General features: G+C 37.5%; 1 protein-coding gene across 7 annotated transcripts; it reads right to left on the bottom strand.

The window, feature by feature from the left end:
* Nucleotides 1-62,671: 62,671 nt before the first annotated feature.
* ETV1 (ETS variant transcription factor 1) lies at nt 62,672-128,197 on the bottom strand. Of its 7 annotated transcripts, none has more exons than XM_051785985.1 (13): nt 128,179-128,197; nt 127,187-127,320; nt 126,310-126,397; nt 124,498-124,545; nt 114,706-114,759; nt 94,477-94,606; nt 92,770-92,958; nt 89,471-89,718; nt 77,488-77,554; nt 75,067-75,137; nt 71,750-71,919; nt 67,630-67,731; nt 62,672-65,102 (listed from the first exon to the last, which is right to left on the bottom strand). In XM_051785985.1, the coding sequence occupies exons 2-13, from the start codon at nt 127,229-127,231 to the stop codon at nt 64,881-64,883; spliced, it is 1,434 nt and encodes a 477-aa protein (XP_051641945.1). In that variant the 5' UTR covers nt 127,232-127,320; nt 128,179-128,197; the 3' UTR covers nt 62,672-64,880. The 7 variants fall into 7 exon arrangements, with proteins under 7 accessions (XP_051641945.1, XP_051641942.1, XP_051641943.1 ...); XM_051785982.1 differs by lacking the exon at nt 128,179-128,197 and adding an exon at nt 127,863-128,053; XM_051785983.1 differs by lacking the exon at nt 128,179-128,197 and adding an exon at nt 127,486-127,727.
* Between the last annotated feature and the right edge of the window lie 15,982 nt (nt 128,198-144,179).

Below are 144,179 nucleotides of genomic sequence, written 5' to 3'. Positions count from 1 at the left end.
GATAATACAGCAGGTATCAATTTCTTGAAATGAATTCATAATGCACATCTGGAATTCAATTTATTTTTTGTAGCTCCAGCAGTAACATTTTTCAGAATTGCACCCCTATAGGCAAAACTGTCTTTGAGTATGGAAGATGCACAGCAAAACCAGTTACAAACAGTTTCATACAACATGTACCACCTAGTTGATATATGTAAACCAAGAATGGGATATCTCCTCTTCTACAAACACCTAGCTCCATATTGATTAACCTACATTTTCACTTATTATAGACAAATCTGTAGATATAGTCTAAAGCTCAGTTCCCCAGCAATATCACTGGTATGGGATGAGGCACTCTGGAAGAGGTAAAGAAGAAGGTGTGCTGTGCCAATAACAACGCGTGAAGGAGAGAACAGTGGTGCGAACACCAAATCTTCACATCTGGTGGTCAGCTTCCGTCTTAGGGATTCTCAGGGATACATACATGTTTGATCTATTAGCATTTTAAAATTTCCTTTCTTATAATGTTTTGTTTTTTGAAGCTTATGCTAAAAGACATTAAGATTTATAAAGAAACATTTACTTGCTATTCAAGGTGAATGTACTTTGATCAAGATATCCAGGAGAACATGAAACACAGTAGAGGTTGTTCCCAGGGAATTGCTTGCTACTCTTTGAAAGTGTATTGAAAAGCAGCTACTGCAGTATAAAGATTATTTTGCAAGCACCTGAATCTTGATACGTTAGTCCTTGCCATCAAATCTACTATACTGTACATACCAGAGTCCCTCCTGCTGAATTGAGGTGCAAGCAAAGCAACCCTTGGAGCCCTGGCATAACTGCCACGTGCCACATAGCAAAGAAATATCTATCTGATATATACAATAATAGTAAAACAAATAAAAATACTTCATGTACTTTATTCTCCAATTCATTAAGCTCCTTGTCATTGCTTCATCTGTGTATCAAAGACTGTGCAATTAAACCTGAGTTTTTTCTGGTAGGAAGAATGGCTAGGACATTGGGGAGTTTTGGTGGTTAAGGAGAACTATGTTGCCACTTCGTATTCACAAAACTGGGGATGGAAAATTTGCTGGAATAGGAGAGGTAGAAGGGAAAGACTCATATTGGAGTCAGATCACCTGTACATTACCTTCCATTAGTATATAGGAATTTACTTTAGTGGAAAAAGAATAGCTGACCAGTGACTGTCCATACAGGATTTTTCTGTAAATGGAAGTGCTTCAGAAAGTTACGACTCACTCCTGGACCACTGTTTATTGCTGCATCTGCTACATCAGATGTAGTCAGGAACCAGAGCCACGGTATCTTATTTGTTAACAAAAAACAGGGAACTCTTCCACAGACAGTGAAATTGTTTGCCATTATCCTGTCCTTTTTTATGTTACTCAAATAAGGCACTGCTTCTGTAATAGACTCCATCCATCTATCCTTTTCCAGTAGAATTTGTGAATGACTTCATCACTCTGCCTGTATACTGCGTGTAAAACCTTCCTTATGGTGTAGTCTACTATAAACAAAAAATTATCATAACATTTCTAAAAAAAAAACCCAGAGATTCATGCCCAGAAAACATTCTTTCATCCATCCTTTGGGGACGGAGACACTTGGATAATGTATATGCCTTGTGTACACTTTTCTCCCTAAATGCAGCAGCTGGAATGAAACCCTCTTTGTAGATAAAGTTGATGTTTTAATTTTTTTACCCTGAAGGACAATAATAATGTAACTTCTCAATTTTCATTAACTATGGCACAGGTTGCTATAGGCTAAGCTCTCAGCTATGAATTAAAGTAAAGCAATGAAACTCTACAGAGGAACATTTCAGCTAAATGCCATCCTTGGTGTTTTGTGGCAATGCTAAACTTGGGTGGGACTACAGGACTTATGTCTGTCTCCTGCTGGTTTAATACTCAATTCACCAGGAAGATGTCCTTTTTTTCCTCCCGTTCTCAATCCCATGCCCTCAGGTAGCTAGAATGCTGGTGTATCTTAACTGAAAACGTAAAAGATCAAAATTAATAGATTTAAGAGTAGTGGGATGGCACTAGAAAGAAAAGCTAAAGCAGAATATACAGGATAGGAGAAAAAAAATCCAAACTACAGAATTAGAATAGCCTCTGGAGACATTGTTACTTTGGTGACTTAATATAGTAGAAAACATGCTGAATATATCAAGACAAGGCAGATAGAGTCTTTCCTACCCCAAACTTGAATATTGATGCCTGTGTTGAATTGATTTTTGAGCCTGTCCTTGAATGATATACTAGGCACAGGCTTGGATACACCACCTTTCAAAATTAAGAAGATAACACTGTCTTCTAATAAAGTTTTATTAGAAGTTAGCGTAAACTTTCTAATTACAGAAAAGATGATATTAAATATTACCAATTCAGAAACAGTCTTAATACATATGTTTAGGATGTCATTTGATAACTATGGTACTTGCTCTTTAGGTCAATTATTATACAATAAGGAACTTTATTAACAAGCATAGAGTACTTAGGAAAATGATGATCATGGTTTCCATCCAGTCTTCTAAAAACTAATTTTAGGTAAAGCAGACAAATTTCATAGGCTTAAATGTGACTGTATTTAGGCAAGTCTTCAAGTCATCAGTAGTCTTCACATAGTTTGCTGAAGCAGAATTTCATAGTTTTTATTTCCAAGTTGTCAAAGTTGTAACTAGATATTAAAATATCAGTGTTTATGTCATGCAGAAACACATATAAATAAGTTTGCCTTCCCCATTTTTGTTTCTTCCTCAAAACTGGGAGAAGGGGAAGTCCTCCATCTTAAAACACAAAAGAGTTTGCAGAACAGACCAGCAGGATGAAGAAATTAGCTCTTAAAAAAAGAGAACTGATCTTTAGGCAATACCATGTTATATAAGCTCTCTTTACTCTTTATATTAACAAAGCTCATGAGTGGTATAGCAAGTACAACTGTGTTTTGTCAAGTATGTGTCTTACATGGAAAGTAAAATGATGCAGTTCATACTCATCCAATCTGGCCCAAATAAACATAATATATTCAACACGAGATTTACGCAGAGAACCTGCCTTTCCTATAATTTAACTAAAATTAATTATTTTTCTTTATTCCTTTGGATTTTGAAGTATTTATTTCCCTAATCCTTTGAAACATCTCTGTGTTGACAGGAAAACTAACCTGCAAGCTTCCCTCAGTGATCAAAATGATAGTGACATAAATTGAACATATAAAAAATGGACATATTTAATGGTAAAATAAATCAACAAACAAGCTCACCATCACATACGTAAAGCTATTTCTAAGCTTCAGAGATTTCAACTATAATGTCCAATGGTGATCTACCTTGATCAAGATACAAGGCACCATTTTCTCCCCTTTCATCCTAGTGCCAATTTAAACTGTATATACTTGACGACTTGGTATTGCAGGGCTACTTTTGGAGTGAGTGAAACTCCTATTGTTGTTCATACTGTCACAGTCTGCTTCAAAGGGTTCAGAGTCACACATCGGCTTGTCCATGAGAACACTAAGTGTTACTCCTGTCAGTCCATAACAAAAGGAAGGTGAGATACTTGTAATTAAATCTTTTCCAGATAATCTTCTGCTCATGCCTAACAGAGAGGTCCTGTTGAGCCCTTAGGGTTACAGCACTTCAAAACCCTTCGCTTCCCCTGTGTTGAGTTCTCACTGGAAGGGCTGGAATCACCACTCATGGCTGTTGAGGGGTACCCAGTTAGCTTTGATTTACTTCAAGGCTTTCAAAAAGCATGTTAAAATTCACCCACTGAATGCTCAGCTTCTTTTCTTGTTGAAAAGCAGAAGCTGTAATCATAAATAATAGTACCTTAATCTATTAGTGGTCTTCCTAAGAGTTGCATAGAACACTTAATAATAAAATAACATTTTAAGCTATAAATACTAAATCAACATGGAAATGGATTGCCTTATACCTCAATATAAATTGCAGATACAATACCACCTAAAATTCAAGCTGAGATTTAAGATGATTCCCAGATACTTAAATTCCAAGACATAATTTAATATGGGTTTAGCTAAAGTACTAATGTTTAATTGCTCCTTACAAGAGCTCTTTCAACAGAAGACTTGATTATGCCTAAACCAGGCCAGAATGATGTTAAAATCATGCTGCAGAGCAATATAAATTTGACCTATCACTGATGCAGCTCCATAAAGAATGGCACCATCTTCGTGGAGAGTCATTTATTGATATTTTATTTATATTTTGTGCAAACTTGATAGCTGCAAGGAAATAAGCTCTCAGAAAAAGCAGCTGATATACTGAAAGCCTGTGAATTTTTTTAATCAACGTATTTCTTTGGTAATTAGATCATACGAAACTGAGCAACCTTAAATATCTTTTAATACAGATAGTCCTTTTCAACAAAACTCTGCAGCATTCACATATATTTTAGTGTATTCAAGCTGGGTCAAAACAGTAATCACAACTCAGAAAAAGCAGGGTCTGAGGGGCTCTCAGGAGATCATAGACTGCCCTCCACTCCCTTGAACAGGTAGCATTTGTACCTTCATCATTCCCAAAGAATGAGCATTAAAACACTACCATCACATCCCCAGGAAACCTGTGTGGACTTCATCATCCTTCTGGACGTTCAGAAAAACCTGTTTAAACTATGTCTTTCTTGCTGAAATTTAAACCTACTTCTTGTCCCATTTTCCCTAAGGATAAAGTGTTTTCTCCCATGAATTAGTTTGAAAATTTTTGCCACGGTCTCCTTCTCCCCAGATTTTCCTAGACTGAAAAACTTCTAACCAGCTGTCTGGACTTTTGAATCCTACAGTACATGGGTAAAGCTGGAGCTGTGTCAGTTCCAGCCAAGATAGTTTACTTCACATATTCTGCATAGTAGGGGCAGCTCAACATGTAGCCTAGCGTGTTATTTTCCTTTTCCGAGAGAAGAATACTGTTAACTAACATTGGGTATGTTGATCCCAAATCTTTTTCTGAGCTGTTACTGAACAAGTTCCTCATCCTCTGTTTACACAGTTGATTATTTTTGTCCAAGGGCAATAATTTGTAGTTATTTTTGATAAATTTCTTGTTTTGCTTTTCCTAGCTGCTTCTCCTTTTTTCAAGGTTGCTTTGGTTTCTAACCCTGTGCTTCAGTACACTTACTGTTACACGTTGTGCTACCATGAGCAAAGGCCAAAAGTGTGTTCTTATCCTTAATCCAGGCTACTAATGAAAATACTGAACAAATTTGGAAACTAAGACAGACCCTTGAAGAACTACAGTACTCTCTTAGTGTATTTATCACTCAGTTTTGTAACTGTTTTCTAGTAATTAAATCAAGGCTACGATCTCTTGACTAAATAATATAAAAGACAGTGTTAAAAAAACCTTACCAAAACTTTCTACTGCTATTCTATATTTGAGTAGCCCATTACCACAGTGAGGAATAAGGAAATTATTTAAAAAAAAAAAAAATGAAGATCTTATGAAATATGAAAAGTTATTAATTTACAATATGTAACTGTCTGTTTTTCTCCCACTTTCCCATTCCTGGCTATTTTACAAGGCTGTTTCACTTTTTTTTTTTAATATATTGCTACTGTCTTAAAGCTATAAAATTTCTTCTGCATCAGAACAGGGCAAGAAGAGGCCTAAGGAAGGAGTAATTTTCCCTGATCCATGGAACAACTTTCACAGAATGACTGAACTCAATATCTGGGGGAATATACAAGGGGCACAAGCAGAAAATTCCAAGTGCACCTGAGTCTGTCCTGTAATGTTATGCTATGTACAGCCATTTTGGATGCTATAGGGCTAGAGGATCTTGCTGATATACAGAGGAACACAAATGATTCATTAAAAAACTAATTTATTTAGGCAGCAATTTGCTTCCAAAGACTGCTCCCAGTGGCCTTCTGGTCATAAACAATTAGGATCCTTAGGCTTTCTGGTCATAAAATGAGGACCTTTTTCACATCATGACCCCCACTTTGTCTTGAAAGTGAGCAACTTGGACAGGTTATGCAACCAGAGGCTATTACATGTTTATGTACACAGTCAGCTACATGTCTACCAGAGAATTGATGGAGGCATCCATTACCTACTCAAGAAATAAGATGGGAACTTCAATGTACAGCTTGCAAAGACTTCTAGGTATAGAGCGCCCTTCATTCCCCTCCTCCTGAGGAAAAGAAAATGTTTTCCCAGGCATGGAATACAGTGAAGAAGACATGATAAGAGAGGCCCTAGGAGAATCCACATGCCTCAGGAAGGGACAAAAATACCCTTAGGAAATTCCCCATTTGGACAGTGGCTAAGATTTTTTTTCCACTAGTAGATTACATTTTTTAGAGGCTTGTTCATCTCTTCTTCTGCCTTGTATCACAGTGAGTTCACAGTTTAAGACAGAAGTTTCCTTACAGACACATGACTAAGCTTACCTTGACTGGATACAAAGCCATCCCTTTAAACAGTCTTCCAGTGCTTAACCCAAGCATCATGGTACTTCCTCAAGCAACCAAAATCTATTAGTATTATCAATTATCATGTTACTGTACTTATTTAGAATTAATGCCATCAGCAAATCATCCCATTACTAACCCTTTCCAGCCAAGGTAAGAACATGAAATCTCACTATGCAAAGGGTCCAAAGAATAAAAGTAATCACTTCACAGTAGAATTCTGCCTAGGAAGGACTTCTGGGCTAAAGGAAGAAGAGCTCTATACAGGATCTTCCAGGTGCAGTGGATTTAAAAAAAAAAAAATCTCCCAACATGGGGGGTTGTTTTATAACTTTCCGATTTCCTAAAAATATTAAGAAAACTATCAAATCAAAAGGATTTTTTCCCCCAGACAGGTATCATTTGGAGGAACATTCTGCAGGCAAGCAGACTGTGACTTCTGACCTGAATCCATCAGCAAATCAGCAAGTCCATAAAGATGAACCTGGACACATCCAGACTGAAAACAAGATCAAAGTCAGGGCTAGAGAGTTAGTTTCTTAATTAAGGTAATTTGAGTAAAAATAATGAAGGCGGAAGTCACATTTCTGCAAAAGCAATTTGGCAGAAGGGCTAACCCTCTGCTTTATAGTACTTCAGATGAAAAAGGAAGATGTTATTAGTTGCTTTCTTTGTTAAGTGTTTGAATTAAAACCTTGGTGCCACTCGTTTAGTATTTGCCAGTAGCGCTGAGTGACTAATTCTCTGCCTGTAACAACTTTGACTAAATTAGCCTCTTTTTCTTCTCATGGAATATCCATCAGCAGATCATGATTTTCTCATTTAAATGTACTCAACAAATATGACTGAATTTTTACCCTGTAAACTGATCACAAATATTTGAAATTCAAGCTGCATCGCTTAGTTGGGATTGGTAAATCAGTTGTGACCACTGTTTGTTCTCTCTGGCTGAAGTAGTTTGAGGAACACTACTTCCTGTGCACACAGTTGTGTGTTCCTCCTCTGACTCAGTTTTCCATAAATGCTCGTGGGAAACAAAATTTGCATTATTGCTTTTTGTACACCTTTCTGCTAAAAGTAAAACTCAATTGATTGTTCTTTCACTGAGAAGCAAAAATGAATGGATTCTGTGTGACTATGGGCAAAGAGAATTCATTTAAGAGCTTTAATGATTACTTGTGGACATTTTTGTATTATTCATGCCATGCTTATTTATTTACAAAGAATGAATTAGATAAAAAATGCCATCAGTCCTTACAACATCCTTAATAAACACAGAAAAATACCAAAGTAAGAAAAATATAAAAATAAATATATCCAGTAATCAAATGGGGGGGTTGCTGAATCATAAAGAAAATTTGGCAAAACCAGAAAAACAGGAAAATTCAATCCCTCCGTTTTGTACCATTAATCAAAAGCTGCACTTTAACAAGCCAGGAATAAGGTCCAGTCTACAGTTTTTGTTTTCTTGCCACAGAGCAACAGGATTCTGGTTAAGGAGGTTCCTTGTGGACCGTAATTGCTGTGCTGTTTGCAAATGTTCGTATAATTTGGAAGTGTAAAATTATTGTCACATGATTGCTCCATGGATTCAACTAGTCCACTATTGAATGGAGAACAAGCAAAAAGAATAAAAGACTATTCCCAAATGTGATCATTTATTTTTATGTGGCTTCAATTATTATAAATATAAGTCTGTATTTTGATAGTTTGAAGTAACAAATAGATTTTCTGTGAGAGCAGTAGGGAGGAAAGGAGTGATTATACACAGATAATGAATTACATCATGAAAAAGCTCATAAATAAATAAAGTAAGCTCAAACACACACAGGGCAACTGTCCTAGTTCCCAGCTTCTTAGATGTCTCTTTCCTACAGGCCTTTTCTCCCTTTTCACTCCTCCTGACCAAGGTCAGTTCCTTCCTTTACTTTTAAATCAGCCATTGCTTAGCGGCCTGACAGATCAGACTAACCAAGATTTTAGGTAAGTGAAGGCAAACTTGACACCTCTTCCTTATAGCCATGGGGGCAGACAGACACTCCAGTAATTGTGCCAGGCACATGGGATATGCACTTTTCAAAATGACAGTCATCAGGAACATTGAGTTTGCTCTACCAAAACACTGACCTGACGTAGACCCCCAAGCTATTATAGTATGCACTAAAGGTATGCGTTTCAGCATCCTTCACACTGAATTCTAAGGACCCAAAAAATACTCTAGTAAAAAATTATGGTTCTTAATTATTTTTTATGCACAAAATCTGCCTCATCCCTCAGACGGGAGTAATCTTTGTCATACAGGCTCTGTGCAGCTTAAGCCATTCATCTAGGCAGAGACAACTGCATGGCCTCTGTCTTTCAGTATTTTTATTAAAATCCTTGCTACTTTAGCTGTTGGGACATATTATATTTCAAAACTGTCACATTCTGAAGAACCAAAAGTGTCTCAACTCCAGAAGCAGCAACACAGATATCGAACAAAATCCACCCCTACTCAACACCAAAACAATCATCTAAATTTAAGTATTTAAATGAGCACTATCCCAAACAGAGGCTCAGAAGAGCATATAGGTTAAGAATAATAACAATAACAATAACAATAACAATAACAATAACAATAACAATAATAATAATAATAATAATAATAATAATATTTTTGCAAGTTATCTAAATAGCACAGCTTTGTTCCTAAAATAAATAATAAATAAATGGAATCACATATTTCTATCTGCCTAAAATATTAAAGAAAATGGAAATGCAAATCCATGGAAATGCAAATAAAACCACAGAAGTCACAATGGAAACATTTATATGTGTATGTATGTATATATCAGCATTTCTGGCTTTCACATGTTTTTGCATAATGATAGGGCTAATATAACATAACAAATCCTAAACTGTTTTCACAAGGAGTGGAAAAAAGATGTGTAAAAGTATGCTCTGTCTTGCTTCCTTCTGTTCACAATGTATCTAAATACAACAAATGGTGTTCTTGCTCTTTCTGTCTGTTTCTCAATCTGTTTGGAAAGTAGCCATCATTCTGCAGCCAACCATAATATTTGACACTTCCTGACATCATGAAAGCCACCATCTGTCTATCATTGAATCTCTGTACTTTTTAAAGACTGCTTGGCCTGATCTTTAATGAAGCTTCTCTGTGAATGCACAGATCAGTTTAGACTAAAAACTGGGGACGTCTGACAGAAAGACTCTGTGCAAAATCATGTTTTAGTTAAACTCCGACACAAACCAAAAGGAAATATCAAGACCTTCTTGTAGATAGCAAAGAAAAAGTTCGACTCATTTTCAGCAAGTCTGAGGTCCAAATTCATCATGGAAAGTTTGGAGGATGAAACTGAATTCAGAAAAAAAATATGAAATTCAAAACTATCCAAAAAGCAGCTTTCCTTCCTTCTCCAAACTACTTTTTTGAAAGATAAACATAGGCACATTTCCAGTGTTTTCAAGAGGTATAAAGTGTAGAATATACTATTCATTGGAAATTAACATGTGATTTTACATTTAGGGATTGTATTTTCAAACATCCAAAAAGCAGGTTTTCTATAGGTTTGGCTTGATATATAAATATAAGTTTTAAGGAGTCTCAAATACCAAAAAGGTAGAAATCTCTGTCGATTTTGTAAATATATTCTAGAAGGAAAGCATAAGCATTTTTTTTCCCCAAGACATACCTTAACAGGGAAATTTATTCCCTGTGATATTCTGAGGCATGTGTTTCTACCGTAATTTTTGCGCAAAGCAGTGACTCAAGGTGTAACGGCTCTACTTGCTTCACTTAGAACAAATTTGGATGCAAACCTCTAGAAATCCAGCTTGGAAAACCATGACCTTAGAATAACCCATGCTCTGTTTCCTTCATCTACAAATTAATTCAAGTGTCTCCTCGTGGCTGCAGAGAAAGAATGCTCCTTGCAGTCTTCAAGTCTGCTATACTCTTACTAAGCTACAATTCCAACAGACAAATAAACTAATTCATGGTTGGAGAGCCAGGACCCTCGTCCCCTTTGGCTACTGCCTCTCCTTTCCTCCTCCTCCATCAGCCTGCCCTCCCCTTCACTGGTGCAGAGAATGGAGATTAAGCATTTCCTGTGCTTTTCTCAGCACGGCACCAGTAAATGTGGCCGGTCCTTCATCAAACAATTCAGGGCAGGAGAGAGCACTGTGCACGGGCTGTGCAGGGACTAAGCACCCTGCAACTCATGACCAGCCTCACAGAGTGACAGTGAAGAAGCAACATTCAACAGGACAGAAAGCTTCTTGAGGTCACAGGAAGAGCTTCTAGAAAAGAGCTGTATTGCACTTCTCACCACTACTACCTCTGCAAAGCATCACTGCTGTGGCTGAAATTAATGGGCCTGAGGGCACAAAAGGGAAATGCTTTTCTTATTGACCATAGATGAAAATTATAATGATTATTATTTTCACTTCAAAAATTATCTCAGAGTTAGCCATAATAGTTCCCAAAGCAAAAATTGAAGCGTGGTCCTAAATTTTGAAGTAAGAACAAATAAGGAGCCACGAGGCCTCTGTACCTGTCCAAATCCTATTTTCAGCCCTATGCCTTCTAATCTGTGCACCCTCCCACCCAACACCACAGTGCCTGCAGGTTGCCCCCCCATCCCCTGTCAACATTATTCATCCAATATTTCCTACTCTCTTATCATACTAGCCCAAGCCACAGCTGCAGGACTTGGTCTGCACATGTAGTAGCTTTGTGTGGCAATGTTTTGGCATCAGGGAGGCTACAGGGGGTGGCTTCTGCGAGAAGCTGGCAGAAGCTTCTTACATGTTCAACGGGGCCAGTACCAGCCCGCTCCAAGACAGACCCACTGCTGGCTAAGGCCAAGCCCATCAGCAATGGTGGTAGTGCCTCTGGGATAATGTATTTAAGAAGAGGGGGGAAAAGAGCTTTTTTGTTGCTTGTTTGTAATAGATGGCCACCAAGATTCTCTCTTTCATGCCCTTCCTATCCTTCTCTCCTTTTTGCCATAGCCATGAAACCTGAATATCTCAGAATCTTTCACTGATTTACCCAAATAATTCTCCCATGAGCCTGGGAAGTGCTGTTGTCCCTGTCTCATGCTATTATACCGATAGCAGAAAGGTGATAAATGTGCCCAGCAACTGTGTCAACTCTCAGTAGCAGAGCAGGAATCTGAGTGAAACTTTCCTAAGTCCTAGGCTAATTTCCTTGTCACCGGTTCCCATCGAGTCTTCCTGTTCACATGAGTCCTTGTTGTTTGATAAACATTTTCAAGTTTACTACTTTAAAGAACTATCTTTTGTGACTTTAATAATCAGGTATTTTCCTTAGACATTTTTATCCTTTCACAACTTTTTCTGCTACATATTTTTTCATTTATAAAAAAATAGCCACTTCTAAAAATATTCTCTTGCTTGCCACACAAATATAGAGCATTGGAAGTTGATTTGGTTGATTGGAAGATTTCACTAAAAGCAGAAGAGGAGTCAGTTTAGAGCACAGTAGGCAGTAGAGTCATGATGTGTTGTAAACTAATTATCTTATGATACATAGGTACAACCTCACAGTGTTAAGCAGGGATGGTTTTATATTACCCAGAACGATATTGATGTAATCATGGTACCATGACATTCAGTACTATGGAATTTGCTTCTTCAAGACCAAAATGGCATTCAAGAAACCCTTTCAGGTACTTTTTAAATGTAAGTCTGAGGACAGGGCCTTATACTCCAGTTTCATCCAAATCTTATACTTTTTTTTCTTATGTGCTGTACACTGTAGACCAGACACAACACACAATCTGGCTTTTACCTTTACCTTGTGAAACACATTGAGTTGCTCAATAAATAAGGTGTTACAGCATTTATCTGTCACTGAAATACAAGAAAGAAAAATAGCAGCCATTTGAACTGTCCTTTCACAGTAGAAAAAGGAAAGTAGAGAATAACCATCTCTAGCTGACATTGCAAAGTGGCAACAAAACAAACTGTTTTGGCACCTCTTTCTCTGTCTTTTTGAAACCTTTACTGGATTTCAAATCAGCAGCACCTATCTAGGGCTCTGTTTTGGATGCTCCTGCCAATGACACTGAAATCAAAATGATCCATATCTTGTCTCTTTACTGGGTTTTTGAGTTTTCGCTTACAAACTAAAAGTGAGATGTGATTTTATATAGTACTTCCATTTACTATGGAATTGAAATTAATCCATTTAAATAGGGGTATTACAGCTTTTAGAACGGTAAGTTGTATGGAAAAAATTATGCATGGTGGTTAAATAAAGAATAAGTTATTTGGAGCAGCTGTTACGGTTAGAAGAATATTTTTCAATATTGATTATGACTTCTTAGATTGTTTTGTGTGCTCAAAACCAGGACAGTCTGATCAGTATCAGTTGAAGACTGATTTTTGTGCCAAAATTTGTGAGGACTAACAAAGTTATTCATGGCCATGAACAGCTAGGATAACTATAATATGTATTTTGGTTATGCTCTTGACCACCAAGTTATTTAGATTTATTCTCTCATGCACTCTTATTATAGGGAAAAAAAAATAAACAAAAGGCAAGCCAAGCAAACCTTACTGTAAATAAGGATTGAAAGTTTGATGTATTCAGCCTTTGAATCTGGAGGCCATGAAAAAATATTGTCAGTCAGTAATGGATTGCATTCTTTCATTTTAAAGGAATTTTGTAGAAAAGTCAGAATATAGCTCTGCTGAAATCATGTTGCCTGCCAGCAGAAATAGCAAACCTTCTTGTGTAAAATTCTATATCCTCAATCTACTACCAGATACAACACAGGACTTTTCTGCTGGCATGTTTTTTAGATTAAATGAATAATTATAGAGATGGATTGGGTGGAAAGTCAAGAGATCTAGGTTAAATCCTACAGCTGCCACTATTTCTACATGACCATGTGCTGAATGCTGCAAATCTCCTTCATTTTCTCAGATGGAGATGTTGATATTTCTTTCTCTCTCTTCCTTTGACTCTCTTGTTTCCTTAGAGTATAAAACCCCCACAGCAAAGACCGCTTTGCCTGCATCAATTCAGTGCTCGTACCCCTGGTATGATATGTTATACACAGTTGTAAGACAAATAATCATCTTCTGGTTCCAAACTCAGCATTCTATCAATCATAACAATCTGGGGAATCTTAACTACATCTTGAGAAGATTAATTTGAATGGATTGTGAGAAAGGTTAAAATGACAACACAGTCACTTGGGCTGGTCCTTTTGGGTGCAAATGTGTTGCCTTTAATATCTGTCACTTTGTCTCTTAGGTGCTGGAAATATCTGTAACAATAAAATATGCATCTAGCACCATCTTTATTTATACTTAATGTTTTCAGCTCTAGAACTCTTTCCTGAACAAAGAGAGTAAGGAAAGGAAAAAAGGAAGGAAGGAGGACTTATTGAAAGTTAAAATATTTCGTGCTAATGTCTGAGTACTTTCTGGAGTTCATCCAGTCCCAAACTATTGCTCTTGAATTCAGTCCTTCAGTTCTACTTTACTGTGGTCAGATAGTGAATCAATTCTTGTGCTCCTTGCATCCATTGTCTGTTTTTCTTCCTTTCTCTGTGTAATTAAGCATCTGAAAGACTCTTCTATTAGCTCCATAGGATGGACTTAAAAGATAATTGACCTGATACACAAAAGCAGCTATCTTCACTTTACCTCAACATCCAGCCATATCTGGAGATGCTGCCAACCTGGTGCTTCAAAGGATCAGGTCCATAATATGCTCAGTAGTTTGAATTTATGCAACAGAAGTTACATCTTGAGCTAGCTAATCTATCATATTCCCCATGGAGGCATCCCAGCATCAGCTACATTTGCTATCTCTATTCCTGTTTAAAGGTGTCAGCCTAAATTCCAGCAGCTGTCAGCTACCTAGTGGGCTTGGCTCTTTCCTTAGTAGTTAATTGTGCAGACACCACTGATAGGGAGTATAGGCCAGTTGCACAGGTTCTGTTTTGCAGGAAAACAAAGAGGAAGAAAGAGGAGAAAATAAACTCAATCACTATATATAAGCCAGACACAACAAATGTAACCTCAAACCTATTTGTAAAATTAGCTAAGCATACATGTGTAATGTGCAGATTATTTTCCATATCTTGATTGTTCTATGGCCAAGATACGTTGCAGAAACAGAAATGAGATGTAAGCAGTTTCTTTTTAAAATTGTTTCTGATTCCATTTATTTTATTTTATAAATAATGTCCTGAGGAAGCCAAAATCTTTCAGAGAAAATCAGATTCATAAAGTTTGATGGCCAGAAGGGAGCATTGGTATGAGATCTGTATAACACATCTTGTTAATCCCGTATCAAACTCAATAGTGTGTGTTAATGTCTGATCATGGAAACCATTCCATAAATACATCTAATAATTTCCAAAATTAAAAAAAGAGAAGCATACAACACAAACTGAAAAGAAATCTAGACTTGTTCCATAAACTTTCTAAACAGATTCAAGTTCCCAGCAAGATACAAAAAGATTCTAGAATTTTCCCTGCTAGTGTAGATGCATGAGACATATTCTCCTTTTCTACATCATGAGTGAAAGACTTTTATATGGAAAGAAGGGATCCCTCATCATCTTTGCTGAAGTTGTAACGAGTATAGCTTAACAGATATTTGATGTTCTGCTATCACGTCCTGGATAAATTTGACTTAAGACTAAATGCTAAGGTTTAAGCTACTGGAGTTTAGGGATGTTGTTCAGTTAACGTGCAGTGCAAACTTTTCAGTATTTATTTTAAAAGTCTTACCATAGAAACAAGATCTTTTTTTTTCCTCTGCCTATTGTAAAATAAATATGTACAGACATGTATTTGTCTATGTGCAAACTAAACCCTAAGTTAAAATATTCAGCTGTGAAGAATCACAACATTTCTTACATTCATTGTGAAAAGTATAATATACATACTTGACAAAAATTAATTGTAAAACAGTGGATACCTCTTCAAAATCACTGACCTTCTGTGGGATGTCACTCTTTCCTCAGCAGTGACCGACTGGGTAGTCAAACACATCTGACAGGCTTTGGGGACTGGAATCCAATAACACTGAAATGGATAAGGCAGTGATCTGGATGGCAACTTGAGGAATGGTAGATTTGTTAAATAGATCAAGCTCAGCAGAAAGATTCATCTAAGTCTGCCTCCCCTCACTTTTACGAGTGCTGACTTTTCTAAATTTTCTTCTCCAGCGACCCTTAATGTGTTCAGTTACGATGCCTCCAGCAGACCCTTAACATTTGTAATTTCCCACTACCATCACCCATGTGTTTCCCACAGAAGGGTGTTTCTGTTATAAATTTATCAGTATCCGGACATATAACATCAGAGCATGGTGTTTGCTTCTAGACAGATTCGGAAGACTTTGGAGGTCCAAAAAATTTTAGTAAACTGAAATTTCCTATCCTTAAAAGCCAACTAAGCAAAAAGAAAAAGGTGAAACATGAAACAAGCTTAAGGGATCTGAGAATCATATTACTCCTCGATTCCAGTTCCTTTTCATTTCTCCTGGAGAAAAATATTACATTTGTTTTGGTAAACATGGAGTCTTTTGAAAATCTGACTGATTGCATCTTGAGCTTTGTGTGCAACCACTTTGATTTGAAAGAAACTGCATTTTCCAAAATAAAGCAAGGAGCGCTGAGAAGGGAGAGACACAGCTGTATGAAGCTCCATGTCCCAGCAGTGGGTGTGCTGGGTCTCCCCACTCCTCCAGATAGTTGTTGCTTAGCTTTTGTGCTTTCAGCTGTTTTCTAATTGTTTCTTTTTAAAAGTAGGGGTAACTTTGGGGGAGTTTCTATGTTGTGCTTTCTGACTCTGCCTGGCAACATTTTTAAGAATTTTTTTCTGTCTGGAATTTTACCTGTGAATAATTTCAAAGACCATATTTCTGGTGATACTTGCTATCAGGCAGAATAAGCAAAATTTTGGCTGATGCAGGCAAAAAATATTTGAACTAGTTTGTGGCACCAGAAAGAACACCCACAAAGAAAGTGCCACTTTTTGTATTCTCTGAACTATCCTTTTAAATCTACAGGCAATTGGCACCTAGGCCTCTTGAGAATGGCATCCCACCTTTGTGGTGGGCACAGTGCCACCCTAGCAGATGGTCATGAGTGTTGGCATGCTGAGAATCAGTATGTGCATCACGTTTGAGTACAATAGGTCAGCCTCTCATCCAAGTATGTGGGAACAAGAGTGTCTGTGCTGAGCTTCTGTGCCAATGGTTAAAGGAATATACCATCATTAAGCTAGCTGCAAGACAAGTTTCATTGTTTTTAAATTAATCCATGTTTTCCATAGCTATTTGGGAGCATCATTTCTGCTGCAGTTCTATGGTTCCTGGATCACTGATAAAAGGCAGAATGCCTGTATGCATACATGAACACACAGCCCAGCCAGGGAGACACCTTGTTTTAACAAAGATGTATTTTTTCTCTATTTGGTATCCCTGCTAAATGGCTCATCTAGGTACAAAAGCCAGATCCATAGAAGCCAGCATATAATTTCAGCTCAATAGATCCCTAAGAGCACTACAGTATTTGGCATGAAATTTGCAATGGAGCCCTCGAAGGGCCTTTCCCATCCTGGAACCAATGGAGGCTAATTTTGCTTCAGTAACAAAAAAACATACCTTGCTGACATGACAAAATGAACATTTTCAAGCTCCTTTTTTCAATCACATGAGGAAAGTTGCTGAAAATGTTAGGCATACTCTCTGCACTATCTTCTACCAAAATTTTCAAAATTCTTCCCAAGTAGTATGGAGGCTCAGGGCACTTAGACTGAGTTGTCTTATCACAACCTCTTTCAGTGAAAAATATAGATAGGAAGACTGCCATTGTTTGTCAACGGGTTCTCTAGCAGAGGGCATATACTAAGAGCAAGCCAGTAGCATCTGGTTCTCTAGAGAGATGACGACCACTCAGACTTATTGATGTTCTTTGGCCTTAAGCATCTGAAACTACATCACAAGGGGCAGTGCAATTCATCAAATATCTTTCTGATGTCACTGAATATTCTATTTGTGCTTCCACATGTCACTTCTACTGAACATGTAGACAGTTTAGTCCAAACTGAATAGATACTCCTGCTGTCATCAAATTTAAGTAGACTTGTTGGAGAGACTATTTTTTTCCAGACAGTGGACAAAAAACACCTTTTTTTTTACTTCATGTATAATCACAGTATGATATTTTTAATTTAGTTTTATGACACAGTCATGAAGAATAATTTTGAAACTTTTTCACTACCATTCTAGTCATTCTTGAGAAAAAAAGTGACTGACTATGATGACTAAACGAGCAACTGATGTGAAAGAACCATAGTCATATTTCAGGCTTTACCTCACTTGAAATTATTTGAATTATTAAAATTAATCATTACCATCAGCAGCTGAAATCAAATAAATGCAGAAGGACTCAAGTCCACATCTAACATCTGAGCCACCACAATCTGAGCTCTATGAATATAGACCTATTCCCTGGAGGCAGTTCTGTTAATGAAAATTATCAAAATATTTTAGGTTGGGAAGAAGTATATTCTGGATTAAAGCCAATAATAATCAGGTCTTATAAAAGTATGCCATTTACATCTTACATAGGTAAATCAGTCATCTTTGTATCATCAAAAGACTACCAAACTTTGGTGGCACAATTTTCAAAGCTACCTAGGAGGGTTCAGTAGATAACCTAAGTTGTTCTCTTAAAATTTCCCAAATATCCTAGCTAGTAGCCTAGACCTGTAACATAGTTACCAATAATAGCTAAATAAGGCTCAGAATCACAGAATCAAGATTTGGAAGAGGTCTTCAAGATCATGTAGTCTAACCTTCAATGGAGTACCACTATGATCACCCCTAAACTCTGTTCCCAAGCAGATGCCTCTTGACAACTTCCAGAGATGGTGACTCCATCACCTCCCTGGGCTACTTATTCCAATGCCTAATCACTCTTTCAGAGGAATATTTTTTCCTAATATCTAATCTGAATCTGATGCAACATTTCCTCTCATCCTTTCATTTGAGACACGGCAGAAGAGACTGACTTCCACCTCCCTACAACCTCCTTTCAAGGAGTTGTAGAGAGCAATAAGGAGCAATTAGGTCCACCTAAACCTCCTCCAGACTAAACAAACCCAGTTCCCTCATCCACTTGTCATAACACAGGTTACCTAGACCCTTCACCAACTTTGTTGCCCTTCTCTGGACATGCTCCATGACCTCAATGTTCTTTTTGAAGTGAAGGGCCCAAAACTAAACACAGGACTTGAGTTACATCATCACACTGCAGAGTACAGTGGGACAATCACTTCCCTAGCCCAGCTAGTCACACAATTCTTGATACAGGCCAAGATGTCATTGGCCTTCTTGGCTATGTGGGCACATAGTTGTCCTATATCCAGCCAGCTACTCATCCTACTATGTCTGCTTAGAGCAATAGGAAACAGTTCCTAAGTGGCCTCCCATATCTCACATACGAAAAGAAAGAAGAAAGTACGAGAGAATAGTCACTGCTAAGACCTACACTTATTGACTCCTATGGTCTAACAACTTCATTAATAAAAGCTGGATAGGGAAAGGGATGAAGTTTCTGAGTATATTATGCCTGCATTTCATGACAGGTAAATACTTATATAAAAAAAGAAGGGATTACAGAAAAAACTCCAAAAACATTCCAATCCCTGTTTGTAATAATATTATACATATAAATGTACATATAATTTATAAAAATATATAGTAATATAATTTTATATAGTAAAATAGTAATATATTGTGTACCACCATATAATAATTAAAATGCTAACCCATGTTAAATGTTCTTGTTCCTGAGAAGCTGAGAAAAGAACATCTTTTTGTGTGTTAATTATGCAGCAGACAGATTAAAAAATGAAATTTAACAAGCTTTTACTCTATCATTTACTCAGTCTTTGTATTTCAGACTTTACACAAGTGAAGAACTCCATCTGGCCCTTATAGTTTTAGCAGTGCTAACCATGCCATAATTGCTTCTTCATTTAAAAATAAAAAGTAAAAGTAGAGTTGGAAATAACACTACATTGCATGATATCAATGGTTGGTTCTTAGTCCTTCAAAAGATGACAGAACCTAAGTTTATTTCTAAATAATTAAAATTATCATTTCAACTATATTTTTAAAAGTATTTGCATTAGTTCAATACAAAACCTGAGTCATTTTCCTCTCTTTTCTTTAATATCTTCCCAATGCCCTTGCAAATAATTGTTTTGTTACTTACAATAATCCAGTAGAGCCAATAGAGCAAGAGATGACTAGTCCTACCATGTCTGCTTGGGATACTAAGAAACACACTTCTATGTGTAGTCTTATGTCTTGAGAAAGAAAAGGAGAGTAAGATAAATTCATATGGCTGGACCTTCCTGCTACAAATTATGGTAGAGGCTGAAAAATGTGAGAAATTCTGAAAAACATTCTCTTCTCTAGTGCCCACAACAGGATTGTGGAAGAAAACATTTTGCTGATGTAAGAAGAACACTTGTCTTTTTGTAAAACATTTTGAAAACTATTAGAAAGGTGGATCTCACACCTAGAAGGCCACTGAGGAACAGAACTACTTATTTTATAGGATAACAAGAAGGAACCTGGAGCTTTTGGGTTAGGAAGAACCATCCTCAAAGATGACCATGACCATGGTACACTCTCCATAACCAGAAAGACAGATTCATCCCTGCATCAGTTTTCTGTTCATCATTTTATTTTACTATTTTGCAAAGAACCTCCAGACTGAGGGAGTCAGGCCTTTTCTGCTGTCATTGGTAGCCAAAAGAAAGATAATAAAATAATTTTTAAGCTGAGAGTGTAAAACTTGAAATTTTAGCAATGATAGATGGATATTCTTTATTTTCACAGAGAAAACTGTTATTGCTTCTTCATGTATTATATTATGTTATAGAATATCTCACCCACATCTACTTAAGAAACATGTAACTCAAGTTCTATGTTAAGCAGCATAACAGCATAACTCAACATGCTGAGTTTTCTGTGAGAATTATCTATCCTCCATCCTTCCCCAGACTTGAACACCTTTACTTCTGTGTGGTCCTCCAAAGATTTCAAACAGCTAGGACAGTGATAGAATAGTAGAATGCATTATCAGAAAACATAACTGACTTAATTATTAAATTATTAAGTTAATTAATATTTTCGTGTCCCTGGTTAATTTCCTTTTTTTTTTTTTTCTCATTCAAGGTAATATCATACAACTTTCAGTTAAGCACATGACACTGATAATGATTTTTGTCATGCTAAATTCTGTAGATGCACACCAGGGCTATCATGTTATGCATTAACATGCACCCAAATGAAGGCGGTGGCTGAGAGAAAGAAAGAAGAGCAAAGAGATTGAGATGTATTCTCAGTGATTGCTGCCAGTAACATTATAACTGACATGATGCTTGGGCCGGTTTTGGCTGGGGTAGAGTCAATTTTCTAAATTACAGGATTTATAATCAAGGATATCAAAGAGTTGGCATTTTTTGTCTGTCATGGTTCTCTTACATTTTTCTGCTTCTTAAAGTTTTGCTTCTTTTTCAAAGTGTTTTTTGTAAGAGTAGCTGGGCCAGCATCACAAAAGGTGATGTAAAATTTGATTTTTTAAGTCAGAAACCTTACTACAAAAATAGTCATTCATGACTCAACTGCTGTTCATGACTGAGTTAAGTCTGTGGAGCATTCCACAATTAAGCACACCATGCTGAAAAGATCAGACTGATCAGACTTTATGTAGCTTAATGCAATCTGGCTCAAACAGCAGGTAAAGTAGACAAGGTAAATTCACCTAAACATATTAAGGGCTACATCTCTTCCAGCAGCATGATGAAATGTTATTTTAGAGCTTAGCTTTCTAGACCTCGGCTGAAATGTAGAGGTAGTCTCAGGTTTAACAAGTGATACTCGAAACCACAGTAATAAGTAGAATGTAGGTATCTTACTGGCTAAGAAGAGGTCTGACTCACCTCAGGAGAGTAAGCCAGAGCACACATGTATGTGCTAGCCTGAAAGAGGGTAGATTTAGATTGGATATTAGGAAGAAATTCTTTACTGTGAGGGTGGTGAGGCACAAGAACAGACTGTCCACAGAGGTTGTTGATGCCCCATCCCTGGAAGTATTCAAAGCCAGGCTGGATGAGGTTCTGAACAACCTTGTATAGTGGAAGGTGTCGCTGCCCATGTCAGGGGTTTGGAACTAGATGATCTTTAAGGTTTCTTCCAACCCAAACCATTCTATGATTCTATGATGCCCAGCTCCCTGTGTCATTTCTGAAGACAAGCAGTGGTTTACAAGGCAGGGCACTATGCTTTGCAAACTCAGTAGGAAACCAAGACCTAGGCGCAGGGCTATGTCTCAAAGTTTTATTTCTGAAGCTTTCAAGGTCAAGAGACCATTCCCAGCTGAGTCACAGCAATCCTCAGAATTGCTCTTCTGGCTAATACAAAATTACTGAGAAGTCTATTCCTTTCTCATAGCACAGTGTATCTTTTTCCTAGTGGTCATCAGTGAAATTCTTTTTCAGTTCCCTCAGCAGTCTGAATGGTTCTTGACCTCCAGAAGGAAGACTCCATGCAGAACAGAAGACACGCCCAGCAGCTGTGCTGCCTCACTGGAGGCAGGCAGCCTTTCAGTACCCACAATCTGGCTCTGCAGGGCAATGGTGGTCCTTGGTGGTCTCCAATGGTGCCTATCCAAGAAGTCAGGGGCCTCCTCTCACAGTCTGGTCTTGTTTTTCTGTTTGTTTGTTATTTACCCAGACCATTGAACGTAACAAGGCATAAATAGTCCAGTGAACACAGATCAAAATCCAGATCTCGCACACAACATGCTGGTGTCCTTAATCAATAAGCTAAAGATTTGCTGTCCCATTTATCTGCTTTCATTCTGGCCATCAGAGTTAGGCAGTGATGGAAAGTAGACTCTCTGACTCCCTCTTTTGATTTTAGGCATCTACGTTTTATCGGACGATGTGGCCTTGTCTGTACAAATATCATTAACTGTCCCCATTAATTTGGACATATGATTTCTGTGTAAGCCAATCATGCAAACTAGCATCCCTGAAAACTGTCTGGCTCCTGGGAGCTTCTAGAAGATCTGTCTGGCTCCCAGGGCAGGTGAAAACAATTTTAACTTCCAAGGGTAAGATCATTTATATGGAAAGAGCGAGGAATGAAAATACACTGCAATTCTGCAGTAAATGCTCCTACTGCTGTGAAAGTGTTGTGAAATTTATTCAAGTGAGCAAGTCTGTTTTATTTTATATGTATATATTTTACCTAAAGGAAAGCTTTCATTTTGCAGTACTTTTACAGTGTTTTTTTAAGTCTTCCTCATAAATACATTAACATTATGATAAAGACTGGAATAGAAAGAGGGGGGGGTAGGAAACTGAACTATCTGCTGTATTATGGGCCTCATTTAGATCCCATCCAATCAGTATGTATTAAGAGTAACACCGGAAATTCAGGAAGCCAAACTGACATAAAACTGGTGCAAGGCCTCTGGTTGGAGACTTCTTATGCATGAAATTACAGTTTTGGTCCTCTGCCTGGTTTACAAAAGTGTTGTGCATTAAGGAAAGGTCAGAAATTTATGAAGTCAGTGACTGTCACAAAAGAGTTCAGTCACCAGGGTGAGCGTCAACCTGACACTGTCTAATAATAAAGCTAAAATTTCCCCTGTATCTTAATGTCTTCTTCCTGAGCCCTTTGAAAAGAGTCATAATTTATCAGATCCAAGATAATTAATAAATCAAAGTGAAGATAAAGAGTATGACCTAGGGCATGTATCTGTTGTTACTATTCCCACTATTGCTCATGCTAGGCACCTCTAACCCCTCAGCTGGAGTCCCAAGACCTGAGCTAGACACTTAACCTCTGAGAGCTATTTAGGTGAAAAATTAGGCACCTCCAAAACATACTCCTAAAAAAATCATATGGTGAAGGGAAGCTTCCTAAGGAGCTGGGAATCTCCTATGTCTAGCTAATAGGAAATTCCAATCATGTCTGGAATCCCTTCTCTCTCCTCTGGAATTTTGATTCCCAGGTCTGAGCTGTGAGCAGACAGACACTCCTTTTCCACTTGGGACCCTCAGGCCCAAAGGATCTCCTGAGGGAAGCCTTAGCAATTGCTCTTTGAGCAGACCTCATTGTTTTATTTCAAAAATAAATCCAAACGAGGGGGCTTATATAATAGCTTAGCGGTTAGAAGCATTCTCTGAGGAAAGTGAGGGGGGACCATGCTCTGCTCAGCCTGAGGGGCCATCAAATTAGCAGCTCCAGGAGCTGCTCCAGCCACCAAGCCCGAGGGGCATCTACTTCCTCCATCTCCCCTCAAGGCTTGCACGGCTGAGCAGTGTGCAGCCAAGGGCAAAGCAAACACAGCTTTTGGGGCCAGTGCTGAAGAGCAGGTTGTTTGACCTGACTGCCACCAGCAAGTGGTGACTGGCCATGATTTGTACTGCCATCTTGTTCTGACTGCCTCAGTTGGAGAATTTATACTGCAACAACATAGTCCTACCTGCCCTACTCCAGCAAGGACCCCTGTAAATAAATTTCCTATAGCAACAGTCAAACCTGATTAATCCAGTAGCATTGTGGAGGAAAATGTGGAAATATTAACCTCATCAAAACTGACAGATAACTTATTTTGATCAACAAAATTGGTACTTAGGACACTGTCTTAACAGCAGCACCTAGCTGCTGCTAATCATTGTTACCTTGTCAGTACCGTCTTCTTTCTAATACTGACCAATCTTTTTACTTTTACCAAAATTAATTTTGCCCTTCAGCCTTCTTAAGTTTTGTAGGGGTTCTTTTAAGGTGCATCAGCATCTGATATATTTCTCATACAATGTCAAAATAGAAAGGAGCAACATTGTCCAACTATTTTAAAACAATTGGCAAGTTTTTTTCAGCAATAAACAGAATAACAGTATCTAGCATTTTGCAATTAAATTGACATTAATTTTTTTTAAAAAAAATTAGCAAAAAAGGTGATTAATCTCTCAAGATTCCTCATATAATTCTTTTTATGTGCTGTATATCTGAGCCTCCAAAGGCCAACCTACCTACATTTCATCATGTTCCCTATAGTCATTCACTATGCACTATGTCACATGAAAGGTCAGAGTAACTTTTTTTCCTACTCAAGAACAGTAGATTCTAATATCAAACATCTTTTCAAAGAAAAAGCAGATAATTAGTGGATAGGATAAGCAGAAGTTTTATCTCTAGAGAATTCACTCCTCACAGATCTCTAATTAAAGCAGAAGAAATTGCATGATGTGCACATGCTGTTAAGCATTAGCACAAGCAAACCTTGAAGAGGGCTGGTACACAGCGATATAGGATATTTTATTTGCTTATTTCTCAACACTTCATGCAGACAAGACCTCCACTTTCGCTTCAGCTGCTAATCAGCTTGTCTGGTAACAGGATGGTTTTTGTTGGCATTATTAGTAATTATTTGCATTGCCCTGGTACTTAGGAGACCCATTTACAAGCTGAAATGATGCCACTTCTGCCAAAAATGCAGGTTCTGCTTCAGTAAGCTTACAATTTAAGGATATGTCTCTACAGAAGACTACTGTTCATGATAAAAACATTTTATTTAAAGATGTTTCAGATATTTTTTCTCCATTCTGCAGCTAGCTTTGTAAATATTATGGAGATGTATCTGAAAAATGATAAGAGACAACAGATACATACAGACATATGGGGAATACAATGGAGAAAATGAGACTATATTGGTCACTAAGATTGATAGGGGTCAAAGCACATTCACATAATTGCTGTCAGCTGTTTGCTCAGATTTATGGCCCCAAAGAAGAGGTTTTTAAGGAGGGAATGAAAGGAGGATGATAAAGTAGCTGTGTATGTAGTTACAGGAGGCTTTTCCCCAGGATGAAGAGCAGAGGGAGAGAAAGTGCAAAAGTGACTGAAGATACAAGAATTGAATGATGAAGACTCAAGTGTGAACGGGGAGGATATTGAGGGGTGGAGACAGGGTCTGGAGTAACCTAGTGGTGAAGGCAAGCAGTTCAGACCTAACATAACGAATGTGGGAAAAAATGCAGAAAAGAGGAAAAATTTGATCCTTTAAAAGATTGAAGAAATAAGTTCAAGAAATTGTCATAACAGTATCTTACACAAGACCAGACTGTTGTAAAATTTGGACTAAGACATGCTGTCATAAAAGACTTAGATGACCAGGGCTTGGTATGCTAGTGTGAGGAGTGGGCAGCGGGTAGAGATATTATCTGCTGCTTGTCTAGGACAGCTGAATTTTCCTACAGTATGTCACGGTTTGTATTTATTAAATAACAATGACATTTACATTCACAGTGACCTTAAAGTTATATTGAGCCAGTGGCCAAAGCTACATCTACAGACAGAAAAATGAGGTGGAAGCTCAAGAAGATAATTCATCTTCTACTCTAAGAGAGATGACATGAATCTCCTTTCGACTAATAGACACAATCAGAATCTTTCTAAGCACGTTTTCAAATGATTGTGTTGAGTTACATCTTTTTTATTCCATTTTTTTATGCACCATCTCTGCTACATCCAGGCTTCCTGTCTCTTCCTGTTCTCTAAAGGTTATGAAGTTAATTTATCAAAGTGGTTTTAAACATGAAGTGGTAATGAATATTTACACATGCTATGTCTCTCTTTGATGAGATAAAATGTGAGGATTTATTAAACAATTTTCCAATTAAAGGTAGTCTACGAAGAACAAAAGATACATCATTGGGTAGAGTAAAGCAGTACCCATGGAGATGTTAAAAGCTTATGAATCTAGGGAGTATTGACCTGCAATAATATAATATTCCTGAAAAATCCAGCACTGTTTTCTCAGACACTATTAACTTTTTATATGACTTACCCTTTCCGTGATTCTTGGTAGATTTGTATCCTGTGGTGAAAATTTCCTAGGATATTTCCATCTGAACATCTGTTGTAACTTGTGGATAGTTTTTCACACAGAAATTTACTTTCTTGTAGATCTATAAGGCATAGCATGCAACAGGAGGACAAGTAGAAAAATTATATATCTTTACTTGTGTTTGAGAGGAAGGGTGTTTTGCATTGGTAATAGTGGTCATCATGTACAGAAATGTCAAGAGCTGAGTAGAGAGTTTAATTTCCAAACAACTTGTTTTACGGGTCACACAAAATCTGGGAAACGGTACTGTTAAGTCCTATATTATGTCTGGTTTATATTGAAAAAATTCTTATATACACATAAATATATAGGACTCTTGGGTCATTCCACTTCTGATAAGGAAACCTGAGTAATGTCAGTATTCCTGAAAACCAGTGGGCAAGTTCACAGAATGACTGTCAAGTTGATGAATTTGCTCAATATTTTCCTTCTGTTATTCCATGTGTCCTAATATGAAGGGTCTGTCATTTCTACGTATTACTACATAATATTCAGCTCAGTTGCTGGTAGGAATAGGGGAACAGTCTACACTCCTCTCTTTGAACTCCAAATTACAGTCATGTTCAAGAAAATATTTATCTTACACAATTAACAGATTTACCTAGATCTAAAATATTTCTGTAGCTTTTTAACAAATGATGAAAAAATAACTTTGTCTTTGTCCTCTTTCATATCCAACACAACTCTTATTATTAAGAGGGCTGCAAGAGCTAGTTCACATTCCTGAACCATTGATATAAATCAGGCAAGTACAGTGAAAATGAGTTATTTGTCAAACATCACTAACAAACATATATAAGGGCAAAGAGATATTTGTATACTTTAATTTTGGGGAAAAAAAAAGACACATACTTTCTATTCAAATACAATAAGCATTAAATGTAATCAGGTTCAAATAGTCCAACTTATCTGTAGGCACTTTAGGCATCAAAGCATGTTACCTCATATGGGAGACTTCTTGTTGATGGGTAATGTACCATCCGCAGGTAAAGGCATAAGAATACAGAACTGAGAAGTTATTAGGTATTGCCAACATATTGCACATTGCTGCTCTAACTCAATTCCCAGTAAGGCAGTATTACAGGTTTTATACTTCAACATCAAGTTCAAGATATGCTGTGTCTTCTCAGGAGATGATATGATATGCCAAAAAAAGAAGTCAAGATCAACTGTCTTACAAATGGAGCAAGAATTTTCTTCAGCAAAATGAACACCATCCAATTAGAATTTTTCTAAAATCAACTGTTGGGAATTTTTTTCCTTTTCTTTCACCTGCCCCTTTTCACTCAGGAAAGGCAAAATCTCAGTGTCAGCTTTGCACATATTGTCTGAAGCTGATGCAAATTAAACCAGTTATTAGCTTTGGATAAAGGAAATATATCTTGGCAAATAAGGTTTTTTGTCAATGGTGTATAAAACCTTTGATACATATTCACAATTGGGCTTGAATCTTGATGTACTATTCTCCTTAAGCACAGGTGGTAAAGCACAAAGTAAGGTTATAATTTTTAAATAATTTATAGTAATTTATAGTAGAATGAACAATTATTTTGATTTTACCTTCCAAAATATGAGGGTGATATCATACTTTTGACTTAATGTGGTCAAGAGAAGTAAGTAAAATCCTTTCTACTGTTCTTGTCAATAAGAAGCCAGTTGTAAGCCTATGTTTTCATTAATGTAGTTACTAGTGAACAGATCCTAGCATGAATTTCTGCATTCAGAAATGTCATATTGAGCAGGACTGATCCTTGCAGTATTCTGAATAAAAGAAAATGTATGTTAAACTGTGTGTTAAACTGTGATTCAGTAACATTCCGAGGTTTCAGACAGAACAGATCCAGACTGGCGAAATCTAACTGGGACTTAGAGCCTGGTACATTTTGTGTCAGGCAACCCCCTGAAATCTGTTCCATGACAGCTTTTCAACTGTGTGATAATTTCATCTATCATTGTAAGTTCCTACAGTATATTTAAGAGGCAGTTTGCCCTCAAAACATTTCATTTCCACTTTCTGTAATAAACTACCTTCAATTAATAAATAAACTTAAGAAATAATAAATATAATCACTATATTATTAATTAGTGATAATTAATTAATGAAGTCATAAACAGGTATAATAGTAAAAATGTGATTAATGCATTTGTAGTTTTTCATAAATATTAAACAAACAGGACTCATAACACATTTTAGAAGAAATATTGGCAGGTAAATTTGAGAAGGGATTGCCTGCAACTTTACTCACTTCTGGCATTTCAGAAATTGTCTCCACTAATTATGTCACAATCTTTCAGGTTCTCCATGGATATTCTAGTTGGCAGCAGAAAGATAAATATGTACCAGATACTATTAGTCTAAATTAAAACTGCTGTCATTGTAATTGAAAGAAATGTGAACACAGGCAAATTCAGGTCCCTGAAATTTAGAGCCATCACCTATTCAAATCAATGGGTCAGCATTAATTTTAATTTAAGCTTCTATTGCAGTAAATAATGAAATTTTAAAAAACAACAGAGAAAAAGGTTATATGGTTTAAGTTTTATATCCAAAGAAATATATACATCAAATCCAATCCCACATCATCACAGCTCCCCCTCCCAACTCTGTCCACATTCTCCTAGAAGAACGTACAGACACTGGCAACTGGATGGTCTTTGCACAGTCCTTCCCCAGACGCATCTGCAACCCAGTTCAGGTCAGTCCATAGCAATCACTGATGTGGTACAATCCCAAGAGTTCCTGAACAGAATTGACATCCCACAGCACCTTGAAGGAACTGAAGAATAAACTTTTTTCTACCTTCCACTCTTACTTTAAGAGAAAAATGTAATAATCAGCTCAAATTGTTTGTTTGTGAGACTAGCTATTGGAAAACATTAACTGTCCTAATCATCACTATGTCATTCAGAAAATCCTTCTCATATCTAAAAAGGGTACAAGGAGAATCAGTTCAGAACTTGGCCCCAGCTGAGGGGGACAAATGCTGCACAAATGCATATTTGGAGGCCTTAGGGGATGGTGGTCATACTCATATCTTAACTCAAAACAAGGATCCCTTGCCATCCTAAAGCTAGCATTATGGACGAAGAACAGGAATAAGGTGTCAATCATCTTCATACAGCAGTATATGCTTCTGATTTCTAGGTCTGACACAGGCCTCCAGCGGGAGCATGGGCAAATTCATGGACCAAACTCTATCTCAGTAGCCTGCTTTTTTTTAGACCAGAATATGTTTTTCCTTGTTTCTGAAGGAGTAAGTAATTCACAGTTACGCTGTGGTTGTAGGAGAGCCAGATTAGAGAGACATCCCATATTTACTTTTCAGAGCAGATTAAATTAGCCAGGATATAACTTGAACATAGAATCACAGAATTACGGAATCATCTAAGTTGGAAAAGACTTCTAAGGTAATCGACTCTACTAACCCAACACTGCCAAGTCCACCACTAAACAATGTCCCCAGGTGCAACATCTCCGCATCTTTTAAATACCTCCAGGATTTGTGACTCAACCACTTCCCCGGGCAACCTGTTCCAGTGCTAGAAAACAATTTCAATGTTGAAACTGGACTGCTTCTAATTCCTTCTTTAGAGATAATTCAGTTTTGTCTATGTAGCACTTTATATTCATAAACATTGTTACACAGGCTGGTAGAAACGAGCAGACCTACTCTCCTGCTGGCAGCTTATTTCTGTCCGCCTGTCTTATTTTTTCCAGCAGTCACGTGTTAACATTGGTTCAGAGAGGACCAAAAGCAACAGTGCAGACAAATCCATTTTGTTCAATGGAAATATTGCTGTTTAGGTCAGCAAATGCAGGGTCAGACTCTCTTACATTCAAATGAACAACCAACAGGCAAAAAATAAACCAACACATGTTCCTGAAGGCTTCAAGACAAACGAGAAGAAAGCATCTCTTACAGCTCAATTATCAAAAGTTAAAAGCTTAGGACGTCTGATTACAAGACTTTTAAGCCCCATTGATCTAGGACGTACCTACACATTAAGCAACGAGAAATCTTTTAATTGATCATCCCAATTAGACATGAAGTGTAGGGCCGAGCCAGCTGGGCATTGAGCACTGTCCAGGCTGAAAAATCAGAAGTCATCTCTACTTTAGTTGGGGATTTTTTCCACAGTGCATTTTACTTGCATATTCTGTGTTTATCTCTATATGCCAAAAGTCTTAGCTCCTCTGCACACTAACAGCTAGATCTTAACATCAGTCATTCCAAACTCAGACAATGCAAAATCAATTTTGCTTCCAACATTTGCCAAGCCCACAGACTATGTTTGTGTCAGCTTTTTAAGTTATCTGACTTTTTTTTTCCCCATTGCCCTGTTTGAAACAGTGAGGGACTCAGCACTTTTTTTAAGCAGGAGGTTGGGGGTTTTTTTGCTTTGTGCTAGTATAATATCTTCGATGCACACATCTTCAAATGTTTTACAACCATGCAGTAACCTTATTGCATGACAAGGGGGATTCTGTATATTGCTATCTGTATAGCTACATTTGTACACATTATATATAATCCATATAGCACAGACACCCATATGCACATATGTAAAATAATAAATATATATATATTTATATGTGTACTTTTTGTATTATATGATTATACAACTCTAATGTGAATGCCAGCTAGACATATGTAATCCCTCAACAAAATTATGAAGTAATTGGATGGTTGTAAAATTTGTGAACATTTCTGAGTCAAAGATCCTGTGCATACAAAATAATTGTACATACAATCATCACTGTCCCTACTCATATCTAGATGAACTATAGCACATAATAACTTTTCAAGATCATTCAACAAATCATAAGCACAATTGGGAATAGGCAAACCTAGCCATGAAATATACTTTATTTTCAGTGCTGTGTAATGAGAGATGGAAGGAATTACAGAGGGTACTGATATAGTGGTGTTAAACAAGACTGTTTCTTTCTTTCCTTATTTCCTCATTTTCTGGCAGAAGCACTTTTATTTTTGAACATTTATATTCTTCTTGTAACATAGTACTTCAAAACAGGTGTTTTGGAATGTTAAAGTGCAGGAAGATCAGTGAAGCTTTTTAAGTGGTTTCCAAAATTGTTATAAATCTTTCTCCTAGTTTCTTCTATAATAAGTACAATGTTTAGCGAAGTAGTTAAAGCAATTTAGGGTTCCTGTAAATCTGAATTAAGCTGTTCTAGCATTAATATGGAGAGAAACATCAAAGAAATAGAATCATATGTGTTAGCAACTTTGGATGATTTGTTCTCAACCAATAAGCAAGTTCTAAGGCATTCAAGGTATTTCTTTTTTGTCTGATTAAACCACAGTTAAGAAAATAGATAATTAAAATAGTTGTAACCTGTGATTCATAAGCAATGTTTAGTAAGGTATCATAGCGATTCCTTACAGTAAGTCAGGTACACATAATGTTATTGCACGTTAAAAAAAAAATTAACATATGTTGGTGGCTAGGGATTTACTGATCTTCTGCATTACCTGCTCTTCACTATGTTAGTATCATAGTTTTGCAGCTGTTTCAGCAATCTTTCAGTTGCTGCATGCACAGATGTTATTAAATACAGTTAAATTAACCCTACTTTGCAGCGTACGTCACATGGTCTCCATAACATCAAATTACCTAAGCAGTAAGAATTGGTTAACATATTTTATGACTGAGCCATGTTAATTAATATTAAGGGTATTTTAACAAAATGAAAGAAAAACACATAAACAAGTTAGATTTAATAGGTAACTTGGAAAACAAAAGTGCTTGTTTGTGCTTGAAAATAGAGTAATCTGTTTTTTTGCTAGTGTGTGAATATGAATATTCTGATGAAAGTGGTGTAGCTGTTGCTTTCTGTTGCTCTCTGTTACTCAGTGTTTTCAGAGCTTGGGAACAGATGGTGCACCACCTGACTCTGCACACTCTAATGTAAGATTCATTGTGCTTCACAGGAAATCAAAGATCAAGCAACATTGCAGAAGGTGAAGCAGCACCTCAGCAACCAGCAACACAGTATGATACAGTCAAGAGGTGGAACAAGAAAGGAGGGAGAGAGAAGGAGAAAGAGAGACAGAATAGAAGAAAGAAAGACTTAGCTAGATTTCTGAGGTCTATTTTGCTTTCTTGTTTCTCCTTTTATTTTCTGGTGGGGTTTTTTTTGTTTGGTTGGTTTGATTTGGTTTGTGGTTTTTTTCAATTTTGAGTCTATTCTCTATTCTTTAGGAAAAGCACCATGTGGTTCCAAAGGAGAAACTTTAATCCTTAGGCTGTCAAAAGTTCAGACCTACCAAGCAAAATCTGAATGTTTAGAAGCAAGAGAGTTATTTGATTTGATTGTTTGCTTCAATTTTACTGTAACAAATACCTGTTTGTAAAACTAACAGCTTTACAAATATTTAAAAGTCCATTCCAAATTTCAGAGGGTTTTATAGCTGTAAAGAATTATAGTTATGTGTAACCTGCCTCTTTCCACTTGCTACCCATCCTTCCCTCCCTTTGCCTTGACTTTTTCTGCCTGGACAGCACACTTAGGCCTGGGCTACTCCTTTAAGGAAATAGAGAGTTCAGACGTAAATTATTTCATGCATAGGCTGTGTGACATCAACGGGGGGAATAAGCACTGGCTAAAGGGTCTTCCTTCAAAACAATTTCCATCCCTAAGTCATTCAGATGAAAGCTGTGAATTCTTGTCTTGGACACCTGCACTGATTTCAAATGATACAATTTCCAGTGAAGCTGAGTGTTATCCTGACCTACCTTCCATATGTATATTAAGAAACTGAAAACACCACCTAGCCCAGCTGGCGTTTTCAGGTACCCAGTACAGCACCATGCAGAACACACAGCACCTTTCATATCACTTATGAGAGGCAGGTAACTATCTGAAAGGATCATCCCCTACTTTCTCATTACTCGAATACAGGAAATCGCGGAAGTCTATATCCTTAAAATATATACTCAATCCCAGCATCTAGGTCTGACCTAAATCTAAATGAAGTCTATAGGAAAACCACTTTATGCTTAATTTGAAGTTCACCAGAATAGGCCTTGCAGTAAAAAAACATGGGGCTGTCTGTTTGAAATGTGTAAATACTGCAGCAAAACAGACGAAACCTTTACCAGAGTGAAGAAAGTAAAAAAAGTGAAGGATCACTTGAAGAGGATGCCCAGGAAAAGATAGACAGCAAAGACAAACATTCATTCAGTCCTCAAAACTATTTGTGTGCCCAGCAGGTATCTGGGTGTCTAATGTTCAATGAATCAGAAGTGAGATGGCGTTTGAGGATCTGGTCAGCAAAATTATCAAAGCCGTCAAGAAATAAAAAAATGATGTTGCTGTTACAGAACTCTGATGCTATAAAGATGATCAGATCTAGGCATAAAACTACAGCAGCAGAGTACAGCAGCCATGATTCCTCTGTCTCTTTGACTTTTGCTGAGTCTCAAGAAAGCCAGGCTTGTACCTGCCACTTAGGAAGTTTAGAGCTATTTTGTTAGTTTTCCCTTTTAACCTTCTAGTAAGACAGACCCGAACTTTGTGAAGTCTCTGCTCCGCATCCTTGGCAGAAACAAGGAAAGAGGTAGATACTAATTTTGTTTATGAAGGCTTGATACAGATCTACCTATGATGTCTAGACACCGGTAAGAAGAAGTGCATATCTAAAATAAAAAAAAAAAAAAAAGATTGTCCCACAGAGAGAAAATGTGTGTGAAACTCAGTACATTGCAGCATCAGACAAACAGAAATTACACCAATTTTCTGAAAGATGCTTGAACATCACAGAAGAAAAAGAGCAAACAGCACATCATGCATTGCATCCGTGTTTCACAGCTCTGCATGGACTGGTGATGAGAGGACCAAATCTTACACTCCTCCTATGGCATTCACTTTTGAAACAACCTGAATGGTTCTACACATATGGTTTCCAGTTGCATGTGTCACCTTTACAGCATACTTCTCTTTCACATTTCTAACAGATCTTATATTTACAGGAATGATGCACAAGGTGACCTTTTTTTTTCTCCAGCTAGAGCAGTACAACAGTGGACTGAGCACAACTGATGCACTCCGTTTCAGCCCACTGCACTTAGGTTGTACCTGAGAGGGTTACAGTGGTGTAGCTAGAGAGATTAGTTTAGTTATCCTACCTGCTTTCCTAATATGAACAAGGTCCCCTTGGTCAGGCATACAGTGAACAACAGCTTGGATGTTTAAGCTTCAGGATTTATAAAGTATCTGGTAATACAGGGAAATGCAAACATGGCTGTGCTATAAGTATGCTAATCATAATAAGAAATTTCATTGGTTTCACTGGTTTAAAATGGCCCTTTTATGCCTAAGCAAAATAATAACAACAAAGGAAGTTACAAATTTTATTTTTGTTATCAGTTTTTTTGCTGAAGTCTTCATATACAAGACACAAATTAAAGCAAATACTTATTTGCAGATGGATTATTGCTCTTTGACATACAGAAACTGAAACAATATTTGTTTACTGCAAAGACAGCAGGTTTGACACACTGCATGTAGAATCAATTTGATGTTACCAGTATACATTATCTTACTGTAAGCTTTTTTTTCCCCCTTTTTTTTTCTTTTTTTACTTCAGGTAATTATAGTGTATGCTTTTCAAGTGTATGCTTCACAAATCACTGCCCATGTAGGACTCTACACTGAAAAGTGATGTGGTTGGAATAATGATATTTCTATAAAGAAATAACAGGTGGGAAAAAAATTTGGAACATATATGGCATGGGGGAAGAGGTACCTAAATTTGTCCTGATAAAATCCAAACCAGCTGAAATAGAAAATTCAACAATCTCTTCAATTTAATTAATTTTTATATTCTTACAGTCTTTGCTCACTTACTTTAATAACGTAATTCATAAATTCAGAAGTCACTGCAGTAACTTAGTTTGACTCTTGTAGCTGAGCATGACATGAAATGAGAGAAGATACTTAAGCTTCCATTTGTCCATGATATATGAAGAAAAATACTTAATGTCTTACAACAAGAACCAAAGGGTGTTCACCAAAGAAGATAGTAAGTTTGGATAGGAAATATCTAGCTATCAGTATTATTACCATTGTTATTTATACTGTATTCTACCCTTCTCTGCAATTACAATAGAGTATTTTTAAAATTCAGTAAAGATACTTACATATTTTCCTTGCTTAGATGTCAGAGGTACTTTATGGATTGAGAGAGGAATTAGTTCTTCATCAGCATGTACCAAGATGAGAATAAACTGTGCTTCGTTTTTTGCCATAGTATTTCAATTCTCCCCATTATGTCAAATGTTTGTTACTGTTAAGTCATACTCAGACACCAACTACCACAATCCTGCCTCCTCCTCATCTCTCCCTGACCATAAAATTTCAATCCCTCCTTCTCACCCATGCTGGTGTTTCTGTGATTTGTTACTGATCTAGTTCATGGAGCTGAGTCAGCAGAAAATCACTATATTTTTAAAGGCTGGGGGAGAGTTAGGCAGGGCTGTGACTATGGCTGTATACTGCTGTAAAACAACACCCTGAGTTAGGGGGTAAATAAATGCTCATGCCAAAGCTCTTGAGTCCCCTTGTGAGTTTTAGTGATGCATTGCACATGTTAGTATACACTCTGCTGCTTCAATAACAGATATAAAGGGGAATGGGAGGAGCACTTTTAGAAGCTCAGAAGTTTTCAGTCTTTGACATATTCAAAACCTGTCTGGACACAGTCCTGGGCAACTGGCTGTAGGTGGTCCCACTTGTGCAGGGGGTTGAACCAGATCACCTCTGGAGGTCCCTTCTGACCTCAGACATTCTGATTCTGAGAAAATTACCAATACTTTGATATTGATCTGTTTTCCAAATGTGGTGCTCATATCACCTTGTTTCATTCCAGCTATACATCTGAGCAATTTTGGCATTCTATTGGAATGTCTTATAGGATCATTGAAAACCTCGTGTTACAGTATCTTGAAGATTGAGTCATGGGTGTTGAATTGCCTTCCTAGAAGCAACAGAACTTGGATAATTACTGTGTAAGCCTGAAACAACCTCATAAACAACCTCAGCTTTCAAGAGGAAATTAATTTACTTTTTCCCCTTTTACCAGGAATATATTTATTACCACTGGAAAGCAATTTGCACATATCAGCTTTGAGATTAATACAGAGAGAACTGGGCTTGTCAGCAAGAAGCTGGAAAATTGTCACAAGCAAGGCTATGTATTCAGTCCAGAGCAGTCCTTCTGCATCACCTTTCTTTGCACAAATAGTAAGGTTGAAGCACAGGGTTAATAGATTCCACTTTTTAAAAACCTAAACTGCGCACTGAAAATAAAGTAAAAACCTCCAATATAGCTAAAGTGGATCATTCTTGCCACAGATATATAGCAAATATTTCATCTAACTTTGATGCGGTAGAACTGACTTTCTTTGGTTATACAGTTCTTTCTTAAGGTACCTCTGTACAGGGTAAAGCTATCAAACTAATAAAGAATTTACAGTGAGAGGATTTCAGAAGTTTTAGTAGGGAATAGTATCTGCTTCTCTTAATCTAAAAATATTACATACTCTCTAGAACAACATGGCTAAACCTCAGCATAAGAATGAGTGGACCAAAAAACAGATCTATATTTCCCAGACATTTTTTTTGAATAGCAAAATGAAATTTTTCTGGGAATTAAAAAAAAAAAGGCAAAAAGAATTATTGGAGTCATATATATCTGTTTAATAGATAATCTGCAGTATGATAGCTTGATCAGCCACAACAATGCCTTCTTTCTCTGGTACTATTACCTTTTTACTCCCAATGGCATTAAAAATACTAGAAACTCCTTGAATCTTCACATTCCCTTACCCATAGAGACTTCCACTTGCACTCTTCCCTCCCACTATTTTATCTTCTCCATCCTGTCAGTTGTTGACTGCTTTTTTTTCCACTTTCCCAGGCCTACCCATCTGTCCTGCATGACTTGCAAAGATTTCCTATCTTTTTTTCATACGTAACTCATCATCCACACCCTATTTGTCTTTCTCAGACAAATATTATCTCACTCCAAATATTTGTCTTTCACTATATCAAGACCAAATAGCCTTTCTGTTACCCTGCTCAAATCCAGACAACAACAGTAACCACACACCACTGCTCTCATTCACAGACTGGGTTGAGCCCTGTAGGTCTCCACCCCTGCTACTTGTCACCATTCAGGTTAGCTCTCTTGTCTATATCACATCTGTCAGGTTTTATCAGCTCATTGTAGCTATTGCTTCTTTCTTCCCAAACACCAACCAAGAAGAGGATACACAGCTTCAGGACTGGTTTTATATCAATCCCCCAAAGGACTGGGTGACCATCACTCTCTACCTCCTTGGAGAATGTTGGGATTCTGGGTACTCCTCATTACACTATCTTTGTGTTGACCTTCATACAGAAACACCAAAGGAGAGCAACCATGTTGCTAGATACTGACATATGGGCCCTATCCATTATTCAAGGATCACCCAGTCTCTATTGCTTGAACCAGGACCAGGAACATGAGAAATTCAGAAGACTCTTCTGTGCATTCTATTTATCCATTCATTCATTTTGCAGACCGTACTGTTTCTCTTCTACATTTTTCCTCCCAGGAAGACTTCTTCCTGGTAATTGAATACAGAGGTTGTCTGCCAGTAACAAGCAGACCATCATTTCAGGAGCCGCTAGAATATACCTCATGTAGCTACATATGAACGTATACAGATTGGAGCCACAAAACCAGAAGAAAGAAAATGCAAAGGAGTTGCCAGTTGCCCTGACTCAAGATTTCTGGACAGGCAGCTTGGAAGCCTTGTCTCTGTGGAGGTGGGAGAGTGAGGAGTTGAGATTTACCCAAAGAGAATTAATAGCAATCTCAATACCAAAAAGTTTAAGAAATCAAACAACATCGCCTCCTCAAGAGTTGGGCACTTCTTCAAGGTATATCCAGATGTTAGATTTTTGTTCCAGCTTCTTTTTTTCTGTCACGTTAACAGCTTTTGAAACTTTCTATTACTCAGGAACAAAATTGTTCCACAAGGAACTTCTGCTCTGTGATCTCCAAGACGTGGCAGTACTACAAGCCTGACTTGAATTCAGATTTCAGACAGACTGTTGTTGAACTGTAGAGAACGAATGTTACAACACAAGCTTAGAGGTCCTGGCAACTTCTTGCTGATGTGGCTGTTATTTTAAAATCATTGTCATACTGTCCTTGAAAGTTACAAATGGATAATCCTATCCAAGAGGACATTTTGCTGGAAGCTTTAGGTCTCTGAAAATCATGATTTAGGCCTTGACTTTTTATGTTGTCACATTGTTCTCAGAGCAAAGTGGTGACTTGCCAACTTTGCTTCTTGGAGAATAATGAAGTAAAACAGCTGAATATCAGAAACAGAGCTCATGATGAGCTTGTCATTTGAGTTTAACAGCAGGGGCCCCACACTTGGTAATCATTACTACTGCCTAATCTACTGCATGTTTTCTTAGTCAGTAGAGATTAGAGCAATGGTGCTTCAGACATCTACTGGGAATAGAGCTAAAATGGAATCTTGAAAATTATGTGTAAAAATAAGAATGTGTAATATACACATGTAAATGTTTCTCTGCTGAATGTTGTTGGCCTAGTAAAAGAGCTGCTTGTTGCTATGCTGGAGTCCCACCTTTGGGAATTGACTGTAGACTCTAACAACAAAACATAGAGACTATGGGCTTTTGAGGCTTCTATAAATTTAGAAACTCATTGAGAACACTTGTCCACACAGGGGGAAGTTTTCTAACTTACGTGCTTGGGATTAGGCTGTGTGATTGCCAACAATGTTAATGGGAGCTGTTCTTGCCTCTGAAAATATCAGCCTAACTCTGTAATAAAGTAATTTCCTCTGCTATTGGTTTAAGCGCTTCATGCCAAATTTCTGACCTCAGTTACTTATTTGAAATCCAAGGTTGTTTTCTGAATTGGGTTGTAATGAATCAATGCCTGTAGGCAAGAGAAACAATTGCTCAATAAAATTCAGAGACAACCAGTACATCTAGGACTAATAGTGTCTGCTTCTAATACATATTTTTGGATCACTATACTCCACAAATAAACCACCAGTAGGGGACATTACATGCATTATAAATAGAAAGCCTGGGAAATAACTTCATAGATTAAAAGGAGTATTGGCTGAGGAACTGCCAGATGAATGAACCTAATGGTTAACCAAGGTTAGTTTCTTCAAGCAGTTTCTACTTGGGCCAGGCAGAGCTGTTCAGTGGAAGGTACAAGAAGGAGGCTAAAATGACAAACACCAGCTTTGCATTCAAGAAAGACCAGTATCTCTTTAGACATTGTGGCTTACCACTGCATTGCAGTGAGCCAAGCAGCGGCCCACCACAGCAATCCAAATGGGCTGTGGGAGGCTGTTTTGCTTGTTTAGATGATGTTCACTGAGATGCAATAGCCAGGAAGAAAAGGTTCTGAGATCTAAGTAGGAGTGAGGAGATGTTTATAGCCATACCTCAATGTTTATCATGATTCCAAATTGGGGTTGCAACTTGAAACAGAACCACTTATACAGTATAGCACAAAAAAAAAAAAAAACCAACATGGTACTAAAGCTGAAGCGATTTGCTTCTGGTCATTTCAGCATCAAACAATTTCATTACACTGAGTAGAAGTGAAGCTGGAGGTCATTTTTACTTCTATGAAACTGTCAGTTTGGTTTGAATATGTCTTACAGAGGCTTAATACTGTTCCACTCTTTCTGGTTTTCCAAAGACGATGTATGTAGCTGGCATAAGGGGAATTCCATTTTCCAACAAGGACAAGGCTGTGCTCTAAACTACCCAGGCCCCAGGCCATGTAAGAGTGAATTGCCTGAACTATTGTTCACATAAAGCTAAGCCAGAAACTTCTGTTTAATATTAAATTTATCTGGAAAGAAATTAATTTGATTTAATTTAACAAACCAAAATTTTGTTAAGAGATTTTAAGTTATCATACCCTAATGATAGATGTAGCTTTGTTTCTTTTTCAACTTTTTTTTCTGTGTGTGTGTGACATCAGCATTTTTCAACAGAATAAACATGTTAATGGAAAATAGCACAACTAGATCTAGTTTGAATGCTATAAGCTCTTTGGGTTTATGTAGTGCTGAGCATCTTGGCTTTGGTCTAGTAAAGTAGAGTAAAGTATATTTATCTTTATACGCAAGAACAATCCAGAATGTATATTGCACCTGCATAGTTTGCAATTCACTGTGGTCTCCAGCTGACCCTTTCCCATCAGTGGAAATACACTCAGTGGGTCACTACACATCCTGGTCTTCTGATTATTTGCACCAAAGGAACCTGTTGGAGTCACAGATGCTCTGTTATTCCCTGTCTATCGGTATTTGTTTACAAAGAAAAAAGGGACTATGACTACATCTCATCCCAACATGTAGTCAGAAGTATACTGACTAAGGCAAATACTTGAGAAGGAGAGCAGCTTACACTTTGAAGAGTGTTCACACCACAGCATAACATGTCTCCAGTGTAAAGAAATTTTACAACCATCTTCAGCTTGGCTTTGTGGTAAACAAACAAAATAAAACAACAATAAAACCCCAAACCAAACCAAACCAAAAAACTGAAAAACCTACTGTCCTAGTTATATTACCAGAACCAAAACTCCCAGGTAAGAGTAACACAGTTATATAGCAGTGGAAGGGCAGAGATGGACTTTTAGACAATGCAGCAGATATACTACAGCCACTACATTCGTTGCAGTACAGGATTATCACATTTCTAAAGTGCTGCTTCACTGGCATTAATCTTTTGCAGTAGAGAAATATTCAAGAAAAGTTCCTTTTTTCCCAGAAAAGTAATTTTCAGTCTTTCAGTCTGTGTGTCCTTTACATTTCTCTTTCCAAATCTAGAAGACCAGATAGAGAAAAGCAATGCAACTCAGACAAGGAGGCAGAGCTTCTACACCAAAGACAAAAAGTGGTTAAAGGTGTTGTGTGGATTACAGATCAAGCAGGAGAGATCACTATGGTATTCACAGTCACTGGGAATGGTGAGAAGGTCCTGTATTTATTATCCTCTTTCTCAACTAAAAATTGTGAAAATGCAGGTTGAGTAGATTTAGTGAAGAACCACCAGTGTTTCCAAAGGGGGATGTTGCCCTATATCTGCTGATGAAAGACTAGATCTTTGGTCTTCAGTCTTTTTACAATATGTTATTTATGGTGTTATCTCATGTCAGTCCTTTTATCTCATCAGGTTTCACATGAATTATTCACTGAAGCTCTGGCTATATGATTTGATTGCACTTCTAGAATGTATGTTAAATTTAGTTATGCTGCACTTTTCTTAGTAAAGCCTTATTACTGAAACTCACAGTTTAGCAGGATACAGTCCCCTCCTCCCACCTTCAACTGTGGTTTTTGTTGCAGGTTGGTTTTTTGGGGGGGGTTGGTTTTTTTCTAACAGAATGTCAATAGCATAGTGCTAGACAGATCTTCCATTTATACTCCAAGGCTGCATTTTCATCTAGGTTTTCACCTCTCAGAAAGGTCTTGAATGTCTTGAACTGTGTTCTATTCGAGTGTATTTCTTGTAGGATGCCAGCTGGTTTCCTGGCATTAGGCATGAACGTCACTGCTAAATTATGCTCTCTAACACTGTCACTGACATCTTGAATGCAATCTTTCTAACCCTGACCTCCCATTTGAATTGAAAGGCATGTTGAGGATTATTCCTGTTCTGGCCCATTCTTTCTCACTTCCACTTGTATTGTGTTAGATAACTGAGCTAATTGCTGTGACTCAAAAATGTCACAACTTTGCATGTAGGGGCTTGCTGTCTTCCTCCCAGACAACCGACAGCATGAATAATGTTATATCAGCAAGGTTTAAAAATAAAGATGATTTTTAAATATTCTTCTAACAGTGAAAAAAGAAGATTATTTGGAAGATGTCTCTTCTATTGTTTGCCTAATTAAAATTTTATATTCATATATAAACTTTGTGTTTCTCTTACTGCTGAACTTATCAAGGACTGCAAGCCAAGGTCTGAAAAATCTCCCCTGTGAAATCAGTCTACATAATCACCTGCTGAAATAAGAGTGGTCAACAAATCCTTTTTTGTGTAGCTACTGATTTAGTCAAGTGTCCTCACCTCTGACAAGTTCTGTTCTGCATACCCAAATTCTATATGTAGGCATAGCCCTGACCTTCCCTTTCTGACCCAAGTGATGTGGAGAGCATGGCTTTCTATAACACTCTCAGATTAGAGTGACAGAGAAGGGTACAGAATATGACACAGAAGGGAAGTGAATGGTTCATATTAATTGCATAAATGTTTCAATATTTTGATGAAGCTTGAGTACAAATGTTTAGACTCTCCAAGATTAGCCTTACAAAGAAATACATAATTTTTCTATCCTTAATGCCACCTGCATCTAACTTTCTTTTAAATTATTTAATACAACTTTTGTTTATAATTCCAGTTTGAAATCAAGAACATCTACAACCCCAAGCATCAATGCTCTTCAATATCTAATTTCACAGTTTTCTTAACACATATCTCATGTTATTTATTATAGTCAGTGTCATCCAAACACCTTTGTCTGTTTTGCTATATTTTAAAAGGTTTAGCTGGCAAGCCATCAATCATAAATCATAAGATATATTTTAACTTCGACTAAGATCAGTTTAGAAAGAAAAGTCTTGTATGGCCTAATTGGCTACATTACTCACATCTGTAAGTGATAAATGCCTGTTTTGGAAAAGAAAGTCGGGTTTTTTAGAATTTTGGTATATATCTATAGAGAGAAACAAAATTTTCAGTTTCTTTATAGCCTGGAGCAACACTGTTATTGATAAAGCTAAGGCTTTTAATGCAAGGAAGCCTCTTTGGAGCTAAGTTTCAGTGTTCAAAAATACATTCATTGCTTCATTAAACACTTTTTTTCTCCAGTTGTATTTCAGTCACTAGGTAAAGGAAGGAATGATATAATTTTATGAATAACTGAATTTTTTCCTCTGGAGACAAAAAGAAGCTAGAATTAATGTTTTTATTCACTCAGTGTATTTTAAAGTTTCCCTTCCTGTAAGTTATCATATACAAACTGGTTCTTTAATTGTTCTCTAACTAACTTCTGACACTAACAAAAACAAAGATATTTTTAAACATGAACCCATATGTGAGTTGGCTATGTGTTTTTCTCTGCTTGGTGTTAAAGAACAACATTACAACAATAACAAACTCACAATAGAAAATTATGAAAAAAAAAATTCAGTTTTATAGTACAAAACAAACAAACAAGTATTTGGAAAAGATGGTAATCATTTCTATACTGCAATTTTAATTCAAAAGAAAATAGATGATTTTACTTATTCTATCAGGTCAATTGTACTAGCCACATTAACCAAGTGATGCTCATTTCATTTTACAGGTAATTTATTGCAACTGCAACACTAACTCCAAGGCGGTTCACAAAAAATAATTTACCTTAAGTAAACACCATTTGCCACTAATGATGGGGTAAAACAAACTTGCAGAGCATTTATGAACAGTAACATCTCTCTCTTTCAGTACACATTTGGAAACCAATCTCTGTTGTTTGCAGATGAATTAAGCATGGCTTGAAAAATCATTAAAGCCATCTGCTTTGATGAGAAAAAAAACCTGCTGTGATCATTTTATTGCACTGACAGAGGCTAGGGACCATTTTACCATAATTTTTAGCATCATTTACCCTAAATTTGACATCCTGTCTAAAAAATGATCAGTGTTATCAGTTCTTGTTGTGCTTATTTAGAACTACATGTACAGAGAAAGTAGCTTATACAGGTAACTCAAGGTATTTGTTTTGCTGGTCTCCAACAGATGGATGAGCCTGTTTTCAACCATTAAAATCTGCAGTTACAACAAACTACAGTTCTGTGGAAAGCTTAATCTTCTTCCTAAATGATAGAAGCTAATAAGCATAAAAATACCATCAGTGTTTCAGTTACAAATTAGTTCCCATGGTCCCCTTAAATATAAACTCTTTTTTTTTCCAAGAATGCTGCACAGTTATTCAAAGTGTAACAAACTTGTAGACTAATATTGCTGGTTTTTACTTTCTAAATATATATTTTTGAGACCAATTCCATCTCATTTAACTAGAATTAGTTTCTAATAACTGTCAATATCTCAATATTTCCCTTTTTAAAATATGATTTGAACCGCTATGATTTCAGCAGATTTTTGTTTCAAGTGGCTTTCAGCAGTATTTCATTGACTGGATTCTACCGTGACTGACTCTCCTGAAAAACTATGCCTCATGCACAATTGCACTATAACAACTGATAACAACACTGCCCTACTCCCTATTCAGCTTTTGTACAAATAATTCTACTGCATATATGGAAGTTGTAAGTAAAATTTGCACAATAAAGCCTCCTAACATCAAATGAGTCATATTATGGTGTTTTTTTCAATTCCACAAGGAGAGTGGTGGATGGACTACCTAGAAATGTCACTTATTCCATCAGCATCCTAAATAGGATGAGACACATGGGACCTGAGCTAGGATCTAAGGAAGAAGAACCAAGAAACTGAGGCACTAGTTGCTGTTTAGAACCTCAGAAAGTATTTTTAGGTGCTGATTATACACCTTTTTTCTGTAAACACTGTACTGATGTGCATGTATCAGATTCTCCAGTCCTGTGACCAGTCTAGAATAAACAGGTCCTGAGTATTCCTTTCTGTGCACCCATCATAGTTACAGGTCCCTATGGAAGTACATAACCAACGCAGCACAAAGTAGCATTGGGACTGATTGGTTTCAGTTTCTGATGGTGATAACTTCCTTGATCCAGTCTGGAATCTCATTTGCTTTTTCATGATCAGCTTACATCCTCTTGCAGTAGGTAAATACTTCTGTGTACAATTTGCTTCAAAGCCAGATTGTTCAGAATGAAATTAATTATATGGAGACCTCATTCACATGCATCTGCCTCTTTCATTTATGACTCTCCAGTTCTCTCCATTCTAAGTCTTTTCTAGATATTCCCCTAATCTCTATCCCTTCTCCAACAACCCATATTCTTCATATGTCTCTAGTCACAGAATGATCCTTTCCTCTTTATTTTTAATTTCCCTCCACTCCATTTCCTTTTCCCTTTGCTTCTCATTTGATAATACATAGAGAAATATACGTTTCTCTGTTCACCCCCTACTTACCAGTCCTCTGTCTTTCCCTTTTGGTCATACATGTATATGTGTCCTATGGATGTCAGCAACCATGTTTCAAAAATCAGTCAACAGCTTAATAAAAGTTACTGAGTTTTCAGTACTTCTTTAATGCTCAGGTGCTCTTCCTCAACCTCTTCTGTGGTCATTTCCGAAAAACTTTAATCTTTGTAGAAGGTTGTCTAATCAATTGTTAAACTTAACAATAATACTTGGGGATATTAAATCAATGCAATTACTCCCACTTTGCAGACAGAGAACTTGAACACAGAGAAAAGAATAGAGTGGACATGCTTGTAAAGCAGATCAGGTAAAGAACAGAATGAAAAGACAGGTCTGGGCACACAGCACTGAGGCTTGTTCATTTTCTGTAGTTTATATGACAAATATTTGACAACAAATTTTAAGCATACTTTCCCCTGAAAAACATTAAAGAAAAGTCACCTATCTGAAATCTTCCATACCAAGGTGAAAACATATAATCTAGGAACTAATTGCACCTTTAAGTATGAAAACGTACTGCATCATTGAGAGCACTATGCAACTCAAGGAGTTAAACTGACATGGAACACAGCAAACCCATCGTACGTGCTCACATTTCTGGGTTAAGACTAGAGCCCCTGGGCTCATTCATTTCTCATCTTTTCTCAGATGGTTGACCTGTAATTGTCATTACCTCCTTTGTCAGAGAAATTTATCTGCTGATATATACACAGATCTTTGCAATGTCTTACAAGCACAATCCAGCTGCATATCTAATGGTGCAGAGAGACTAGAAAGAAATAGCTAGGGATTTCTTTGGCTATGTACAAGACCGTGTGAAATGTTTGATGACTGCATAAGAAAACATTTGACATCTATTTCAGACATGCAGCAGTAGCTGTTAAAGTCTATGCAGTATCAACTATAGAACTACAACAACTCATTACCTTTCATTACCTACTCCATGATAATTCCAAGAATAAAGCATCATATTTGCATAAGAATATTATCTCAGTCACTCAACATTGGTTTTTAAAGGCAGACTTGGAAGTTAAATAGTGATATTTTTAAAACTGTAGAATGAATATTATATGAAACAGTCACATAGTAGAGAGCTGAGTGAGATAATGCATGTACAGTATTTTTCTGTTTCTAATTAATGAGATTTATAAGCTCTTGTGATCAGGCTTCTGTACTGCTTGAGTGATAGAACCATGCAGTTGATCCCTGAACATCTTAAACTGCCTCTTAAGATCCTCTTTTGATTAGGTAAAGTGCTTTGGATCTAATTGCTTTTATCCCAAAATATTTTCACATAGTACTTTCCTTTTAAAAACTTCTTGAGTTGTGTCATACACACACACACACACACACACACACACATACCCCAACAACACAGTCTTTCAAAATTAACACTGAGACAGAATGTTCTCATGTTGAGTTTGCATGGGAAAAACCTCATCACTTCAAGACTCTTCTACTGTTCAGCTAGTCCCTTTCAAATGAATTTATCCTTCCATTCCCCCAAAAAAGGAAAGATGAAAGCTACAGTATAATGGAAGAACTACCATCATCTTATAGTAGAAATTAAGATTCACAGGCTTGAAGGAGATAGTAGTTGTTCCCTGTGTAGGAGATTCCAAATACATAATGTATAACTTGTAGCATATAAATAAAGAATTTTACATGTATATTAGTTAACCTTACAATTTTTTCACCTTCAAACAATCAGTTAATACATTTTCTTTTTTATTCTGCTATACCGAAGAATATAAATATTCTGTATCTAAGCTTACAGTCAAAGCCAACTTTTCCCAGCTGGTTAAGAGTTTAAGGAGCACTGCCAATACTTGCTGATTCATAAAGTCGTGTTACTCATTCTCTCTTTGTCTGTCTTCCACGTTTTCTCTACTCTTTTCTCTATTTTTCTGATCAGTATTGTACAAAAGAAGCAATCTTTTCTTTGTTTGCATATTTGTTCTGGGAAAAATAGTGTTGATGGTTCTGACAATGACCATAATATGATTTATCTTGAAATATTCCATATTTGTGTTTCATGAAAAATAAGATACTTTTTTCCTGTTCACTCTCATATCTTCTATGTTCTATACAAATGAGCTACTAAATGAAGGTTTTCTTTATTTATTTTCAATAGAAGCTATCTTTATTTCCTAAGAACCATCCAACTTTTTCCATCATCTCATTTCTTTGCTCTTTACTTTTCCCAACACTTAAACATTTGAGGTTTCTTTGTGGAAATATGCAGGGAGAGTTAAAAGTTACAAACTAGAAAAAGTTAAAAGCTACAACTCTAGGTTCCACAGTAAAGCTCAGTATTTGCAAAGTACGTTACATCACTGCTATTTTTAGTGCAGCAGCAGTAAAAAACAGATTTCAGACCCTACTTCACAAAATGCTGCATGAACATACAGTGAAGGAAAGTTTATATTCAGAAATCTTATTAACTCAGATCAACCTACTATGGATATCAGTGGAAAGAGTCCTATTAATTTTATTTAGTCTCACGTTGATTTGGGCTTAATCTGTAATTTGCATCATAATAGCTGCAACTCACATATAACCTCCTGGAAATTCAAAAGGCTTTTGTGAGCACTCCTAAAAAAAACCAAAAATAAAGCAGCAGAGAATATTTTCCCTATCTGACTTAAAGCCAAATCAGAAAGCAAAGATAGGAGAATTGCACTACCTATTGGTTTTGTGGTAAAACCTCAGTTTCTCTTCCAGGCCTATAATAAGAGATATGAAGAAAGGAGGTGAGAATTACAACTACAGGAGGGATGGAAGTAGAAGAGAATGTGACATCTGGACTGGCATGTAGCTGGTATACAGAGCTCAGCACTTTATGGCATGCCCCATGAGGACATTCAGAGAATCATAGACTTGTTCAGGTTGAAAAAGACCTCTAGGATCACAAAGTTCAACAGTTAACCCACCACTGCCAAGTCCACCACTAAACCATGTCCTTAAGTGCCACATCTCCATGTGTTTTAAGCACTTGCAGCAGCCAAGCAATTCCAGGTTACTACTGGTTCAGTGAGGGGTGTCACCTACTGTGGTCAGAAGAAACCACTTGCTTTTTGGAGCATCTGGAACAACCAATGCCTCAGTTCTGCTAGAGTTGATGTTTCACTGTAACCCAGCAGAGCTGGCATCTGATGGCAGACTGCATATGGACTTACAAAGGATTTCCTCATCTTATGGAAAAGTGTAATAGAAGTGAACAGAAATTTTTCTGACACACCCTTTGAAAATTACTATAGTTATCCTGTCACTGAAAAGATCTTTTTTAATCTATACATAATATTTTGTGTTCCATTTCTGCTTTCAGCCCTGCTAAATTCTGCAGGAGTTTTCCATATGGAGAGCTACTATTGTATTTATAGTAGTATCATAGATCTATGATAAAGTTTTAGTAATATTACAGTCATTTGACCATGCCTACATATATAAGACACAAAAAATCCACGCTGTTTGCAGTGCTTTTTCTGTACAAATTTTAAAAACTTATCTATTTCTTTGCTGTGAATTTTTACCTCAGGAAATTTACAGAGGCACTAAATTTCTGAGCGAAGTAACAAAAGAAAAAAACCTCTAGGAACAATTTTCTATCCAATGACTCAAATGATTGCAATTAACAGCTTTCACATTTCCATGAGTTTAAGAAAGAATTTGACCTTCTTAACAAAGAATCAGAAACTGAGTACTCTTTCTCTTAATCGCTCTCTGAAGCTAATTTAATTCCTGGATGGCACTGATTTCTTTGCTATTGCACGAGTGCAGAAATTTGACCTTATAGCTTATAAAAATTGGTTTTCAGTGTAAGTGCATTGGAGATGTTTTTATACAGTATTAATTGATGCTTATTGCAGGCTAGAGGGCTGATCATTTAGAGCTGTGGTATCAGGCATGCCTTGCTTGTGGGCCTTTGTGACATGACAGTAAGTACAAAGACTGTTAAAATCTCTTTGTGAAAACACACAAAAATCAATCCTCTTCCACAAGGAGGTGCCCTCCAGCACAATCAATACAAACTGGTACAACAATATCTTATGGCGCTTGTCAGCTGCTTTAAACCTTTTTGCTCAGCAGAGCTCACAAAGTGCTGCTGCCTTTCATCTCTGCTAGATCGTGCCAAATGAAGATGTATTTCTAAATGTGTTGCAGGGGCAAATGTTGCCATCAGTTACCCCCCATGTAGAAGGCTTTAAATTCAAGCAAGGTTGTAAGGGACTGATTTCAACTTGGATTTCATCCAGTGGAGTTAAAGAAGATGAATTTGTTTACTGCTTTGGTGCTTTTCTTTCCTCTACTTTAGCTATATTGCAGGTTCTTGATGGAAATTTTTGTTCTACATTTTGATTCGTGCATGCTACAGGGCCCAGAACACCAAAAGAATCTGAGTCATGACAATCTATATGTCTGCAGGTTCTTTCACCTTTCTTCTATTATTAATCAATGGTATTAGCTCTAACTACAAGGCAACTGGTAGAAACTAATTTATTCAAGAGCTATATGCCTTGATCAAGTGCACATCTACCAAGTGCTTTAACTTCAGCTTTGCTTGCTTGGTCTCGTTGGGAAAATCTTCTGCAGTGACTTTCTAGCAATCAAATATTTTCCAAGAGACCTATGAACCCAGAACCTCATAAGTGGAACTATTTGGTTCCTATGCCTATCATCTAGTTCAATCAGTTTTATTTTCTGCTACATATTCCTTGAAAATAAGCACCACAAAACCCAGAGTGATAAAGAGCTCTGGGTTAACATAATGCTGCTAAGTGTTAGACACAGGAAAATACTCCACTAGTCCAGGACAACATACCTGCACACACATTCATTACAAAAAGATACTTGATAGGCTTATGTAGTGAAAAATTAAACAGCATTCTCTGTTCTTGTGCTGTATTTCCTTATGCAATGAGACATCAAACACCACGACTGAAATCAAATCCCATAAAATCTTGTCCAAACAAGCCCAGTCAAATCAAAATCCCTTTTATGGAAATTAACCTTCTGTGAGAAGAAAAGAAAACTCAACCAAATAGGCAGCTGCATGACACTGCGAATTAGTACATTAGCCTTTCAGCCTTGGGAGAACAGAGTTTAAGTTCTGGCATCAGGCACAAAAGCAAACAAATTTTGAGGTCTCATATGAGTAATGCTCATTATGTACTTTTGATAGCTCATGATCAAAGAAAGGTCACTGTGATTTGGATGGATCATACAGTAGATCTTTAGCTCTGTTATTATTAGCTACTTCATTAATTTATTAAGAGTGAATAGCAAAGAACCATCCTAAATTCTCCTCCTTAATGAATAAAAACTATGCAAATACAACAGAATCTGGTTTGTGACTCAGGGAATGGTAAAAATGTTACTTATTCAGTTTTGCTCCATCACTTCTTCAACAATACAAAATACCTTAGGCATAGATGGAATTGGATGAGGGCAGAACAACCATCTAGTAAGCGCAGAGTGTAGCTGATATGCAAGTACTCTGATTGATCTTTACTCTTCTCGAGATTTCAAAGCCTCCAATATCTCCAACTTTATTCTATGCTTTTCACTTGAGTGGAGCTGCCATCATGGGTCCTGATTAGCAGGAGTCACCTGTCCTGATAGCACTCCTGCAGAAGTCAGGGATTTGGCCCTTATGTCAAATGCCAAGACATCTTGTGGGAATTTCAAACAGGTGTAGGACCAAAATATGGGAGTACTTGACTCCCAAAACTCCCTGTATCACACAGCAGCATGAACTACTACTCAGCCAAAACACAGCACTCAGCTTTCCATAGGATCTGTATCTCTCCCTTCCCACCAAACTCCTGCCAGCTAGCTTGACCTCCAGACTAGGAAAGAACTGCAGTCTTTAAGCCCACTTCTTCAGGGCCTCTAAATTCCACACCAGACAACCAAGGAGCGGTTGGGATTCAGTGCAGGAGATTTGCCTCCCTATGTACGTCACATAGTCCCCATCAGAAGAATTCCTTAGAGACACTGTATGTGAAGTAGGAAATTGCGTCCAGTGCAGAGCAGATGGACTGGATGCAGCTGGATTCAGTTCCTGATCAAAAGAATCCTTGTAGGGCTGTTCCTCACCCATAATTCAATATGGACCTATATAGCATGAAATATACTTTCTGATCCCATAATATCCCACGTATAGCACTCAGTGCAGTTAGAAAGCTCCTAATTGCTTAGGAATATGGAGAACCTCAGGTAATTGCTTATCTTTTTCATGAACTGTATTTCCAAAATACACTTGTGACCACAAATCAACTGAGGTTGAGTGACTTTTAGTGAGGTAATGACCTCTAAAATAACTTTGCACATGGCTGAAGGCTAATCAAGTATTGAAACACACACTAGGAAAGGAATCAGCTTTTCCCACCATCTCTGATACAAACATAATTGCAACCTTTACAATGTCACAAAATGGAGGCTTAATATTTCCTAGGGAGCTGCTTCCCAGTAATACTTTAGGCGTAAGCAGGACATTCCTCAATGAAGAAACACTGTTACGAATCTATCAATAGGTAAGAAAAAGTGAGTTGAGGTAGGCTCAGTAAAACTATGTACGTATTTAAAATACATACTTCAATTCCTCTCAAATACAATTGGTCTGATATCCCCAAAACCCCTGAAATACAAAATACAATGATCTTTTAGGGCTTTACTGTTTTAAGAAGAAAGTAGTGACCCGAAGGTATTAGATCAGAATGAAAATTTGCAAGTTGAACAGCAAAGGCTGATGTATCCAGTTAATTTCTCTCTGTGGATCCCAAAGCATTTGCAAAGGCAGTTGAGCACTGTTTGTCACAAGGGGCAGCAGAAAGACAAGGAGCTTTGTAAAAGGGCACCAGCAGTGCTGTAAACACAACCCAAGCTGCCTGGGTCACAAATCAGTGATGAACATCCTTCCCCTCAATCTGGCAAACCAAGTAAGGGTTTGAAATGGTTCTGTCCATGTTTCAGCAAAGAAAGAGGTATTTAATACTGCATAATAGTTATCCTCATATAGACTTATAGGGGTCTTTCTGCTAGAGTATTTCATAAACTGACTAAATATTGCAGATACTTGCCTTTTGTAGTGTTTTTCTGCCACAGTACTCTCAGTAAGATATGTTGACCCATCTGAATAAGTTCGTATGTCTGCCCTAGCTTCCTGAAAAAGGGATTTTCACTATGAAAGAGCATAAAACAGAGAAGAACCTAAGCAAATTGAAGTACATGGGATAAAAAGAAAAAAGAATTTTTCTCATCTGAAGAGATGAAAAAGCAGATTGCAGTGTTCTGGTGGTGACAGAGACACAGAATAAAAATAAATAATAGTCTGTTATAGTTAAAAAACACCACAGAGGAAGAAAAGCTTTTGGATTTGCATGGAGAAGACAGCAAAAAATTGGATGCCACAGCCCAGTTCTTTACTTTTATCTTCATTTGCATTTGTGCAGATTGGCTTGACCTTGCTCTACACAAGAATAAATGTATAAAGAAAAGGCAGAGGTAGAATGAATCAGTGTTCTCATAGCAAGTACGTACAAAAAAGCCAGTAAGGTATACAAGATTAAATTCATCCATATGATAATAAGGTAGGGTAGGGAGATCTTGGGTCCAGTCCTGTTGAATTCAATAGACTTCGGAGTTCTTTTTTTAACCAAACTGTACAGAAAAAGTTGTAGAGCCACTGTGAAATGCTGGAGATCTTAGCAAGCCATTAAGTGGAATTCTGCTCCCAGCAAGTGTTGACAAAAACTGATGCTTCTGATTGTGTTTGGCCCTTCAACTCTGTTGATTCGCAGTTCAGATTTCCCGTGTAGAAAATGCCCATGTATTCAGGAAACCATACATCAATTACAGGTATAAAAAAGGCAGAGGGAGATGAAGTCTATAGACCTCAAGGCAGACTCAGAGAAACCATCTGAACTGTGTATATTAAAACATCGAGACTAAATATTCTTCTCTTTAACTTATTTTGACAGGGTTGATTATATTTGCAATCCTAAAGTCTCTGCTACCAGCTGTAATTATTATACTTAACCTTCAGCTCACTAATTATTAATCTTTTTCTTGAAGTCTTGTGAAGATATTCAGTTTTACAATTCTCAGGGGGAGCTGAACATTTTTCTATTGTTATGCAGAAACTCACAGCAAATAAATGGATTGTCTTATGGCAGTAATGGGAATCTGTAAATGTTCTTTCTCTCAGAACTGTTCCTCAGTCCCTTTATAATTTCCATGTGTATTTTGAAACCGGAAAAAGGAGAAACAAAAAGTTTTATATTTTTTACTTTGAATATATTCTATATCAGTGAAGTTCTTCCTCTACTCTGTTCCTAGAGATCGGACTATATTTTACATCCTGAGTATGTTTTAAGTCCTCTTTGATCCACTTCTCACCAAAAATGGCCTTTGTGCTCCCTATCCAGGGCACTGAGACTGGCATTACAAGATTTTGTGTACTGGGAAGAATTTAGTCCAGCTTTTTTGTCTAATTCTTACAGACCAGAATAAATGTCTTATGGGGATCACACTAAGTTGCATCTTACAGCTTCAGGATGGCAGAATCATTAATAACATCTCTTAATAGAAGCACTTATATATTAATAATGTATACATTAATTACATGGCTATTATATAAAGTGCCTATAGAGTCTATGTACATGAATAGTATCCATGTAGTAAATCACAAAGCTATATGTCAACTGTAATTATCCATGCATTTTTAAACTTCTTTTTCCTGCACCATTGGGCGATCTCACATTCCAACACTCTGGAAAAGTTATTCTTCCTTTCTTTTCTGATAAATTTTCCCTCCTTTTTTCAAAAAATCTGAAGTTTAGGCAAGATAGGAACCATCAACTTCTATATTATAAACATCTGAAATAATCAACAACTTTTATTGAAAGAAGTAGTTTGAATACGTGTATGAGTACACAAATATTAGCTAACACATGAGAAGATGTTACTTCTCTAAGATGCTCTACTTTGCCCTTACTTTCAAATTTTTTGTCAGGAGTTAAGACTTCCTATCACAGTCATTAACTTCATATGCAGAAAAACAAGGAAACCTGTGCCACAATTTAAAAATTTCTAAACAGTTGAAGAACAGTTTTCTTTCTCTTTTTTTTTTTTTAATTTTTTTCTTCAGCATATGAGGCTCAGAGGAAAAAAAAAAAGAAAAAATGATGTTTGGGATTGTTGCTATAAAAGCCTTTTTTATTTGGGGAAGGGGGAAGCTGTAAAATGTACTTCTGCCTCCAGAAATAAACAGCATGGAAACAACAAGCAGATCAGGCATAGTAATACAACTCCTTCATATCCATGTCAATAAAAACTTCATACCACATTGCTCCATGATTATTCTATAATTAGGACAAAGCAACAACTGTATTCAGTGAAGAGTGAGTTACAGGTTTCAGCTTTAAATCTGATTTCACCTTTCAACAACAAGAACAAAGAAAAAGACTAGGAGTTCTGCAAGCTATTGAATTTTAAAGAGGAAGCTTATTTTTCCCCTCATAAGGCAGGGTCAGGCAAAAAAGGAAGCTACCCTATGCTTGTCTAAACATTAAAAACCTGAGACATTGGACTGGCTTGCTTTTCTTGGTGTCCTTTTTGCTATGTATATAGGCCTTTCTGGGCCCTTTTCTTTATCAACAATGTTGCTGTCCATGTGTTGATTACCTTTTTTTTTTATCTTATCAAGAGAGAGGTTCATTTTCTACCATGATGACTTTTTCTTTAACACATCTGGTTGAAAGTTCCAGATGGGCTTTTTCTTAGCAAATTTGAAACCTCTTCATGTAGTGCAAAAATTCATTGGCTTGACTTACTTACTTGTACAAATAGAAGAGAGATCTTGGGTGTGCAGTCCAACAGAAGCTGAACTCATCTAATGCCCCAGAATCAAAGGCCTCTGAGGAAGCCATTCCAAGCTAATTTTTACTTCTCAAGAATTACAATTTACAGCTTGCAGTTGCCAATTTGCAGCAAGACTGAGAGGTTTAATCTTATTTTCTTATGCCTAATAGTCTCAGGATTCTTTTTTGCTCTTTTCTACTGGTTACAGCTATATATGACAGTCTGTCCTCCTAATGTATGGAGCTACTATCTGTCCCATTTAGGGCTTGTATGAGAATTCAGCTCACATTAGCAATGATATTTTAGACTGATACCATTTTGGAACAATGAGTCAGCAGGTCATGCTTCTCTGGATAAATCCTCTTATATAAATTTTCAGATATACTGACTTCCCATTATAGTTTATGCACATAGTCACTCCCAAGTAACACAAATCAGACAAATAAAACTGCCTTTTGTCTTCCAAAAATATTACTAACTGAAGACATCACATACACAGTATTTCCAGAGTTTTTTCTATTATTTTACATGAAAGATTTGTGTCTCTTGATGTCTGTGTTTGTCACAACCATACTATCAAAATACAAACCACCTTGTCATGAGAAATCTCTCTGCTTGGATCCTGCTTTCAGAGAGTCAGATGCACTGGTCTGTCGATACAATTGATACCAATGCATGAAGTCACCTAAGGTTTTAAGCAAGAGTCCAAGTCTGATGAAATTAGGATATGTACTGCTTAATGTTATCTGTTGAGGATGGAACTTAGAGCATTTTAGAACATGTTATTGATAAAGTTAGAGGCCATATGGTAATGGAAAGACATTCATTAGTGTGCTTTCTCTCTTTCCTTACTTTGGGGAGTTATAACTTTCTAGCCCTACTTCACCCCTATATGTTACTATATAGCCTTGGTTTCCTATATGCAAGAATGTCACACAGAGAGCAAACATTACGGTGAAATGTTAGGTGTTAGTGGTAGGGGTATAAAATGAGTATTACTCACTAATTGGTCAAATTTTATCCTTGCTAGGTTTTTTCATTTCTTTTTTTTTTTGAAGGATGTACAGTTCCCAGCTAAACATAAATGCAGCAATGTTTCTCTTCTCCCTTTAAAAATAACTCCATCCCCAATGTCAGTAGCTTAGTAATTACGCACAAATCTTTGCAATGTAGTGTAAAAAAACCCCCGAACTGCTTAAGCGCGTTTTGTTACCTCATTTTTATTTCTATGAGAGGACCCAAACAAAATGGAGGATACAGGTAGTACCTTGTGCCACCAGAACTTTGTGCCTTCATTTCAAATACTAGACCAGTGTCAGTGTTTAGAAAGAGAGGATGGGAAGAGAATGACTCTGGCACGTCCTCTGGAAGTTTGACAGTCCCTGTGTTAGGGACTTCCTGATTTGGAAAGCTCAATTTCATCATCATAGTTGAGAATGATTATTGGCTATTGCTTCCAGGAATTTGTTTCAGCAATTTTTCTTTTTTTTTTTTTTTAAGGCTTGTGTCACCAAAAATAGCTGCCATCAATAAATTTCACAAACTAATGACTGTGCTATGTGATAAAGTACTTCCTTAATGTTCTTTAAACTGCTCAGACTTTTTTTCTTATTGTCTCCCAATAAATTCTTGTTATGAAACTCAGTAGATTTTAATTCCTTATTTTTCCTCTCCAATTTATGATGTTATTCCCTCCTCTGTCCCAAGCTGAAAAATTTTAAGACATTTGTAAGCCTTAATTATTCTTATCATGTCTCACAGTATCTTTCTAGGTCTCCCATAACCTTCGATGTGGGGATCAGAACTGTGGAAGTGGTCAGAGTGACAAGAGAAGGTTACAAAGATGTGTGGAGCAGCTTTCCTGGCATTTAGCTGGCATAAAGCATTAGTAAGCCAAGCTGAAGTTCAAGGACTGTTTTTTCCACAGCCAAGCTATGTCACTTACCCAAGGCTAGATCATGATCATAACAACTACTGAGTTTCATGCATTGCACAGTTTCAGGCATTGACCTTTCCTTATGTGGTGGTGCTTTTTAAGTCATTAAGGCCAGATTTACAAAGAAATTTTATGCACAATAAAGTAGACCACTAGATTGCCTGAAAGATAACTTGTTGCTGAGCAGAACATTCCCTTAAGTATTAGGAAGAGTTAAACACCAAAAACCAAATTCATGAAAACTTGAAAGCCAAGTAGGCACATGTACACAATCGCATAAAACTAACATAAAACTAAGTCCTTTCCGGGGTGTAGGCATCTATTCCAGGCTTCAAGAAAATGTTTGGCTGCCTCAACTCCTATGAACTCCCTCCTGCAATGTAATGCTGAAACTCTAAAATAGTAGTACAGATGTGTTCTTCATTCTATTTCTCTGTAGATGCAAATCTAGGTCTTCACCAATTTTGTCTCTCCCGCATTTGATTCCTGCAGGAAGCAGAGAAGCTCTCATTCAGCTGAGTGGCTTTTGAAAGATTTTGTGGAGGCCCTTAGATACCCTAAATATTTACAGCTGGGATCACATAACCTTGTAAGATGGAGCACAACAGTGGCTGAAATTCCTTTGCAAGTCTAGCCTTTGTGGCTAAATCTGCAGTATAACTGATTTTTGCTATTATAGAGAATTTGCTATTAGAGAATGGCTTAGTACACTCCTTAAGACTTGCAAATTTTCACATGATCTTTGTGACCAGCTGGGCAGGCAGCCTGACCCTACAGGTTCCAGACACCTCTTAGAGACTAGTGCTGAGCCACTTGTAGCAGGGACTCCAGCACACAGAGACTGCCAGCATGGGTTAAAAAAGTTAATTGCAAGGATTAGAGGTGTGTATAGAGCTCCAGTGGAGAGCTTTATATAAAAATGAAATGAGTTGTCTACATCAGTAGAATTCAGAAGACATATATATTTGTTTAATGTCTTTTTTTTTATTGGTCTCATGCTATGCCCCAGATCTTGATCATTTGTATATCTTTCTGAATAATGCAACATGTAAAAATGTCCTGTGTGTATACTATGCTAGATAGGCATACACATTACCAAATACAAGCCATAGTCTATTTTAGTGTAAAGCTACATAGCTGATTTCATGGAAACCAAGTTGAGCTATACTAACAATCTGCTCCATTATCCTGTAAGGTATTTTTTCTTTTGTTTGTGGTTTTTCTTGGTTTTTTTTTTTTTAGTATAGTGGGATGATAGAGACACCACATTTACAGCCCAAAACTCTCTCTGCATATTCCAATATATTGTTTGCTCTTTTAACAGCTACCAAACACTGTGCAGATGGTTTTACTAAATTATCAACAATCATGCCAAAGTCAGAACTGATATTCCTGTCCTTGGGGATATACTACCAGGGCCAAACACATCCCTTGTGCAACTCTGTTAGCCTAACACATTTGGCCCACTGACCACAAAGTGCACTGCCTCCAATTACCTTCTCTCTCTTGCTCTTATCTCAGTTTACTGCCTCTGTACTTATCTTAGTCCCTTCCTTTTATCTAAAACACTGCAATCTTCCAAGTCCCCTAATGCAGTTCATGGTTTTAGTCCTGTTGTTCTCATCTAATATTATCATCCCTTTCGGTGTTTTACTTTCTCTCTTCCTTTTCCTGAAGCACTCCCACAAGCACTGGGGTCTTAAAAAATCACTGCTGTTTACAGAGTTTATTGCTTTCCATCATTTCTTATGATTCTCCTGCAGCATGTCTTTCAAATAATTATCTCTGTGATTTACTGTATCAGTCATATAACCTCCTTCTTCCTGTACTAATCAGCTCTGGATTAGCTAGTTGGTAGAGCCAGATTGCCCCTGACAGACTTTATCCCATTTCTGTGCTGCCTCACTCAGCCATGCCGGGATCTTGCTCTCTCTGGCTTTCTACATGTACACAGAGCTCATCGACAGATCTTCCAAGGCAGACTCACCCTAGCTGGCCAGGCAGCAGCCTTAACTGCATATTTCAGCAAACATCTCAAGCTCTGAGGAGCTGATGCCTCTGCAAAAACATCTTCTGCCTTTATTTAGGTCGTGTAACAATATGGTACTGACCATGCAAGGTTTTGACTGAAAGCCACCATAGAGAGCCCTTTGCAGTGCATCTAAAACACTCAACACTCTACACCTCACCTTCTGTGAAGTGCCACTGTACTAACAATCAGACTGTCCACTAAAATATCATAGGTGAGCGAAGAATAGGCTTAAACTATATTGAGATAGATCAGCTGGGTCCTATCACTGAAAGGGGGGGAGGAAAACTGTGAAATCTCCTCAACTCTTTCCTTTTTAGGGCAACAGCGAGGAACTACTACAGCCTCTACTGTGAATTACACAGCAGAAATGCTATTTTGGACACCAAGTATCTATCTGGTTACCTGGAGTATGAAAAGAAATACACATAGACATTCCTTCTGAAGCAAAGCAAATTGTAGTTACTCAGAAACTACTAAAAAACCCCGAACAAACAAACAATTACCTCTCTACCATGCAACTAGAAAGCACAGACATGGGCATAAGTGCCCATAGAGCTTTGCAAGAGCCATGACAGAATTATGGCTTACCAGATCCAAATGTTTGATTGTGACTCTTCCTCAGTGGTCCCTTCCTGTAACCTCTATTAACAGCAGGAAGCTCACTTAAAAAACTCCAAAACTTCAGGGTATATTGAGTACTTTTGAGGTCAGTCCAATGAAACTATGTAATAAGGATAATACAGAAGTATTAAAGACATGATATATTTCTAGGGTAAATAATGCTATAGTTTTGGAGAACTTGATGTATGGATAACCTCTTTAAGTTTATTTACCCTTTCTTTTCGTGATGTTTTTTGTGTCATGTCCACACAAAAATAGTTCTTGGGGAAAATACCAACAATACACTTCATAGACATTTACAGACTATTACATAAGAAGATGGCACAGATATTTCTTTCCCATAGAAATTAAATTGGTGTTCAATGGGGAAACCAATATTTCAACCTCCTGAAGCAAAAGATGAAATTAACTTTACCTACCTATACAATCATGAAAGCTGGGTGGCAAGGGACAGCACTTTGCTGATGTGTTTCTGAATCTTAGGCATCAGACAGACAGATCTGGGTAATCTTGTAGTTTTTTAATGCTACTGCCCCTAGATTTCCATCCTGCTGTTCTGCCAGAGATTACTGCTCTTGTAGCAGAATTAACAAAAGACAATGCACTGTAGTTCCCTGTTCTGTAAGAGTACAAGGAGAGCAGGGCTCAGTTCTGTACTGTAGATGCTCCAGTTCTCAGCCTGGTATCTTAGCAAAATGCAGCGGACTTTGAACCAGAGGTCCTCAGACACAGGTGCCTGTTCCCAGCTGCTACCTCCCTTCCATGCAGAGTAGCCTCTGATTTAAAACCAAACCAAAACAACCACAGCAGCAATAACAAACAACAAACCCAACCAACCAAAAAAAAAAAAAAACCAAAAAAGCAAAAACAACCAAAAAAACCCCAAACCCCCACGCAACAGAAAACCCCTAAAATAACAACCGAAGAAGACTGAGAAATTAATTTCCTATGCTCTTACTGCTAGATCCAAGTGAGGTATTTCAGAGTGACAATTCTTAGAGTATAAGATACTATATTAATTAATACTCCCAAAACATCTTTGAAGGAGACTATTTAGGAAAGTCCTCAGTACTATTAATGTGAGCACTGAATAGGGCTGTTTATGGGTGCTATTACCTACAATACATGAACTGAAGCTAATGCTCTTCAGAGGAGAAAGTGCAGCCATTAACAATTCAAAGATTTCCTCATAATACATTTTGTACACATTGATCTATTTCCTGCTATTAAAAACCAACCAAACAAAAAAACCACAAAGAAAGCAAAAATATTTACTAGATGATACTGTCCTGTGAAGATGGATTTGAAGCCCAAACCAGTCAGCTGTCAAGGGCAATAAAACTCTAGGCACTGATCCCTCGGGAATAGTCCCAGGTAGCAGAAAACCCTGAAGACAAAAAGATTCTGAGCAAAGAGCTCTTTGCAGGGAACTTCTGGAGAAAAGAATCGTTTATGTTCTTGTATCCCAGTTTCTCCTAGTTTCTCCCTTACAGCAGCCCACTGTAAGTAAAGTAAGCAGATCTGGGCTGACATGGATACGAAATTTGCACTTTCAGTGAATGTAATATAAAGGTTTATACTGTAGCTGGTGTGTGAGAAAGTTAGATGGTGTAACCTTGGAGAGAAAAGGCTTAGTTTTTTGTCATGGAAGTCATATCCCTGAAGCAAAATTTGTACATTGTCCTAAATCTGTAATCTTAACTCTCTCAAATGGATTCTGAGGGGATCTGCCAAGCCCTTATCTAATTTCATCTCTGTTCAGCTACCGATGCAAATGAACTGTCATGGCAGATGAAACCTGAGCCCCTTTGGCTGTATCACAGCACGTGGGTCTTGCAGTGATGCCTCTCGACTTTGCTTCACAGTAGCATTACTCCAGGCTGCCCAGTTGCTCTGGCCAGCAAGAATATACACAAGCAGATACAGCTCCTACTAAAGAGGTAAAACCTTCATTTTCCTTCCACTTGTGGCACAGCTTGAAAAAGAGTGCTTTTTTGTATGTGTTTTTTTGAGTTACACTTTGCAGGAAGCTATTCTAGGCACTGGGAACAGACCCTCCTCTCCCCTTCCAAAAGAATAACCTTACTGCAGGGGCCTCTCCAGTCCAAATGTTTAGGAATCCAATACACAACAATCTTGCAGAAATCAGCTGCCAGATTTATTATTCTACCTGAAAACCCCAAACAAACAAAACAAACAAAAAAAACCCCAAACCCAACCCCAAACAAACAAAAAAGTGGAATAAAAATAGACTTTAAATAAACCTCTTAGGTACATTTTAAAAGGGTTAATCAGTTCAGTGAAAGACTTTTTTATCTTCTGCTCAGAAATTATGCAATGTTGGTCTGACTGCTTCTTTTGTTCAGTGAGTCACTACCATATACAGATAAATATATATATTTCTTCTTAAATATTACACATTTGATGCATTTTTTAAATCTTTTTTTTTCCTTTTTTTGTCCAACCCCTTTCCCAAATACCCCCATCCTGCCACAGGCAAGAGGCGCTCCATGCTGACATTAAAGAAGCAAAACCAATCCAAGGACTTTTCATCAAAGCATGTTTCATTTGAACCTTATTTCAATGGAAACCACAATTTTTTTAAACAATATTATCCAACCTTTTCCCCTTGATTTTTGCTAGTTCTGCAATTTTAGACTTCTTTTTCTGGGTTGATCACCAAGTATTTAAGTGCCATTGAGACTTACGGATGACAGAATTAGGTGACATATTAAGGCATATATACATTCTCATAAACTATGTTGTCTTACAGATCTGAGTAAATTAAATACCCGCCCAAATGTTTTTTTATGCACCTGTGGTTTCTAGTGACCACTGCTTCTTTACTTTTGATTAACTGCATATTAAAATATTCATAACTTAGGTAGTGTCTTAACTGACAAAGGATAGAAGATTAACCCACCACCTAGGATTGTCTTTGAAATCCATCCATTATGATGAAAATTATTCTTGTTTTTTTATGGTTATGTATTCATTTTTCTCTCACTTCTTGACAATATAGGAAAATGAGGTACTTCATGTAACACCTATTTAAATTTCACTGGGCAAAAAAAAGAAATCCAGATCTTACCCCCTCTCCCTTCCTTCAAACTACAAATTATTGTATTTCAAAAAAGGTGCTCATAAATATTTAAAACTTTTGGGATTCTGTCAGGGCCTTTTTTTTGTTTGTTTTACATACAGAATAGCAGGTGTGGCTTGTGTTCAAGATTACCCCTCTCAAAAAAATAAAACAATTTGAAAAAAATAACAAAACAACAAAAAACCCCTCAAAATTTAAATTGTCTTCCGAGCATATCTGATCACATTTACATTTAGTGTCCAAACAAGCTGATTGGTAACACCAGTGCCAGCACTACAACGTCATACAGCAACTTCATGGTATTCTTTGACAGTTCGTCTCCGTTCCACCAAAAATTACAAAAGGTTCTGCAGAGCTTTCCTTAGCAAGCTGAAGCTTACTAGTCATTTGTGGATGCGCATAAAAGCTGCTTATAGCACAGCTATGGCGTAAGCTATTTTCTAAGCAATAAATGGTTCAAGTCATCTATTTTGTCCTGAAATGCTACCTGTAGTTACAGCATTGCTTATAAATGGTCATAGTAAATTCAGCATCAAAGAGAATATTACAGAAAAAGACAGCAGCAGAAGCATTAGCATTATCTAGTATTTATATATGTTATCAACATAACACAGCAGTAAAAGGTTTAAATGCATATTAATGGGTACCGTGTCTAAAAATTTACTAAAGTACCTATTTAGTGTATTGGATATTTTTCTCAAGGAGTGCCTGCTGTGTCTAAACAGCATAATTAGATATGTGACTTAGTACAGTTAATTCCTATTGATTAAATAACTTATTTATGTACCAAAGGAAATGGAAGGATACAAAATGTTTTCTCCCTCCTGATCACGAACCTGTATTTAATGCTGACATGATCATCAGAAAGCCTACCACATGTAATTACTACCCTGAAATGGATCTTGAAAAATCTGAGCCATAGAATGGGCCATATATGTATAGCAATGTGGCACCAGATACAGCATGCAGCTTGCAGTCTGAAGTAAGGGATTTTGCTGCTTGGTGACTGTACTTATAGCCCCTCTGTCACTAACTAGGATTTTATTTTGAGGCCATACCCCCTCCCCCCCCCAAAAAAAAAGAGAAAAACATAGGAAAAACTTTCCAGATATCTGGTTATTCTCAGAGGCAAGGTACAAGATCTGCCACTGGAAGCTTCGAAATTAAATGCTGTAGTATATGCTTTGCTTCTCTTTTATTACTGCAGAAAGACAATTAAGAATGGCAAGAAACAAATGCCCTAGGCATGCTTTGCTGATATCATCATAAAGTGGTTATTTTGCACAATGAGAATTAACTGTACTATGGATACCCAGAGAAAATGTACAATATCTTATGCTGATATGAAACAAAACAGACATGATATAGCTTTTTTGTACTTAAAACCTGTATGTTCCCTTCCCAAACTTAAGTAAAAAGCAAACCCACCCTTTTCCTCCTTTTACACAGAATAACGTTTAGGTTCCAACCCACCCCTTTCAAATAAAGTGCGCTGTCCATGGCAGACCATAGGAGTAATGCAACAGGAAAAGCCCCTTTTAGTGTACTATTTAAAAAACAAACTGAAGTCGATTCAGCTTTCCTCTGGGTCTTGTGAAAGAGGAGAAGCTTAAGGGAGGGGGAAAACATCCCCTTCACTGTCACTGCTGTTAATAGACATAGCCTTCGTTGTAGGGGTGGGTGTTGCAGCAGCCACCATCCTGCATGTAGACCATGCTCTCATCAAAGTGGGACAGAGGCACAGTGTCCTCCTCATTGATGTGGCGTTCCATGTCAGTCTTCAGTAAGGGGCGCTGGTTGTCCGGAAAAGCCATGGAGAAAAGCGCTTCAGGGTCACAAACAAACTTGTAGACGTATCTTTCTCCAGCCACCTTAAGACAACAGAAGGGGGGAAAAAAGGTGCAGTGTAAGGCCTCGTGTTTTGCAACTCCAAGTTCAACAGCCTTGTGAAAAACTCACCTTTGTTACACAATTAATAATGTGACAGCAGAACTCATTAGGCAATGACCTGGCAAAGACAAGAGGGACCCGCCAAAGCAGACTGTGCGGAATGATCTTGATTTTGCCACATGCAACATCCTGTTGGAAGATGGACTAGGTATTCTACACTAAACATTTGTTTGCAATCATTTCCTATACTTAACCACAAATGGAACTGTTCTTATTGGAAAATGTAAACAAATTGTCACTACAGTGGTAAAATAAAATTACACACACTGTGTGCGAAGTGGAAAAAAGAATCACATTGCATGACAGAGATCTGGATTTCACTTTACACAGATTGATTCATATTTACGTACAAAAGCACTCTAGTTATGGTGGATGCTGATTGCACAGGCACAGCGTAAGCAAATACGTAGGCTAATATGTACTTAGCAATTGCTCATGCAAAGCTGGGACATTTAGATTTGCTTATGGAGGGGCAATTTGTCCAAAGATCGTAAAGTTTTCCCTTAATCAAATGTCTGTGTTTCAATTTCCTAAAAGCTAAAGAATAATAAAAACAACACCGATTTGTTGTCTTATTAAAAAACCCAAACAACAAACAGAAGTCCATACAGTGTCTTCTAAAGCACCTCATTTTAAAAATTGTGCTTAAAAATATGAACCATGTTGTATGCTCACAATTATTAAAATTATTTAAAAATAAAGATCATATTGCCTTCTTGCAACCTCAGCTACCATGGCACTGAAGTGAGTGAATGAAGATGGAAAAAGTGTCACAAACTTAACAACTCTATTCTTATGGGTGTAAAATAGTTTGAAACACCTCCTTAAATTTTCATCTTATTTATTCTACAAATAGAATTTGATGGAGGCTATATCTGCAGTAGAATTTTTTACATCAACTTTGACAAACTATAGGCTGCATTCAGAAATTAGGCTTTTGCATAACCTGCTATCATTGCTTAATTTAAAACACAGGAGGGAAAGCATGTATACAAACTTTGCACTAAAGAAACCTGCTATGAATCTGCAATCCCCATTAGTTTTTAACATACATGAACTGGTGAGATAGATCGATCCTAGGACAAGCCTCAAACACTGCCATGTCAGAAAAATAAGCACACAAGCTAGCTTTCAATTTGTGTGTTAAATATGTTCTTCTAGCTAATAAAGTAGTAGCTTAAGCGGTAGCAAGCTACCTATCAGAAGTATTTGTAAACTTTCCATATTAAATGGATGTGCGGGTTGGGGTAGCATTATCAGCCTTCTGGTATTTCGAACCCCACTTTTTCAGCTTGCTTCCCTCTCCTACTTTTTCTTGCCTCTCTGCTGCCTTTGAACTGCACTGGCAGCACACTTGCCTATGCAGCTGAGCTGTAACCTGCAACAAGAACTCCTCTGTCTGAAGCACCAGCCAGCAAGCTCAAGCATTTCTGCTTCTCTTCGACCGGACCCGGTTTCCAGTCCACTTTACAAAGATTCAATGTATAGTTACATGACACACAAAAATGAACAGGGTGCTGTGCTACTGAAAAACCATAAGACAATACTAGCCCAGATTGTTGTCCAAGTTGACTCCTGGATAGTGAAAAAGGAGTGCACTACAACAATCCCACAATCTAAGCAAGAGAACTTGTTAGACTTCACAAAACCTACTGGAAAAGCTGCCCAGAGTAACTTGAGCTGACAGCATTGTTTCCGTTCACGGAATTGGCAAATGGCAGGTTTAAACATGTTAATCATCACAGGTCACAAAACTAATGTGAAAAGAGATGGAATAAGTACTACAGCACAAGGTGTTCATTATGATCTTTGATCACACCTGCCAATTTTGTAAATAAAGCAGACAGGTCTCTCCTATTGATTTCTAAGTCAATCTACATAGTACTACATAGCAAGATTTAAAAATATACATGTAAAACAGCAAGCCACAGTAGAAGAATGGATTGAATACTGTCAGCAAGACCAGACTGTAATATAAAAATTATTGTTAAATATTTTTCCTAATTTGGTCTATTAAAATATTAAATTTCAATTAAAACCAGTATTATTACAACACTACTGGTAAAAATATTAAAGTATTTTGTATGTTAATAGGTGTAAGTTTTCTCCCCTATCTTACTGAAGTACCCAAGCACTGGGTAGCTAATTTAGATCCACAAATAATTAATCGTACTGTACTCTACTATTTGCCTTTCCCAGCTGCCAGGAAGCTCTTTTGGATATTTTTGAATGTTACCTCTTTCCCTAAAATCATGACACGCATTATGAGAACTAAAACCACAGACACTTTTTACATAGGAAAAAAAAAAATCTTAATGCATATGCTGGACCTGGTAGGTAAAAAAAGCTTAGTGTTTGCCTAAATAGATGAAAAAACTACATAATGCAACAAGTTATGGATTAACATGCAAGACTCCGGTGAAACTTAATACAAAATTAGCTACTCACCTTTTGCATGATTCCCTTTTCATAATAATAGCGAAGCGATCGGCTGAGTTTATCATAGTTCATAGCTGGCCTATTTTTCTGAATCCCCCAGCGACGTGCCACCTGCCACAAAAATGGATTAGCATTGATTTATTAAATGCATTTAACAAGCAGATCTTATCATCAGATACTTTATTTGGGGATGCAGGAGGGAGAACCCTGCAGGTGCAACAAATAAGAGAAAAGGTTGCCATGACCTGAATTTCCCATGTAGTACTATGATTTTCAATTGGAGACACATCACCATTAAACCTGAAATCGGCTTACTTATTTGCAAATGTGGTGGAGGGTTTTTATTTTGCTTTTTAATAAAGAAAACCAATGAAAAAATAAAGCCAAAGACGGACAAAAAATATTTAGCAAGTTTCACCAGAAAATTTTCACAAAAGATGAAAACTTATCTTTAGTTTGATACTATGGATAACTGTACTATTCCTGTTTTTTCCTTGCTGTCAGAAAACTAAGTTATATTAAACACACATTCATGCACATGAACACTTAGTTCAAGAACTAATACAGATTGTACTTGGAATGACAGCAATGTTGAGATTATTAGGAGATACAAGTCAAAAGCCAACTCCCAGTCTTAAACATTACTTCAGCAAAAAAAATGAATTATCTGAGGAGGCAGAGTAATCATTTGGAAGAACTATATGGTGGTATGAAGAATGGAACAGAAATTTCATAGTTGCAGTTGTATAATTTCCCTTAAAAATAACAATAAAAAGTGAATTGCAAGTAACTTAGGCAACCGTTCCATAGAGAATTATATGCCTTTTGCTCTGACTTATGATTCCTACTTGCCTTTACGCTTCCTGTTTTATCTACAGATAGTTCTGGACAAAGACATCCTTTGTTTAAAGAGCTTAACTTCTTATTCCCCACCTGAAATGATAATCAGCTGTTGATGACATTTCAATTACTGTCTGTAAAAATGACTATCACGTCACCTGAGGGAAAAACCAGTCAGAGCTGATGAACTCTCTACAGTACATTTTATAAAAATGTTCGAGAAGTGCATATGCATACAGCTCAGGAAAAAGGACAGAGCAGCCAAGCAGTTTCTCTGCAGACTGCTCTACAAAACTTTCCCTTAGGTGTCCGAACTTTTTGATGCAAGCCATAGGCAACAGGCACCACTGAGTATTGAAGGGGACTCATCATCATGACTAGGCTTTGCGAACGAAGATTTGGGGAGGGCTCTACCCACATTTGTTACAAGCACACTGGTGGCTAAAAAGGCCAGTAAGAGATAGACACATTCAGTTGCAAAAGGCACAGCAGAAAGACTCCTTAGGTGGGATACTCTGCAAGACACAATTCTTTCTGCGTTGTCTTTTCTCCTCAAGAGTGATCCTGCATGCTTTCTCAAAAGCATCAGCAGTGTTAAAAACACTGTGTCTTCAGACTTCCCAACTGGAGGAACTTGCCGCTGGCTGCTGCAAAAGAGGAGCCCCGAAGAGAAGAGAAGATACAAGGACTCCCTGAAACAACATTTCAGTCTGAAGGGGACTAAACAACAGCAAATTCCATGATTTCAATCTCCATATAATCTCTAAAATTTCTTTCAAAAGTACTATTTCCTTTCAGTGGTGCAGCTTTTCAGGCTTATGTAAATTATCATGGCTCTGCTAATTTCAGCTATGTTTTAGCTGTATTGAAACACACCTCCAATCATGTCAATTTATTCCAGCTGCAGATCTGACCTAGATGCGTAACCTTGATTCACCTATTCATCTTCGCAACACATGCCTGCATCATTCTTTGTCTATTTCTTCCAAGTTTTTTTCTGCATTAATCAGAGTCCTGAATGTCCCCAACATGACAAGCTTGCAAAATAAATAAATACACAGTAAAGATAACTACAACAAAGTAATGGTTAAGAATATGCTCCTTTTTTTTGTGTGGTATTTTGACACTCCTAAACAGGTAAGCGGGTCCAGAAGGAGTCTTGGTAAGCAACTCTTCCTGTCTCAGAACCGCACAGCATTTACATAGTCTTGCTCTGTGGAAGGGATTCAGACTTCTACCCTTCTACCCCACTTTCCTGCTGAAGGTTGCTGTCCCTGTGACAAGGCAGCATAAGTGGACCTACACCCAATTCTCAGCCTCCAGAGTTCACACACACTTACTTTCTGAATGAACTATGGCACTCCAGGAGCTGATACATATTCATTTTTGTTGTCACCCTTTCTACAAGTGAACAAACCTCCAGCAAAGAATGAGATGGAAAGGTCATGTCATTTACATCCTAACCTGCCACAGCAGAACCAACAAGCTCTTTATTTCCCTTCAATTTACACTTGGCAACCAAGAGAACCGTGCAACTTCCTATAGGCTATTCTTATTTTAATTGAGAGATTCATGACATTCAAATGAAAACAATTTAGGCTCCTTTGTAATCCCTAAAACTACTCAGGAGTCGGGCAAATTTTAAGTATCCTGCCTCCTCCAGATCTCAGATGCAGTGCTGCTCAAAAACAAAGCAACTTCTCCATAGCCAGACAAGCAGATGACCTGTTTAACTTAAATTAGAATATCCAGTTCTTCAGGGAATTACACAACAAGGAAACCTTAGGACTTTGTTTTGCTACTTTCCTTTCCTTAGCTAATAAAATCTATAAAGTTTTTGCACCATCTGCTGGAAACCATTTTTCAATAAAACTCCTAAATCTTGAAAAAATTTGGACATAGACAAAACTAAGAGGGTAAAAAATACAGAGACTGAGAATGGGGGGAAAATTGGATATGTTATTCACCAAAACCAAAGCCTTTCCAAAGATTTCACTCTGTTCTGGGACAGGTCACACACATGTAGCCTGCTAAGGCTGCAGACTTGCAAGTTTCAATATCAAATCAACTCGGGTTGTTCTAAGGTCAAATCCTCAGATGCACAACGCCAGGATCTGCCCTATCACTAGTGAGGGGAATGCTCAGACAAACAGGGGTCGTTGCAGCAACCTGCTCTTCAGCCAGACCATGTCAGGAAGGAAAGGGACATCAATCCTATCAGGGGACATGAATCCCCAACTACTCCATCATCCCCATAGAGCTGTTAGCAGACAATGTAACTAAAATGCAAGAAAGCTTTCAGATTGCTTATACCAGCAGATGGGTGGCAAACAGCAGAAATAGCTGGTGGAATGCAGAACCAGCCATACACCCCCAAACATTCCTACTCAGCTCTCACTCAGAGAGCATTCTGTCAGAAAATTTGCTGTGGTCTCCTCTACTACCAAACCCTATTCAAGGGGCAAAAAAGTAAAGCAGAGTGATATTGCTTTTTGACAACCCTAATTAAATCCTCCACATCAATTTTACAGTAAAATTCACATACACCTGAACTTCCAAGTGTTCATGACTGTTGAGAATACAAGATAGGTTATGTAATGTTACCTAGTCCAAAACTTTTTATGTAATAAAACATTCAATTTATTCCTTTTTATCCCACAAGTGAACTAAGTCATGCTTCAGCAAATGTCCATGAACACAAGTAATTTTATCTATCCCATGAGTCCTTCATGGTTCAGGAATGCCATGCATGTCCATGACTGTTTGCAAGCCTACAATCTAAGCATGCACTAAACAATCTAATGATACACATAAGCAGGAAGATTCTGACGAAAACCCTAAATAGAGAGAAATTTATGCAATTTTGATGGGATATTACTGCCTAAAAATCTTAACCTTCTCCTTTGCCATCTGTCAGACTTGGGGCACTTCACTCTACAACCTAAAAGCTCCAAGTTCTCACATCTTCACATTGAAGAATATTTGGTGTTGAAAGACTTTTAAGGGAAAAGCTTTCAAAGGATATTGGAACACAGCTCTATCCATAAAGTGGCTCTGAAAAATCTGGGCCCCACAATTAATGTGAAGTATTTGGTAACTCTAGTACTTGCAATACTTTTATTATTTTGTGGGACTAGGAGTCAAGTCTGTGCTTAACCACACCTGTCACCCTTGTAAAGTGTTACTGAAGCAAAATACTGAAGAAAAATAAGGCCCAAGCCCAAAGGAGCACAATTCAATTTGCAGGATGGGGCAGTGGATGCGAGGGCATGCTGTATGCCTAACCCACCTCCTCTGGCTCAATCAGCTTGAATTCCATGCCTCGACCAGTCCATGCTATGAAGTGAGAGTTTGATGGGTCATCAAGAAGAGCTACCAAGAACTGCCACAGCTGAAGCGAGCCTCGCCGTTGGTATGTGGGTCCTTCTCGGTACATGCCCGGCTCCTGCTTGACATCACCTGCACAGAACAACAATATCAGGTAAGCACTGCGCAAAAAGCATCACCACAGTCACTCACTTTGTCAGATAAACTGGCAAAGCTGTCATTAGGGTTAATAAAACAGAGGGAAGAAACAGCCAGCAACATTCCCCTGTTTGCTGGTGACTTACAATGACATGAATATACTCAAAAGCACATAAATTCATTCATGATTTATGGAAGTCTCACTAAGCCTCTTCCCATGTACTTTTGATACATGCAAATCTCGCTTGCAAATCACTTTGTAATATCCTCTGCCTGAAAGAGCATAGACTACTTTTGAAGCAACTCTAATATGTGAAGAACTGTGTTTGTGTACTATACTTTGCACAGACCCCAGTTTTGATAATGTAAGGTAGGCTTCATAAAGCTGCAAAACCCTACTGAGTGAAACTTCTTTTGTATGCAAATGCTTCTAAAGGAAAATGTGACCAAGTATTTGACTTGGACTTATACAGCATGTGCTTTATGTACAGGCATGTAAATCCTGCAGATGTGTGAGTTCCTCTGTGGCATACTGAACTTGCATATAAGCACATATGACTTTTCCTCATATCTACATATTAAATTAGTATTCCCCTAAAAAGCAGTAAGTTAATTTTTCTAAAATTTTAAGTCTAGAGGAACCTTTTAAAAAAGCAATAATAACATTCTACTAGCTGTTCCACAAACTGCCAATGAAAAAAAACATCCCTACTGTCTTTGTTGTTTTTAAATCATATTCATACTAAACCACTCATGCAAACAACAACAGCTGAAAGGTTGGATATTGAAGCAGACTATTTTTTGCTCCACACAATGACTGCAACCCTTGATATACTGGTAAAACTCCTCATTTCAACTACAAGAACGGTGATACCCTCCAATAAACAGCGTGACCCATTTAATATGGAAAGCCCGGAATTTACATTCAACCACAACATTAGGATGCTCTGATGGCCATTACAGAATGGCTCCATGGAATGAAAGATAGAATAATAATATTAAAAATGGAGCACTTCCTTTTGTGATAAGGAAAGAAAACTGAGTCAATAGCTGTGGAAAACAAATAAATCAACACAAGGCTTTTTGGTTTATGTGAGGTTCAGGTTCCAGTCCTGAAAGGCCTTCTTTTTCAAGGACAGGTTTTTTTCTTTTAATGATAGCTGAGCAATGCACAAATAGCAAGTGCAGTATTACAGAGGATCAGATTCTTTGCCTGTGCCGATCTTTGATTTCAAACAAAGCAGCTGAGAATCTACTTCTGAAACATCAAGACTAGTCCTGAGCTCATCCAACTTTTGCTGTACTGGCCAGAATATGATGACACATCTGCTATTTTTTTCCTCAAAAGTCATCACACTATAAGTATAAACACACGTATTTGCATCATGACATCAATCTTCTAGAGAGTACAAGGTGTTCTCTCACTGAATAGTCATAGAAGCTAGCAGCAGACTGCTTGCTTTGCAAGCACACAAATATTTCCCAACATTTATTTCTTTTACTTTACTTATATTTCTTTTTCATTTTCATTCCCCTCTCTGTACAAAACCCAAACAAATCAAAAGGATTTTTCAAGGAAGATATGGATAAATGTTACTCCTGATGAGTTTTAACTTCTTGTAGTACAGGGTCTGATCCCCATTTTCATAAATGTAAATATGAATTTGCCACTGGTACTCAAAACACATCAGACCCACAATCATTTCTGGGGGCAAAAAAAGCCTCTGACTCGATGTGATTTAAAAAAAAAGAAAAAAAAAACCCAAACAAACAAACAAACAAAAAACCCCCCACAAAAAATAAAAACACACAAAACCCCCAAAACCCCAACCCCCCCCCAAACAAAACAAAACAAAACAAAACCAATCTCATATTACAAAGCCAGGGTATAAAGCAGACTTCCAATAAATCATCGTTTCAGTGAATGTGTTGATGCAGTGACAATGCAATACTGGCTTAAGCAATTTTCTGTTAGGTTTGATATTGTTTAAAATTATCTATTTCTTACTAACCCCAAAATACATGTGATACTGTTTGAAGAATGTGTAATTATTTGGGTTACTTTCATTTCAGAGTCTCCAAGTCTTCAGCATACACAACAAATGCTGCTAGACATGCAATAATTTTGTAATCCATAAGTGATTCTCAGGGGAAAACAAACAAAATAAAGCAGGAGAAAAATGCCAATTCTCCGGCTCTACTTTTAGCTATGGTCAGAGAGTTGTTCACAAGTTTATCAGGAAGTATCTGATGTTTCCTGCTAAAATAAATAAAGCACCATTAAAAGAAATAAATACACTAACACAAAAGCTATACTAACAACACTACAGTAACGTACATACACTAACAAAAAGCCACTCTAGCAAATTTAAATAGCTTGTCTCCAAATTACTTCCCAAAGCTGCAGACTAACAGTGTTAACTGGCAAGAAATACAGTGTCCATCTACTTTGCTTATAATGAAATAAATCTGAAATCAACTGAGTTACTTCAGGAAACTGATTTTACGTCAGAGTAACTGAAGATAATTTGGACCAATACATTTTAATTGATGTCAGAATTACTCTTAAAAAAAAAAAATCTGTTGTAATCGGTAGTGTTGTGAAAAGAGCATTGATTTGTTATCAATCCCACTGAAAAATAAACCACTAGTGCATTTAACCTAGTGGAAATACATTGACATAAACCCAAAAATGCCCTATACACTCACTCCCCACTATTCATCCCTTCAGTGATAGCTAGACAAGAGGCTTAATCCTCAATTAAACCAAACTTGCTGCTTTCTCTGCTGTTTTGTAAATTATAAGAACAGCTTTCATTAAATCTCAACAAGTGCTATGTGATCATCAGTGAAATGGAAATCCTCCTATTACTTTTTTAACAGTACAGGAACTGAGCTCCTCTGCCACAACTCTGGATACAGCATCTTTTGCTGGTAAAAGTCGAATGACATCCTATTGAAGAGGAGACTTTGGTTTCAAGAGACAAAGGTCAGCTTTGGTTGGGCACACCGCAAACGGTGTGTTAAGGAATCCTAAATTGGAATGTTACTGGGCTTTTTTGATCAGCAACAGAGAAAAGTCCCTCATCTCTTTCGTTTTCATCTCCCTACACAAGAAAAAGAGAGATGTGTCATACATACCGTCAAACTTCTCTGGAACAACGCAAGTGTCATCATAAAACTGCCTAGGTCCCTTTTCATACATACAGCCTGTAAGTTAAAAAGAGAGAGGTGTTTATATAAAAGATGCATGAAGAAAGAAGAGATCATGCCAGGAATCAGATTAATATCCCACATCCTTTACACACTGTCCAATCACAATATTTTGGCCTCAGAACAGGGGTGTTTAATTAATGTTGTTTTCCCAAAAGACTGTTAATCTCTACCTGCAAAAATGAATAAGCACCCATTTTTTTCTATGATTTGTTCTAAAATGTTTGTCTCATTTTTTGTTTGAACTAGCATGGCTTTGACTTTTAGCCATTAGTTCCTGTGGGTCTTCTCCCTGCAAGAGTAAAGAAGTATTACTTGGCATTTCCTCCTCGCACTCACAGAAGTCACCACCACACACTGCCCTTGATATTTCTTCCAATTAGGATAATTTTGTAATTTTTTTTTTCATTAGAAGATGCTCTCTGTAACCCAGCAGTCTTTCTAGCACATTCTTTTGTAAGCTACTATTCCCTATTATGTTAATGTTTCCCTTTATCAGAACTGTGCTGCATACTGGTACTGGTGCTCTCTCACCAGTGCTACTTAGTGAGACAAAACATCTCCTCCTCTCCTGCCACTCTCTGACCCTTCTTTCGACTGTGTAAGTACTACAGAAGGTTTTTTCGTCATAATGTTGCAGTGTTTAGTTGGGTTGGTCTCCCACTGTGAACCTGAGGAGGGGGAGGCCCATCTCAAAATCATTTTTTCTAATATACTGCTTCCTGGTTCCAGAGGCCTAAAATTGCATATTAAAAAACCATTTTGTTTAATGTGCCCAGATTACCAAACAATTCAAAATGCTTTGTGTGACTGCCCTGTCCTGCCTGTTATTTACCACTCTATCTTTGTGCCATAAAGTTATCTATTAACTTTGTTCCGTATCTTTACTGAAAATGTTGAATAGCAACACTCCTGATATCAACTCTTATAGAACTATAACAGAAACAATCCATTCAGAGATGATTGCTCAGTGACAGCCACTTCTAGATCTGTCAGTTGGCCAGGTCTTAATGTATTTAATGTGTACTTTATTGATAGTGCTTTGTGCTAACTTCTTAATCAGAATGTAATGCAGAGGTAAACTGAATGCCATAGAAAGTCTAACTATATGATACAAGTATCTTTATCAATCAAACTTTTAATCTCAGCAAAGAATAGAATCAGATTTGACATGACCTTTATTCCATAAAATCATGTTGACTGATTTTCAAATACAGAAAACAAATATTTAGCAAACATCACTGATTTTCTATGTCATTCATTACAATTTTGCCACCGTCAACCTCCTATGAGTGCATAACATGGCTAAGATTGGTTTTCCCCTATCTGTGCAATGATTAAAGCCCAAAACCTGTTGGCATTAGCCCTGCAGTGTGTGGATTTTTCCCTGTCTTTCAACTCCCTTATCAAGCTTCTATACTTCATATAATTTCAAATACCAAGACTGTTAGAAATTTCCATCTCCTGTTTCACCTTTCTCATTTGACAATACCTTCTATTTCTTTTTTTTTCTGCCTTTATTCCACCCCAGAAGCAGTTGGGCTTTTAGCCAGATGTGTTATCTTTCCAGTTATGTCTTTTCACTAGTGAATGAAGTCTTACTAGAAGGCTGTGAGTTACACATCTATCTGGATTCTCATCAATCTCAAAACAAAATTCCTCAAGTTTGTGAAATTTGACTCTTGGAAGAAAAACAAATAAACCCTAAACAAACAAGCAAAAAATAATATATTGACAAGACAGATACACAAAAACAGAGGAGTGGAGGGTATAACTTCTCTTTCAGTGGTCTTACTTCTGTTGGCCTTCTTATTTTTAATACATATAAAGTGCTTGTACACAGAATTATTAATTTTGACAATTACCTAAGCTCTGCACTACTGAAATCACTGGGAGGTTTGGTACTAATCTCAATTTTGAGCCTAAAATGCAACAAAATATTGCAAAAATAATAACAAAAGAAAAAGCAAAAAACTTCCACTGAATTTAAAGTATAAAATGGATTACTTAAGACAGTTAAACTGAGCCTGTCACACCAATAGCCTGGAAAATATCACTTGAGCAGAATGGCTGAAACGGAAGGTTTTAAGCATCTCTTCCTTTCAACTGCTAAAGGCCTTTAAAAGCAGTGTAAGTTTATAATATAATTGCTTCTATCCTGATCAACCCATGGCACTAAAAGAAGCTACTAAAAAATCAGTGCATCAGAAACTCAAGACTGGAAAGGGAACGAAAGATGATGTGAGTCTTCCCAGAAGCAGAATTAAACCAGTGAACCCCAAATCCCCAGGCTTTTTAATTTTTTACATTTCTCTCATACAAAAGTGATACATAATAGAAAACTTAACTTCTGTTCTGTTTGGGTGAGCCAGGAAGCCTTCTTGCCTCATGTAAATGGAGTGGCAGCTAGGCACTTCTGAAAGGAGAACACGACAATGCAAGTCAAAAGACTGTCTGGAATTAAAAGTGTGCAGGTTATCAATAAGACAGGCTGCAGGCAGAATGGCAACAAAAAAGGATGCAAGTTACAGCGAGAAGGAACTTGTCAACAAACAGTCAGCATTTCAGAAGAGTACACACAAGGTATGGTGAAAGAGAAAATCACGATATGAGGATCCTAGACCCTATCTAACATAGGTTCTTGAGCTCAAACCCTTTTGTAATAAACTTTGCTAAAAAGCTGACTCCCATGGCAATTTCATTTTAGACCATTTGCAGACCAAAAAATCCACACCACAGACCACAAATATTTTAAACCCTGTGCTTGTATATCTATCTTTGTAACTAATTCAACTCAACATTTTTAATCAACTATACTGAAAAGCCTGCCAATCACACTGGAGACTTATAAACTCTGCATTAACTCAAGGTATGTCAAAGTGAATTTAGATTACGATATTGCTTTTTAGACTCCGGTGAAGGATTTAAAGGGTTAATGAAATTTTCTGTGATTGCTAAGCATTTTATCTACGAATTTAGATGTATCTGTGTCACTTTCCACTTGCACATCCTCAAACAAAAATGACACCTTGCCCCAAAAAATTACTGCACATATTCTAAGTAAAACCGGTATTTATTTGCTATTCTCCACCTCTACTCAAATCTGCAAGAAGAATGAGAAAAACCAAACAGAACTAATGAAAATGGTGTTCTGTAAACATCTCATTTTCTTCCCCGTGTCTTGCACTGTCCCCAGGTAGCCACATCCTGTGCACAGGGACTTGCAAACTGTCTGCCCTTCTAGACCAGGTTTAACCCACTTCTTGGATATCAAAAGTTTTGCTTAACAAAGTCTATTTGATCTTGTGATAAACTCCTACCCTAAGCTATGCAATCTGTTACCAGTAACTTGTAACTGTTAAAGAGATGCAAACAGAGGTCGAAAGAGCAGACATTATTTTTCCAACACTGCCTACAGACCCTTTCAGACTGTGATTCCAAATTTCACTGTTCACTGACTAGGGATGAGTATCAAAGATTTGGCAGGATAAGAAAATGAAGTTTTACACTGACTTCACAAAACAAGTGAAACACAGGGCAGTAATAAAAAGTTTCCTCTAAAAGCCCACGGTCTCTCTTGCACATCTGTGCCAAACTCCTCATTACCTCCTCTCTCAATGAAACACTCAGTGCCTGCATCCTCAGGCTTTGACAATCTCCAGTGTCTCAGGCAGCTATTCTGAGCAACCACAGGAATCAGTGACTCAGTGATCACCCGAGTCAAGTATAGCTCTACAGACTAGAAGTCAAGGCTACAAGCAGTGGTTCACCTGCAAGGAATCATTCATGTTTCCAAGAAGACTGCATTTTAAGGAGAATGGAAAAATCTACGTAAAAAAGAGGAAGTTGTAGAACTGAAACAGATGCTATTTTCTATTTTAGGTAAAAATTCTCTAGTATTGGCAGCAAAGCTCTTTTTGACTCATGAACTCCACTCCAGCAGAGCGATACAGCAGAGTATACAGAATAAAGAATTATGCACGCATTCAAGAAGTTGTCTTTTTAGCCAATTCAGGGTTTCATCCCCCAAGCTCCTAAGTCAAGTATAATTAACATCTGGAGTCTCTTTAAGGCAAGCATTGTTTGTACCAACATTACTTAATCTTCTGGTTAGCTTGTGCTTAAACAGCCCACAGAAGACCGAAAAATACAGCAAGGAAGAGTTTATTTCTCGTAAAGTAACTAGAGTCTTGTTATCCTAAAGTGCTATCAGTTAATTTATGACTATCAGAGTGGGTCAGACTCTAATCAAATTGTAGAAACATTTCCAAAGTGATTATTCAATCAAATGACTAACATGGTTAATTAGGAGCCATAAACATTGCTCTGAAGTTCATCAAAGTAATGACTTGCCCAGAAAAATTACTGCTAATTAAATTGCCTGCTGCTTTCATTTCTACCTTATCTAATAAAAAGTCCAACCAATGAAATTTAGTATTGCAGTTTTAAATTGTACTAAATGCTTGACTAAGACCCAGAAGTATTTTTACAGGCTAAGTGGAGCTACTTCAAAAGAAAACATTTTAGTGCAGAAATTACAGAGCAATTATATGTTTTCTTCTCCTTAAACCATTGTTTCAAGACAACAAATAAGACAGAAGCAGACATAAAATACTCCCAGGGCAAGATCCAAGTGTTTGAGGTGACTGATTTATGATCTGTTATCAATTTTTAGTGTTTGAAGAAAAATGTGTCTGGATTTAAGACAAACAACGAGCTCATTTTAGACTGTTAATAAAGTAATTCCCATTGTAAGGTTGGATCCCTTTTAAAAAAGCCCCAAAACTAACTAAAAATATGGAAACATAAAAACATTACTTATCCGTTACTATTAATTTTGAGTACTTAGAGGTCAGTCTTCATTGCTCCTCTTATTAACAGAAATGTAGCAGTCATCTTAAAACAATGAATATACCATGAAACCATTTTTTTCCTAATACGTGCTGTTTTAACATTACATGTAATCTAGACACTGCAGAAATGCCTTCTCATCTAGGACTCTCACAGAGGAAAATATTGAAAATAAGCTCTGCTGTGCCTTCATCAAAGTACATCCAAGCAGAAAAAGCCCAAACAGACTTCGTCAGGACAAGAAAAATCTGCTATTGAATTTAGCAGTCACAGGTTCTAAGTTTCATTATCAAGTAAGACACTTGAGTGGTCCCTTAGTAAGGTAGTATTTCGTATTAATTATCATGTCAGAATGACAACAGAATAGGAAAAAAAAAGAGAGAAGAGAAGAAGAGGAAGGGCTAGGTTTTCCCAGTTCTGTATAACTCAAAGCAGGTAAGGAATCCTTAAATTGTCTTTTCTGACTGTTTTCAGGAGATAAGGACCAGACTTCAGACCCACAATCTCACCTAGCACAGAAAAAAACCAGAATTTCAGCCTGTGTCCTAATCAGGCTAGACATAGGGAACACAGAGCTTTTGCAGGCAAAGGGATGAAGTGACTGCCTGTCTTCTAGAAGGTGAAGTGACTGTCTTCTTCTGAATGGAGCAGAGCAAAGCAGGAACTGAAACGTGAACCACGATTTATTCTTGTTCCTGTTTCTGACCCTACACAGCCTTCCTAACTGAAGGACAGGTTGTTATGTAACACTCTAACTCTGAATTACTTTTTAGTTCACTTTATCAACATTACTTGAAGATCTGGAGGCACAGACATGTGCACACGACAAAGCACAGTGTGATACAGAGGTGTTGCATCATGTACATGCATGTGCAGAGGAAGAGATGTGGAGACGGAGGCTTACAAGGCGTGTGCCATCTGAAACAGGGTGAGTAAGAAGTTAACTACCTGCCTGGTGTCACTCTGCATGTGGCACCTCAGGTGAACACTACAGTGTACTGAGAGCAGCTGCCTTATTCAGGGAGCTTGTGAACAAGTCACTCAAGTTCATCAAACATGCCTACTTCCCTGCATGCTTAAAGTGATAACACTAAAACTGGAACCTTCTTACTGTTTTCCTGCCTACTTTTTCTATTTACACTTTATTACCAAGTAAATAATATTAAAAGTGGTTCCCAAAAGAAACTTCTCAAAGGAGCTGTTTTCCAAAACTCTCAAGTGACTCCAATGGCAGTCCCAAAATTTAACTTACACCCTGTCTTCCTTAATTCTTCTTTTGGTCTGAAAAGTAATTATGTGAGTTTTGGCTCCTATTTCATCAATTCACAGTTTGTATATCTATACAGATAGACTTACATGTGTCCCTTGTGTTCCCACAGACATGCAGCACATACAGATTCTTTACCTTTGTGCTGTTGGGTACAGAAGGGCACACACAAGCCTCTCAGGCAGCTGGGACTAACCTGGCTCCCAGGTGTCACTCACACGCATCAACCTGACCCTGTGCTACACACTCTGAGAACACACCAGTCATCCCTTTGGTGCCTTACAGAGCTTCACAAAGTGCTTACTTGCACTTCTCGGCTGTTTGATGCAGTGGGACAGATTTTTACCAAGTGCAGAGAAAAAAGTAGCCTTTTAAAAATAAAATGTTCAAGCTAGAACGCATCATACTTTTGGCATCAAACTTAAAACATCACAATCACACTGCAAGTAACTTTTCTGTTCATGGATTTTTAAGAGCACTGACAAACTGTTTACAAAGGAGCGCTTCATCCACCACTGAAACACTTTTAGCTGCCTGGTGGAAAGCAGCTGTTTCCCACTGAGAAGCTCTGACCAGCTCAAGGATGAAGAGTAATACTGAAATCACCAGAAAACAGGACCTTTTTAGGCAAGAAAGGCAATTCTTCAAACTACAGTGCAACAAGTGGTTAAGGCAGCACCAGGTATCACTAAGATAAATGCATGATCTATGTTTTGCAGGGAGAAGTACCAAATGATTGTTTTGGATCATGAAGCCTAGAATTTTTTACACCTGCAGAATACATTTAGATTAAAACTCATAAGTCTCTCCAAAATGAGGCGGTCAGATAGAAATACTTGAACTAATTACAATGTCCTTATACAGGAATTGCTTAAGTGTCTTACACTACTCAAATGCTGGTGGATCAAGTTTTAGTTCAACCACCTTTAAAAGCACTATCCCCTCAGAAGCTATGTAATGACAACGAGCCCTACGAATTGGTAAAGCCCTGGTAATACAAAAGGCACTATTATTTTTTCAGTAGCAGGTTCAGCATGAGAAATGTAGATGCACTGAAGTTACAGGGGTGAAAACAGACAACATCTACTCTAAAAATCAATCTAAAAATTAAGGAATCTTTTCCAAATCATGATGCAATTTAAAAACATTCAAGATGGAAGGTTTTATTCATCATTTTCTCTGTCACCAGCCTTTGCACCAGCAATCAGGGGAAAAAAAAAATCTACAAGTATCTGCACTCTTAGATATACACAAACACTTCCTTCGAGAAAATAGCTAACTAAAATTTGTTAAGTTTAATTTCTTATACCTCACTTGACAAAAACCTACCAGAGAATTAGATTTGGCCCCACCAGCTCATGTCTAAGTGGAATTATTACAAACATAGAGAAAAAAAATCTTAAGCAAACAGCTTCCTTTCCACAACTTTGGTTTTTAGATCTATGACAACATCTAATGCATTTTGTGAGACCAGATGTCAACAGCCTGTCTAGGCGATGTGTAACTTTTTATACAGCAGAACAGGAAAACAAAGGCTCATACATTCAGTTCTGAATTGAAATTCCACATGGAGCTGATCTTTTGAGCATACTTTAAAATCATGTATTTGCTTTTATTAACCCCAGTAACTGTAAAATATATCTTAAACATCACCCTCTTTTGAATTCAACAAAAGACAGCAGTATTTTCTTTCTCCCTTGCTCCTTTTGTTGGTAATCTTACTGCAAAAATGTCTGTGTTGCTTTTTCTCCCCCACCCCATCCCCTGCCTGTAAAATTGAAGTTGGACAAACACTGCACGGCTGAAGTGACATATTTGAATGGAATTCAGACCAACCAGTTCCTGTTTATGTTTCTGATTTGAGAATGTAGCCTTCTCATTCACTATACATTAGAAACACACCAAGGCCATAAATGGTGTCAGGTTGCAGGCAGGCAGGGCCAAGCAGCATTAATCATTACTTTAAGGCAACTGGCAAAGGCAGCAGCTGAGGGAACACTACACCCTTCAGCTTCACATAAATGGACATTCCAGGGTTTGGCGTGTGTGGGTTGGCTTTTTTTTTTTTTTCCTTTCAGCATCCATTTTATGAATGAAACTTCAGGCTGCACAGAGTCCATTCATATAAAAGCTATGCTCACAGTGCTCAGTCTCTCGGGATCAATCGGTCTTGGGCAAGGCTGATGTGATTGGTTTAAGGCAGGCTTCAGCCTTCCATTACTGATTTAAAATGCAGCCTGTGTCCATTTGACCTGCGTTAATGCACAAAGAGTAAATCCAGACTGCGCTCTCAATCCTCAAATCAAATCATTAGCCAGTGCCACTTACTGTAACTGTAGATTTACAGGATATTTATCCATTTCTTTGAAAAACAGGGACTGCAGGACAATTTTTCAGATCATACTGTCTGCTTTGAAAGCAAAAATACATGTACGGTCTCCTGCCTATACACTCCCATTAAGTTGGTATTCAGGTTTTCCTTTGTCCATGAAGATAACATTACAAAATGAATTCTATTCTAACTACAGATTTATTTCGGACAGAATTAGTGAATAGAGAAAATCAGCTAGATTGGAAGCAAGTAAAGAGTTAAAATTCTGCCTTTCACAGCAAAGTTCTGAAGTCCAGGTTTTCCAAGTTCCCCCCTCAGAAGCTCTTATTGTCTACGATCACACCATCCAACAGCAGATTTGTTTACGTATTTTTAGAACAAGTACAAAGTGCAGTGCAGCTTAACTACCGAACAAAATCCATACTCATTCACTGAAGTAGCACAGCAAAGACAAGCTCCTGAAACACAAGGATGAAATATTTTAAACCACAGGGAAAACTGCAAATCTACAAATGAGGACGGGAGACTTCTTAAACTGAAGGGCAAAATCCCTTCTCCCCTCTTGCCTTTATGCCATCCAGATTTTCATTCAGAACAATTTCTCTGCGTAAAAGAATTTTTTTAAGGTCATAAGGAGATGCAGTTTTGTGATGTGTATACTAAAGCACCATATCCAGGAAAAGGATGGAGTAAGTTCTGTTTCACAGAGCATTTTATAAAACTGTGTTCAAATACTGCAAATTTTTGCAGCCTGACACAACAACAATAACAAAAAGAAAAGGAAAGAAAACCCAGAGAAAATTAGAGGAAAAGATTATGCAGCTGGAGGATTTATAAACAAGATCCAAGATGTCAACAAGCCACACTGACAGAGCATCCATGCAAACCATCTACAGAGATTTAGAGGTGGTACGTTAATATCAAGAAATTGTTTACGAAGAGGTGTAGCTACGAGCAAGGCAGTGGAACTGATCAAAGAGAAAATTTAGGCTTATGATCAAGAAATATTTCTTCACTGTGAAGTGTATTTGTCTGTGAAATAAACTCCCAGGGGGAAAATTATAGTAATAATACTTAGCACTCACACAGCTCTTTATGTTTTCAGAGCACTGTACAAAAATTAACCAGTATAATCAAAGACAGTAGTAGAAGCACCATGAGTTGTGTCACTTTAAATGCTGCATTGGTCAAAGCACTAGACAATATCCTGGAAAAAGCAAACCTGCACTGACTCTGACTGACGGCTAAGATTTCCTTTTCTCTTCATATTAACATCTCCAAATGTCTAAACTTTGCCTTCAAAAGTACAATAGAATATCCAACTGTTGTTTAAAAAAGAAATGGAAAAAAGAAAGGCAATGTGCAAAAATATATACTCTAAAGAAATAATTCTTTTTTCCCATTGAAATTTCAATTCAACGCTTTCCTTTATGCTATTCTGCAAACTTCCAAATTTAGGAATATTTCAGCTGATGCCTAGAAAAGAATGTGCTATAGGGACCTTTTCCCACATAAATATGCATTGATTTGCTTTCAAGAAACACCACATCATGTATTTGAAAGGACTTGTGCATTTTATTCTGTTCCCGATCATTAGAATGCTAACAACATTCCATATAGGAGCAAACTTAGGAAGTTAATGTGTCACAATTAAAAACTTCCTGCACAAACCTGATACAACTCCTTTGCTGCAAATGAATTATGATAAAGCCTTTTGCTTTGGCACTGTTGCCTTCAGTGCACAGGTCAAAACTGTTTGGGGAAGGGAGAGCCATGCTGTAAACAGCTTTGCAGGTGGAGGCCCTGCTTAATTTGTTACAGGGGCTGGAAGTTGTGTACTTAACGAAGCAGAAGTTCTCAAGAAAGGAAAAGATAATACAGCTGAAGGGTCAATTTTAGGCCCCAACAAAGCCCATTCAACCCCCAACGAGGTTTTCCAAAGTAGCCACATTATTTCTGCCAGATTTTTGGTATTATGCACTTCTTATTTTTATTGTGCCTACACTGAGATCCTAATCTGATGTTCCCATACTTCTTCACCTAGAAATACAAAGAAAGTCCCTAGCAGCTATGCTTTGAACACATGTAGTACATAATGTTCTTTAAAAATTATCCAGGTCTAACTGGGTACCCAAAATAAACAGGTATATATATCTGATGTGTGTCTCTGCCTACGCTTGTCTCTCAACAGAGGGGCAGTTTCCCATCCATTCTCACATGCCAACACAAGGTATTTATTGCTTGTGAGGCTTAAAGAATACAGGGATGAGCTTTTCAGAAAGCTAGACATGGAGGCTAATAATTTTGTCTGTAGAGTTTGTTCTTTAAGTGATGTGACTAGTATGTTGGATGAAAATTTTGTGACAGGGAGAGAATCCAAATTTTCTAAGGTCCATTCAAGCTTATTAATCATGAGGCTACTGTGAAATGAAACTGTGAGAACAGATCTGCTAATGCTTCTAACCTGCTTGGGAAATACTGAATCTATCTAGATTTCAACACAGAAACTCACAGCTATCTGTAAGAAGCATATGCAAGCCATAATTCCTCCTCTACTTATCTCTAGCACCACTGTATGACAAATTTCAGTTTCCAAAGACACACTCACAAAAATTTCCCAAGCAAAATAACTATTTTAAGTTGGCAAAACAAAATATGAGACGTAAATTTAATAATTTTTCATTTTAAAACTTTAGTATTAATTCATACACACAGAGCTAAAGTCATATCTTAGTATATTTGCACACACTACATTATGTAGGAAGGATCAAGCCTGTGAAGATCCTGCTTAAAAATAAAGCCCAGAATAGACTAAGTATATCTAATTTGGCCTTTTTATTTAAGCACCTGAATACATTACCGAATTCTAGAAGTGCTAGCTGTACAGGAATGCCCACTATTAGGCCTTGTAAACAAAGATTTTGGGAAGCTTTTTGGAGTATATTCATTAATGATGCAAAATCTCAAATACGTCCTTGGTTGCATCTTTGTGCATAAAGTTGCTAGATATACTACCAAGTACTAAATATATCCAACTGTCAGCCATGAAAAAAACCCCACCAACTGTGGCAGAAAATGTCTGATTGAACATACATGATGCACTGTGACTTCTAGAAGTGTGGATGGATAAGGAAGAGACTCGACTGTTGACATTTTTCTTTATCCATTATCTCAAACATTCTGCAGTAGAAATTACATACCTGCAATTACAATTACAACTAATTGATCTGCCATTTCCCATGTCATAATTAATGTCATGTTTTAATAGAGTTTTCATTCACCAGCTTCCCTCAAAGTATAAAAGAATAGTGCACAAAAACAACAAACTTTTATGAGGCTGTTTCAAAAACATTCCAAATGGAACATCTTGGTGCATTACAATGAACTTTTCAAATATGTTTCTATATTTTTATCTGAGTTGCAATAAAATACCATGCAAAAAAAGACTTTTCACCAAGGCATTCCTCCTTCTCTGAACATCCATAGGTGAAAAATGAAATCAATGATTCAGTGTCAAATACATTATGTTTCCTAAGGGGTTATTTAATGTACTCTTAGTAAGGATGGAAAATGATGGTTCCTAGAGAACAGATGGTAACAAGACAAAATATCAACAGACCACAGTTGTTGACTGCAATTTATGGAGTGTACAGATGTGTCAACTTAAATGCAGTGATTCTGAGGCCAATAAAAGTACTTCCTGATACCAACAGATTAATTTTTCATGACCACTTGTTACACAGCTATTACATTTTTAAAAACTAATCATTCATCTACAGAAGAAACAACAATTTTGCTTGAACATCATTACTATAAAGTGGAATTGCTGTTCTTGATGGCACAAAAAAGCCAGGCATGACAGGAGTGGATAAAAGTTTGTACATCTTCCTTTCAGAATTAAATTTACTGGTTTTTTTTCCATAAAGAATATTCCAAAGAAAGATGAATGCTAGCAGCCAACCCAAATTTAAAGTAATAGTATGCAATAAGAAGATCCTACTTCCAAGTCAAATATGAAGCATGTTTAAAGGGCCTTTTTTTTGCCTTTAATTTAGCAGAACGAGTAACAATGCTCGTGAAGGTTGCAAGGGACTGGCAGTGCCTGAAACTCCAGTCCCCGGTTATTATCCACTGCCACATTAACTAGGCAGTCTCTCCCATGCTGCTCTGTAAGATCAGAGATACACAACTGTCAAAGCCACATATCTCAGATCCTTCATCAATGAATAGGTTGAGTTCTAGATCTGATCCTTGTAATGTGAACTCCTTTTCATCCTGTCTTACATTTAAACGTGGAGAAGTATTTTAGCCCTGGTCCCTTTCCTGCATAAGCCTAACTCAAATTTACCTAAGGACTGGTTCTTTGCTTGTCAAGATTAAGAAAGCAAAAAGCATCTCTACTTTCCAAAATTCCCCTGTTCTAAAATCAAGATCAACTCTATAACAAGCACTTTACATTAATGCTAATACAAAATACCCCACTAAATAACGTTAAATTAGCTACAGAAAAGACAATAAAAAAACGTTCTACACTGTATCAAATTGCAAGATAGTTTGTCAGAAGCTAAAATTTCAAAGGAGACTTCACCTCAGCTGCCATGTAGCCTTTGGGAAATAAACTGCAAAAGCATCTTGCCAGAGGTTGAACCAGCAGGAGAGCCCTGGGTGTACAGCAGCACCCAAAACAAGAGGGGGTCAGACAAAAGGCAGACAGGGGCACCCATTCCCACTGCACAACTCAGCATGCATGTGTACGAAAGCAATCCATCCTCCTCCAGAAACATGGCTGGGACATGCTGAAATCCCTCCTTTTCAACAGTGTGGCATACACGAAGCAGGACAGAGGCAAAAACTGAAGAGGAGCTGCAGAAATCACACTAAAACTGAAAAACATGTTTTGATCGCATTGTCTTGGCTCCATACCAATCAACTATTTACCTCACCTAGCCCACTTCTATGTGTTTTAATTTCTCCATACTAGTTTTGTAGCTTCCTTCTTTCCAGCTTTCTTCTCCTTGTTACTTGGTACTCATTACTGAACTCATTTTTTGCGTCCCTAATTCTCTCTCTTTTCCCAAGTATAATATAAATATTATGTTTAAATCGTGTCAAACATTTACAATGTTATTCCCTTGATTTATTTTTCTATCCTTTCTATTGCTTATCTTTTCTATTTTGATCAGAAGTTATTGAAAGCAGGCTCTGCCACTACCTTCCTCTGTTTTGTACTGTCTGTAGAACAATAAGGCTCCATTCCAGTTGCCTTATAAGCGCAATCATAATAAACATTATTAATAGCAACAGTGTATTCTCTACATCAGCAACCTGGCATCACAGATTATGTACCTCCACAAAACACAGCAGTATGCACAAACTGAGAAGCTGACACCAATTTGGCCGATTCTTCTCCCTCATTGGTTTTATAGCTGTATAAACCCCACTTCAGTGGAGTTCCTCCTGATTTAAAGTAAAGCAAGCAAGAGGAGAAAGAGTCCTCTCTTTCTGGCAGACAAATGAAAGAGCTTGTAAAATGAAGCACACAAATTCAGAGGTCAGAGACGAGATAGTACAGAACAAGTTCCCTCTTAACAAAGCTCAGTTTTGTACCCTTGACTTTCTTCTCCAGCTTCTTTAACCTGTGCACTTTCCAGACATAAGAGTTCTAGAAAATGAAATCCTTTAAAGAGCAAGCAATGGTGGTACAAGTCACATGGTACTACGTAGCAATCTTACTACTTTTTAAGCTAGCTCAGACAAAATTTGTGAGACTTAAGCATCAAAAGAGCAAGTTTCAAGTCATACAACCAAAATATCAATAGCACTGGCTTGGACTCATTTATTTATTCCTTTACTATGCAGAACTAAAGGAGAGTCTCACCTACCTGAATCATATGCAAAATCCCTAGGTTCCTGTTTAATCATCAGAGGAGGGGGGAAATTTTGACTGGCTGCACTGCCAACCATAGCGTTGTGTTCATAAACTGGATCGTGGTACTCCTGCTTAAAACCTTGAGGCGGGAAAGGGATGTTTGGTTCAGACATCTGGCGCTGATATATTGGACGTCCTTCCCTTGGCATTGGAGGCAAAGGTGGGAAAGAATTGCAAGGTTCAGAGAGCTGGCGGCGAAATCTAGGACACAAGTTAGAGAGGTCATGTAAAGGACTTGAGCTACATTTCATTTCCCAAAAGGTCATTATTAGTGGCTGCAACACTTTCTCAGTAACGAACATTTTGCTTACGATCATGCCAAGTGCTCCCATCAGGATCACTTGCATGGCAGAACACCAACAAGCAAAGAAACAAGAATCCCACCTATTAATACCAGCTCTAAGACCTGTTCCCACCACATCCTCTTTGCTTTCATTATCTTCTCTCAACAGAAGAGACAAACAGGAAATGCACCAGCTGCAAAACAGTAGAAAGACTGACATTCTACCACAATAACACGAAGGAGGCATAGGTAGAGTTTTCTGCTCTTTCACAAGTATTACCAACATATTGCTGGTACTCTAATTTATTCTTACCCATTTTACTGTTATACAAAAACCATTCCTGACCACAATAAACACATTTTGAATAGAGTATTGTCTGCTCTAACATTTGGAAACATTCCAGGGTAAAAGTCCACTGTTCTGTCCTCTCAGGGATAGTGCCACAAGAGATCTACCTGGCAAGGTTGGCACTGCACTTCAGCTGTAATGGGAAGGGAACGTCACCATCCCAGGAAGAGGAAAGGGTACAAATTTCTGCCAAGAGAAAGAATTACCCTCCTGCCTTAACTTTTTCCCTTAGTCATTTCCACATGAAAGTAGTAATCCATACAAGCCACACTGCCATTCACTACTCCCAAATGCTCTTCAGTAGGCATAAGCTCAGATAATTCAGTTTTAAATTAACTTCATTTACATGCAATGAAATGAAGAACCTGTGCTTGTTGTTTCTTCCCTAAATCCCATCTACCCTACCAAAAAGGCCTGAAATCTAATCACTTGGATGTCTGCAGGTTTAGAAGCATACAGAAGAATACAAGGATGCTATTTTCCCACCATGCTCTGATGAACCACATGAAGTCTTCTTGCAGATTGCCACAGTAGTAACCACCACTGTAGTAATACTGTGTCTGCACTAACCAACAGCAGAGCAACATTCTTGCAAGAAACTGCTTACTACTCCTGTTATAGCATATTGTAAACAAAATACACTTAAAAAAAAAAGTAACCTGTGCCTTTCTCTGGAAGCTTCTCACTGTCACACTGAAAAAAATGAAGACCTTATCGTTCCTGAGTTTTCTGGACTTTGAATTTGAACCAACTTCAGTTCATGCAAGTGAAACCAGACTTTTAGAGAAAACTCTGAGTGAGGAACAATGCAGGGGTTTGATTGCATAAGCAATACAACCCTTGGCTATCAACTCATAGGTAGTATATGTTTCTGAAACAATTTAAACTCTACTACCATCTGTCATAATACTGCTGTAACTTGGTCTGACAAATGTTTGCTCTCATAGTTTAATTGCAAATACTGTGGAAACTACAGAGATAGAAACTATTACAATGTAGTAGTGGAGACAAAATTTATTTTCGAAATGTTGCTGTAAATAATATAATTTTTGCAGTAGAAGGAGTACTGCACTGCTACACTGGGTTTTGCAATTCCACCTACACCTGCAGAAAATAAACTTAGAAACTCAAATGTATTATGAAACAGTTAGGCTGACTGGCACTGCATTCATTTCCCTCTTTTCCTTTTTTCATTAGCCAAAAAAAGAAGCAGAAATTATCATTAAGAACTGTCAAGGAGTGAATCAGAAAATTGCAACTTGAAGATAAAATAAGAAACAGGCTCACTCACAAAGCCTCAAAGGAAGTTAATAATACTTGTTGTACTGGAAGCTTTGTATGGAATCAAGCCATTTGTTTATACAAGTGGATTTGTTTCCTGTTGGTACTTGTTAGGACCACTTATCATTCATACGCTCATGCTCTGTATGAAGATGTATGGGCTATATGGACTAGATACTAATGCTATCTTATGCCACCAATACATGTTCCAAAGAAATGTGCCCTGAGTTATAGATTCACATATGAATTCACATAGGTATGTCATTTGTTTAAATGACATTTTCTAAATACACTCATTGTAGTAGCATATCACCCTGTAAATCGGGAAGATTTGAATTTCATGAAAATATAAAGTACAATTGCTTCAAACACGAGATTCAAAATAAATAAGAAAATGGGGGAAAATACCTTCCACTGCAATTGTACTTTTTAAAAAAAAGAGAAAAATAATATTTTTTTTGCTTGAGTCAGCAATTTTGGACTTCACAAGAACACGTGATTTTCTATTACAGAAGGGAAGCATTTGTGCAAAATGCCCTAAAGAACATGAATATCAAAGACAGGGGTGAGCTGCAGTGGAGTAAAGCAGAAATCTTGTAAAGAGCCTACAAAGTTTGTGCAGGGCAAGTGTTATGGGTACAGAAACTACACTAAAATGTATACAAATATCTACAAATACTCAAGTTAGGGCTGACGTACAGGTTCAGTATTCTCTTTACAAGTTCCTTTAAAAAACAAGATTTTCTGTCATCTGAAAAATCTTTACTACTGCTCTCTCCACATAACCTATTTAGCTTCTGGAGATTTCAGTCTCCTGTCAGTTTGACTTTGGTGTATATACAGAAACACATTTATCCATCATCCTGTAATCAAAACTGCTGCCTGGTTTCACTGGGGGCCTGCGTGCTTAGATCACAGTCCACAGCCAAAGAGATGATGGTGACTATGGCAGCTGAAGGGGTCTATTCAGTGTTTCTTCACTTCCAGAAGAGCTTGTAGAGAACCTTGGGTGGTATTTAAAGCTATCTCAGCAGAGCACAAAACAGCAATATTAACCTTAGCAACCTCCTTCAGATGTGATCTGCACAAATCCCTGGAGGTAACAGCCTTTATTAGAGCAGAAGCATGCAAAGCACACTCCCAACAACTGACTTTCTTTTCAAGTCTTTCTTAATTTGATAATGTTTAAAAGGTAAGTTGAGTTTCTCACCATATATGTAAATATCTTTACACACCGCTGGAATTTTAAATGTTCAAGAGCAATCACACAACAGAGCAGATAAAAACAGGTTCATGCAATAAACAGCTGCATGGGTCCCTCACGTGTTTCATGTTTTACCTGTGGTCCATAGGGAAGCTGTTGTCTTGAATGGACTGGGATGGAGGGAGATGGGTAGGGAAAACCCGGTCAGGTTTAGGAGTCTGAGCTGAGTTTGGGGAGGCATGGTGCAGCGGTGACACAGGAGTGCTGGATGGCGTCGGTGGGTTGGAGGGCCTCATTCCCACTTGTGGTTTCTGATCATAGGCACTATTAGTAAGGCAAGGGAAAAGCAAGTCAGGTTATTGCTTCAGAATAAAAACAACCAAAAAACAACATAGCATCTACATCCAGAAAAAATCCCCCCAAGTGTAACATTTATAAGCTTTTCATTACAATTAACTTATTAACCAGTATGGAGCAGAGGAATTCTCTACTTTACACTGAGAAGAGCACACAACAAATCATGCCAGAGACAAGTGTTTCAGCACAGCATTTTCTTCTCTGGGGCAAAGAAATGTATTTTTAAAAGATTCAGTCTTACAGTGACATTCTAACAGGAAGTATACAAAAAGTAGAAGCACCTGGACCAGAGCACAAAGACCTGGCACCGCCTGCCAAGACTTTTTTTTTTAAAGCTTGCACAAAACACAAAGTGAGACAGTAAAACAATACAGCTAGAGGGAAGGGATCTGACCTAGAAAAACAATGGTATGCTGGCTTAGCTACCCACACTAGGATGTCAGCAGCCTCTACCGACAGGGTTTTTTTACTCCTCTCTCTCAAAAATAAACTGCTGGTCCCACAAATACACAGATGCTATTTTTAAAGGTGTCTCAAACCAGTAATGGACTTGAGAACACTTCGATCATCCCTCTTTCTAAACAGGAAAAATGCAGACATTAGGCATATCGTAAGCACAAGCTGGCATCATTTCCTATCTCAGGTTCTCTAGCGTCCATCAAATCCATCAGTGGATTAATTTGAGTTTTACACCAAAATGACTCCTTTATGACTGGCAGAGGTGCCACTCTTTTTCCTTTTTTTTTTTTCCCCTCTTCATATCCAGAAAGTTAAATGTAAACGCTTTAACTGGTAACAGTTTTGGTAGTATGTCAATAAGAAATCCTTCAATCCTGACACTAAAGGAAAGAGTGACATGAAAATGCAACCAAAAGAAAGTCAATAAAGAATGAAGAGGTAACAAGTCCCTCCACCACCTATATATAAAAAAAGCTTTTAACATCTATGCCTATAAAATAAGACAACTTGCTTTTGAATAAATACCAAAGATGCAGAGTCTAATGAAATACTGTTTGGAATTGTAATCACTCAGGAATATACACATGCAACATGTGCAAAACTTGTCGAATACCTAATGTGATACTCAGACCTGCCAGTCTCTTGCCTGTTACACAGATCTCTCTATCCTAATATGCCTAATGCATTTTGAAAGTACTTTCACTACAACTTACAGAAAACAAGACACTCCTTCCTTCTATTTCACGCTTGCACCCTGGGTTTTTAAACTCTGGCTATGTCCCATGGAGGAGGAATGGAGAATATGCATTTTGATGAAAAACACCGCTTTAAAATGATTATGTAAGTGTTTGATACAACTGTAAACAAATCCATCAGTGTTCATCAGCTTAATGCATTATCTCATCAGTCTGTTATCTGCTGAAGAGGTAAGTTTTATAAGATCTCTATTATGGTTTTATTACTCTTTAGTCATTCCTCATTCAAATCAGCAGTTCTCACTGCAAACATGCTCCTGGATTGCTTTACCTGACATTGTACAGGCACTTTTCCCCATAACTGAACTTGAATGGCTGCTCTTGACTGCAAGTGGAGCCAAGTTCCGAACATGGGCTATGGGGTTCCTTCTTGATTTTCACAGGGAGACCATGAAAAGCCACTGGAAAGAGAAAGAAAATGTAATTAAAACCCAAGTACAATATTAACAATTAGCTCTCTCAAATAAGCTAGACACTTCTAATTAAACACATAATTAATTAAACCATTGTAATACTAAAAACAATATAGAAAATAAACATTTCAAATATTTCTTTGGGTGTCAACTGAAAAACAGACATCAGAGATCCTTTGCATTGGCTATTTTCACTTTTACTGTTTAAGAGAATGATGGCCAGCATCCCATCTCATTAGCAGGAAAATAACAGCCCACTTATATTTGGCTTAACTACTGTAAATGTTGTCAGAGGCAAAATACTTCCCAGGCACCAAATGTTTCTAAGTAATATCAGTGAGGTAGCTTTTAGCTATAAATGCAATCATAGTTCACTTTAAAAAATGCCACACAAGTGACTACAAAATAAATTTCTCATATATCAGCCTTAAGTATAAGATCAGGAATCTTTTTTGTCTCACAAAATGCCTGAAAATTTGCAGTGGAACTCTTGAAAGTGGATGATTACATGCGTCTTTAATTATAAGTAACATCTGAAAAAATTTTCAGAAGAAATGGCTTCAGTAATTTTTCTTAGAAATACACAAGACAAAATCCTGGCTTCGTCAAAGTCAGTAGTAGATGTGATAGAGACACAAATTGAAAAAAAAATAATCATATTTTTTAAAAGCTAAAAAAAAATCCAGAGGGGATGTGACAGAAATTCAGCATTAATTAGAAGCACAAGTTGGTCTGTATTAATAAAAAGGTCAAAGGTAAAGACAAGGTTAACCAGCAAATTAGTTTTAGTCAGACAACTTTCCTTCTCTCATATCCAACCTTAACCAAAATTAAAGCAGAAGAAAATTCAAAGTTCACCTGACATTGACAAACCTAAGTGGCTAGGAGGACAAAGGACTAAAAGACAGATATGTAAGAGCCTGAAAACACACGTGTTAAGTTTTAAATAAAATGAGGTTGAAAATAAATTTTTGAACTCTGAAATGCCTAGAATTCGGAGATCAATTTTATCACTGATTTTTGATGTTGTCACCAAAACACCATAGTTTGAACATCACATTCTAGACTGATACAGACACTTGCATCTCCATGAAAACTCAGTTCTGACAGAGAATCTCAGCACAAAATCAGGCCATTATTATATACTGTCAAGTAGCATCTTGCCCTTTTCTCTCGCACCTGAACTTAGGAGGACAATTTGCTATAGACTGTATATTTTCTGATACTAATGCACCTGCATACACATGCCTGTGTCCGGTGGGGAGATAAATGAAACACTGTGTAAGAAGTGAGCATCAGAATCAATAAATTCTGGCATTGTAAGATCTAGATTCCAGACTCTTGTCATGGGTTTTCTCATGGTTGGGCAATGTTCACAGAACTCATTCCCAAACAGATGCTCTCATATCCTATTATATGACAGCTTCTACTACTGCCTTTCAGCTGAGAGATCTACAACATAACACTGTTATTTTGACACATATTTTCATAAAACTTACAAGAATTCTCTCTAAAACTGCTATTCAGCTATTATATTTGGTGGATAGTAGTGAGTTATGTGGAAAGATTAGAAAGGAGAAGCAGACAGTAAAACAGGTATGCAAATGCATACTCACACCACAGTAACTTAGGAAACAGAGATGAGAAGTGATGAACATCACAAGAAAAGAATTCTTCCTGAATAAAACTGAATTTCCACTAAAAAAAAGACCACATGGACTTCTTGAAAAAATATTCTCAAATATGGAAAAATATGGCAAAATACAGCCCAGTCAGCTTTCCACTGTAATCGCAAAGCAGGCTGACATCCAGTAGTTTGTTCCAGGACGTTGCTAGTGAACTTTTACTGCTGACTCTCCTTTGCATGTCTTGGTCAAGTAACATACACCACACATTAAATGTGTATGGTGGGCTCCACAACTCTGGGACAGTGGTTCTGATGCAAAGGTAGGCAATCTTTTTGACTTGAATCAGAAAATAAAAACAAAAATGCAAAAAGACTCTTTTTTAAGGCCAGTATCACATATTTGCACAAAGGCCACATGCTGCTCTATTTTTTTTATTTTTTTTTTATTTTTACTTTGCTACTTCCTCAGAGTTAATCTGTTATGAAAAATTACTTCCCTTATTTATTTTTAAATAACGGGAGTACAGAGACTCCCACACCACAGCCCTGTGCGGAGAACTGGCTGGGTATTTCATCACAGCGCTGAGAGCCTGAACGTCTGCTAACAGGCAGTTTTCCAGCTCACTGGCACAGGCACAAGTGAAAGCAGCACATTCATTTTGTGCAATTTGCTTTACCTTCCCACATGGAGTTGGTGCATGTAAAAGGCTGTTAAGTACTAAATTATTCCTTATCAAATCACCATCATCTGGAGTCATGATCAACACTAATTAAATTACTTTCACTGAACACGGCTCCAGCCTGCTGCCTCTACTGCGAGGTACGTTTTATTTTGCTTACTGTACAGTCCTAGCAAGGTACAGGGCACAGTGCTAGAAGGCATCAGTGCTGTAGTTTTAATTAGAGTTTACCTCACCTTTCTCCCAGCTTTATAAGCGAGGGTAAAGTGTATCAAATCAAGTAGGTTAACACCTTCATTTCATTTAGGGAAAGCATTACAGTCCAAAGTGATTTTATATTAGATCTTTATCTTAACTACGGCCAGAAAGATAATGTAGCTGTAAAATTTAAAGCCTTCCTCGGGCAGTCCCCTGACACAGTCACCAAGCTAAGCTTTTTCTGTAACTCCTTAAGTGTACACTTTTAGAGGCAAAAAGGAAAAAAGATAGCCTGATAAAAATACTTACTGCATTTTTGGGGGTCTTTCTTGAAGGCTACTCAACCTTTCAAACAATCTTAAGTGTGGCTGAAGATGACAGACTTATTCCAACAATAAAATTTCAGATGTTCAAAGCACTTCTTGTATCATCACTGAAAACCCTCCACCCGTCACTTTTTATTTTAGTGTGACACTCATTCTACAGTGCATCTATTAAAGCAGATTTTAAACATACACTGTTTTGCTAAACTGGATTTTATTCTTTTAAGGAGAGCAGTGTTGCTTATTTATACAATCTAATCTTAGTGCAGCATACCAAGCTACCAACACATTCAAATTAACAAAATGACATTTTAAACAACCAGCTCCTCATCGCTTCTTTCTTCCTGATGGCAAATTCATTTTACTTAACCTCAGAACAGAGTCTCAACCCTATTAAAGTAAGGGCACTCTGCCTTACTAATGATCTTATTAAGAAGTGACCAAAGGCCAAGATTTCATCCCGAGTGATTACTTACAGATAACTACCTCCAAACTTGAAAGGCAAACAATCTTACAACGTGTATTTAGATGAATGGCTTCAACACCTCAGCTACTGGGGAAAGTCAGGCTTATCAGTATCAGAAAGGACTCGACCCACAGACCCTGTCTGGAGTTCCTCTGAAGCCAACACGCAGATATAAGGCAAGCAGAAGGACTGCTACCATCTGTAGCAAATTCATGAAGGTATAATACATTACTGCATGCATATTCTCTTTGTATAAATATGTCTATATCTGGATAGTAAAAGGGCTTGAATATTACACATGATGTGTTGTTGTACAGACCTATATTTTATACAAAGCAATGATTTCATCACAAAGTAAACTTACATAGAACGTGCAAAAACACACGGTGAAACTTGCTACCCTTCCTTTAGCAGTGTTGTTCTCCATTGCTATCTGTCAACAGCCTAATCCCAAAACATTTTCTTCATAACAACATCCAGTTTAAGACTTAAATGAAGAATAATTTTTTAAGAACTATAAAATTAAAGGAGTAATTGGTTTGTCTCAGAGGAATCTGTACCTTCTCGCCTGAGAAACAGGAGAGGTACCACTTTTGTACAGACAGAAATGAATATTTTACGTGAAATTGCAAGTAATTTCTCCTTTCAACAAAAAGTTATTTTATAAATTTCAAACTTCAGACTCCTGCCCAGAACACAAAGTAAAATCTGATTTTATTTTCTGAAGAAGAATGGATTTAAACATATTTTTAAAAGCCATGAAATCGTACTGGTAATTCAATGACACTGGCTAATGACAATCTTGATTCCACTGACCAAAGAGACAAAGATGTCTTATTATCAACACTTGTAGATCAAGAGCATTTCCTATATGGCATAAAATCAATTGACAGCAGCTGATTTTATACCACACCTTGCTTGTGCTAGTGAACTCTGATGTATCCTAGGTAATATTAAATTTGTGAATGTAGTAGAATTACCTGCAGTGAAAAGGAAGTAACTGGGAAGTCACAAAAAGTCATAGCCTAAACATGCTGTTTCTGAACTGCTTTTCACATTTATGCTCTCAAATCACCCTCTAAACCTAATATTGTAAATAAACTCATTCTTATCATCAATTGGCACATTAATATGCAATGTAAGTTTTGAGAGATTTATTGAACACATTTGCATATAGGGGATTTGATTTTTTCAACAGCAAGATGAAGAGACAGGAGATGTAAAAATGCTTAAGCTAATACCAATACAACTCCAGGTGCTAGACTGAATGAGGTGACCCAAGACAGTACTTGGTAAAATTTCAACAGCAAGAAGAAAAGGCCCCTGTACTGATAAAGCCAACACTGTCACACTTTAAATCTGTCTTTCAATATACACTGAAATACAGCAGGCATTTCAGATACATCAGAGTCTCTCCAAGATTCTTTTCCAGTACATTTACCTCTGGCAAGCCCTCCCCTTCCCCCAACACACAAAAATCCATTACTAAAGGGTCTAATCTCAGCTATCAGCACAGAGTGCCTTTTATGGAGCCATTAAACCATTTCTCTTGTTTACAGTGCCCGAAGAAAGATGTGAATTATGTCTGTGACAAAGCAGGCGATAACATTTCTAAACTGCTATCAAAATGCAAACTGAAATACACTTAAGGACAGGGACCCTAATTCGTGTTTTTGCAATTTTCCTCACTTGCTATAACTTAATAGCACTCACCTGATGATTCAAACAAATTATTTATGCTGTAAGTACAACAGGTAGTCATTAATAAGAAAAAAAATCTACTTTCAAATGAACAAATTATTGAACGGTTCGTCAAGGAGTGTAAAATGCTAGTTTACCTCTTTGGTGATAGCAATGACCCAGGTGCTCTTATCAGTAGACATTTTTAAAAAATCCAAACACAACATTGTGGGTTCATATGAGGCCTTAAATGCTCTCTTTTTGTAAGAGTTACTTAATGTTCGATCCATACGTTCAGTGTAGGTATTTGCATATCTGATGCCATGAGCTATAAAACTAAATTTCTAGATAACCTTCTAGTTGGAAATGCCAAGCTTTATATGTATTTTCTGAAGAGGTTTCAAAAATGTGCATTTAATTTATGAAACAACAGCCTTCTGCATTTATTGATTATTTATTTCCAGATCATTATGATTTGAGCTTTAGACCTTTGTAGGAAGCTGCACTCTGAATTTCAACAACCATTTAACAGGTATCTGATCAAAGACATCTAGATGCCAAAGCGGTCCTCTTTCCATTTCATTCCACTATATATTACTATGAGAAATTTTACTGGTAACTTTGGGATGCTCAGGAGAAATTAGCAAAAGCAGGTACTCAACACAGCTGACCATTCGTTCATACTCCGGAGGTTATTGCTGCTCAGCTGAATGTGGCATGCAGCCTAGTTTACTAACAAAAACTGAAATAAAAACATCAAGTTGGAGAAGTAATAGATGAAGAGAGATAGCAGGATGGAAAGACAGTAAAGCTGGTAACCAAGTCTTTTCAGCTAAACTGTTCCCAGTGATTTTGAATTACAATCCTACACATACAGATGACTGCAACAGCTGAAGACAGAAGCATGGATCCTGCAGGCATAGACAGGAACTGCAATTGTTTTCACCCTAGTTGATCTCTTGTCTAGATAATAGGAAAAAACCCTTTTGTTTCTGACCACTACAACAGCTGCAAAAATGAGCAACACTTGAAGACTGAGGACTGATTTAAAAGTGGCTGAACAGATTACATCTACACAGACTCCACCAAGTTCTTCAACCATTTGATCTATCAAAGTCAACTCTATCAGATCTTAGCTGAGCTCCAGTCAACTGGATTTCATTTAGGTCCTGCTCTCTGCCAGATATCAGAAGAAGCTGGTGACAAACTGGATATCTGACACACAGATATGTATCATCACTGTGGTTTCAGAGACTATCCTGGCAGTTTATATAAAAACTGAACATAGACAAGAGACCTGAGCTTTCACTGTCATTTCTGTCAAGTACCATTCTGAAGAAGTGCATGATCTTGATATTATTCTCCATTTTATGTTTGCATCTAGAAAACTAGAACTCCTCTAAGATGCAGAATTCAGCCCTAAGGACAACTGGTCTCTATCTAGACTCACCAAGTGGTGACTATCCACCTGAAACCGTCTGTATGTGTGTGCTTGGATATGTGTGTGTGTGCACACTGAGTCAAATGAAAGTAAGCATACTGAATGGCCAAGTATGCCTCTGCAATGACACATTACATTGGTGAAAATATGTGTAATACAGTAGTAAAGGGTAGAAAGCTTTTTCCTCTTCCAGGTAATATGTACAACTGAGGAGAAAATGGGGAAGCATCATGCAGAAGAAAGGAACAACACATAAATGTGTGAAAATGCATGCAATAAAAAGCTAGTTCTTTCTAGCAGACTGACTCTAAGTCCACAGAAGGAAATCTCAGGATAGCTCTGCCACTCCTTGTGTCAGTGCTCTTTCCCAGAAAGCAGAACTTCATGACTGGGCAGTACTTGGCAAACCTGCTATATATGATTCCATCAATTCAGTCTTTGCCTTGGCTTCAGATCAGATCCTTCCAGCCCCTACCAGCTCAATAGATAGAAACAGCATGGGACCTCATTTTTTGGAAGCTAGTTCTGAACGATGAGCCCAAGCACCAGCTTTCAAAGCCAACTGGCAAGAATAGAATACGTGGGCACGATGGATCTATTTGAGAACCTTGTTTAACAAAAAGAAAATACCAGCTTTGAAGTAATCTGTCACCTTTACTGGAAAATATGCAACTACAAATGCACTTTAATAACATTTAGAACTTGTGCTGCAAAATAAAGCAAATTGCTTATTTTCTCTTCCAGACTAAAGCATACAATTCTGTGCATGTCAATTAAAGGTCTACTTGAATACTTCATCACACAAATGCTACATAATAGTATAGTCTTTACAATCCTCAGAGGGTGGGAAGGCATAGGAGGCGGGGGGTGAAGAATAAGGCAGTCCAAAATTGTGGGATTTTGTACTCAAAGTCTACATGGACTGTTCTCAGATGACATGTCATGAGAATTAAAAAAATTGATTCTGAATTTGAATTAGGAAAAAGTAGAAGCAGGTGAAAATGAACTGCAGCAAAAAGCTGGAACTTATTATTGTTTACTACCACAGAGTTTCAAGATGGAAAATAACAGCACATTTTCCTACAGTTGATATTAGGAAATTCTGGACCTTAAGATCTACAGTAATGCATCCACCTTAACAAGCATTGTTTGTTAAAATAACTGTCTCTTGCTTTGGAGCAAGAGATGTTTTTTTCTTTCCTATTTTTTTAAGCATTACGGATTAATGACTAAAAGACTAAAAAAAGGATTAATGAAAATCAATTTTAAATTAATTGAATCACCTGTTCATCTCTATATTATGTTAATTGTGTATGTCCACCATAATTTTTCCCTATCTTTACTATGATCTGGCATTAACATAAAGCCTTTGAGAATAGCAGCTGAGGCCAAAAAAAGGTTGAAGTAGAAAACAGAGAAGGGTTCACATCACTATCCATAAAGCAGGTTTATATGAGGGCATTTGTACAGGTATATGCCATTTCATTAAAGGACAGCTTATTTGACTCCTAAACATGATGTTCCTGCTCCTATTCAGCAAAGAAATTCTTATAAATGCTTCTTTATAACAGAAAATAAATGCCACTCTTTAAATGAACTGTGTTTTTCTAAAGCTTGCGTGCTAAGACACTAAAAGATTTTGCCAATATAGCTATTTCTGGGCAGCTAACCCAAGACTCCCCTGCCATGACAGATGCAGCCTCCCTGAGAGGTGGAGGGGTTCCCAGTTAGTGTGGGAGAGGAAGCACAATATTAGAGGTTGCACCCATACAGCTTAATAATTGGTTCACTGCTATAAATCCCCTTTTTAGTCAAGATATCCCTCATTTGCTTGTCTGTGCAGTTGCAATTTTTGAAATGCTCATTAAAGTTACTGAGGGTACACCTGCAGCTTTCTAACACTGGGAAGTGCTGAAGGCACCACTGAGATAATTCAGATATTTGTAGCCACTTGGCTTCTCATTTAAAAAGACCATGCCGGTTGAAAATTGAAGTCTACAAGTACATTCAGTAGAGCAAAAATTAAAAAGCCTGCTCAAAAGGGTAAGCCACCTGACTGGGGAGTGGGGGGAGTAACTTCCAGTAAATACCAATAAAAGATAACCTATTAAGTAAACCCAAAGATAGAGCAATTCCAAGGCAAACTTTTCTAGAGGCTGCTAGTTAACACCTAGTTAGGACACTGCAGGTCCTTTGGCCTAAACTGACACTACTAACTGGCTGAACTGCCATATGGAATTAGAACACTGTCTCTACTCTGGTACCCCCAAGCAAAAACACATCTGGGCACTATTTTGGTTAGTTGATCCCTCTTCACCTTCACCCCAAAAGATTTCCACTTGCCAAATAACAATTGTCTAGAAGGTATTTTCATACAGCAAGAGCTGCAGTTACCGACAGTTTCTTAGCCTCCAAGAGCAGCAATCTCACAGAAATGCTGTCACAGGCACTGTTTTATTCCAATTTATGTCCCCTTCCTGTAGTGCTCTCCTTCCTTTCCAGACAGTTACCTGTCCGGCTGTAGGAGACTCACAGCTGCAGGCAGTCGAGTGGAAAGTGCTTCCAGGGGGGGTCTCTGCCTCCCAGCAAGTACCTCCAGGGCAAAAGTGAACCTGCTGACAAATACCACGGACACTGGATAACTCTGAGAAGAATACAAGGAAATTTGCAGAACATTGGTGGGAGGGAGAAAGGGAGGATTAAGCTAGGAGGAGTGAACTGGCTCACTTTGATGTCTGAGGGGAGTAGGTGAGGCAGGACGAAGAGCTCTCCCTCTCCCCCTGCCCCCAAAATAAACAGCGGCTTAGTGCTCTCTGGAGCAGGAAGCGGTAACCTAATAAAATTAAACCAGCTGAGTTCTGTAGCAATTGAACTAAAACACGTGGATAGCTGAAGATGATTACAGGGAGGGAAGAAAAAAAAATATCTAAAGCATTTTTAATCCCTCTATACTGGATCTGCAACCTCCAGGACCCCACAGAGAAACAGGGCTGCTCTTCACCCGCATTAGCTTTCCCTGTTAAAATCCTGAGAGGAAATCAGGGGCATTTGTTTCTACTGTTACTGATAATGTATCTGGCTCCAAAGGCTCCCAGGCAGGGTGCAAGGAGAGGCAATCCACCTTTAGAGCTTCTGCTAAAGAGCAAGGTCTTAATGTAAGAACAAGCCTCGGAGAAAACTTAAATTGTATTCCTACCTGGGAATTATCAATAAAGTTAAATGCAAAGAGAAGAGCTGGCCACTAAATCAGGGTCTGTGTGCTTTTCTGAGGACAGGATTTCCATTTGCAGCAATTTCCAAAATTTAATTTAAATTCTAAGAGGTAATGGCTAAGCACTATGTAACTTCCATTACTAAAATATCCAATAATATCCCATCATTTTACACACACACATACACACACACATACATACACACTTTCCACTTCAGGTAAATCTGCAGTTTGAGGGTTTGGGGTCTGGATTTTCATAGGTTTTGTAAAATCGGAATTATGAAGAGAACTTTGGAAATTATAACAAGTATTTTTGCTAGAAGTAACAATAAACTTTAAAATAAGCCATTTTGTATTCCTTCTATTTATTGTTTTAAAGGTATTGTCAACTTGATATTTAGGGAACATGCCCACAGCAGAAAACAAACAGGAACTGATTCTGCCTCATTTCCCCTCTTACGGAAAAGTTTCAAGTTACATCAATCTAATTATTATCTTTTTATTGTTCTTTTCTGATGTATTCACACAAAGAGCTAACAGCCAGCTATAGATGAGAAGGTTACTGATCTTATAGTTGCAGCTGGACAAAATGTGAATGAAACTGGATTTAATCACTGGTTCTGCCATAACCCAAACGACTGGTGTCAGAAGGTGAAGTCTAGTTTGTAGTAGCTCAGTCTTAAAAGCTCAGTATGCATCCCTATAAAAATAGGAATATACTCATAATAAAAGAGCATCATAATAAAAAATTATTCTTAAGGATAATCATGCCTGTCTGTCAGTTTGCTACTCAAGAATATGCAAAAGCATAGAAGCTAATAAATAATGAAATGTACTACACACTGAGCGCTCTCTAGCATGAATTAAACAACCAATTCAAAAGATTATTTACAATTTGTTTTTATTCTAGCAACTCTCAATGACAGTAAGTAAAAGGACCGAAATTGCATTTTGAGATGATTTTTAATTTTATTTTGCCTTTAACAATAAAAATATGTATACATTCATAAAACAAGTATAAACTAACTCAGCATAGCTAATGGGATGTTTGTTTACATCTTGAGAAGAGAGAAACTGTCACCACTCTAAATACATGTGTCCTTCATGCTTCAATGTTCAATTTTCACAAATGCTCACCAGTAAGGCAACTCTGACACACCTAGTTTACAGATCATTAAAGCAAGGCTGCAATCTAAATCTTTAGTTCACTACCAAAAACCACCGCAAAAACTGCAGTCTCCACTGGAAAAGGTGTGGGCCATTGAAATAAGTCAACAGTAAAATTCAGCTCACAACTTTTATCACTGATTCAACAGGGAAACAAAGAAGCCATTGTCAGAAGTGGTTAGTCTGGGAACATAAAGTCAGGACTTATTTAAGTAGGCCGATTTTCAAAGACTCTTAGCAAAGTGCTCTTTCTGGAGCCGGTGGAATTCTGACCACCTGCAACCAGGTGCTGGTTCTCAACACGGATATTTAAGGCTTCTGCTGCTACTTGAAGCATTCTTACTGCATATGAGACTTGCAGCTGAATGTACACTACCAATAAACATGCTGCACAGCACATGTTTTCTGAAGCCAAGTGTTCCTGAAGTTTTATGATTATTTTACATGTGCATACAATCAGTAAGACTGACAATTACATGGTGGGTATGTTTTCTATATGCATATGTATATATGGATATATATGTGTGTATATATATATATATATATATATATACACACATATATATATATACACAGAATATGTATATATATACACACTGAGTATATACTGCGTATACAGACTTGTATTAAACCAGTTCCCAAATCTAATCCCAAATCCTTGAAACTCTTTGTCTTTACTGAATACCGACACTTTAAAAAGTCCCTGTTGTCTCCACTTCCCTTAGTGCTTTGGTCATGAGAAATTTTATTAACAGATGGTTAATAAGGAAACATTGCATTCAGTTTCAGCATGAAGACAGAGTATTAAAAAAGAATTAAACTGTTTATCTTTTTTAGGTATACATTAGAAGCAGAAAGGAAACAACATCTGAGCAAGGAGGATCAAATTAGGAAGACTGGGAATTGTTTTTGCACACACAATTTTTCAAATGTACTTAATGACAACTCATAATATATAAATTTAGAGACAAAAACCTGGCCAGTCAGTAACCTTCCTCTTCAGTGACTGCAGGACTCCGCAGTAAATGTCATTGCTAAAAAATATTTCACTACATTAACTTACTGGCAACCACACTTGCTGAATAAGTTCATAAACAGCCACAGGAAAAAAAGACAACCAGAAATAAAGCTGCTAATGATTCACTCTTTTCTAGCACGCATAATCCTCAGCTTATAGAATAAATAGATACGTAAGAATATATTCTTTACCAAGACAGTTCACTTCTCTATTTACCTCATCAAGGTCAAACTATAATCCAGGAACAGGGAAGAGTAATGTATTGAAAACAAGGAGAAATGAAGAATAATTGAAAGGAAAAAAAAGAGTCCCTTCTTAGGGAAAAGACAAGCACATGCCCTGAAAAAGTAATCAGTTTTCCATTTACCAGTTTAAACTAGGTTTAGATCATCCCTAGAAAAAACACTGATGAATTCTAAAACTTAAAAAATTAGCAATCATTTGTGCATATTTATCGGATTATAAGTGGCTTCACTGTGATTACTTCCTAGTACTGAAATGCACATGACCAAATCAAAACAACTTAACACCTGAAACAAGGACTATTTTTCCTCTATGCTTACAGAGGACAGCGATATTGGTCCTACTGGACAGGAATGTGTCACAGACTCCTCAAAGTTTAACTGATGTTTACAGGACTGTCACTCTCTCCTCTTTTTTTTACCTGCTATACCCCTTGAAAACTTCATGACACTCCATGGGAGAGCCTGATGTCTATCTTCAGTTGCTGAGGCAGCAAGCAGAAGACAAAAAAATTATACAGACTAAAAACATTTGAACTAAAGAAACATATATAATAAATAGAAATGGATGGACTCAACTTGCAGACTGCCTTATTTTACATCATTCCAGAGCTCATGGATTTTCAAATCATTATTTAGACTACTACTGAAATACAAAACTCATTTTGCAAAAACACTGCATGGAAAGGAGTTCTAGGAGAATAACAGTTTTGTGTCAAAACAAACACCCTACAGTCTGCCTTATTTGGTTTTCATGTGACAATACAGCTGAAAAGTTCCTGCATACTTTAGCACAAATGGAACTGAAAAGATCTAATACATACACATACTTCTGATGAAATTAACTGAACAACTACCTGTTTAAAAACTAAGTAACTGCAGTGTTAAGAAAATACTGTGACTAAAAGCTACAATGTGAGGATCACCGGTACTTCCACGGATGGGACCATCACAGAAGGAAGGAGGGGAGGCTTCCTCAAAGAGGAAATAGAAGGCTTTTTCAAAACTGAAAATTCAACATTTTGAATAAAATATGTTTAATGTTTTTGGTTTTATGTAAACAGACCTTAGGAAGTGATCTGACAGCCTTAAGAAATTACCATTTGAAAGAAAAAAGTCTACATGCTTCATCTTTGATCTAGGAGAGAGATTTATCACAGGACAGGATGACTGAAGTTTATTCATTAGCTGATAACCTCCACATGCAATTCAAGCCTTTAATCTGCAATAAAAAAGCAGCAAATGAGGATGGGGCTCTGTGGAAACTAAGTCAGCTTAGCTGAGCAAGGACTCACTGATGGAAGGCCATAGGGGAGACAGGGGGAAAAAAACCCACAAGCCAGATTGCTGGCGACCATCAGGTTCACAGTGGTCCTGTACAGTTAAATGATGTCTGCATAAGGTGTCTGCTGTGTCTGCTGCCTCTGCGGATGCCCAGAGATACCCTTCCATGGGCAATAAAACTCACATGCATGCTGGGCACTATGAAAGAAAGCTTTCACACTTTAAAAGTTTTAAAAATCAGAAGTTATGTACTCGATGGGGTCTTCTAATTTGATTCACCGTGCTATTGCCACCACCAGTATTTACAAAATCGCTGAGCCACTACCACTATTACAATCCAGGACAAAGGAGAACCTCAAGTCCTTCCACCTTCAAAGCTGGAAATACAAGCAGAAACGCAAATAAACAGAAACTGCTTATTAAAATCACAAAAACCCCACGACTTCTCTACTGTTAAGATCAGAAGTCCGACGCATTACAACCAACACTCTGCCTCTTGGTAAAACTTTTTCAATAATTAAATCTTGCAATTATGGAAAAAGACGCGACTATAGCAGATTTAAATATTTCCAAAAATACTCTAGAGGAAGAAGGAGAAAAAAAAATCCATATTAACACAGGCTAATGCCCAGCAATGAACCACAAAATGAGCCCACAAAGTTCTCTAAAAAGACAACAATTCGTAATTTCTTTTGAATGTGAATTAGAAAAACAAAAAAGAAAGTTAACAGCTGGTAACAGTTTCAGTCCCGCTTTAAACAAAGGAAGCAAGTGCTCAGTGACACAATGAAAGAAGGGAGGCTATCTAAGGCAACTACGAAGAGAGATAAGGTGGTCAGCATCGACTCCTCAGTCTGACCTCTCCAGCTCTTACAACAGCAATTGCACCGGACTGTCTTTGTAAAATGCTTTTGAGATCTCTAGATAAGTGATCATTAAGAAAGCTGTGTATCTCACAGCACAGTGATACATGCATTTCTGTACCTACTTCAAACCAGAAACAAAGATGTTAAGCAACATGCCCAAGGTCATGCAAAGCTAAAGGCAGGAACGAACCACAAAACCCGGACTCTCACAGCCCTTAAGAAAGAATCCATCACAGTCGGGCATGCACTAAAATAAATAACTAAATCTCTCTGTATTTGACAACATCTGACCTATGGAAGGAAGTAGTTTCAAGACAAGTGGCAAGAAACAAAACACAGCTGCAACAGAGAGCTCTACCAGGGAATAGCGCAGCACCAAGAATAAGTAACAACACCTCGTAGGATATTTGTCGGACTGCCGGCTGCAGCATCACACTTGCAGAGCTACACTCAAAGAAAAGGTGATTGCAGACACAGAGACTAAAAAAGGCGAAACTGGGGGCGGGAACCAAAACCAAAAAACCACCAAAAAAAAAAAAAATAAAAAGACCCCAAAAAACTAACCTGAAAACACACTAGTGTGTGCAACTCGTCACACACACACAACCAAAATGCTACCAACTGCAATTTCTAGGACATTGTGCACTACCAAGACATAACTACCAGCTGCCTATGTAGTGAATCATCACGTTAAAAAATGTCATTTTTTTTTGGTCCACTAAAATTTTCTCTGGGAGCTGCAAAATTAAACTATTCTGCATCAAAACTGAAAACAAATCCCTTAAATAGATCTCCTTTTGACTTCAGTAGGCCTGTCAGAACTTATAGTATTCTGGTGTTTTCTACTTAGTTTTAATTATGTGGGCTTTTTCCTCCAAAATATGTAATATTAAGTGAAAATTAACCTCTATCAATAGCTCATCAGGTCTTGCTATACTAAAGCAAACAGGAAATGCTCTTCTAGGTCTGAAATTCACCTTTGAAATTTAAATCACAGAAAGAAAGAGAAAGAAAGTAAAACAAACATAGCATTTTTCACCTGGTAGTGCGAAAAAAAAATCATTATTTTTCATGCTGTAAACATATAAGTAAATATTAAAGCTTTTCCTCATTTAAAGTGCATTTGGAATATCCTACACCATTAGTTAAAATGACAGAAGAATACAGCTACCTGAAGCCTGTGTAAAGAATCTCTTTAACAGGCTTTTAAAGATTGCAAGCCAGAGCATCTAAAAAGCACATCCCTGAATAATTTAAGGCTCCTGGCATCTACACTGAAAGCACTCCTTTGCTAAAACTGGAGGAACAAAAAAGAGGTAAGAGAAAGAATAAAGGTCATGAAAGATCAGCGACAAAATAACTACTAAAAAAGTATTTTTCCTATCTTAAAGTTTAATCAGACATGGAGGAGCACGGATTTTACAGCCAGCTCTTCCCATTTACTGTCAACAGCTGCGGTCTAACACTAACATTTACCCCTGGGCAGTGTTAAGGCTGTGATGATCTGGAAAACAACAAAGGAATAAAATGAAAGAGAAGAAAACTGATCAAGAAGGTGAAGTACAAGACAAATCTTCATTAACAGAAATCTAGTAACAAACAAAAAGCCAAAACCGAGAGTTTTTCATTATTTTTAAATATGTAACTAACATTTCAGGGCAAAAGAAGAAAAAGAAAAAAGAAAACTCTAAAAAAATAGATTAGTCCAAAAACATATTATAAAAACAAAACAAAATGTGATTATGCTATGAAGACACAAGGCAGTATGGTTTGGTGTAGGGTAATCCCCATTTATAACCAATTCTACCTAGGTCGAATTACAGTTCAGGGTACTGTTGACAATACCAAGTTTTCTTTGCCAACTACATCCTTTAAACATCAGCAAATCCTACCTACTTCCTCTTGTGTCTGTCACAGAAACCATCCAAATAATGGGAGCAAGCAATCTTCACCTCAACAGCTATTGACTTCAAGCAAACTGAACACTTTATTCATTTTTACTCCTGGAGTGGAAAGTCCTTGCTGCTCTACAGTATCTGAAAGCCTCGCCACTGATTACAAGCAGTTCAGGATCTGGCTCCTCCTCAGTATATGAAAATGGACTTGAAACAATAGGAAACCTTATCTGAGGAAGTTAACACAGGTCACCCTTCTCCACATGTGAATACTGACTTTATACTGACAGAAGAACAGCTTAATTAAGTTTTATGAATTAGATAAGAACTTGGAAAAAGAGTCATATACAGAACTCTGATTGAAAAAAAAGAAAAAGCATTCACCTTTTTAGGGGAAAAATATTTTGCATCTTTTCTTTACACAACTTCTCATATAATTGTTTTAAAGAAGAGTCATTAGGAAGTCACTTGAATATTCAGCAAACAGGTGAGCTGAATTGCAGAAGCAGATTCAGAATAAGGCAAAACCAACCTGCCTAACACAGAACTTTTAAGTAAATGCCTGTAAAAGTGATTCCTCACTCTTTTTGTGGACTTTATTTTGTATGAGAATGGGAATGAAAAACTAAGAAAATTACACTAATATGCAACTCAGTATTTTCCTAGTGCAACTTCAAAAAACAACAACAAAAAAAATCTTTTTCGTATACATTTTTCTCCCTCAGAACTCAAGAAGTTGAGTTCTTGCAGAAAGCAGAAGGTTACAAGAAACTAAACTGTGTTCTGTTTTTCAAATTTTATCCGAACAAGGCAGTTGTTTTCTACTCCACATTCCACTCACTCTAAGCAAAACTACAAAAAGGTACTTTGTGATAGGTACGCAAAGATAAAAAAATATTTAATAAAAAGGTAAGAGAAGATGGGGCTTTGATGACAAAAAAGGAAGGTTTGAAAGTGCAGACATTTCTAAGATTCTTATGGTAGGAAGGACCCCTTTCCAGAAGACATAAAGGAGTAATAAAATAAATTCTACCTTAAACAGGTAAACTGAAGCTTAAAGCATTAAGGGGAAGCTTGACACGCCGGATCCTTAGCTAATAGAAATATGCGTAATTCCAATAACGTCAATAATACCACATGAAGTTATGCTAGCTGTTGATCTCACTCACAATATCTAAAGCCTACACCTAACTATAAATACACATATTATGTTTGCTTTTTGAAAATGGATTGAAGTTTAATAGCAACTCATAATTGAAATATTCATGGTCCCAAGCTAGCTTTGAAGTTAAATCCCTGAGTGGATAAAGTGGACTGTATATCTAATCTAAACTAAATGTTTCCCTTAGTTACTAATACCAGTGCAGTTTCACTAGTTATAATCATTATTACAGAAAAAAAATGCAAAACCCACAGCACTTTAAGGGGCATTTAATCCTGCTCAGTGGTAGGACACAGCACATGATCTTGGCAGTATCGGTTCCTCTGCTACCTTCCACATCTTGCTCCAAGAGCTGACCTCTTCAAATCACCAAGCTGGTAATTTCTAGGCAAGAAAGGTTTAACCACAGCTTTCCAGTACTGCTACTGCTACCGAAGTTTCTTAAGTCTCCTTTTAATGTCATGAGTTTCAGTTTAACACCGCAGATCTGCCTCAGCTTTAAAGCCCATTTCTCAAGCAATGAATCCTGAAATAAAATGTCATTAATTTTTGCACCTGGACTGCAGATTGTAACTGTTTCACTGGAGCACTGCAGTTTTCTTTACATACTCTGCACATCAACCACACCCCTCTACCTATATCCAGCTCCATAAATAAAACTTCTGCAATGAACCACAGTTTAGTTGCCTTTGAACTACAGTGGCTGTGACCTCCTTCACTGGTTTACACTTCTATCCTTCACCATTTTTGGCTCAATTAAATGCATTAAACACTAAATCCATGAAAGCTTGTCCATCCTCTCCCATGTATAAAATAAAAATAAATTAAAAAAAAAAAAAACAAAACCAAAACCAAAGTGCTCCTGCCAGACTGCTTCCAGTAACGGGGCAAGTACCGTGCAGAGGTATGGATTATATATAGTAAGTCATTATAATGGAGTTTGAAGGCAGGTTTGGATCCTAAAGAAAACGGTCACAATTGGGCTACTTCTGCAGCAGTAATTTCCCCATGGCTTTGGTTATGTTGATCTCTGTTCCTGTTTTGCAGAGCCCACAGCTAAATACCTTATAACCAAGTATACGTCTGAAACTCCATAACCTTTGCCAGAGTAGCTCACCAGGAAGCTCTCCTGACCTTTACTTAAGATAAAGAAACCAACTGAAACGAAGAAATAAATGTTCCTTTGATAATACTGTGTAAGCTGTGGCTAAGGAACTTTGAAATACAACAGCATTAATAAAATAACCATATTAGCAGTATTTCTTTATCACCAAAAGCAGTGACCAGCTTCAATGGGGCTTTTCTTTCACAGCTCACAAAGTATTTTCCAAGAATCATTGACTTGTTGTATAACGATAATTGTGGGTTAATAGAAGCCCCAACTGAACTTTGTACTGTTACACAAAGGATATATGCATGAATGACTATATTTGGGCACAATTCCCTATGGAAAATAACGTATCCAATTTTCAATTTATAGATTGTTTTGGCTTTCACATTATAATTTTTTTTTAAAGTCTTTTAAGAGAGAGGTGGGAAAAAAATCTGTTACAAGGGCAACTTTATAAGTTGAAAAGTGACTATGATTTTTGGTTGGTTTATGAACATGAACTTTGAGGGAAAAATAAAAATAAATTGTTGCTGTGTGGGAATACTATCCTGCACAGCAACAATTCCGGGGGATGAAAAAAAAACTGTGGGGTTTTTTTCCTCACAAAATGCTGTTATGAATACTCTCAATAAATTCTTCCTAGAACAATTCCTAAGTAACTGGAAAAATAATCTAAAAGATTTATAGGAAAACTGAATTTGTTTTTTGGGTTAAAGACTATTTTAATGCAATTCTTCCTAATCTCTCTAATATTAATCTTAATGTTTCAGTACATGAATGCTGTATTTAACAGCTATCTGGTTTAGTGAACTGCAGTAATTCACTCCGATAGGATAAATTATTTACGTTATCTAGCAAAATGGAAAAGCTCCCATGCGCTCTGCTACAATCAGCAGACGCTGTTTAGAAGAGACTTCTGATGATGGAGAGAAGTCTTGCCATGAGGAATAAAAATGCATAAAGGTGCTCCAAGAAGTCTATGACCTTGTCAGATGTTTCTCATGCTATGTCCTTGCAACCACCGAAAACCGCAGAACCAAAGGTACAGCAAAGGTACAGCAAAGTGCTTAACAGAACAGTAGCATTTTAGCAGGCGAAAGCAAGACTCGAGTGGCATAGGCTGATAAAAATAGGTTTAGGTCCTTGTTAAGTAGAGTAGAAAACAAAGCAAAACATTCAGCTTAATGTAACTCCTGCTTCCTCTCATTAATTCAAAGGGAAATTTTGTCTGAGCAACAAAATGCCACATGCTAAGACAACTTAAAAATGCTTCAGCAGTGGCTGTATTTGATTGATTATGTAGAGAACTGTATTTATTTGTTGATACACAAAACGTGTTGAGCAGCCTGATTGCTGCTCAGCAGAGTTGCCTCCTATGTCCCACAGTATCTGATCTGTACCGGCACAGAATGCTCCTCTGCTCACTCTACGGACAAACAAACTCCTTCCACCTCCACAACCTGAGTTTTTCCATGCTTCCCTGGGGCTCAGGGTAGGAATGATAGGAGAGGGTCCCCTGCTAAAGGTTATACCTTCAGCCCAAATAACTTCTTTTGGCTGCACATCAAAATGCCACTTGCTTTATCTACTCATCACACTGATGTCACCAACCAGCAAAAGGATTGCAGATGACACAATAAATAACAAATATGAAGACCCAAACATAAATATACAAATACATATTTTTAAGAAAGTGATGAGTCGTACTATACTTACAACTTTCAGCCTGATAGTCTGGCACAAACTGCTCATCATTGTCAGGTACCTGAGCTGAAGAAAGGAAAACAAAAAAACAAACAAACAAACAAACAAAAAACAAGAATTAAAAGAAGCCGTTATAGCATAAATAAAGACTTGTGCTTAATTCAAAGCACTGCCAAGTTTAAAACTAGGATTTTTTTTTTCTTTGTTGAGTATGAAAATCAGGCAAGAGCATCATTTTAATATCTGATAAACCCTGGGGTGAAGCTGTGCGGTGCAGTCTGAGTCCACAGCAGCCCCGGCGCAGAGCAATGGGAATGGGCTGACTTGCCCTGCCTCACTCCCTGCACCAGGGTCTGGACCTACCATGCCACAGATAAAACTCATCAGTGCCCAGTTTCAAAATATCTGAACATAAAAACAAATCCTAGTGATTAACACTTATGCTTCTTTAATCCCAAACTACCACACCTTCGGTTTACTTAAATGTGATTCCAATTGTTTGTGGTAGTCAGCCAACACAGTAGGGATTTTCTGTTATTGTTTCAAACATTCAAGAAGAACTATTTTACCAGACCACAGAATTCCTGGTTCAATGACACCATTTCAGACATAAAAAAAAATATTTACTTAAAGCAAAAATCATCATTAATATCCATTCATCTTATGTAGGATCATTGTTGCTTTTAAGAAACTTTCATCACAAACCAGAACTATAAAATACAATCATTTCATGCTCTGCTAATGGATAATTTTGCTCCTGTGGTACCCCAGTTCCTTTTCACTGTATATCTAAGACATTAACCATCTCTCAAACGGTGTTGTAAAATCATTTAAACCATTTAAGCTGAAATACCACTGAATGTATATTACAGATGAATGCATTCAAATAAATGCAGAAAATTACACTGAGAAACGGCATCCTCGGAGCAAGACTGCTTCTGTGTACATCCCGAGAGAGATCCAGCTTATCATCTCAACTTTGTCATCGTTTCCTCAACATACACACCAACAGGAATCACTACAGCAAAGCTGCATAAAATTATCTGTTTAAAAATACTTTAATTTACACAGTTCTTGTCTGAAGATAAGCAAATAATTCACATGATCTTCATTAAAAGTTAACATCTGCCATGATCTGGTTACCCAATGAGAATTGAGAGGCAAATGCTGCTTATATAATCATTTATCAAAACTGTGACTATCAAATTATTAAACACATTAAGTGATAAAATGTAACTTTCATGTCCCTCAGAGCATTTTCTAGTTTAGAAAGCGCATACTCCCCATCATATATGTACAACAGTTATAATTTGTTTGAATTTAAAATACATATTTAACTATAATTACAGTTATTTTCAATGTGCACTACAGTACTCTTCATGGACCAGATCTCCACTCCTTACTCAGGAAATATTTCTAGTGACTTAACTGGAATTTTTTTTTCCTGGTAAAGAGTTCAGAATCAGGTTCATTACACTGAAAAATTATTTGCTCTGGATTTTAAAATAAACTTAAAATCTTACTGTCTTAATTGCAGAAAGTACTCCTTAAGAACAAATGACCTTGGGAAATATGCAAAAGCAGATTTGAAAAGAAGTGTAAGATAAACCCACTAAGTGTAATTAGCCTTACTGTGAAAAAAAAGCATTGCTACTGTTGCTTTGTTGTATGGGTTTTTAAAGAAAAAAATAACATTACAGTAAACCATCCTTCTAGGATAAATCAGTGCCTCTGAGGACGTGTGGGTTCCTCAAAGTCTGAAGCTGTATAAAACACTTATTTTACCAACCCAAATATTCCCAGTATTTTTGACACATTAAATTTCCTTTCTTCCAGAGAAACTACAGAACTTTTACCAAAAATGAACTCAGGGAGCCCAAATATTAACACTCCGCAATTTCTGACATTTCATGCAATTGACTGCATGCAAATGTTTGGCATTTTCCTTACAAAAATGCCAACCATTTGACTGTCACAGAAGAATCCAATTATGAAATCAAAGTCTTCTACTTAAAAATCAGTTCATAAGGATTTCTTTTATTTCCAATTGTTTTTCAAGGGTCTGTGAGTACATTCAGATTTAAAGTAATTGTATCAAGTAATTTCTTGTTTACAGAAGACACATCCCACGCAGTTTTCTTAAGCCAGCTATCATTTTCAAATGCAGCAAGGAGGCTAGTAGAACTTTAATTTTTTAACACCCACCTGCAGTTTATATATACATATATATGTATTAATCTGTGAATCTAGGAGATATGAAAAAGCCCTAAAGAAAAAAAAAAAACACTCCTGTTTAAATACAAAGGCTACATTTAGTGATTGCAGCACTGGGACAGCCAATATCATATAACTTTCCATAGAGTATACTCTGCACACCAGACAGCTTCACCAGTGCTTTGTTCTGGTTCTATCACTTTAAATTGACTTAGTCCAGAACAAATCTGTTGTAGAGTTTTATGTATAAGTATCAGTAAATAAGGTCCTTTTTGGTTTTCCCCAGCCATAGAGTAAGGAAAAAATAAAATATGTCATGGAAACCTCTATATTACTGCCATTATGCCTGATTTGCTCTTGTTTATGGAATAAACAAGAAAAATGTACTTCATTCATGGATCCCCAAAATTTATGAAGGCATATTTAATAGAGATCAAAGCACATCACTTTATCAGTACTCTGGAAACAGGTGGAGACTGCACTGTCAAAATTTAAATACAATATGAACACAGCCTTAAAAGCCTCTTTAGAGAAAGGAACACAGCAAGTTAAGAAGTATTTAAAACCCTGCCAACTATAAACAAAACAAATAACAACATCCAAAATGTTCAACCCAGGAACATGCATTTCTACTGGAATCTAATTTTAGTAGCATCAGTACCTTAGAAATGAGCCCAAAAGGCTACAGGGAGAAATTAAAAGGATCTGCTAGTGGAAATGAAAACGCAAATTATTCCTCATTTAATCCGATATTATTTTTAAACTAGCAAAACTGAAACTTGCACATGATCATGCTGGTGAAATGCAAGCAATCATCCTCATACATAGAGATTCCTTCCACCAGCACCTTGCTGTGAGAGGGCAAATCATTGGGATACATCATCCCATTACTCAAGTAGAAGAGGGCTTTTGTACCTGGAGTTTGAATAATTACAGGCAGACTTTGCAGCAAATTAAATAGACTAGTAAAGACCCTTCAACATGAATGTCTGAAAGGAAAATGTACTTGCAGTGTTGCAACTGTCTGCACATTTATATACATATGCCATTCATTTCCTCTTTTATTCACAAATACTGCAACTCAGCAAGCTTGCCATAAAATCTTCATTGGTCTTCTGTTAACATACACAAGACACAGTGCATAAATCACTAAAACTTTTTTTTTTTTTTCTTTTACTTTGCCATTCAGAGGAAAATTGAAAAAGATATCTGAAATGATCACCTAACCGAATGAGAATATTTCCCTGAGCTACTTAATTATGGGGGTTTGGGAAGGCAAGTGTATTCCAAAAGACTAATAAAAGGTTTTGAAAGATATTAAGCATGTGGCTTTTACTGCTAATAGCAGAAGCAGCTACATCAGTTCATTCCACATTCAGAGCCATCAAGCCTCACACTCCTGAAGCAGACATCTGCAGCACAAACTATCCGACTCAGCCTAGAATATTACCAAAAGTTTTCTTTTTCTTCTGACTACAGCTATAAGGTCTCAAGAGGATTTGGGAAGTGTACAGAAATGTTAATGATGATCTTGAGATGTTATCAGTCTAGGTTTTACAGTTTCACTACCTACTAAGTTAAAATCAGTTTGCCAAATGCAAACATTCACAGCACAAAAACACTTAATACTTGTTTGTAGTTTTTAGAGCTTTAAACAATCTTTGAAAAGCTGAACTGACAGATCATTTTGCAAATGGAAAGCAATTTTGTGGGGGAAAAAAAAAGTTTAAAACTAGGGCCTGTTAGCTTGCTTTCATTGCAAGTAAACAAAAAGTTCCCATTAACAAGCATCCAGGACAAAAGGAGTTAATATTTAATTAAAACCAGCTCTATCCACTGTAACAATGACCTGGAGCCAAACAAGGCAGAAGATGTATGAGTCATTCTTTCTGCCAGTGAATGAGACAGCTGATCTCCGAAGCAATTCCTCAAGACAGGCAGTCAGAACTGGAGTTCTGCCTCCATTCACAAAAACACAGTCCAGCATGAACCATGTGGCCCCAACCACAAGCTTTTCATGTCACACCCTTCCAGAGAGCTACAGCAAAGTAAACTTGAACTTTAGGCATAAACACACTGATTTCACTGCTTTGTCTCAAGATGCAGCACAGACCTGCTGAGGAACATTATAAATGAAAAGTTAAGCAAACTATAAAGGGCTTAAATTTAACTCTTCCTACTCCCAGTCAAAAACTGCTTCCAAAAGCTGATCTGCATTCCAGGGAAAGGTGTTCCTGTTAAAAAAAAAAACGGAAACGTTCCAGAAAAACAAGAAGCTGCAAATGCTTCACTTAAAACTTTATTTTGGGTAGCAGAACACTTCCTGCGGTACTGTGTGCTCTGACCTCATGCTTCACTTTTAGAGCTAAGAGCAATTAGTTTTAAAATATCCATCAGTTATTCAAAGTGGTAAAAGAAATTGAAATTGACAGGAAATTCTATATGAACAGTAGTATTTTGGCTTCAGCTAAAATAAGACTTCAGGCCTCAACAGTAATGGGTCTATTGAGTTTTCTTTGATTCATTGTCAAGTCTGAATATCTGAAAGATTGGCTAAATTGTAACTAATTCCTGAAAGAGCTGGGGGGTGGGGGGCGTTAGTTGGTAGTTGTTCTTTTTCCACGGGAACAACTGTTTCTAACAAAGAAGCATTCAGAAAGCAAAACAGTGACAAATTTCAAGATGGTAAAAAATATTATTTCCCATAAGCACTGGATTTGCTGTCAAAACAAGCCAAAACCCTTTTTACATAATGTGAGATGCTCTGACTAATAAACTTAAATGCAGTTCAAAACTAGCTCCAGATCTCAAAATTCTTCCTTATGTGAATAATCCCTAGGAATATGAAGATGGGTTTGCAGAATCTGCTCTTCATTTGCTGCTATACTAAAAATGAGGAAAAAAGTTAGCTTACAAGGAGCACTTGCATTTAACATTTCGCTACACGCCTCATGGTTAGCAAACTCCACTATGCCTTTGAAAATTATTATTTTGAGTAAAAGTTATTTACTTTTCCAGCAAACAAGAAAAACGTTACTACTTTCAGACTATTACTTCTTGCAGACTTAAGACTTGTAGATTTTTGGTGGATTTACTTCTTTGGGGTTTTGTTGTTTTTTTTTAAAATAATAGCCCCTTCCCTCCCATTTTGCCTAATCTAACTCTTCTCCTTTTTTGCAGAGATATTTAAGATCACAAGTTGTGAGTATTAGAAAACCAAATCTGTCAGATCACTAGAATCCGCTAAAAAAAAAAAAAAAGAAGACATTTTCTGTACTATAAACTAAAAGTCTTTTCACTGCTTTTAAGAGTGTTTGTCCTCATTAGACATATTTCAGCCATGAAGATATTATCATTTTTTGACTATTATTACTACTATAAAAATTGATAAAAGTAGATAATTCTTGAATATGGCTACATAGAATTTGCCTTACACTCCGTAAATTTTACAACTTTTTGGGAGAAAAAATCTAGTTAGTCGGACTAAACAAAGCCACTCTAACTAGAGTACTATTTGAAGATCTAGTACTTTTACTAAAAATAATCCTTTAAGAACTAGAAGCTACTTACTTTCATACCTCCTCATTTAAGAAATAAACTATAAGCCAACACTTGCTTAGACATCACTGCGACACTGGTGGGACCTTCAGGTTAGGAAAGCAGAGGGCAGAAATTTCTTTTCTAAAGTTCATGCCAAAGCTGGGTGTTAATTTTTTGAGAAAAATTACTTACTTTCAGATACTAAAAACTGGCTTCTGAATACTACCAGCTTGTAGAAGCCATCCACTCAATGTAGCTGAGCCACAGTAGAGTCATGAACCCGTCACCTGTAGCTATCATTTCAAACCACTTTCTGTTCACTTAATATTTTTGGGTTTTTTTCCAAATCACTCAAAGAACATTGTATTTTATTTTTCAGTATATTACCATCTGAGAAGCTTCTTATCTATTGCTCTAAGAAGCAGATCTAGTACATATATTATTTGTGTTTGCTTGGGATGCCTTTTATGGATTTTTAACAAGCTGTAGGAGAAATTAGTATCTGAGTAATTTTAAATAAAAATCTGGGTTTTGGTAATCTATTATTCCCCAAAAACAAATGCTCTCCCCATAGAAAGGAGACGCTCACTCACTAAGAATTTGTTCTCTCTTCATTTTATTCCACAGTAAGAAGTAAGAGCTACCGTGATAACATTAGATTAATATTTGAACCATTTTTTTCAAAGCACTGAACAATTGTTATCTGTCAGAACCAATCTGATTCCAAATATATAGAATTAATAAAGTCATTTTACAGTACTATCATGACAAAATGTTGCCACTGAGTTATTTAAATATAAAAGATACCTGAATAATATTTGTCTTAGTTAGCAATAGGTAATTTTAACTCTTTCAAGGTTGAACATTGACGAAATTATTAAAGGCTTCCCATTTTCAGTTTCTGGCATCAGAAAACAGTTATACTCTATCTTCTGTCTCGCATAACAATTGACACAAGGGAACCTTATTCGGAGTAAGTTTTACATCGAAATAATTTAGATTCTTTCTTACATATATAATACTGCACAGAGTAAGAACCAAAACTCATTTCCATAAAAATCTAGTATGCAGCTAGTGGAATACATTTGTAAGCTTTCTGTAAGTAGTATTCAGCTTGTTAATTATGTAGTAATAAAATATTAAAGAGGTTACTGAATTGTTTACATTTGGATTAATTCTTTAATACATGTGAACCACTCACCATTTCCAACAGGAAAAGAATACATGTCTGTTTATTTGTTTACCACCAACTTGTCACAGGTGACACTAACTGTAAAAATCTCCAGGTTAAAATGTATGATGAGGTAAGGACAGCTCAAGGAAGAGCAAACAAAAAAAATTCTCAAGCATTATATTTGTGTGCCATAAAATGCAACTCACTTTCTTCTCCTAACTAATAAGTAGATTTTTGACCTGGTTACTCCCCAGTGGGGATCTGAACTCGTGGGAGAAACCTGGTCAGCTGCCACTGCTTCTCTTAAAAAGGGTCAAGATGTTTTAAAATTTCATGGTCATTTCCCTGGCTCCAGAGCTTCATGAAAAGAAATATGTAAACACTACTGATGCTGCCAAATTGGCAGACTTCTAGCCTATAAAGGTCCAGAAGAACATAAATGGACACATCTAGCAATGGGTAAACAAGTCTGATTTCAAAATCTGTTTCCTGGCTAAGCTCATCCATGTAGACATTTGAGCATAGCTACAATATCCTCAAACACTAGTACATTATAAAGACTACTGAAAGTTGTTTAGGGTGGGGGTTTTTTAATTAAAACTTTGGGATCAAGTTAACAGCTCAATACTTGATGCTCTCAACTTTTTATTTCAGTTTTAGTTTAGCCCCTAGGAAAGCTGTGCAAAGTTTGTGTTTTATGAAACAGTTAAAACCACGGCTTGGCCCGAAACACAGAGATTTCTTAAAGTATTTCTAGGACACCGGAAAACCTGTAATATTTAGTTATAACATACTATAGACAAATAACATTATTTAGCTCTATTATCCTCTGCTAGGCAAAAAATCAACTTTTTTTTTCATTTCTTAAATATTTACTGGATCATTTTATTTACCTTTAAGAAGGTTCCTCAACCTAGCTGACACAGGACTAGACACCTTTCTCTCTCAGAACCGATCTAAATTTATTCAGTGAAATACACTCTGACAAAGAGGTAAAAATGCTCTCGAACAATTCATTCTAATCAAAAATAAGCAATGCTTCTAGAGTAAAAATAGCAATTATATTAATATATATGTACCTACAGAAATCATTAGTTTTAAATTCTGTATTATTTTTAAATTTCCATTATTATCTGCACATGCATTATGAATATGCCTGTTTTTTTCTAACTTATGATCAAAGAATATAATTTTTTCAGAAACAAAACCATCCATGCCAGTGAAAAAATCAAAGTTATCCTCTCCAAATAAAAATAGTATCTTTTGAGCAGTATTTTAACATAATTCTAGCTTGCTAGAATGAATGAGATAATACCACATAAAGAGTTCCTTAGGAAAATTACCACAGGGAGACAGCTACAGTTGTATCTGTTCATTATACTACAAAAATTATCTTAGTACAGGACATCCTGTTTTCAATTATTAGGAAAGAATCATGTTAATTCATAAAAATATATCCTCTGTTCCATTAATTTAAGGAGGGCTTTCTGATTATATACAGAATAACCATATACTAAAAATAATGCTATGAGAATAAAAATGTCATCAAAATAAACAATACCCCACAACTTACTTATAGCTAAAGAACTTGACTAACTATATATAAAGCTGTTAAAACAGAATCAGTATGTAGGCAAGTAGTCATCAGCAATATTTCCCTCTTTCTATGTAAACCAACAGCAAACATTTCACCTCAACATCCCTCCTTTCAAAAAAAAAAACCCAACAAAACCAGAACATCTCTTCTATAAACAGCTGTACACAGTCCTGTACATGATAAAAATTAAACATTTGTGAATACTGACATTCATTTGAATCAGGACAAATTTAGAGAGATTTTTTTAACTTTCATCAAATTCATGTCTATTTCAGATGCAGAAGTTTACATATAAATTTCGACCAGAAATATTAAGAACAGGCAATGCACAAAAATCTTGATGCTTGATATAAACAGTATTGTAAATATCAAAGTAAAAAAAATCAGAAAATATTGCTGAAAAGAACAAATAGATTTCAACTAGCACAAAGCTATCTTGCAACTTGTTAAAGTTCTCTTAATGCAGCAGCACATTTTTGTTATTGTTAAATGAATCTCTCAGCAAGTACTCTAAATTCATATTTGTACATTATTGTTCTTAACCATTCTCTCTTCATTAGAATGTGCTGTGCAAGATTATTTGAAATATTAAAAGAACATGCATGTGTAAAACACACCAATGTTAGTTTTCTAATCACCCAGTACACAATCTCACAACTACAAATACGAAGACAAAAATAACATGCAAAACAGGTAAAGGTTTCTAGGAAAAAAAAAAGAGAAAATAAAGAAAAAGGTACTGTTTAAGTACTTCATACACACCTAATGTTCTGTGTTGTGAACAAGGTGGAAAGAAGACACTTGCACTTAAATCTTGAAGCATCCCGTCCCGATGAACCCAGAGAAACTAATTTCTGCCATCAGAAAAGTACTCCACCAGAACACCAAATAATTATATGTGCTGCTGAAAAGGAAACAGCAAGCCCTGTTCTGGCTGTATGTAGTCTCTCGAGGTACAATAATATAAACCTGATCAATTGCAATTAAAATCTGAACAGAGGCTTAGAACTTGAAGTCTTGGTGCATTAGTTCTTGCCAAAAGCAGATGTGATTGTGAGCTGGAAGCAATTTCTCCTGGTAATTTGTGATGACACTGGGTAGAGCAGCCCCAGAGTCCCCAAAGACAAACTCATCAGAGGCTCTAATGTATGCATGACACATGAGGTGGCTCTTTTAGAGCTCAATTAATTGGGCTGAACATTAAGACAGCAAGTTCAGGACTTTTTTTTTCCCCTCCAGAGTTGTTTTTCCTCTTTTTAAAAGCAGTTTTTTCCCTTACCTTCAGCAAGCCATGTCTCCTGTAATTGGCTGAGATCTTGAAAGAGTTCTGCAAAAACATAAAGACACAGATAAAAGACTCATACCTTTAATCTTTTCATAAGATTAAAATATGTTCAAAAATATATTTTTCCCTAAGAAAAATATACATGCATCCTATTTTGGCAGTCAAATGTATAGACAAAGTAGGTATTTTGGGGCATCGGTTAATGATTTTTCTATACCTATTAATAAAAAAAACAGGCACTTACTGTATTGTCAACTCTTGAAATAATAACTAGAACCTTAACGAAGCTCTGTAGTATAAAAGGCTCACTCAGCAATACATAGAGAAGTTAAAAATTATAATCTTTCTTACAGGTGAGCTATTTCTCCTTATACAATTCAGGCCTCCTCCTGCAATATCTGCCCCAAATAAAGCTTACTCAGACTTCAGAAGTTCTGCCTGAGCAATAATTGAGTATTTTTAATAGTAGGGTCATATCTATCATATAAAAATTCTGAAGCCACAACCTGAGATGCAGCAACAGCAAACAGAAATGGGAAATCTTTTGTACTTCCCCTTATGTTTTACTTCATATGACAAGAAAATCACCACTATTTCCTCTATGCTGTACTCACTGTACTTCTTTAAAGTTAAAACCACTTTCTTCACAGACTGAGTTTTGTAGCAGTTTATCTTCTTTTGCAATTCACTGAAATCAGTTGCTTAAAATGGGTGTAAACCAGAGCAGCATTCGGCTTACTTGGAAACCTCAGAAACTCAGTTATGAAAATTCTGTTTACTAAGACTAAGTAGGATATTTGAACTAACAAATAGTTTATTTTTAATTTACTGTATTTTGAGAGAGACTTCCTCTCTTATGAATGCTGACAGATAACTATTTACATAAACTTAAATGACAGAGGCTATTCATTTATCCTGTGGACTGATACCTCACGTTCACATTGGGAAATGACTTAACTGAAAATCAGAAAGTTGCTTTCCTTTCAATCTACTTTTCCAGGCAAGTAGGGATTTTGAAAAGTTTATCAATGTGTCCTGAACCTGATAAGATTTATATAGGGTAAGTTATAGGCTCCTACATGCCTTCCTGTATGTCTTACGTACTCACAGGGGGGTAGGCGTAGCACATATACAGACCTGGTAACCTAAAGAAGTGTTAACAGCTATTACGAGCCCATAGTCCTCAAGCTACAAACATGAGTGACTACTGATGGGACTAAGTTATAAATCTTTGGCCCTCCAAAACTTTCTCAATTCTAGGCTTCATTATCCGAAATTCCCTGGATTTTTAACCCTATTAGTGTTGTACAACAACAGAAACAGCCCAGCAGACACCAGAAGCCTGACCACTAGCCCTACAGCAAGCTAGAATGAAAATCAACAGTCTCCACATCCACATTCTCTCACTCCTGCTACCACCAGTGAAGACATACCAGTGAAAAGGATGTTAAAAGACAGGAGGAATGAAAAAAGCCTTAAATCTCAAGAGGTCTGATGGTGAAAAAGCCAGGTGCCATGACTTGTGTCAGAGGCTGCGAAGTCTTGGCCTCAGTGCACGACACCTGTGTGCCACATGTGCACAAAACCCAACAGGGTAAGTCAAGTAAAGAGTATCAACTTTATCAATTTGCTGTCTTTGCCAGTTTGTTTTGCAGTAATAAAGGCAGTTTTCTTGTCCAGTTTATTCAGATTGATCTACACATATTTATCTCAAAAATAAATAAATAAATAGCTCTCAAAAAGCTTCTCTGCATTAGTAAGAAAGGGAGAAGGGGGGAGGGAAGAGGGGGAATGACAAGCCCTCACCTTCTGAGTCATGAGCCAGGTCTCTGTTAATGAATTTTCTTTTCCTGACATTTGTCGGTCTCTCATTACAGTTTCTCCCACGCGGATTCTATAAACAGGAAAGATCAGTTACTTTAGAAATTGAAGGTTTGGATTTTGGTTGGTTTGGTGTGGGGTTTTTTTAATTTAATCAAGGATACTCAGAGTTGGCATAAATTCTTTACATTTTCAAACAGGGAAATGATTGTCTTGCAGCCTTAAATTTCTAACAAAAGATATTGCTGAGCACCCTAACATCCTCCAAAAGAGTCCTGTGGCGAAATGCAAAACATTTTTATCTATCTATGTAGACATCTATTTGTACAGATACATATATAATGGGCTCAAGCAGCAACACAATACCAATCGTGTATTTTTAGCATCTAAAGTATACAAACCTACACAATAGCGCATAAATCCCTTCTGCGTAAGCTATGCAGAAGAACCCAGATATGAAATTAAAATAGACTGCTTTGTTTTCCTGTGTTACTTATAAAATTGTTTGCAAAGTCCTGAAAGAAAATAAAAGGAGAAAAAAAAAGGTTAATGTTTGCCTCAACTTCATTCTTCTGAACGTTGCAGGCAAACACAGCCAGAAACTTTGAATGCAGCTGCTGCTGCTCTCTCCTCTCATCCGCTAATCATGTGCATGATTTTTTAATCATCCCAAAACTGTCTTTAAAAGAACACGATGCTTTATTGCAATAACTAAGAAGATAGGTTCATCTTGCAGGCAAAGCTCCCAGATGAAGAGTCGCCCCTACAGCGGTAACAAAGCAGAGACTGTGTCTGTAAAACTCCCCCACAGAAATAAGTCGGAGTCAAGTTTATAAACACCAACTTTGAACTGATCACTCACATTGGTGACCACGTAAGGCACTTGCTGGTCATAAAATCCATCCATTCTGCAGCTCTTCCACGAGTCTTAGCTCTGTGTTTTATTTACTGGGCATTTGATCTGGAGATTTCCTCGGGATCTGGACTCCAATCAGCCTAGAGGGGAATACAAGATGGCTTTTAGATTTAAAAAAAAAAAAAAAAAAAAAAAAAAAAAAAAAAAAAAGAGGCAGCAGCATGAATGAACTGCTTGCATTTGCATAGCTAATTAACCTCAAAGAGTCCCATTCATAAAAACAACCCTCCCTTCTCTGCCTTCACCTGGGTTACGCGCTCCTGCCAGCGAAACGCGGAGCAAAAGAACTGCGAGGCGGCGGCGAGCGGGGCGAGGGGCAGGGGTTTATTTACACTGCCCGCCGTGCCCGCGGGCGATCCGCGCCACCGGCGGCCCCCGCGCTCGCGAACGTGTGCTCAACTCGTAATGGCGAACGCGGGGCTCGCCGCGCACCTCGCGGCGGCGGCGCCCGGCAGCCGCAGCCACGCACACACACACACAGCCACACAGCCACACACACACCACACACGCCCCCCCGCCCCACGCACCCAGCCACCTTCTCCCCCAGGATCGCTCCCGCAGCCCGCGGCCGCCGCGCAGTCCTGCGGGGCGGGCGGGCAAAGTTGCGGGGGGAAGAACCCACCTGAAGGCCACGCGCGGCGATCGGTTGCAAAAAAATTCCCTCCAAATTTAATAAAAACATTAATTATTCCCCGGCACTTCCCCCTTGGAAGCCGCGAGCGCCACTGACAGAGCTCAATCCCGTGGTTTTTCCTCTCCTCCTCCTCCAGGGGCCCCCGAGCCGCGCCGGCGGATCCCCGCCGCCCATTGGCTCCCCGCGCCCCCCGCCGGATCGCCGGATCGCCGCGCGCCCGCCCGCCCCGGCCCCGGCCCCGGCCCCGCCGCCCCCGGCCCGGCCCCGCCAGCGCCGGGGGCCAGGCTCCGCGCTCCCCTCTGACCCTCCGCCGGCGGCGGGGGAAGGGCTCGGAAGTCCACACTCGGATGCCCGGCGGTGTCTTGGGATCCTGCCGCGGGCACACCGTGTCCCCCACACACCCCCGCGTGGCAAGGCAACCTCCTCCATTCTCAAAAAATTTATTTTAAAAAAGTTTCGCTTCTCTGACTCTGCTAAGCGAAGCACACCCCCCACGCACACGCGCGCCCTTTCTGATGGCAGAGCTGCCCCGCAAAGTGCTGCGGGCGCCCGGCGGTGAGCAGGAGGTGAGCGCGGCCACAGGGACTTCGCACCGCTCTGCCCGGACCTGGTGGCACCCCCGGGCTCGTGGTTGTTCTGGGTTTGCTTTTTTGTTGGGGGTTTTTGGTTAGCGGTTTTTGTTTTGTTCTGGGGTTTTGTTTTGTTTTGTTTTGTTTTTTGGGGGGTTGTTTGTTTGTTTGTTTTGTTTTGCGGGTTCTTTGTTTGTTTTTGGGTTTTTTTAAGTTGAATCGTAGAAAGCAATTTTTATTTCCACTAGGATGACATAATTTCTAGGTTTTGTGGACAGAATGTGGTAGCACCCAGACACTGTCTAGGGGACTTTTAGGTGCAGTGATGCCAGGACCTACCCAGCTCAGGATTTCTGAGGACTTCTCTAAGAAACTGTTCTTTGGACAGAGTGGCTGTTGGCTGTGTCCAAAATCTCTCCCCTTTCTGAACTGCCAAAATGCACCGAACAGATTGTGTGGTTTCATAAGAGCTATATTTGTCCTCTCTTTGAGCAGTGAATTCCAGGTATCACAGGAATCAGGTGGTAAATTCAGGTATTCATGACGCTGTCTTGCTGTGAGATACAACGTTTCAGATTTCTATGATCTGATATAGTTCAGCAATTAACAAGTAGAGCCTCAAGTGATCAAGTCCTAGTTCACTCTCAGCACTTTCTGAGGACTCTCTTTTTAGCTAAGGGTACAAAGGCAACTAAAGAAACCTGCTTTTGTATGATTCGCCTGTGGTGGTTATATACAGTTACTTCCTCTGTATTAATTTGTTTTGAAAATTGCAGTTGTTTCATTACACTCTATTCTAGAGCATATTACTTTCTGCCACAATGTTTTGATTCTCCTCCTTTCTGCTTTCACTATTCATACTCACTTGACACTTGTGCTGTCCAGCCAAGGAAGAGGGAAGCACAATGTTCTCCCTACTTCTGTGTTTCCAATACTGCTTTTTCAGGGAAAATGTCCACCACCAGCAGATTGTTTTCTGTGTTCTTTTTCCTTCTGATTTCAAACACCCACCCTAGCACACCTGTAATTACAAGAGAGTAACGATATTCTAAACATTGTATAAATCTGTAATTTTATTATGTTCTTGACCAGACATCTGAGTTGCTGTTCCCGTAAGCCACTTTTGTGATAAAATAGAAAAATTAAATTCTACCAAATACTCCGGTATAAATGATGTTTACTGGATAATCATAGAATGGTTTGAGTTGGAAGGGATGTTAAAGACCATGTAGTTCCACCCCCCCGTCATGGGCATCTCTCACTAGATCCGGTTACTCAAAGCCGCATCCAACCTGGCCTTGAACACTGCCAGGGATGGGGTATCCATAACTTCTCTAATGAGACCATGATTTTCTTACTTATACCCATATCCAGACTAGAGGAGCAGCTGAGCTTGTGGGAACACTGTGGCTGCAGATATTACCCCTCCAGTTGTCCATCCCGCCCCACTGGATGGATGTCTGAGCCACTCATCAACCAGCTCCCAAAGCACTAGACTTTAGCACATATTCTTCTAAACCAAAATCGGTGGTTTCTTATCTTTCAACAGGGCACTAAAAATTGTTGGAGTGTTAGTCAGACAAGCCGATTTAACCAATGTCAACTGAAGTTTCCAAAGTTACCTCAGAGCCATCAAATATTAGGTGTCACCTGTGAAATTTGCACTGCTGGATCCCATCTTGCACTTCCCTACACCACAACCTGCACCTCGCAAAGTCTGGCACAGCACAATGGCCACCTTCCAGCACAGCCCCCCTCCATGTGCACAGGTTTGGCATCCTGCTTTACGGAGCTGTAGGAGGTCTGGGTTGAGCTATAACTCTTAAGAGGAGCTGTACAATAAATGCATCCTGGCAGGAGAAACACTCTAATGCTTGCTGTTCCTCTTCATGCCACACATCTCTTCCCTGTCACACATGCCAGGGAGGAAAGGAAGAGTAAAGCTATTTTGAAGCCCTCTTTGTCCTCATCTTTGTTCATCCACTCTGCTGAGTGGTACTCAGGAAAACTTCATTAACTATTAAGAGGAAGATGCTGTAGATGAAGTTCTATGTGCTGAATGCAGTGTTGTACCATCACCAGTCATAACTGTCTTATATGTAAACTGGTGGGGCCATAGTAATTATTTTGTAATTTTGCATGTTTGTTCGAAATTCTTACCCTTAGTTAATTTTTTTAAATAAAAGCTGTATGTTTTAATTACTCTTTTTAGAAAGCAGTACTCTTAAATATCTTCTTATTAAAAAAATAATCCTTTTAGAAAATGAAAAATTAACCTCAGAATCACTTTAATTTTTAGTTGAAAAGATGAAACAGTTTTTTACCAGATCGAGGATATTCTGAAAAAAAATGTGCTGAATTTATTTTACTATAAAAACTTGCTTTAAAAATCAACTTTTCTAATGATACTGCTTTATAAGCAAGTTACTTGTTTCCTTTTAAAAACAGACATGTTCAACTGTACTATAAAGCTTCACTATATATCGAAAATTATATATTTCCATTTCTTATTGGCAATATACACTTCACACACTTTTCTAAAAGAGGACAATGAAATATGTATTTCTTGCTCAATTTCACACATTGTGGAGCTACAGATAATTGCTGTAACATAAAACATAAAGTAAATCCAGACGGAGCAAAGAGAAGATTTGATAAACACTGGTTTTTCCTAGAAAATGTGAGAAAATTTAACCATGTTTCCAAATAAAGAAATAAACCATTATAATCCAGTATGATAAAATCTAAGTTCAATATGAAAAAAAGGAATAAAAAATAAAGAATATGAACTGACTTGATAATAAGACAGAGAAATACATTCAAAAATAGTTTATGCTGAAAAAATAAACCTTTTGAACACCTTCCTAAAATTATGCTTATACCAAAGAAAATCTTTCAGAGAAAGGATAGTCACTATTGAAACATAATAACTAGGTAAATTTCAAAACAACATTAAGTTAAAAAAAATCATACTTGTTTCTCTGAAATTGTTTAGCTTATCCATTCTTCCAGGCATTTCCCCAGAAAACTTTGATCTACTTATGGACCTGATAGACAACAAAAGATATGCCCTCCATCCAAACAACTGTTGAGCAGCAGCTTTTAAAACATAGTCTATAGCAGACTCAATGAAGTAACAACGTAGTAGGTGGCTGACTACAGCAAATCCATGAAAACCTGATGAGATTTCTCTCTGGTAAATTAACCCTTGACCACATTTTAACCTCCTGATGCTGACTCTTTCAGCAGGTTAACAGTGCTTGTTTTATCATGATGCTAGTGGCATACAACAAAGTAGTATATAACAGCAAAATTAAAAAGAAAAAAAAGAAGAAATTGATAGGGCAGATACTTGCCCAACAGCGTGGCTTTTTCTAAAGCCTGTGTTTCAAATGCAGCATCAAGGACTAAACCTTAAATCAAGAAAAAGGAAAGTAACAGTAGGAAGAAAACACATGGTGATTATATTCATATGCTAAACTATCAGATGTGGAATTAAAAGTACATGTAAACAAGTATCTTCAAAGAAAAAAGGAAAGAAAATAAAGAAGTAATCCCAGTCTGACTGCATGAATTAATAGAACATTACATACAGCATTGCACAAACCTAGAGGCCTCCATAAGCAACTGCATTTAAATGTCCGTTTACCTGGTAATGCAATGCAGGATAATTTTCAGTAAACATTTATCTACTAGAAAATTATGCTAGATAGGAAAACTAAAATTAAGGTATTTCACAATCAGTGCATGAAAACAAAAGCCCAAACAAACCTTCTGTTGCAACGTGTGCCAACCATATCCTGGGCTGTGCCAAAAGAGGTATGATCAACAGATTGAGGGAGGTCCTCTATCTCTACTCAGTTCTCTGGAGGCCTCACCTGGAGTACTGCATCCAGTTCTGGGGCCCACAACATAAAAAGGACATGGGCCTGTTGAGAGGGCCACTAAGTTGATCAGAGGAGTGGAAAACCTGTCCTACGAAGACAGCCTGAGAGAGTCAGGGTTGTTCAGCCTGGAGAAAAGAAGGCTCCAGAGACACCTTATAGCACCATCCAGTACCTAAAGGGGCCTATGAGAGAGCTGGAGAGGGATTTTTAACAAGGGCATGATAGGACAAAATGGGAACATTTTTAAACTGAGAGATGAATTAGATTAGATATTAGGAAGAAATTGTTTAATTTGAGAGTGATGAGACACTAGAACAGGCTGCCAGAGAAGTTGTGGATGCCCCATCCCTGGAAGTGTTCGAGACCAGGTTGGATGGCACTCTGAGCTCTGAGTGAAAGATGTCCCTGCCCATGGCACGGGAGGTGGAACCAGATGACCTTTAAGGCCTGTTCCAACCGAAATCATTCTGCTTCTATGATTCTATGAAAGGTGAAAAATAAGTTTAGTTTAATAGTATTTTCAGCCTTCATTATAACTAAGACTTCAAACTATAAAATCTCTAGAAAGGAGAAGGCTTGGCATCTCTCTTAGAGCACTGGCCCGTTTGTTGGAGCAAAGTAACCTCAGTATTGTTCTGGCTCTCCTAGTAGTCTTCTGGGTTATTCGTACACAGGCAAGCCCTGTCATCTCACTGGGGTTTTATTGTGCGTATAAAGTGAGACACTGAGTTCTTAACTTGAGAAGTACTGTTGAAAATAATAGTCTGTTACTGTTGATTGTGGAGATACTGGCTGCCCCTAACTCCTTGAATTGCCAGTCTTTTTCCTTCTGAACTTTTGAAGGGCAAAAATCATGCTACACATACGTATTAACTTCAATGATAGTTGCTACAAAGCAGGAGTGACTCAGCTAGAGCTGTGAATCCATGGTCAGGAAGAATGCTCAGCTCTGTGTACCATCACAACCAAAGCAGTAAGCGGTTCTCTACCACAAAGTACCAGAGAACAAGTTAAATGACAGTTTGATTAACTTGTATAAATCATCATTATCCCATCACAACAATGCTCATTTCCTGACCAACTGAGCAAATCAAAATAAAAATTATACTAGTTTGGGACCTAATATAGCAACATATGAGTCACTGGAAGAACAAACCAAGTTAAAGCATGTAAATGTAAATTGTAATAGGTTCTTACAGGGTCAGTAAGTTTCCAGCTTGCACTCCTTGCAATCACATTCATGAAATGGTCAGCCATGATTAAGTGTTAATGAAGTAGCCTAGAAGTCATTTGAATATCAAGCCAGTAAAAGAATTTGTGCATAACCCTTAATCTCACAGATGGTTTTAATTTGCACGTCCTCCTGTATGGATACCAAGAGAGAATCGTGCAAACACTTCAGAATCCTTCACATACTTTATGTGAGATTTCTGCCCTGCTGTAGTTCATAGAGGTTGTAGAAAATCTCAGATCTCCTGAGGCACTTATAGTCTAAGGCAAACATGAAAGAAGGAAAAGGAAGAGAAATGCTTAAAGATTGTGTTTACTAAGTTTGCTGGAAAATCTGTTGTTTAGAAGTTGTTCGGTACACATTAAATGGCTTTGGTTGTCATTTAAGCCTTCTTGAAACCCAGAAGACACAGAGATGACACAACGTGCCCTTTCAGAATTACAGACTCTCACTCAAGATCACTATTGGACATGCTCAAAGCTTGAGCACAGACAATAACATAGCAGCAAGAGGTCTGTAGGAAAAAGCAATGCTATTTATTAAATGAGTGGTTATAATGACCAAAAAACTAAACAAGCTTCTGGTGTCAAAGGACCTTAAGCTTATCTACTCTTTTGTTTAGCAGCTGCATCAACTGGGCTAAAAATATGATCTCTCTCTACAATTGTTAATTTATTAATTTTGACAGAGCAATAATGAAAATTATTACTATTAGCAGGCAATAGCTATATGGATATTACATCATGTATGTGCATATGTGAAATCATAAACACATATAACCATTAAGACCTAGCTATCCACTACCACCTGCCTACCATCCTTAAACCCACGTCTGCATAAAAACACCTGAGTATTCCAAGGCAAACAATGCTAGGGTTAAAGAAAGAGGACAAAATCTAAGCACAGCTTCATGCACATAAAATAACAAGATACTGAAAAGCAGATGTAGATTACTTATACAAAGAAAAAATTAAAACGGTGAATATTATTTCTTAGGGTGTTTTTTAAGTAGTAAAGACCTAGTACGGACAAATAAAAATACCTAGATAAACTGTTAGTTGAAGAACACATTGTTCTAAATGTTGTTTCAGGGACAAACCCCTGCCCCAGTCTCCAGTTAATTAGGAAGCAGCTTTGTTATCAAGAAGGTGGAAGATGTGTTGCCATTTGTGCTCAGGTGAGAAATTAATTATTTTGTGTCCATTTGCAGTAGGGAGTCTGTATTTTGTTATAGAGTAGCTAATGTTAATATGTTAACTTCTGTGAGGCTAATGAGATCATATGCATTATGTTCTCAGTTTTGCCATATTTTTAGTTGCTGAGAATGACAACCTTGCAGCAGGGCTTTGTTGTGCCTGAGAAGGTACTGAATAAAGATGGTGGTCTCTGCCCTAGAGAGCATGGGTGTTTGTTCATCAAAACAGAAATTAAAATGTATTCTCCCTTCCATTCCAAACCAGTATCATAGAATCACAGAATCACAGAATCAGCCAGGTTGGAAAGGACCTCTGAGATCATCAAATCCAACCCTTGATCCACTACCACCGTGGTTACTAGACCATGGCACTAAGTGCCACATCCAGTCTCATCTTAAAAACCTCCAGGGATGGAGAATCCACCACTTCCCTGGGCAGCCCATTCCAATGGCTGATTACCCCCTCTGTAAAGAATTTCTTCCTAATATCTAACCTAAACCTCCCCTGGCAGAGCTTAAGACCATGCCCTCTTGTCTTACTGATAGCTGCCTGGGAGAAGAGACCAACCCCCACCTGGCTACAACCTCCTTTCGGGGAGTTGTAGAGAGTGATGAGGTCTCCCCTGAGCCTCCTCTTCTCCAGGCTAAACAACCCCAGCTCCCTCAGCCTCTCCTCATAGGACTTGTTCTTAAGTCCCTTCACCAGCCTTGTTGCTCTTCTCTGGACCTGCTCCAGTACCTCAATATCCTTCCTGAACTGAGGGGCCCAAAACTGGACACAGTACTCCAGGTGTGGCCTCACCAGTGCTGAGTACAGGGGAAGAATCACTTCCCTGGTCCTGCTGGCCACACTGTTCCTGATACAGGCCAGGATGCCATTGGCCTTCTTGGCCACCTGGGCACACTGCTGGCTCATGTTCAGCTTCCTGTCAATCCAGACTCCCAGGTCCCTTTCTGCCTGGCTGCTCTCCAGCCACTCTGTGCCCAGCCTGTAGCGCTGCTGGGGGTTGCTGTGACCAAAGTGCAGGACCCGGCACTTCGGCTTGTTGAGACAGAAGTAACAAAATAGAAAATAGCTAGATATGGCTTCTATCTGTGCCAAGCAGAGGCATTTTAAATGAGAGATTTTAAGGCAGCGTTTGAAAGAACACAATGTATGAGGTTCCTGAGTTTTCAGTGGGAACTTTTCCCATACAAAACAAAAAGCAAGTAGAAAATGTGGGGCACTGCAGGCTGTTGTTACTGCTTTTATGGCTATTACAACTTTTAGACAGCTACCTAGAGCAGACAGTATCACATTAGGTTAAACTAGATTGCAAAGAGCCAAAGACAGGGTACATCTATGAAAGGTGGTTGAAGAAAGCATGAAAATCAGTAGAAGATGGCTATACAGACAAAGTGCTAGTCCTGGTAGCACTTCCTGGCACACACAGGGAGATATACCAAAAGAGAAAGCGAAGATCAGATATGAGAAAATTGTAGGTAGCCAGTGACTGGGAAAAGCTAAGGTTTGCAAAATTTAAATTGAGGACTAAACAACTGTATTGAGTCACGTGGTAAGTAAATTCCTCATTGGGATGAAATTTCAGGTGGGAAGAAATCAACTAAAAATGGAGTCTAAAATTACATGTACAGATGGAATAGAATGTTCAGGATCTACAGGCCAGAGTCCCTCCAAATGAATTGAGCAAGTCTTCACAGAAATAATAAATGCCACAAAGGATACACCAACACAGTAACATTTGAACCCTTAGAATTATAAAACACAGAACATTTAGAAGCAGGAAGTGATATTTTCATTCAGTGAGTTTAATGGGCTTAAAAACTTTCATTTTCAACTCCCCAAATCTGTTCACAAGATAGGAAAGAATATCTATACCTGTTTTTCGAAAAAGGAAATTTAGGCTCTTGTGAGTATACCAAGGATTAATAAGAGGGATAAGTGTTGCATGCTGGGAGGATTTCGGTAATATTCAAGGACTTCATTGCTTCTTTGACCTAGCTATATTGGGTCACCAAACCCAGCTCTGATGTTAGAGGCTTCTTCCACATAGAGTGCATAAGGTTACCATCATTCACAACTTTGCAATTCATTAGCTTTCAGTATTTGAAAAAGAGGGGAGAAGGGAAGAACACACAATCTTTGAATGTTAGGATTTTCATTTTTGAAAGTATCATGTTTTAATAGGGCATTAAGTTACTGGTTCTTATTGGATTTTATTTTGTCATGAAGATTTTTTTTGCCTGTTTTGAGGAATATAACTATTTTAAAATGTTCTGCATTTAACCAACCACACACAAAAAAAAGGGAACTGAAAACAGGAGGTGGAATTAAAACCTTGATATATGTGACAAGGGACTAATGGGGCAAATATGGTCTAGTCCCATCTGCAACTGCTGCTGTTACAACTACAGGTTCACCATAGAGGAGCAAACAAGACAGGTTAAAGGAAGCTGCTCAGCTCTTGTGCTGAAATATATTACTGTGAATACAGATCTGTACAATCATAGAAGTTGTGACTTTTCATTATTGTATATTAAAAAAATTGGTTCTATAACTACAATATTACATCTTCCGAGAACTGTCTGCTGCCTTAATAAGCAACCAGTGTGTATACTGTCCACAAAGAGCAAGAAGGATTCTTGTAGCATAGTGACATTTCATAGTCTTATGTTTCTTTCTAGCACATTTCTTAGTGTATTTCTTAGAGTAATTTCTTAGCAGACTGAAGAAATTACTCTACTGTAATGCGAAAAACCTTTTTTACATAAGAAAACCCTCATAAGCCGTTCTGCTTCATCTTTTTCCTTGTGCATATTATTCTACCTCGTAATTTTTATCACAAAAATAGTGTAGAAGAATAGTAGAGCAGAGATTCTGAAGACAAAATCTGTACAATCTCCTATTTTGTTTTAGAGGAGGAGAAGGGCGTAGAGATTTTAACAAATCTTCCTCTGATCTTATTTACCTGTTACTATATCTTTTTATTTAGTATCTATATTTCTTAGGTTTGTATAGTATTATATTAGGTGGTACCTTCTCAACATATAAGTTTGGAAATACAATAGACCAAGAGTTAAAGGTAACTGAAGGTTTATTTGTGAGATGTTTTCAGAGTGTCTGCAGTAAAAAACATATTATTGTGAAAAAAATCCACAAAAGCAGCTGCTCTTAAAATGTCAGGCACAGGCACAGCAAGGGTTGCACAAAGTTTCGACTACTTTTGAAAAAGTGTTAGAATAAAACAATAATAATAACAATAATAATAATAAAAAGCTCCGCAAAAAACCACACTTCAGCAAATGCCAGTCAGTCTGAATGGAAATTTTCAGTTTGGCAGAATTTCAGAAATGGAGTGGCAGAACAGAGGCAGAAGAATTTGACATTTATTTGCTTGTGTTTCGAAATCACATCTTGGTTGAGAAAGAGGGAAGGAGGAGAAATAAACATCTCTAAGAAAAAACAACAATATAAAAGGTACAGTTTATGTTTGATAGGACTCAGATTGTCTAATTATATTATACCATTCTTAACCTAAGATTTAAAATACAGAAATCATATTTGGCTTTTGAACATAACAGGTTTGACTGGCATGCATTTGTCCAATTCTGATTTGGGTTCATCTTTATTTATTGTTATTTTAGTTTCAAGTGCTAAGTTTAGCTCTCTTTTAGTGTTAACTGCTATGTTTATTTTTCTTTTTAATTTCAGAGGCCTGTAGTACAGTTTGAACTGGAGATTAATTAAATTCTTGGTAAATCACATTCTAACAGGAGATGTTGGAATCCCATTGGTAACAGGGCCAGGCTATATTTAAAAAAAAAAATAAAAACCTTCTCATTCAGTTAGAATCCAGTAGACATAAGAATAGAAGCTCAGAGCAACGTAAAAGTCCTCAGATTGTAGATTTGCCTCAGAAAAAACAAAGATATAAGACTTCTTATATCTAAGGTTACAATCTCTGCAATCTGGTACTTTATTCAGGATGCTTCTGTTGCAAACTGTTGATTCTTTCTGTTATCATCACTAAGTTTTTTGATGATAGCCTAAGGAAGAAAGCTGTTTTCTGTTTGCATCTTACAAAGGAAGCTCAAATTTACTAAGCACAGTCCACTGAGTGACTGTGATTTTTTTTTCCCTCCACTCAAGGGGGATACAAAGGAAAACATACCTGAATTATGGAACTTGCTTGCATGCTTTCTCTTAATGTTGATTTGTTTTTATCAACTCTGATTATTAAATTTAATTTTGTAAATGAAATTCATTGCAAAAACATGTACGAAGTTTTTGAGGGCTAGCACTAGACTACAAGTTAAAGCAAATCTTCCAAGAAGGACTTTCAACTTCTTAAGTTGATATAATATTTTTGTTGCCTTTTTGTCAGGGCTGAATGCCATCCTTTACTGTCAAGTTCTCTTCACAGGGTGTCAAAATATTAATTTTAAAAACTAAAAGTTACAGGATGACAACTACCTTTGCCAGGGAAGTTCATGTCATGACAATAAAGATGCTGTCTTCAGTGCACATTTTTTGGATGACATAGATGCAAAGGAGCAGTAATATACACAAAGAAGCAACTACACATACAGACACACCTAAAATTATTCAAAAGCTAAATATGCTATTCATAGTTCTACCCTTAGGATAGTAAAAAAGGCTGTACTTGACATATATTTATTAGTTTGTTAGGATATTCAAAAGCTTAAGCAATGAGTAAATTGTTAGGGCATGCACAGTGCAACTCAGCTCAAGCTTCTGACCACAAGGATGACATGGTTATATACATAAAGTCAAATTAATTAAAAATGAAATTAGAAATTATTTTTCTAAAATACAAGGTGTCACCTCCTAAAGTCAATCGGTGTCAGAAAAATGTTTTCTACAAAAGCAGGGCAAAATGCTCCCTTCCCTCCCTCCTTTAATATCTTCCCGCATTTATTCATGCAGGAATGCCTTAACAGCTTTTTATTATTCAATGTTTCCCATAAGTTTCCCATAAAGAACTGGAATAAATATATCTACAATTAAGATTTCCTGATTTGTACTCTATATATCTTCACAGAACAAAAGAGAGAAAAGAAGACCAGCCTTAGAAAAAAAAGAAGCGAATGTTTGGAAATTCTGGGTGTTCAAAACAGGTGAACAATTTAAGAGCATTTCTATTTCAAACATTGAAAATTTAAAAAAAAAAAATGAAGGGGAAAAAAGAGACACACCAATCTGTTGTTTAGGCTCAAGAGAACAAATTCCATAGATCCTATCATTTCAGACATAAAAATACTTTGTTCCCTCAAAGATATCAGTCAGCAATCTTGCAATACATGCCATGAGATGTATTTATCTTGCTAGATTCTGTAAAAGCAGTTTTTGAACTTTCCAAGGTCTGCTTATAAAACCCATAATTAAAAGGACTCTTTTCTCCTTTTTTTTCCCACAATCCCACAAACCAGTAGCAAAATTCTAATAACAGTTATCATAATTCACTAGGGGGTCATTCAAATCTCATGACTTATATAATTTATTCTGATCAAAGCACCTTCTCTTACCTCAATCAAAACCAAGATGAATCCATACTCTGCCAAAAGTCTGGTTTTGAGTAAGTCAAAAATGCCTTCATCATACAAAGAGTAATTTTCCCTAAGCCAGGTATTTTTAACTAAGCACCAACTTGATGTCCTCTTTAAAGAAAATTCCACTACAGAAACCTTTACACATACACAAATCAAATGTTTTCTATTTGCCTACTTGATTATCTCCTAGGCACCTGAGATGTCCAAGTATTTGTGCTCATTTTCACTGGCATGACTATAGAAAGTTTTGTCTATACTTAAATAAAGCCCCTTACACTAGCTTGGTTAAAAACACATTTCTTATCACAGTCAGAAGAGGTTCATGAGAGAATCTGTTGTTCTATTGGAATAATCACTCTATGCGTATAGCCCCTTTGTAGGGAACTTTGCCTAGATTTGCTTTCTCAATTATGATTTCTAACTCAACTTACCTGAAACTTTACTTCTACAAAGAAATCAGAGATTTAAATTTGAAGTTCAAAAAGTAATTTATAAATAAAGTTGTTACTTAACAGGGCTATATCAGGACCCTAGAAGATCATCCCAAGTTTAAAAAAGGGACTATAAATCCTCTTCTTCCTCCTTCTGATTTGTACCAGGGCATAGAAGCCAGATACTTACAGGTTTGCCAAGGCATTCTCCTTTCACTGTTTCTTTATTAGGATTATGCACATAAAGTCTAATTTCCTCATCTAGACTAAAAAAGAAAAAACATGTTAAAAAAAGATATGGCAAGTTGAGAAATCAGGGACTGCCTTTTATTTTCTCCCTTTTTTAATATTAAAAAAAAAAAAAAGCATTTGGAAGTTCACACATAGACTTCTGAGGTGTGTAAAGATATTTTGTTAATTGTTATGGTTTGAGATTGCCCCCTCGGGAGCCAGGGTGGCTCAGAGGTGATGGGGTGCCAGGGCAGTGTTCCCTGAGGGCCAATCACTGCTCGTCTTGTTTGCTCCTGCTGAAAAATCATATATACACAATCTCCAGAAGTTGTTGTCAATCGGTCTGTGTCTGCTGCTGTGTGAGGGTGTAGAAGGCCAAGGGGGGACAGGGCCTCCTTCTTCCCCCTCCAGGAGGAAAAGGGGAGCCCTGCGGCCCCACAACACTGCCTAAGTCAGGGTTGGAGACAGCATTGGAGTGAGTGTGTGTTGTGAAGGAAGGGATTCACAACACCTGAGGTAAGAGGGAGAGAGAGAGGCAAGCTCCTTGTGAGGAGGCCAGGCCCTCTTTCCCCCCCCCCCTTTCCAGCCAGACTGCAGAGCTCGGGGCAGTTCATAACTGGACCGAACACCTGTAGCAAAAGCTGAGCGGGGGCTTTTCCTCTCACTGTAAGTGGGATTGGATGCAAAGCTTAGTATTTTGAAGCTGAGCCAAGAGACGGGCCAGAGGAGGAGGCTTGGCGCCAGGGAGAAAACTCCAGGCGAAATTGGAGATGGGCCAGAGAGAGGCTTGGGGGGTGCCCTGCCGAGGTTTGACCGGGAGCATCCGAAAACACGGAGGAGGAATGAAGATTCCAAAATGCGTACGTTGATAAGCTGAACTACAGCAGCATGGAACCGAGGTATGAGAGTGAGAGAATGACGCAGCAGAGACTGACACGGAACCAAGGAGGACGGACTCGGAGCTATCTTCTTGGACTTCATGAAGAAGAAAGGAGTTCAGCAAATGGCTGGAGGTTCCCCGAACACTCCCACGAGAGAGAGACTGGGTACCTATCAGCCCGAAGAGTTTTTTCCTGGACTGAATTGAGGGAGAAAGCTTAAAGGGACTGATATAAGTGTGTAATAATATATATATAGTTGCTTTTAGCTTGTATAGTATTTATTTGTGTAAATAAAATGTATATACTTCCCCTTTCCCCTATAGAAGCCTCTTGCCTGAAAGTTTCTCTTCAGTGTTGAGATAAAATTGTGGGAAGGGGTGAGGGAAGCCTGGAAATTGGATTTTTGATTTTCGTGGTGGCTCAAACTACCACATTAATAAACACTGCAAATTTCCCAAAGCTTTATTTTTTAGGTTCTGGCTATTTTTTCCAGTTGTATTCTCATCTCTAGCCTTTTGCTGCTATAATAGATAAAGGAAGGAGGAGTGCTTGGTTTCTTACTGTGGATGCCTCCATGATCAGAGCATGTTAAAAGCTATTGAGAATTGCCTGCAGACCATTTACTTGTCCCTGGATTTTACCAGTTACTGAAAAAAGTTGAATAGATTATCTAAGTATGATGCTAAACATAGAGAAATATGCCACTATTGCGCTTGCTTTAATAGTTTAACCAGGATTGTTAAACTGTTGGATATTTCATGTAGAAGATATTCTGGTGCTTTCCACATAAAGTTTTTCTAGTTTCAATGGAAGTATTTTGCTATATTTTTCTCAGTTAAATTTATTAGATGTTTGGTTTGGGTTTTTCTATTTTCCAGACAAGAATTCCAGTTTCAGGTATACCAAAATGTATTTCTATTTGTTTTTCAAGTAGTTGCAATTTCCTCCCATTAAAAAAAACCCAACCAAACCAAACCAACAACGAACAAAAAAATACACCACCCAAGTCTGAACAAATCAAAACATTTTTGATTTGACACTTCAAAAAGACTAGGCTTCATGTCACTTTGATGCTTTTTTAAAATGTTTGAAAACAGTGGGTAGAAGTATTTCATATTACCTTAAAGGATGGATTTTAAGTTTATAGATATTTTTGTTGACTGAGTTTAAAAAAAAAAAAAAAAAGAACCTTTCAAATATTTGTAACTCTCTCAAGAAAAGTCAGTTATTCACATATTTTAATATGGAATGACCAGTGACTAAAAAGAAAGAGAATTCTGGCCTAATTTCTAGTAGTAACTAGTACGGTAACAAAGGATGATTGAACTAGAGCTTCTCTAATTGTTTTAGCTTTCCTCCTTAATAGAAAAGAGCACTGTAGTCTGCACTGATTTTTTTAGAGCTCAGGTCATTAAAAAGAATTCCTGCAACAGCTTTAGAAAAGGAATGTGATGTTACCATTTTCCAACTAATGGTTGCTTCCTAATGGCTTTTGGTTCTTCAGAACGCACCTGACGATACAGAAATAGTTTCTGCATAAACCAGCTTAGGCTCTTCAATAGTCTTTCCATGCTGCTTTGCTGCAACAGCATAGTAAGTCAAGACTATTAAAGATAATTTAGTAAACTTCTAAAGGTTTCTAATTTATTCTGTGGCTCTTTCTAGCAATAGGTCTTTTATTGCATGTGATGCAGTCAGGTAAATGTTGTGCAGTCTATCAAATTTTGCAAGCTCACTCGAAAGCTGTTATCAGAGCCTAAATTCAGAGTTTTCTCCTGAAAGCACAAGCACCTCCCTGATCAGAGCTAAGAGAGACCAAATACTTCTGGCACTTAAAAAAACACCCAAACAAATGAAAACACATAATCTTTTAGGGAACTGAGCACTTTGGGAAAATGCTGGAATGGCAACTCAAAGAAGTATCCACACTGTGCATTTGAAAAGTAGCAGTTTATATTAGATTTAATATAGCAAAGAAATCTGTGCTGCCAGTACTGTCTGACAAACATCCCTCAGCTTTTCCAAGGGGAACACGTCTATGGCAAAGAGGGCAGTTGAGTCTTGATGAGCGTTTAGGCTTAGGCTTCTGAGCAAAGACTGTCAACATGAAAAGTATTCTTGCCAACTGTAGTGGTGCTTTTGCAAGACCACTAAATACAATTTTTTTTTCTGTGTGAATATAGCATTTCTTATATTTTTTGTGCTTTCCATATGGACGTCATCTGCTGTTCTGAATGTTTAATGGTGCAATATAAGTATACAGAAACGTGTTCAGAAGCCATTTCTTATCTGTACAATTAAGCAACTCT

This window comes from Manacus candei, unplaced genomic scaffold, assembly GCF_025592945.1.
Source record: "Manacus candei isolate 608988 ecotype Guabito, Panama unplaced genomic scaffold, ASM2559294v1 h1tg000021l, whole genome shotgun sequence".
Classification (NCBI taxonomy): domain Eukaryota; kingdom Metazoa; phylum Chordata; class Aves; order Passeriformes; family Pipridae; genus Manacus; species Manacus candei.
The sequence above is the reverse complement of the archived record's forward strand: the minus strand, read 5'-3'. Positions and strand labels throughout refer to the sequence as shown.

Bases quoted from the DNA above. Each gene is read 5' to 3' on its own strand.
- ETV1 (XM_051785985.1), bottom strand. From the start codon at position 127,231: ATGGATGGATTTTATGACCAGCAAGTGCCTTACGTGGTCACCAAT. The intron at 77,555-89,470 runs GTAGGTGAGACT...TTCTCCTTTCAG, and splicing joins GGATTTTGCATATGATTCAG to AAGTGCCTAGCTGCCACTCC. The intron at 75,138-77,487 runs AGTTAAGTTTTC...TTTTTAACTTAC, and splicing joins GCTCACCCAAACAGAACAGA to AGGCTGTATGTATGAAAAGG.